The sequence below is a fragment of the Zingiber officinale genome, chromosome 4A (assembly GCF_018446385.1).
Source record: "Zingiber officinale cultivar Zhangliang chromosome 4A, Zo_v1.1, whole genome shotgun sequence".
NCBI lineage: Eukaryota > Viridiplantae > Streptophyta > Magnoliopsida > Zingiberales > Zingiberaceae > Zingiber > Zingiber officinale.
The window spans coordinates 104,922,412-105,066,127 of NC_055992.1; the positions used below are offsets into that span (position 1 = coordinate 104,922,412).

The following is a 143,716-nucleotide window of genomic DNA, read 5'->3' on the forward strand; positions in this document are numbered from 1 at the left end:
GAATGGACGACGCCCCCAAATCGATAGTTTCCTACAATGTTAGCTTGCGTAGTGGAATACAAACAAAACAAACAAGCTAAAGACTAAAACTAAGAAAGGAAATGTAAACCGCTAACACGTTTGTTTAACGTGGTTCAGAGATTATGACTCATACTCTACGGCTGTCCGTAAGGTGGACGATCTCTATCCGTCGATGAATTAGCCCCCGGCAAACTCCGACTATCTCAAGTCACTCCTTGTGGGTCGAGAAACTTTACCACAACACTCACAAGCACCTGAGAACTAGTAGATTACTAATTAGAGTATACCACCACTAATTTCGCCAACCTTAACCAAGCTCCTAAGGCTTGGTTATATAGGTCGCGGGTTGGAAAACCCCGCTTACCAGTCGACTACTAAAACCACCAGTCGACTGCCCTCTATGAAAATTCGACTGCTACATCCCAACGGCTCGATACCAGTTGATTGGTAAAAGTACCAGTCGACTACTCCACACTGGTCGAGCGAACAGAAGCATTCTGTTCGCTCACAGTCGACTACCCATTCGACTACATCAGTCGCCTGCTGTTTTCACCAGTCAACTGCTACAGTACTGCTACAGTGGAACGCTAAACCTAGGATTTTACCCTGAGTACAATCTCTCATGCACTCGTACCCTCACGACTCACTTTACCCTTTATTGCAGCCTTGACCTTTAGCCTTCAAGCCTATTTCCTTCGATTCTCGTCCCTCGGATGCATCTAAGCCCGCGGCTCGCCCCCAATGTCATCCTTCATGTATGCCTCGAAGTCGCTTCCTTCATCCCTTGTCCTTGCTACTTTGTCCACGGTCCCTTGGATGCTCCATCCTTCACCGGACCCGAAGTCATCAACCTGAGTCATATATTTATCCTGCAAACCTGCACAACTCAAATACACATATCAAATACAAGGTCAACCTAACTTAAACCCTTTGCCCAAACACCAAAACACATGGTCGCACGGACCATTGGGATTGCTCCAACACTACATAGCTTAATATTATTCTAATGGACACAAGTTTGGCTACTGTGGCATATGTTTCATCATAGTCAAGTCCCTCAACTTGACTAAAACTTTTAGCTACTACTCTAGCTTTATTTTTGACAATTTTTTCCTTTTCATTTAACTTATTCCTAAATACCCACTTAGTCTCAATGAATTTTTTATTCTTGGGTAGAGGAACTAAGTCCTAGACTTGATTTCTTTCAAATTGAGCTACTTCTTCTTGCATGCCAATAATCTAGTTTGGGTTAAGCAAAGATTCTTTTACTATTTTGGGTTCAACCTTAGATATTAAGGATATTTGACTTAAGTTTTTAAATGATGATCTAACTTGAACCCTTAGTTCAAGTCACCTATTATTTATTCAATTGGGTGATCTGAACTTACTCTTATTATTTTAGATTTAGCTTATATTTGTTCATTTCATTGTGGTTGATTTTATTCAATTTCATGTTCGTCTATTTCACTTGCTCCCCCTAGATCAGTGCTAGCTCTAACAAAGTCAATTAGTTGAGATTGAGTTTGACTTGAGTTAGTTTCCTTAGGGTTAGATTCATCAAATTTTACATTTGTAGTTTCTTTAATTCTTAGGATATTTTTATTATAAACTCTGTACCAATCAACTGGGGAGAAGTCCAAGCGGGTCGACGGGCTAACCGGATATTTTTAATTCTTAGGATATTTGTAGCATAGTTGGGGACGACATAATGTTGGTGCGGTTAGTACTAACGGTCTAACTCAGGTTTTGATGAATGACAAATCAGGTTAAATTAGGTTTGTCATTATCTAACACTCTGATCGAGTGTACAGGCTAAGTCCAGACAAGTTGATGGGCCGACTGGATATCTGGCACGAAATCCAAGCGGGTCGACGGGCTAACCGGACGCTTGGCGAGAAGTCCAAGCGGGTTGACGGGTTGACCGGACGCTTGGCACGAAGTCCAAATGGGTCGAAGGGCTGACCGAACATTTGGGACGAAGTCTAGCTAGGTCAACGGGCTGATCGGATAGCTGGCGAGAAGTCCAGACGAGTTGAAGGGCTAACCGGATGTTTGACAGGTGAGTAAAGGTAAGTCACTGGAAGGGAGTGACTGTGAGGGCACGTTCACGGGAAGGGAACATTAGGCGTCGATCCGGCTCAAATCCATTTCGGATATCTAAGTCGAGATTGTGACTAGATTCCGGTCTCGGAAAGACGGAATCTAAGTCATACTTTTTATATTGAACTTATAAACTGTGCTAACACTTTGTTTTGCAGGATATACATTATCTATTTGCCTCGGACTAACCTTGTCTTGCAAGAAAGATGTTCCCTGGAGAAAGGTGGTCCGGGCGCCCGGAGGCGAATTCTATCCTGATCGCGGCGTCGACACGTGGGGCTCATTGGTTGGACCTGCTACGTCACACCAGAGCGCCCGGAAGGGATTCGGGGCGCCCCGAGCCTCATATAAAAGGAGGGTTAGAGGTGGAGCCTAAAAACAACAACTGACAAGAAGATCTTCTACTGCATGCTCTACTGCTCTACGCTCCTGCGACGCTAACGAAGCTCCGACAACGCACTTTTTCCTTTTCGATTTATTCCTTTGTCGGTATTGCTTTTATTTTCATCAACATTTCAGTACTTAGTTTGTAATAATTTTTGAACTGCTAGTGATTTCCCACCGAAAGCACTCAACGAGTGCAGGCCTTGGAGTAGGAGTCGACACAGGCTCCGAACCAAGTAAAATTGGTTTGTGTTAGCATTGCTTATTTTTTCCGCTATGCTTAACTCTTTTTGAAAGAATTTTTCGTAATCGATATTCACCCCCCCCCCCCCCCCTCCTCTATCGAAACATCACGATCCAACAAGTGGTATCAGAGCAGGTACTGCTCTGATTTGGTGCAACCACTAATCAGACAGGGGGAGAAACATTTCCTTTAATTTTTTTTGGCTTTCAGTTTTTCGCATAACTCAAAACTGGTATTATTACCTTTTTGGAATTTTTTTCGTTGTAATTAAGACTAAATTGGTGCAACACCAATTTAGCTCTTTTTCATTATTCTTAATTCTTCCCGCATTACTAATCCAAGACCAAGTCTTGGGATATCTTGTCTATTTGTTGATTTGTGTGCAGGGAAATTATGTCTCAATTGGAAGGCTTCAGTACAGTACGTCCTCCTCTATTCAACGGGGATAACTTTTCGTACTAGAAGAAAAGAATGGAAGTTTACTTGAAGACAGACTACGATCAATGGTTCAGCGTCACAAAAGCCTACCGAGCGCCAGTCGACAACTCCGGAAATCCACTAGACCCAGAGCAGTGGACTCCGGACAAGAGGAAGAAAGCATCAACGGAGAACAAGGCGATTAACACGCTACACTGCGGACTAACAAGGGAAGAGCTGAACTGGGTCGGACCACATCAGAATGCAAAAGAACTATGGGACAAATTGATCGAGCTGCACGAAGGAACCAGCGACGCTAAGGTAACAAAACGAGACTTACTTCTAAATATAATATTTAACATAAAAATGCAGGAAGGAGAAACGGCTAGCCAACTCCACTCAAGAATCAAAGATATTCTCAACGGACTCCACACAATATGACACCAAATGGAGAACCGGGACTTAATAAGGTATGCCTTAAACGCTTTTCCACGCAACAGCTTGTGGGCATCTATCGTAGATGCCTACAAGATCTCTATAAATTTATCAAAATTAAAACTAGATGAGTTTTTCTGTGAATTAGAATTGCATGAGCAAACTAACGCAGGGGTCGAGAAAGGCGTAGCTTTATTTGCAGGTTCCTCAAAAGAAAAGAAGAACAAGTCTGAACTTGAAGAAGATTCTGACCAGAACTCTGAAGATGAAGAACACCTGGTGAACTGGTAAGGAAGATGTTCATCAGGAGGAAAAGAAGCTTCAGCAAGAAGGACCTTCAAAAGATCAATTCTCCAACCGAATAGAGGAGTGTAACGTGCTTCGGATGCAACAAGAAGGGGCACTACAAGAACGAGTGTCCGAGATTGAAGATCGGCAAACCGAAGCCGACCAAAAAGAAGGCCCTCAAAGCGACGTGGGACGACTCCTTCTCGGAAGAATCGGAAGCAGAAGATCAGAAGCACCAGAGCCACCTCGCGTTGATGGCCCTCGAAGCAGAGTCGGAAGACGAATCGGAAGATGGGTCCGAACCCGAATCGAGCCACGAGTCCGTACTCGTTTCCGAAGATTCCGAAGAGGTATTCCTAACCTTAAACCGAAAGTTTTTAAAAATTATTTCGTGCTTAAATAATAAATTAGTTAAATTAGAATATGAAAACAAATTGCTTCTCGAGGAAAATCAAATCCTCAAGGAACAAGTTGTAAATAATAAACCAACTCAAGATCTAACACTTGAGGAGGAGAATTCATCATTAAAATTAAAAATTAATAATTTAAAAAATATGTTAGAAAAATTTACTACCAGATCAAAAAATTTAGACTTAATCCTAAACAATCAAAAAGCATGTTATAATAAAACTGGACTCGGATATAAGTCGAACTCAAATAAAACTTTTAAATCATTAATAACCCAATACAAACCAACGAATAAAGCCTGGGTTCTGAAAGCGTGTTTGACCACGCAAATAGGACCTAACCAATATTATATCCCTAAAGATAAAATATATTACGTAAAGTCAAATAAACCAAATCAAAAATCATAATACAAACCTAAATCAAAAAACTTAAAATCTAAAAATGTTAAAACTCACCAAAATTTAAACTATCACCAAGTAAAATATAATTATAAAAAGAATAGACATAAACCTAGAACTAAAAATTAAATCAACGACCAATAATTCAGGGGGAGGCTCCAGAATAGCTGGCACCTCAAAAACTAACCTACCCGGCAGGGTAACCCTTACCAACCTACCCGACAGGGTAATTAGGATGTTGGTGCAGCGGAGGCCGACAAGAGGGGAGTGAATTGCTGAAAACAAAAATTAAACTATACCCTCCTCGTACTTTCAACTCAATTAGTGCAATAGTGATAAATTAATAAAGCAATAAAAACTAAATAAAGAAATACAGAGAAGATCAGGATTTTAACCTGGTTACAACCAAGGAGGTTGTTAATCCAGGACAGTAGAAAAGAGCGCAGTAAGAAAAATCTCCTTCTCTGAAGGCGAAGAAGCCTTTTACACTTTTGAAGCTCACTAGTTGATTAGGAATTGCTTACAGATTGATTGCTTGAGTTGTTATTGAATTCCTAGCTCCAGGGGCCTTTATATAGGCCCTGGAAATCTTATCCCAAGAGTCCAAGGCGCCTCCAACAGGGTTTAAGGCGCCTCCAACTCAATCTGCAGATAAAACTTTATCCGCAGCGCAAACGGTCAAACTGGCCTGCTCAAGGCGCCTTAAACAATTCATTCAAGGCGCCTTCAATGTGTTTAAGGCGCCTTCAAGGTTCCTGCTACAGTAATTTATGCTACAGTAACTTCCAGCCTCTTTTGACTCCTTTTCTTCTTCACTTTGTCTTCCGAAGCTCCGTTTGTTTGGGTGATTTCGGCCAACCGAAATAGGGCTCACCCGAACCCAATTTCCGGCCTTCTCCTCGAGCAGCCTTTCGTCCTGGCTTCACGTCCCTCGAACGCCGCGCACGCTCTTCACGCCCACCGGAGTACTCTTCCGCAGCTCTCTCGTCCTTCGGACGCACCGAGCCCGTCGGCTCCCTTCCCGTGCCGTCCTTCTCGCTAGCTGCGTCTTCCGCTCGACTTCCTATGTTCCTAAGCTCCTGCACACTCAGACACAGGGATCAAACACAGCAGGACCTAACCAACTTGGTTGATCACATCAAAACTACCATGGGGTCCAACAATTAGGACTAGTTAAAAAGAGTTCAAGTTTAACTTGAAAAATGGTACTGGTGAAATTTTGGATGATAATTTGTTAGGGAAGCTTAGTCTATGCATGTCTAGGAAGATATGGCTTCGACCTGGTGCATTTGACTAAGTGGAACTGACCGAAGCTACCCTTTATGGATCCTAACCAATTAGACCAAAGTTTTGTACTAAGTCCAGTGGATAGGACTATTTGGAAAACCTCGAAGGCATAGTTACTCTAATGATGTCCAAGTGACTCACCATAGCCCATAAGTTTATCCAGAGAATACCTATTTGTTGAACCCAAAGCTAAACCTTAATCTAACACAAGTTAAAAAATAAACCCTAAAATTGAACCTAATTCATCTTACAAAATTATAGAATTCCCTGATTGAAAACATAGATCGGGTGAGATGACTAAGGACTTTAACAATTAAATTAAAATTAAATTAAATTAAAAGTAAATTTTTTAAAAAAAATTATCTTAAAAATTAAAACTTAATTTTTTTTAACTTAAAAATTTATCTTAAAAATTAAAACTTAATTTTTTTTAACTTAAAAATTTATCTTAAAAATTAAAACTTAAATTTTTCTTAACTTAAAAATTTATTTTAAAAAAAATTAAAACTTAAATTTTTTTTAAACCTAAAAATTCACTTAACAATTTTTTCCCCTTTATAACTTAAATGATGCTTGCTTGAGAATTAACTTAAAATGACCTTAAAAAAAACTAAAATTAGACTAACGTTAATTCCTACTTATTGTAGGAAACAAAATAGATTTTGGACAGTGGTTGCTCCAAACATATGACTGGAGATCACACAAAGTTCACTCAACTTACTTACAAAAACTTAGGGACAGTTGCCTTTGGAAACAATGGCAAATTCAAAGTAATCGGTATATGTAATATTGAATTAAAAATAGATTTTATAATTACAAATGTTTTACTTGTTGAAAATTTTAAATATAATCTTCTAAGTATAAGCCAATTGTGTGACACTAGGTATAAGGTCAAATTCTTATCTACAGAATGCTTAATCAAACATCTAGATAATCCTAAAATAAGTCTAAAAGGATTTAAGAAAGACAATTCATCTATGCGATTAACTTAACCACTTCTTCAATTAAGTGTTATTTAACACAAAAAAGAAGAAACCTGGTTATGACATAGAAGAATGTCACACACAAATTTCAGAAATATAAGCAGACTAAATGGACTAGTTAGAGGACTACCAAAATTACCTAACTTTGATTCAACCATATGTAATGCTTGTCAACAAGGTAAGCAAACAAAATCTACCCACAAACCAACTAATGAATCACAAACCAACTCAATATTAGAACTTCTACACCTAGACCTATTTGACTCATTTGACTCCCATGGAGTCAAATCAATAAATGGAAGCTTATATTGTCTAGTAATAATAGATGACTACTCTAGGTTCACCTGGGTAAAATTCTTAAAAAATAAGGATGAAACTTTCGAAATTTTTACAAACTTTTGTAAACAAGTTGAAAATGAAAAGGACCTTAAAATTAAAAGAATTAGAAGTGATAATGGGGGGGAATTTAAAAATCATAACTTTAACAAATTCTGTCTTGAAAATGGCTACCATCACGAATTTTCGTGCCCTAAAACCCCCCAACAAAATGAGATTGTAGAAAGAAAAAATAGAACCTTACTTGAAGCCTCTAGAACGATGTTAAATGATTACAACTTACCTAAATATTTTTGGACAGAAGCTGTTAGTACAGCTTGCTATGTACAAAATAGAACACTAAATAAAACCCACAATAAAACATTTTTTGAAGTTTATTATAATAAACAACCCAATATAAAATACTTTAAAGTATCTGGGTGCCCAACTTTCATCTTAAACACAAGAGAACACTTAGAAAAATTCACCTCTAAAGTTGAAAATGGAATTTTTTTAGGCTACTCCCTAAATAGTAGAGGCTACAGGGTTTATAATAAGGTTACCTTAAGAATTGAAGAAACTATTAATGTGAAATTTGAAGAATCCAAACAAAACCTAGAACAAACACAACTTCAACCAATTGAATTTGTTCAAGAAAATAATAATTCTGAAGGAACCAACCAAATTCTAAGTCATGAAGAAGAAGAACAACCTCAGGAGAGTCAACCCCCTAGAACTATAAGAGTCAACCCAAATCACCCAATTGATCAAATAATTGGTGACGCAGATCTTAGGGTTCAAACTAAATCATCCTTTAGAAATCTAAGTCAAATATCCTTAATCTTAAAAATTGAACCCAAAACCATAGTTGAATCACTACTTGACCCAGATTGGGTCATAGCTATGCAAGAAGAATTAGCTCAATTTGAGCGTAATGAAGTTTGAGACTTGGTACCACCACCCAAGAATAAGAAAATAATAGAAACAAAATGGGTATTTAGAAACAAATTAAGTGAAACTGGAGAAATTACTAGAAATAAGGTCAAGCTAGTTGCTAAGGGGTTTAGTCAAGTAGAAGGACTTGACTATGATGAAACATATGCCCCAGTAGCTAGACTAGAGTCCATTAGGATGTTACTAAGTTATGCAGCACACAAAGGGTTTAGACTATACCAAATGGATGTTAAGTCAGCATTCCTAAATGGACTAATAAAAGAAGAAGTCTACGTAGGACAACCACCTGGGTTTGAGAGTCTAGAACACCCTGATTATGTCTATAAATTGAAGAAAATCCTATATGGACTTAAGCAAGCACCTAGGGCATGGTATGAAAGACTAACTTCTTACCTAATCTCTAAAGGGTTTAACCAAGGTCAAATTGACCCAACCTTATTTGTCAAATTAATAAAAGAAGATATCTTTATAACACAAATTTACGTAGATGATATAATCTTTGGTTCAACAAATTCAGAATTTTTAGATGAATTTACAAGTTTAATGGAACACGAGTTTGAAATGAGTCTGGTAGGCAAATTAATCTATTTTTTAGGATTACAAATCAAACAGACAAATGAAGGTAACTACATTTATCAACAAAAATATACTAAGGAATTACTTAAAAAATTTGGAATGAAAAACACCAAAGAGATAAAAACACCTATGGCAGTAAACACAATCCTAGATGATGACCCCAATGGAAAACCAGTTGATTTAATATACTATAGGAGTGTCATTGGTAGCCTACTATACTTAACTGCAAGTCGACCAGATATCATATTTGCAGTTAGTATGTGTGCTAGATACCAAACCTGTGCTAAAGAATCTCATTTGACTCAAGTCAAAAGAATCTTTAGATACCTTAAAGGAACAACAAATGTAGGTATTTGGTATCCTAGGACTAATAATTTTGAATTAATAGGGTACTCTGACTCAGATTATGCTGGATACAAATTAGACCGCAAAAGCACAAGTGGCGGATGTCAATTACTGGGTCCATCACTTGTCAGCTGGTTTAGTAGAAAGCAACACTATGTTACCCTATCCACAACTGAGTCAGAATATATAGCTATAGGAGAGTGTGTTGCACAATTATTATGGATGATGCACACCCTAAAAAATTTTAACTTGAACCTTACAAATGTAAAAGTCTTAATTGATAATATTAGCTCAATTAATCTAACAAAAAATCCAGTGCATCATTCCAGAACTAAACACATTGAAATTAGGCATCACTTTATCAGGGATCATGTTACTAAAGGTGACATTGAACTCAAATACATTGAGTCCAAGTCCAATTTAGCTGACATATTCACAAAACCACTCCCTGAAAATGAATTTAGCAATCTGCGTAGAAAATTAGGGATGTGTTTAATAGACTAGGATTTTCAAAATTCAAAACTGTTTTAAAATTGGCTGTTTTAAATTCTAGGTTAAAATTGTTTTATTTTTTCAAAACTTTTCTACTTTTAGAATTTCAAAACAATTTTTGCCTTGCACTAGAAAAATCCCCTTAGAAATCAAGTTCCCCTAAGACTAGCATTTGAGCATCTCACCAACACTCTAGGTTTACCTTGCTTGTGATTGACATGTATAGGCCAGTTGCCTGGACTTAAGATGCTTATGTCAGTGCATCGATATAAGTCTGGGCGTTAAACACAAAACATATATTGATCAAGTTAAGCTATTCAGTTTAGTCAAACACTAACTGATTACAATGCACTTAACTTGACTAACCAAGTGAAAGTTGCTATCTTCTGATAATCAGTAAGTACCTAATTGGTTAGACAACTATTTTGAATGTTAGGTTTAGGGGGAGGATTAATCATTTTCATACTCATTTTTCTTTACTAAAAATATTTTGAAATCAGTTTTTGAGAATTGCCTTATTAAAATTCTTTTTAAACCTATTTTTGAAAACTAGCTTTCATAAAACTACCTTCTTCAATTAGATTTTATAAACTAAGATTTTGAAAATTGAATCTTTTGTAAACTTAGTTTTAATCAGTTTTGAAAAGTAAATATTTTTTAAAACTCAGTTTAAAATTTTTGATTTTTCATGTTTGAAAAGTGTTTCAAAATTAAAACTTATGTTTGGACATTTTCTTGATAAATCTAATTTTGAAAACTTAGCCTTGAAATTTTGATTTTGAAAACTTATGTTTGAAAAATGTTTCAAAGTTAAAACTTACTATGAAAATTTAAAACTTGATCTTAAAATTTGAAACTTATACTTGAAAATTAGCTTTTCAAATTTCTGATTGAAAAAAATCTTTCTAAGTTTACAAATTCATTTTGAAAATTAATTTTGTAAAAATTATCTCAAAATGTCCTAATTCATTACTAAGTTAGTTTGCTACAATTAGCCACTTTTCAAAAAAAAACTTAGTTATGTTACAAAAGTTAAGTTACTATATAGTGAAATTTAAAAACTCCCCCAAGTTAGCTTGACATTTTTCTTACAACTTTTATTCTGCTTGAATCCTGTATTGGTTACTTGCTTATGTCCTTATTTAATGAATGCCAAAGGGGGAGGGATAGGTGGTTAAGTTAGAGCAACTAAATGCAAATTTGAAAAACTAACTTAAAACCTTAAAAACCTCAAAAATCATGTTTGATTTTTGCATATATTTTCACTAACTTAAGCAGGTTGTCATTCCATCAAAAAGGGGGAGATTATTGGTGCGGTTAGCACTAACAGTCTAACTCAGGTTTTGATGAATGACAAATCAGGTTAAGTTAGGTTTGTCATTATCTAACACTATGATCGAGTGTATAGGCTAAGTCCAGACAGGTCGACGGGCTGACCGGATGTCTGGCACGAAGTCCAAGCAGGTCGACGGGCTGATCGGACGCTTGGCGAGAAGTCCAAGCGGGTCGACGGGCTGACCGGACATTTGGCACGAAGTCCAGCTAGGTCAACGGGTTGACCGGATAGCTGGCGAGAAGTCCAGACGGGTCGAAGGGCTGACCGGACGTCTGGCAGGATTAAAAAAGGTAAGTCACTGGAAGGGAGTGACTGTGAGGACGCGTTCCCGGGAAGGGAACATTAGGCGTCGATCCAGCTCAGATCCATTTCGGATATCTAAGTCGAGATCGTGACTAGATTCCGGTCTCGGAAAGACAGAATCTAAGTCATACTTTTTATATTGAACTTATAAACTGTGCTAACACTTTGTTTTGCAGGATATACATTATTTATTTGCCTCGGACTAACCTTGTCTTACAGGAAAGATGTTCCCTAGAGAAAGGTGGTCCGAGCGCTCGGAGGTTCGAGCGCCCGGAGGCGAATTCTATCCTGATCGCGGCGTTGACACGTGAAGCTCACTGGTTGGACCTGCTACGTCACACCAGGCGCTCGGAAGAGATCCGGGGCGTCTCGAGCCTCATATAAAAGGAGGGTTAGAGGTGGAGCCTAAGAACAACAACTGATAAGAAGATCTTTAACTGCTTGCTCTGCTGCTCTGCGCTCCTGCGACGCTAACGAAGCTCCGACAACGCACTTTTTCCTTTTCGATTTATTCCTTTGTCGGTATTGCTTTTATTTTCATCAGCATTTCAGCACTTAGTTTGTAATAATTTTCGAACTGCTAGTGATTGCCCACCGAAAGCACTTAACGAGTGCGGGCCTTGGATTAGGAGTCGACACAGGCTCCGAACCAAGTAAAATTGATCTGTGTCAGCATTGCTTACTTTTTCCGCTGCGCTTAACTCTTTTCGAAAGAATTTTTCGTAATCGATATTCACCTTCCCCCCCTCCCCTCCCTCTCCCTCTATCGAAACATCACCATCCAACACATAAAACATCTTTTTTTAAGTGTCTTCTGCCATATATTAAGAGCTGTGAATGAATTGATTTAGGAGGGGAAAAAACTGTAAAATGACCACTATTTAATGACACTCTTGTTTGGTTGTAGTGCACTAGAATTGTTAACAGAGTTGAATGGCTGAAAAATCAATGTGGCTAATCTCAAATAAGCTCCTTTCTAATCATTGTTTGAATCATTTAAAATTCATCGTTACTAGCATATCGGTCACATATTCCATATGGCTTCTTGTATTTTTATGGGATATGTTATTTTTTGGCACATTTATAGTCTTAAACTGAACCACAAAAGTCAATGTTGATAGAATTGAATCTTGATGTTTATGTTTCCTAGGAAGCAAATCAAAACTGGTGCAAGTATAGTTACAGGCACTCGCTAGCTATGTGCGTCATGGGGGTGTGCATGGATGGAACCTTATGCGTAAATTCACAAGTAGGGGAGCAAATGTATTTGAACAGACACTTCTATGGCCAGGTGTATCCGATCTGATTGGTTCTTTTAGGTTAATTCGTATTTGTACATATAATTATGTTTTTCTTCATTATGGTTGCACTCTGAAGCAAGTAGCTGCTACATTAAGCTCATGCATAAATCCTAGTGTAACATATTTTTCAGACTTTATGAGAGGAGTGCTTTCGAAGATGCCATAAGTTCATGCGTGAGTAAAGGATATGTTTTTCAGATGGAGATTATCGTCAGAGATAGCAGGAAAGGCTATCACATTGAAGAGGCAAGATAATATATTTATCTTTAGCATTGCAGTAAATCCTAGATAATATATTAAGATTTTTGGTGTTTTTATGTTTCTGTTTGCGTATGTTAAAATTTGTTTGAAAGCTATTAAGATAATGTTTTTGTGTTTCATTTGTAGTGAACTATTAAGAGCGATACTTGAAGTATCATGTACAAGAATTTGAGAAAGCTCTGGCTGAGAAATTTCCTAAATGTTCTATTGCCGCCAAGAGACATATCGATTAATTCATCTACAACAATTTTGGATGTACGAGTGGTATTCTTCTCTCAACAACAACCTATAAAGTTTGGCTTTAGTCATTTCTTTAAGGTCAATGTTATGGGTTCATGATCAAAATTATTTTCTTGGATGCAGGGGTTGAAGAATTTTAGCAACACGACCAGAGATCTCTTGCTCAATATACAGAAAATAGATGGTGATTATTATCCTGAGGTACCTTTGTTTAATATACTTTCCATATGTCTTTTTCTATGAAGGGGAGTCTTGGTGCAACGGTAAAATTATTGTCATGTGACCAAAAGATCACGAGTTCGAATTCTGGAAACAGCCTCTTGCAAAAAGTAATATAAGACTGCGTACAATGGATCCTTCCCCGGAATCCCGTATGACGGGAACTTCATGCACCGGATTGTCCTTTATTTGTTTTCAAATTGCACGTTGTCTCTTAGAATTACCCTTGCATTTGATCCTTGGACAAGTTAAGTAGCTTGTTTAATTTCTTATATCCCATCGACTTGAACCTCTTGAAGTTGCTCACCCCTAGGGTGCATTTGGTTCGGGGTTATTCTTGATAATCTTGGTTATTCATCCAAGGTTATCAACAAAAACCTTGTTTGGTTTAGGTTTTCGATGATTCCCGAGTAATGTTCAATACCGACACGTCAGCAAAAGGGTCATGCAGCCCGGAATCGGAAAACCTCAGAAAACTAAGGTTTTTCTTGATTCTGGGATTAACAAAATTTTTTTACCAAAAATACCATCTGATAAGAAAAAACATGGAAAAAAGAAAAAAATATATAAAAATGTTTAAAAAATTTTAAATTTTTTTAAAATAAATAATTTTAAAAAATATAAATTTTAAAAATAAAAAATTAAAAATTTAAAGTAAAAAAAATTAAAAAATTAAAAAAAAATGAATTTTTTTTGAAAATTTTAAAAATAAAATAATAAAAAATTTATACAAATTTAAAAATTTTAAAAATTAAATAAATAAATAAAAATTAAAATTTAAAAAATGTAAAAAAATAAAAAAATATAAATATAAATAATATAAAAAAATATAAAAACATTAAAAATAAAAAAAACACATAAAAAAAGTAAAAAAATATACAAGAAAAAGAAAAGTAAAAAAAACATAAAAAAAATAAATAAATAATAATAATATGTATAGTTAATTTTGTAACTGAGGGTAATACAGTAAAATATTAAACTAAGATATTCATTAAAACCTTCAAACAAATAAATTTTTGTTGCATTACCTAGGTTGAACCAAAAAACATTTGGTTATGTTTTATTTTCCATAACTTTGATTATGTGATTACCTGATAATCACATAACCAAAATTATACATGATAATTTAAATCAAACGTACTCATATTGTCATCTGCCATGCTCTTGGCCACGTCACTAGCAATGTGTCTTTTGCGCGTTTGCAGTCTCATTCACTCACACAATCAAAGGGAATCCTTCAACTTTGGCTTCTTGAAGTTTTCGAGTTTCAAGAATTGTTCCAGTTCAGTGCTTGTAAATTATACTTTGACATTTTAACTATTTCCATGCCAGCTTTGGAGCCCTTCTTTAATGCTGCGGCTTCCCAATTCATCCTTGGACATCAGATACCCCTGACTCTCTAGTTATCTCTAGCTTCAGTTGTGATTGGTAACTTACTACTCTTGTGTAATAGAAATGCTGCTAAAGATCTTTATGCACTTATATAGGTTGAAGCATAGTTGTTTCTATTTTTTAGTCAATTTAATACATGCTAGATTACATGTTGGCACTTGGGTAGAGCTTGGACGGTCGAGCAATATGCATATACATTGTAGAGGAGAGGTCATGATGTGTTTTTTGATATCGAAAAATTGAAATATCATTTATCAGAAGGATTTTGGCGATAAGATATCGTTGTATGAATTTATTTTTGGTGGTTGTTTACTTTGCAGTAATGTACTCTTTGTGTATGTGGTAAAGAGTTAATATGATTTGCTACAAGTTTGTATATATAAGAAGTAATTATTTAAATTGGGATGATATATTTATGTTTGTAGAAAATGAATTATTGTATATATGTTTATAGACATTGGTTTATTGACAGCGGTTTATTGTTCTCTAGTGTATGTTGAGAAATGACAACGTTTAAAATGAACAAATGATAATAATTTTTTAACCGTTATTTCAAACTAAAAAAATTGTTAAAATTTTATGTATGCATTGTTGAAATAAAAACAGTAAAAACCGTTGTTAATGATCCAAATATACCATTGTAAATTGACGCATTGTGAAAAATATAGATGCTCAAAGACTATGGTTAAAAACTGTTATTTTTTTACTTTAAACACAACAGTTATAAATCATTGTCGTTTTTGAAAAAAAATCGTTGTATTTTTAGCACATATAGAACGGTTCAGCTTGAAATACTACTGTGAAAAATTATTGTGTTTCGGGTAAAGAGACAACAGTTTTTAATCATTGTCTTTTAGTGCTCATATCTTTCTCAACGCATTAAACGACAACGATTTTATAGGGTCTTTCACACCGGTTTTTCATCATTATCTTTGTGCAATATTTTCATTTATTGCCATGAGTGTTTTATTTTTTTAGAATCATCCATTCTAAATTTTCTAAGTAATTTCTTTGTATATTTTTCTTGATAGACATAATTACCTTCATTAGTTTGCTTAATTTGTAAGCCTAAGAAGAAAGTTAACTTACCTACTAGACTCATTTTAAATTCTTGTTTTATTAGGTTTATAAATTTTTATAGAAAGTCTAAGTTTGTATATCCAAAAATTATGTTATCGACGTAAACTTGGGCGACAAAAATATCAAATTTAAAGGTTTTTACAAACAAGGTTGGATCAATTCGACCTTATTTGAATCCTTTTGAAATCAGATGAATGGATAATCATTCATACTAAGTCCTGGGTGCTTATTTTAGACCATATAGGCCCTTTTTTAATTTAAAAACATAATTAGGATGTCCTAGGTTTTCAAATCTAAGTGATTGACCTACATATACTTCTTCATTTATTAATCCATTTTAGAAGACTGATTTGACGCACATTTGGTACAGCTTAAACACTTTATGAACTGCATAGCTTAATATTATTTTAATAGACACAAGTCTGGCTACTGGGGCATAGGTTTCATCATAGTCAAGTCCCTTAACTTGACTAAAATATTTAGCTACTAGTCTAGCTTTATTTCTGATAATTTTTTCCTTCTCATTTAACTTATTTCAAAATACCCAATTAGTCTTAATAAATTTTTTATTCTTGAGTAGAGGAACTAAGTCCTAGACTTGGTTTCTTTCAAATTAGGCTAGTTCTTCTTTCATGGCAATAATCTAGTTTGGGTTAAGCGGGGATTCTTCTACTATTTTGGATTCAACCTTAGATATTAAGAATATTTTACTTAGGTTTCTAAATGATAATCTAGCTTGAACCCTTAGTTCAGGTCACCTATTATTTATTCAATTGGGTGATCTGAACTTATTCTTATTATTTTAGATTTAGTTTATATTTGTTCATTTCCTTGTGGTTGATTTTATTCAATTTCATGTTCGTCTATTTCACTTGCTCCCCCTAGATCAGTGCTAGCTCTAACAAAATCAATTGGTTGAGATTGAGTTTGACTTGAGTTAGTTTCCTTAGGGTTAGATTCATCAAATTTTACATTTGTAGTTTCTTTAATTCTTAGGATATTTTTATTATAAACTTTGTACCCTCTTACTATTTAATGAATATCTTATAAAAGTTTCATTTTCAACTTTTGATGTAAAATTTTCCAAACGTTCTCTTGTATTTAATATATAGACTGAACATCCAAACATTTTAAAATATTTGATATTAGGTAATTTATTATAATAGATTTCAAATGGTGTTTTATTATACTTCTTATTTATTATTGTTCTATTTTGTACATAATAGGTTGTACTAACAGCTTCTACCTAAACATATTTTGATAGTTGGTATTCATTAAGCATTGTCCTAGTGCTTCTTGGAGGATTCTATTTTTTCTTTCAACTATTCTATTTTATTGAGGTGTATTAAGACACGAGAATTCTTGATGGTACACATTTCCTAAGCAGAATTTAGTAAACTTATGATTTTTAAAGTCTATTTCTTTCACTTCTAATTCTTTTGATTTCTAAGAATTTTTCATTTTCAATTTATTTAAAAAATCATTAAATATTTTATCTTTATTTTTTAAAAATTTTACCCAAGTGAAGCTTGAGTAATCATCAATTATTACTAGACAGTATAGATTTCCATTAATAGATTTAATTCCATATGGGTCAAATAAATCTAAGTGTGATAATTCAAGTGTTGAAATGGTTTGAGTTTGATTAGTTGGTTTGTGGGTTGACTTTGTCTATTTTTTGTATTGACAAGCATTACAAATTATTGAGTCTAGTCCTCTAATAAGTCATTTAGTTTGGTGAGGTTTTTAAAGTTAGTGTGGAGCATTCTCCTATACCACAACCAATTTTCCTCCTTTTGTGTCAAGTGATACTTTAGTGAGGAGTTAGCTAGGTTAATTATGTAAATGTTATTATTCCTAAATTCTTTTAATTTTATTATAGGGTCTTTCATATGTTTAATTAAACATTCAGTGGATGTAAATCTAATCTTATACTTTGAATCATACAATTAACTAACACTGAGTAAGTTGAATTTGAAATTTTCAATAAGTAGTACTTTATGAATAATGAAATTATATTCTAGTTCAATGTTATATATTCCAATTACCTTAAGTATACCGTTGTTTCCAAAGACAAGTGTTTCTAGTTTTTTAAAGGTCAATTTTGTGAACATTGTTTGATCCCTGGTCCATGTGTCGGGGCAATCATTATCCAATATCCATTTAGATTCCTAAAAAGAGTAGGAATTTTTTTTTAACTCACTTAGTTTAACTTGATTTATTTTTATTTTAATTTTATCTTATACTTTTTTTAAATTTAATTTAATTTAATTTGCTTTATTTTATTTTACCTTGATTTATTTTAATTTAATTCTTATTCATCTCATCTGATCTATATTTTCAATCAAGGAATCCTATAATTTTGTGAGATGAGTTAGGTTAAATTTTAGGGTTTGATTAAACTTGTATTAGATTCAAGTTTAGTTTTGGGTTCAACAAGTAAATATTTTTTGGATAAACGTCTAAGCTGTGGTGAGTCACCTAGACATTATTAGAGTAATCACGCCTTTAAAATTTTCCAAATAGTCCTGCCCACTGAACTTAGTACAAAACTTTGATCTACCCAGTTAGAATTGGTAAGGGATAGTTTCAGTTAGTTCCACTAAGTCAAATACACCATGTCGAAGTCATATCTTCCTAGACATGCATAGACAGAACTTCCCTAATCTACTATCATCCAAAACTTCTCCAATACTGTTTATCAAGTTAAACTTTTATCCCTAATTAACCAAGTCCTAATTACCCAATCGAGTAAGTTATTATTTTGAGGTGGCAACTAATTTGGAGTCTCCCCTGAATTATTAAACTTTAGATTTGGTTTTAGATTTGTGTTGATTTGCTTTATAGTTATAATAAACTTGGTTATAGTTTGAGTTTAGATTAATTTCGTATTTATTTAATTCAGGTTTAGTTTTTAATTTATTTGATTTTATTGAATTTAGTTTAAAGGGTTTAATTTTAGAGATTAAGGTTGAGTTATTTTGATTTGGTTTTAAGTAGTGTATTTTATTTTTTGGTACATAGTATTGATTGAGTTCTACTTACGTGGTTAGGCACGCTTTCAGAACCTAAGCTTTAGTTAGTTTTAAATTTTGAGTTAAGGTTAGGAATGATTTAAAAGTAGAGTTAGACTTATATTCAAGTCCATTTATGCACAGCTCTTTGGGATCCAAGTATCATGTTTAGATACTTGGATCTTGAGGTAAACTTTTTCAACTGTTCTTTTAATTCTTTAACCTGACTTTTCAAGATAAAATTTTCTTTCTCAAAGTTTGTAACTTGTGTTGAATTTCTGTCTTGAACTTGGTCAGTTAAGGAAGTTAAGCTCAGTTGTTCCTTAAGAATGTTGTTTTCCCTAAGAAGGAGTTTAGTGTGCTCCTCAGTTTTTGTTAATTTTTTATTTAAACAAGAAATGATTTTGGAAAATTTTACCCTAGTTGGTTTGTTTGAACCAAATGTGGATTCGTTGTTCGACTCGTATTCAGACTCTTCTTCTTGATCTGATTCACCTCAGGTTGCTATCAGCGTGAGGTATCTTGCTTACTTTGGTTCATCAGCTTCCAATCCGTCTGAGAAAGACTCGTCCCAAGTCACCTTGAGTGCCTTCTTTTGTTTTGTCTTCCTCATCTTATCTTTGTTAGGACATTCATGTTTAAAGTGACCTTTCTTATTACAATCATAGCACATGATGTTTGTCTTTGAGTTGTTGGATGCAGACTTGGACATCTTCTTCATGTCGCATTTGGTAAAGTTTCTCTTGCGTCTAGTGAATATCTTCCTTACCATATTTATTAGTTGCTCTTCTTCATATGATTCGGAGTCGGACTCAGTTTCCACCTCGGGTTTTGTCCCCTTTGAAGTACTTGCAAGAAAACCTATCCCTTTCTCGACCTTTGTGTAAGGGATCGGTGGTCGGCTAGAAGGGGAGTTGAATAGCTAGGTTACCCCCAAATCGATTTCTTCTCTACAAGGTTAGTGTGCAAGTGGAATATACTAAAACTAAAACAATGAAAGCAAAGCAAGAATACAAACGCTAACACAATTCCTTTACGTGGTTCGGAGATTGCTTGCTCCTACTCCATGGCGTGTCCTTGAGATGGACGAACTCTTGATCTTTCGGTGGATCAATCCCCGACAATCTCTGGCTAGAGCTTACTTCTTCTCGGTGGAGTACAACCTCTCACAAATCACTCTTCTTCTTTTACAAATCACTCTTCTTCTTACTTGAGATTATGACTGGTGCAGTCGACTACTAAAACATGCAGTTGACTGGTGCAGTTGACTGTTAAAAGTTGCAACCGACTAGACTGCACCTTGTTACACACTCACACTCATCCTCTCCGGAGTCGCCCTTGAAGTTCTCTTCCTCGGCCTTTGTCCCTCAGATGCACCCGAGCCCGCGGCTCCTCTCCGTGTCATCCTTCACGTTGCCTTAAAGTCTACTTCCCTCGGCTCCACTCCGTTGCTCCTCGTCCGGCGGTCCCTCGGATGCCTTCCACACCATCCTTCACCGACTCAAGGATCCAAGCCCTAGGATGAGCTTCCCAAGATTAGTTGCACCAAGCTCCTCATGTGTGTTTCACCAAGTCCTGCAAGACTCAAACACGCATATCAAACACATATGAAAGTCTAACTTAAACTCTTTGACACACACATCAAAACAATGATCGTACTAATCAAACCTAGGTCGATTGCATCAACAGACTGGAGCCGCCTCACTCTCATCTTGTGGCTCTTCTTGTGAGTCGACCGACTGTAGGTCGCGGCTCTCCAATTCTTCCACAGCAGCAGTGTCCGCAAGTTTAGCCTTGCCGGTTAGACGCGCACGTAGCATGACTTCGACTGCAAAAGAGGAAGAAAAATCAGTTAGAATCAAAGGAAGGAATACAGAAGTCGCATACCTAGGTTAAAAGGAAGCCATGTGCGGATCAGACTTAGGCCGAAGATATAGAAGACACCCTCTAGCAGCAACTTGTAGATGTCGTACTTCTAACTGACCAACATGGAAGCTGCGTTAAGGTAGTCTGATCGGCTCTTATACTATTTCAAGGGAGGTTGGGCAGCCACTTCAAGATGTCAGTGGGTCGGGAAGTCCGACCGCTTGGGAAGACGTACAAAAAAGAAATATTCTCTCCAATTCTTATTTGGAGGTCGACATCTTATCGAAGAAAACTAACCCCACTCGAGCTTGGAAAAGAAAAGTTCCCGGCTCGGATAATTTTAGATAATAAAAGTAATGAAAAATCCGGAGAGTGAGAGGAATGTCGTACAGGCGGAACATGATCACTACCCCGCACAGTAGCCGAAAGGAGTTCGACACTAGTTAATGAAGGGAGATACGGAAGTACTTACATATGGCGGGAAAGAATGGGTGAATAAGAAATTGCAGACCGGCGCTAAATTGTGTTGGTTGCTACTCGGAAAACCTAGAGGTTCCACTGTACAAAAATTTTGTACAAAGGTCTGAACCTTTTCCTAGCTACCATGTGTTCTTTTAAATTAAATTTTGGATCGCCTGCGGAACTTAACACGTTTGATCCAATTTAATCTATTTGTTCTTTTAGGTTTAGATTTGGATTTCCTGCGGAACTTAACACGTTCGATCCAAATCACCTTAAGTTATTAATTCCATTAAATATTAATTTCCATAATTAGTTCCTAGTACTGACGTGGCGAGGCACATGACCTTCTTGGATATGGGAGCAACCACCACCGACTAGACAAAACCTTTTATGGAAAGCTAATATTTAATTTCCTAAAATAACTTTAGGTTAACTGAAAAGAACAATCAAATCACAAGGAAAAATAAATCAAAAAAAAACAAAACATCGAAAAACATATTCGAAATACTAGAATCGTAAGCCTCTTGTATTTGATATTATTTCCAAAAATAACTAGTATGATGCGGAAAGAAAAATTACTAGTTATACCTTTTAGAAAGACCTCTTGATCTTCTACCGTATTCCTCTTCTAACCTCGGACGTTGTGTGGGCAACGATCTTCCGAGATGAGAAACCACCAATGAACCTTCTTCTCCTATTAGCTAGGTTCGGCCAACACAAGAGAGCTACACCAAGGAAGAGGAAAAACACCAACCAAGCTCCAAGGGATGCAAGCTTTCTCTCCTTCTTCTTCTTCTTCTTCTCCATGTAGTATCCGGCCACCACAAGAGCTCCAAGCAAGAGGGATGTTTCGGCCACCACAAAGAGGAAGAGAGGGAGAGGATGTTGGCCGGCCACACCAAGGAATAAGAGAGGAAGGAAAAATAATAGAGGTTGTGTTCAATAAAGGCACCCCCACCCCTTCTTTTATAATCCTTAGCCTTGGTAAATTAGGAAATTTAATTACAATAAAATTTCCTTAATTTCCTTGACATGATTTAATTGAGAAAAATAAAATAAAATTTCTCAATTAAACTCTTAATGGACGGCCACATCATAGAGAGGCAAATTAGACAAGTTTCAATCAACAAATTAAAACTTCCTAATTTGTTTCCGGAAATTTTAAAAATAAAATTTCTCTTCAAAAATCCCTTCATAGTTGATAAAAAGAAATTTCTATAATTTTAATTTTTTAACATGCGAATAATTTTTAAAGAGAAAATAAAATATCTTTCCAATCTACAAATAAGGAAAGAGATCTAATCTCTTTCTTTAATCTTTTGTAGATCCTTTTAAGAGAGATATTTTAATTTTAATTCTCTTTAATAAATTATATTTTCCACATAATAAAAACTAAAATTAAAATTAAAATTCTTTTTTAATTTAATTATGGCCGACCCCCTCTAGCTTGGGTTCAAGCTAGGGTCGGCCACCCTAAACCATGCTTAGGCCGACCCTAGCTTGATTTCAAGCTAGCTTGGCCGACCCCCTTTAGGTGGGTATAGAAGGTGGGTATAGGTGGGTATAGTACTCTATAAATAAGAGGCTACGATAGGGACTGAGAGGAGGAATTGGTTTTGGTCTCCCGATAAAATTAAGCATCCCATGTTCACCCCGAACACACAACTTAATTTTATCAATAATAATTCATTCCACTAGAGAACTATTATTGAACTACCGCACCAATCCCAAATTACATTTTTGGGCTCCTTCTTATTATGAGTGTGTTAGTCTCCCTGTGTTTAAGATATCGAATGCCCACTAATTAAGTGAGTTACTGACAACTCATTTAATTAATATCTTAGTCCAAGAGTAGTACCACTCAACCTTATCGCTGTCGGACTAAGTCCACTGCAGGGTTTAACATGACAATCCTTATGAGCTCCTCTTGGGGACATTATCAACCTAGTATCTCTAGGACACAGTTTCCTTCTATAATCAACAACACACACTATAAGTGATATCATTTCCCAACTTATCGGGTTTATTGATTCATCGAACTAAATCTCACCCATTGATAAATTAAAGAACTAAACATCAAATATATGTGCTTGTTATTATATTAGGATTAAGAGCACACACTTCCATAATAACTGAGGTCTTTGTTTCTTTATAAAGTCAGTATAAAAGAAACGACCTCAAATGGTCCTACTCAATACACTCTGAGTGTACTAGTGTAATTATATAGTCAAGATAAACTAATACCTAATTACACTGCGACCTTCTAATGGTTTGTTCCTTTCCATTTTGGTCGTGAACTACTGTTTATAATTTATAAGGTACTGATAACATTATCTTCTGTATGTGACACCACATACTATGTTATCTACAATATAAATTAATTGAACAACTACAAACAAATGTAGATAATATGACCAAATGTGATTCTTTATTCAAAACAAATGTTTACAAAAACTTAGGCTTTCAGTATACACTCCAACAAATTGATCCCTAAAGAAACAAATGCTATCGGATAGCGGAGAATTTGGCCGATCGGAAGGAGAAGGGAAGACAACTTTGTAGCCAGGAAGAAACTCGAATGCGGCTGTCAAACTCTCAGCGTCGCCGACATCAAACCTGGACTCAAGAGAGGTATACCAGAGCCCAGGGGCGCTGACAGGTGGCTGTGAAGAGCTTGCCATCGAAACTAAAGTTCAATGAAAAATAGGGAAGAAAGGTGACTGGGAAAAAATGACTCTACAAGCAACGAGCAACTTCAATCGAAGGAAGATGAGGGCTTACGAGAGATCGCAGAGATTGCCGGAGAAAGGGCGATGGAGCAAAGCGCGACAAAGACGGCGATGACAAGAGGCTTGCAAACGAGGACGACGACGAAGAGTGGAGAAGACGTAGGTAGGCAATGCTTATAAACCCCGGGGCTGGTCGACCGGAGCCGTCCGATGTAGGTAGTAGAAACCCAGCCAGAGACCAGACCGTTGAATTTAAACCGCTAAACGTCATATCGATATCCTATCACGTCAGGTGTGCGACGGCAGCGGACGTGACACGTGGTGCATTGCCACGGGCCGACATTTAATGAGGGCAATTAAAAGGCATGGGGGTGTGCTCAGCCTTAATGCGAAGAGATTTGCACGATTTCCTAGAAATCTGGGTGACGTAAGCTAGGATCGTGCTCACCTAGAGAAGCCCAAGAAAGGATTGCCAAGTGTGATTGCTCGTTATGCCGATCGACTTAAGGGGGCAAAACTATGGCCGATCGACAATCTTCAATAGGTCGATCAGCAAAGAGCGGTCACATAGTCGACCATTGGGTTACGTTAGTCCGATCATAGGCCAAGAAGCGTCAAAGCCGATCGAGTGAAAAGCTTCACAAACAACTTTGTCAGTCAGTCAGTCTTGCAACCTTCTTCGACTAGACTTGAGGGGGAGACATGTGATACGGTGATAAGGCGGGGCCCACCCTGCGAGGGATAGTTACCGTGGTGGAGGTCAAAGTCAAGGTGGTCAACGCTCAGAAGTCATCGGCCGATCGGGGCGATCATGCCTCGACCGAGAGGAGAAGGGTCCGACCCAACCCCACCTCTAACTCGGGTAATATGTCGAATAGCCGATGCTCAATAAGGGAGGACGCTAGAGGAGATGATATGCAGAATCCAGGCCGAGCGGCTACCTCGCTCGGGCAAGTAGTAGGATTCGACATTGGCACAATGGAGCCACGACTGAGCGGGCATGACACTGGCACACTATTGTTTTGGCCGAGCGAACGTATCAAGAGTAGGGAGGAGTTCCGGCTGAGCGTATGCATGTAACGAAGTCCCAAACAAGCGGATGAGATACAGGAACAGCGAAGTTCCGATCGAGCGGGCAGCCCGCTCGGCTTAGCAGCATACTCTGGTATCCATCGACATCCCTTTGGGAGTTAGTGTCGCCGATACCGGGCATGGATAGCTAGAAGATCGTACGACGAAAGCTTTCACTAACACTTCAGAGATATGCTCGGCTTACTAAGGTACTGTGTCAATGACACTTTACTGACAAGTTTTTTCAAGAAAAACTTAGGGAAGCGTGTACACATGCTACATGAGTTTTATATAAAGGAGTGTCTAAACATCGACGGAGGTATGCAATATTCACTATTTGCGCTACAGTCTTCTTGTTGCTTCGTCTTATACTTCATCGGCGGTGATTGACTTGGAGGGCCAACACTGGGGATCCTTTTTCTGGCAGTCATCTGTGTTGCAGGTCAGAGCGGAATTTACAGGAGGTCAGTGGGAGTGTCACATCCCTAACTTTTATCTCTTTGATTTTCGAACAGGATAAAAGAGAAAAATAATAAAAAAAAAATAAAGATATGATAAATTATTGGAAAGATATATTGAATAGTAGAAAATAGATATTTAAATTTAATAAAATAAGTTTTTTACTTTAAATTTTAAATTTTGAATAGAAAATCTAATGTGTTTTTGCCATAAATAAAAACTAAAAAAGGGGAAAACGAAACATTAAAATACAAGTTCAATGAGCAACGCCAGGAACACGTCAAATCCATAAGGCGAAATAAGAGAAAATCAAACAACCGCCGCCCACCACCTGCTCTCCTCGCCCCGCTTCCGTCGGATCGATGGGGTACCTGCCTTCACTTGGCAGCAAAGCGGTGCACTTGGTCTCCGACATCACCACCGTCCTCCTCAATCCCCTCTCCGCTGATTCTTCCAGATCCCAAACCCAATCTGTAAGCATTAGAACTGCCTTGCCCATCTAATCGCCCGTTCGTTTTCCTCCAAAATCCGATTAGTTTTCCCCTTTTTCTGTCGGGAAGACCCTTTTTTGAGGTCAAATGTTTCATCTTTGGCTTGTTCTTTGTTCAATTTTACCCTGATTTCGGCTCGTGTTTGTTAATTCTGCGTTTTTTTAAATCCTTTGATCGCTGCTGTTTTATTTAGAGATCCTTGAATTTAGGGTTAAGCATAGGGCTTGGAGTTGGGGCTCCTTGCTTTATCAATCAAATCTACTCTACTGAGAAACAGAATTGGTATAATGCTTATTAGGATTTTTCTTTTTTCTCTGTGGACAAGATGCTACTTTTCCGTGAAATCTTCGTCTGATTTTAGGGGTCTTCAAAAATTGAGTTTCTTTGGTTAAGTAGTAGCTGTCTCGAGAGAGTTGTGGGGATGCCAATTAGGTGAATAATATGTTATAGATATGAGAGATTGCTTCATGATTGCTAGAAGTTCATTCATAAGCGCCAAAGATTCCGTTGACATCATAAAAGATTGGTCTTTTTTTTTCTTATTGGATAGTTTCAAGAACATGGACTTATTTTTGATTCGTTGTGATACCACCTCATCTACATATTTCTTTTCTATGTTTGTTAACTGCAATTATCAATATATTGTTCCCCTGGTTGCTTTCCAAGTTGTCAGTGTTTAATGGAAGTAAGGAAATGAATGTTTATACTGTGGGAAATATGAACTAGGAGATTTTATACAATAGTTAACTGTTCATAGTTTATGTATTCTTCTTGTAGGCAATCCTGATCTGAACCTAATGTGTCTGAATGATTGTAATTTTTGGAATGTCCTTGAAATATAGAAACTTTGGGAATGTATTCTCCTTTCTTTCTGGTTTTGAGTATATTTTCAGTGTGCATCCTGCATAATGTTTCTGTTTGGATAAAATTATTTTCACTTTTTAGGAAGAGGATCTGGAAACTATAAATCCTGAGAAGGAAGAGACCGAGCATAAATCTGAAGCTCCAGATGGACCTGATACATCATCGTTTGCTGCTTTCTTAGTCTCTTTGTTGTCGTCTTCAAACCCAAGCAATCATCCTACTGGAGATCGAAATGACCATTATGCAGTAGCAGAAGAGATGGCATCAACATCTGCACCCACTGAAAGTAGTGGAAGGAAGTCTTTATTCACTAGAGTCAGGAGAACACTTGGAAAAGCTATAAACAAGGCAGTCAAAATCAGCGGATTGAGTCAGATTTCAGAACCAAAAGTTGAGAATAGAGCAGCTATTGAGCCAGAGTTGACTAGAAGCAACTTAACACCAGTTGCAGTGACAAGGGATGATACTTCGCACTTTGATCTACCAGACATGTCCGAACCATCGATGCTTCTCTCAGATAATATGCGTGCTGCCCTATACTTCTCATTGCCAACATTAACTAAAGGGTCAAATTGGCTACTTCTTTACAGGTGCGGAAAGTTTTTTGATACTCTGATCTGACAATGCATTTTTGCAATTATTATAAGAATGTTATATTACTTTTTTTCATCTTGTTTTCCATTTATGCAGCACATGGAGACATGGGATTTCTTTATCGACTCTTTACAGGAGAAGCGCACTTTGTCCTGGTTATTCTCTCTTGGTAAATTATCTAGTTTTCTAGGAATAAAAATGTTATTCTCTAAACTTTGTGTAACCAAAGCATTAATCTCCGCTACTCTGGACTTTGCATATATGAAAACCATTTCAATTATTCTTCGCAATGCTGATTGGTTGTCCAACAAAATGCTCTGAGATATTAGAGATGGCTTGTAGCTGATGGAATATCAATCTCCTAACCAGAGTAAAGTCTATAACCCTCTTCTCTTTCAGGTGGTTGGGGATAAAACCGGTGCTGTTTTCGGTGGCTTAGTTGAAGCACCACTACAACCAACCAATCAAAGAAAATATCAGGTATACAAGTTGAAGGATTCTCACCAGTCACTTCCATTTGACAATGTACTCATTTTGTTGGCTTGCATATTTTTTTTTTTTTCCATTTACATTGTTTCAGGGAACAAATAGCAGCTTTGTTTTCACTGATGTATCTGGAAATCCTGTAATATTTCGGACTACCGGTACCATGAATAACTCTTCAATGTCAACTTTCTGCAATATCCTTCTTTATATCAAGTGTACTTATTCTGCCTTCTTAAGTTCTGCAGGCACAAATCACTATTTCACACTTTGTTCCTCTGATTCCTTGGCATTGGGCGGGGGTGGTCACTTCGCACTATACTTGGATGGAGACCTGTAAATTCTTCCCTTCAGCATATTCTATGTTAATATCATATGCTCGTTAAAGTGTCGAACATTAGAACTGATGTTTTTTTTCGATTCACTTATGAAGGTTGAATGGATCCAGTTCTTCTTCAGATACTTTCGGCAACTCCTGTCTTGCCCACAGCGAAGAGTTTGAGGTGAAGGAGATTGAGGTATCTGATGAACTCATCTCTTCTTAGATGAACAGAATGTTTGCTGCCGGAAATTCTAACTGAAACATTCAATTCCTGTATACCATTTTGCAGTTGTGGGGCTTTGCCTATGCTTCCAAGTATGATGAGATGCTGGACTTGTGTCGAACCGAAAAGCCTGGAGTCCTCAGGTGGTGAACTTAAATTGTTGTGAGTCGAAAAGAATGCCAGAAAGGTTGTTGTTTTTGTTGATTACATGAATTGAGTGTTTACAATGTAAATATGCTTTTAATGCAAGTACAAAACTCGAATAATACGTTACACACTCGTTCTTGATTTGTCAGGCATAAAAAGTTTAAATCCATTCACAACCTTCCGATTGGAAATGAATGGTATCTGTTTCGCCCATTAGTTGGATACCCCTATTGGTAGAAGATGATTACGTTTATCCAATACCCGCTGTATAATCCCAACCCCGCTTTGGAAAGAACACTAAATCCGGTCCCACGAAGTCCTAACTCCTAACTCGTTGAAGGAACCAAGGGAGAATCCCAAAAGATTTACCCACATCAACGCCGTCATCAGGTGAGGTTGCAAGATACACGAAATGACTATTTTACCCTCATCATCGCGTGAACCCTAAGGTTATAACAGTAAAGAGAACTCTATAAATTGTTGCGCTAGGGCTCTCGCTCTCTCTTTATCGCGCGAAAGAGGCCGCTCCCGCCGCTCTCCTTGGTTTTCCTATTTTTGGTACGAGATTTTTTATCTTGTCGATCGGTTTTACGGAGAGATTTTTCTTCCCGTTTTATGTATGCCTTCTGTGTTCTTCGATCTGCGAAATTAGCTTAGATAATTAGTTTGTCCTTCGATCTGTAAATGTTAGCTTAGATAATTAGTTTGATTTTGTGTTGCTGGTTCTTAGTTTGCCTCGTGATTTATGGAGTTGCTTCGATTGTTTGTTTTATGTCTGTCGAAGCTAGATCGGTTGTTTTATGTATGTTAGAATTTGGTTGGATCATTTGGATAAATGGACTGGTAATCCTCTTATCTTCAGTTGATTGATTTGATCTATATTTATGCTGTCGAACCTGTTTTTGATGCCCGTACACTCGGATGCTTTTGGGTGCCATGCTGTGTAAAAATTTAACGGAAACTTGTAGTTCTTATAAGTTCTATATGTAATTTTGAAGTATAATTCTCAATACCCGGCCTTGCTGAGAACGTCATACCTTGTGACATTGTCTTTTTTTTTCTGTGCCGCTAACTATTAAAATTGCCTTTTTGTCCATGATCATTTGATTTTTATTATTTTATTTTAGGAGTTGACATTAGCTGTCTGCATCAGGAAGAAATAAAAATCTAATTTCTTTCAATATTTTGAATCAGAAAAATCTTATGTTTGGTATATGATAATAAACAATTTTGATTGGTATGATTTTTTTTTTCAATTGATTTTGTTTACCACTTCTACGCAAAGCTAAAAGGCTCCTTGGATGTTTGACCTGAAATTTATGTTTGGCAGATTTTAGTGTTTTTTTTCAACCTAGGTAATTTTTTTGTTATCTTTGATCTTTTGCAACTGTTTTCACTTTTAAGAATGTTAACACAGTGAGGGTTAGGCTTTAAGGGCATCTTGGTAGTTCATAAAATATTCAATCTTATAAAAAAAATTAATTGTAATGTTTAGTCCGGGTGGTTTTTATCTTAAAGAGTTGTAATAATGGTGTTAGTTATTGGCTGCTTTGTTCTGTGCTTTAAATTCATTATGTAGCAATTACATAAATTTTGAATATGTATAGAAAAATTTAGCCTAATTGTTTTCTAAAGTTTGTAAGCTCGTGAACTATTTAGTATAATACCAAATGGATTCTTTTGTGTAATCTTTTTATTTTTGACATTAGTGTTTTTCGTGTGTCTTGTGAAGTATTATGAATTAAGTGCTTGCTTTGTATTTTTTTTATTAATGGACTTTTGTACTTCTAATTGCTTCTTCAAACAGCTAGATTTAGAATTTGTAATTGAGAATCCTGTGAGTACGCTAGAAGAAGATTGAAACGCTTAAGAAAATCATTTGTTTATAATATCTTTGGCTAACTTTTTTTTTTTTTTGACTCTTTATTAACAGCTTAATTCATTACTGTTGGTTGATGTTGCTTAGGTCTTGGTCTTTGACTGGATGGATGATTTATTTTGTTATTTTATTATATGGTTTTGTAGGTATAGTTTGAATTGGATGACTGTTCAATGCCATAATTTAAAAATGTATATATATATATATATATATATTGTAAAATTTAGATGTGCATATTGATGCAAATGAATTGATCAATCATTGCATTTTTTTTGTTATTCAGCTAGAAAATTAGTCATGGGTAAGGAGAAGGTTCATATCAACATTGTGGTCATTGGCCATGTCGACTCTGGAAAATCTACCACCACAGGCCATCTTATTTACAAGTTGGGAGGTATTGATAAGCGTGTTATTGAGAGATTTGAGAAGGAAGCTGCTGAGATGAACAAGCGTTCTTTCAAGTATGCTTGGGTACTTGACAAGCTGAAGGCTGAGAGAGAGCGTGGTATTACCATTGATATTGCTTTGTGGAAATTTGAAACAACAAAATACTACTGCACAGTCATTGATGCCCCCGGCCATCGTGATTTCATCAAGAACATGATTACTGGAACATCTCAGGCTGACTGTGCTGTTCTCATTATTGATTCAACAACTGGTGGTTTTGAGGCTGGTATCTCAAAGGATGGGCAGACTCGTGAGCACGCACTCCTTGCTTTCACTCTTGGTGTTAGGCAAATGATTTGTTGCTGCAATAAGGTAATGTTGCGATGCTATTTTATATATACATAGAGAAATATTTTGTTTGTTAGTTACTGAGGATGTCTCTTGTTCTTGTTTAATAGATGGATGCTACAACACCAAAGTACTCCAAGGCACGATATGATGAAATTGTAAAGGAAGTCTCTTCCTATTTGAAGAAAGTTGGTTACAACCCTGATAAGATTCCTTTTGTTCCAATCTCTGGTTTTGAAGGGGATAACATGATTGAGAGATCAACAAATCTTGACTGGTACAAGGGTCCAACACTCCTTGAAGCCCTTGATTTGATCAATGAACCCAAGCGCCCATCTGATAAGCCCCTCCGCCTTCCTCTTCAGGATGTTTACAAGATTGGTGGCATTGGAACTGTCCCTGTTGGTCGTGTTGAGACTGGAGTGTTGAAGCCAGGTATGGTTGTCACGTTTGCCCCCACAGGACTGACAACTGAAGTCAAGTCTGTGGAGATGCACCATGAGGCCCTCCAGGAGGCTCTCCCAGGTGATAATGTGGGCTTCAACGTAAAGAATGTTGCTGTTAAGGATCTAAAGCGAGGTTTTGTTGCCTCAAACTCCAAGGATGATCCTGCAAAGGAGGCTGCCAATTTCATCTCGCAAGTCATCATCATGAATCACCCTGGTCAGATTGGCAACGGTTATGCTCCTGTCTTGGATTGCCACACATCTCATATTGCTGTCAAATTTGCGGAATTGCTTACCAAGATTGACAGGCGATCTGGCAAGGAGCTTGAGAAGGAGCCCAAGTTCCTCAAGAATGGTGATGCAGGTTTAGTGAAGATGATTCCCACCAAGCCAATGGTGGTGGAAACATTCTCTGAGTATCCACCTCTTGGTAGGTTTGCCGTCAGGGACATGAGGCAGACTGTAGCAGTCGGTGTTATCAAGAGCGTGGAGAAGAAGGATCCAACTGGTGCCAAGATCACCAAAGCTGCCCAGAAGAAGAAATGAACTGAGGATTGCAAGTCAGGGTTGTCTGGAGTCGTCGTTAGCTGTTGTGTTGTCCGTCTGTTTCATTGCCTTTACAAGTTCGCGTGTATGTTATCTGGAGTCTGGATGCAGAACTGGGTGCTCGACAGGCGATGGCAGGCTTTAAGGTCTATTTATGTTTTCCATAGTAAAAACCATTCGGATTTTTACAAGTCTATGTGCTGTTGAGTGTCCTCTGTTGTTACTTGTATTGTATTAAACTGTACTGGTCGTTGTTCCTGCATGAGTAAATATGTATTTATATATGCTTATTGTTAATCTGTTATATTTGTTCTCAAAGTTGCCCAGGTAGTTTTCATGTGTGAATGAATTATCCTGAAGATTTTCATAGCAGAGAGGTGAGGAAAGGAGATAAGCGATGAATGGGATCAAACCTCTCTGAGGAATTGTGCCGATCACCTTGGTGCATAAACGTCAAGGTGGTGGGGCTGCTTGACCTATCATGGCAGCCATTCCAGTAAGCCACTGCAAGGCAGAATCTATTGAGCCTCTGCTTCACCTACATGTAAGACATTTTATAGCCAACAATTAATTTGCTCAGAAAGGCAAAACACTAATGAGAAAAAGGGTCGAGCAGAATCGATTGATCTTTGTTATAATTGGACATGATACCGACCCACCACCAAATGCCAGATTGCGTGTTTAAAATGGATTCAAGCACTAGCTTTTGAGCAGACCTAAGAAAACTGTCAAAAGATGTCTCTAGTAGTGTAGGTCATTATAATCAATGGTGCCCACTGTTCTGTGTCAGGTGCTATAAACTGTGATTCATGGTCTTTACAGCCATCTCAAGAAGATAAGTTTCGGAACTTCTGTAAAGTCCAGATATCTGCTATCCCTTATCACTGCTATTTTAATGAAAATACTGAAAGTCTGTAGAACAATTGATTGGGGGGAAAAAAAAGCTAAGTCTGAGATAAGTACGAATCTGCTTGTTTCTTAGGTTGGATACCTTGTATGGTATTCTAATGATTACTTAAATAATAGTGTAATTAATCTTATCTTCTGTCGATTAATTAGTATTATATATTCATGTGTGGTATCTTTAATTTCACAAAGGTTCACCTTTTTTCATTAAAGTAAGCACACTTAGTCGGTACGCAATTGGAAAGGGTTGTAAAGGTGGTGCAATTTCCTTGGCACTCACAAAAGCCAAAGATGAAAATGCAAAATTAAAAAAAAAACAACGAATTTGCCCATGAACCGACTCTTTTAATATCTGAACAAAAAAACTTTTCTTAATCCTAAAATAATGAAAGATTTTACGAGTACCGAACAATACAGTACTGATTCACAGAATGAAAGCAGACTTTTTTTTTTTTCCTTTTTGTTTTTGTCTTTTGTCTTCCTTTCCCCATTATTTATTCTCGATTCTATACAGACTACAAAAATTGCCTGGCAATTCTGCAAAAGTAGCCTTCTTCTCATAAGCTTCAGTGTCCATCTCTTCTTCCTGCACAACACTCTTAGATGATGTAGTCGAAAGTAATAGCTCAAGTAAATTTCTTTACTTTTGCATTCTTTTTTTCCTCGGATATTAAGGATACCATCCATTTCTGAAAGTTCCAAATTTTCCTTTCAATGTTTGTCAAACTTACGCATGTAGTTTGGCAGAAGATAATTAGTGTAGCATTAGTTTAACAATTTGATTATTCTACATCAACTTAGAAAACTTGGGGTGGCAATTATTTGCTTTGTAAAACAACAGATGAAGTAGAAAACAAACTGGAGCGTAATGGAGCTTTACCGAGATTGTCTTGAAGACACCTTACATCATCCTACTCTTCGGTAAGAGTTATGCTTTTAATTGATGGTGATGAATGATGATGATATATGTTCTTCAGTTTATGAATATTTTTATAATTCATATTGTATAATTACTTTAAAAGCAACAAATAATTAAGTGGATAAACTTGGTCTAACAATTCAGATCATTTTGTACTCTTCTTATTCAATTTCGAGAAGACATAGCTGATACACGAGGAACCTGAAAGCCCAGCCCATGTTTCATAACTTGTCGTGACCCAAGTTGTGCTCTACTTCGGTTCAGATACCAAACGCCCTGTGAAGCTGACGTAATGAATTTAAAATTTTCAAGGGGTAAATAACATTCTTTAGAAACTAGTTATGTAAAATCGAAAATTTTGGGGCCAAAATGAAACTTTTCTGGAGTGCTTATCGGAGCGGTGAGGTGGGGACTGGCCGGTCGAACCAGACTTACCTAACAATGGTGACGGACGATGACGTCACGATGAGGTGGCAGTCCAGCGTGCACCGACGGAGCGGCTTAAGGGAAGCGATTGCTATTCTATTCCCGCCGCCACGTCAGTCATGACGTCGCCACCGTCGCTAAGCCTCTGTTTGAATGGGGTGAGGTAAGGTTCATTAATGAAAGGGGATGGAAGGGGAAGGGAGGGAAAGTAATATATTTATCTTGCCATTGTTTGGAAGGGAGGGAAAGTTCAAAGGGATGGAAATGAAGGTTAAATATACAAATTTACAAAAATATCCTCTTATTTTTTTAATAAATCTGTATGTGAAAATATAAATAAGGATAAAATTGAGATAAATTTTCCTTACCCTTCCTTACACCCTAATTTGGGGTGTAAGGAATTTCGCTGATTCCCGAGCATGCAAGGGGAACCTTTACCCTTCTCTCCCCTTCCCTTTCATGGCTCACTCTCTCCCAAACAAGTGTAAAAATTTGTTTACCTTTCCTTCCCCTTTACTCACCTCCTCCCAAACAGAGGCTAAGTAACGAGTAACGACGGCTTGCACGCCAAGGTGGAGGATTGATTATTGTGTCATAATTTTGTCAAATAAAATAAATGGGGGAAACGGAGAGTAGCTTGACAAAAGAGGCGCCGGTCGTTTTCGAGGATTTCTTCGAGCTCGTTCCGTTGTCCGCCCTCTCGTCTCCTTCCTTTTATCTCGTTCTCCTGCTCGCGCGAACAAGCAATACCGGTCGGCGGGCGAGGGATGGGGATGTCGATAGGGATGGCGATGAGTGCTGGGAGATAGGGTTCCACGTGTTCATGTGCCGACTTCTGCTTCGATGCCTCTAACCCAGCTGGGAGAAGCTCGCGCAGCATTGAGGTTCCAAAGTCGTTCCTTTTTCCCCCTTTCGGTCTCTGGTTTCATGTTCTTGTCTCTTTGTCTTGGAACTTTGAACATTTATGGTAGAAAGATAGTCGTTGATGTTTTACAATAGTAGGTTTGTTGATGAGTATAGATTATTTGCATCTTTTCTATTTTCTGGATTGGATTTAATGGTGGACGGTGGATTTTAGTTTGTTTGGAAAGATTTTTATGTATTATTTCGCTTCGTACTTGCCTTTTGGGTTACCGATTCTAACAAAGCTAGGATCTTTGGGTTTAGCAGATCATTCTCACTTATTGCAACATTGGATTCCTTTGTCTTCACTCTGAGAGTAATTTTTTGACTGATTTGTCTCGGGATGGTGTTTAATGCCAACTAGATAATCTTGATTCGCCACCCGGGCCAAAAGTAGGAATCTTAGCAGGGTTCCCATGTCGAACGTAGAGAGACTGAGAAATTGACTGAGACAATTTTGAGGTTTCTGGCTCGTTAGCGGGATAACATATGTAGTTGACTGCGAATTGTTGGGAGCCCAACTCATAGTTTGTTTGTTTGCATGGTAATTTCATGCGCAGATAGAAAGAAGGGGATAGATGACATTATTTTCTTTGACAAGTGGTTTTATCCTTTAATTACTTATATAACTAACAATATTCAAATTAATTAAATATTTTTTTTTATCATACAAATATATTTTCTTTGGTTTTGAAGTACCAATTACACGTTCCATTCTAATAAATTTAACTTTTTTTACTTATAGTAATTTACTAGTCATCTTTGGATATTTTCTTTACCAAATTACTCTACAAATTAGTATTTTTTATTCTATCTTATAATAACTCACAAGTTCAACTTAGCATTCTTATATGCTGATTTAATGTTGTTATATGTGATGTTTCCTTATAGTCCAATTCTTTTTAGCATAAGAAGAACATGACAATCATACAAGACTCGGAAAATTTCTTTCCATTTTTACCATCCCTTCTTATCCCTTTTATGATATCTTCATCGGTATCTCCTTGCGAGTCGTTGAATAACATATCTAAAACTCTTACTCACAAGAATTCATTTTCATCCTTCCTAATTATTCCATCAATTATTTTCTTTTTACAAAAATTACATTTCATATAAGGATGAGAGTATTTAAACTAAACTGAAAGCCAGTTTGTACTGAATTAATGGCGTCTACATATTGTAACCTCTCTTCTGGATAATGGACTCCAATGCTTCTTTATAGAAAAATCCTTGATTTAGCAAATTAGATTTTGACAAGATTACCAGGAGGAAAAATCTTATGTTTAGCATTGGCTTTGCTTGTGGTTCATATTGAGTTCATGTTAATTTATATATTTGTTCAATCAAATATATTGTAGCTTATTGTCAATCAAGTTTTTTGGAGTGCACATCTAGGTACAATTTTGTGAAATACCTGGGCCTTGCTGTAATCAGTGGTTGCATTACTTCCTAAATCATCCATTTTAGAGATGTTCGACATTTAGTTTATGGTTTCATGGCGTTTTATTTCTTTTTAATTTTCCATAGCATTTTCATCTTTTTGGGTAAACTGACATTTCTTTCACTCGCAGTTCAAGTAGCATGAGCTCTACATCATCTCAATTTGCTTCCCCTAGAAAGATGGGAATATATGAAACAAATCACCAGATAGGCATGTGGGGAAATTCCTTGAATGCTGACAGCAGCCAAAATACAGCATCATCAGCAATGGTGGACGGCAATGTCCACCACGGTGGTAGGGTAAGAAATATCAAATCAGTTTTTTTTATCTGGTGGCACCTCTATTAGTTGATTTACTTGAACTTTATATTGGAATTACAGTTAGAAGATGGCCCTCATACCACAGCACGGCATTCGAAAAAATATGACCAGGAAGCCAACAAGCCTGCAGAGAAGGTATCAAACTTGCATTAGCACTTACCACTCTGTATGAGACAGATACCTACAATATGATGATTAATCATTTCTATTTTTTAATACACTGTGTTCTTCTAATGAAGAAAATCATTCATTGATTCAGTGATTTGGAATACCATCGGGTTCTTATTTTATCAGCAGAACAACTTATAAATGAGCATAGAAAATTAGGTTGTAAACTAACATGATTCATAGAAAGCAACAAATCAAGATTTTTTGCAGTCTTTCATTATCATTTATGTATGTTTCTTGTAATTAAGTTTTATGATTGACTCTGAAAGAGAATGTTCAATTTCAAACCAATGGATACATACATCTTCATTTAGTAGAGTAAGATTCTATACACCCACAACCTTTTTCGTCATTCAGTTAAGTGGACATTAAGTTTTTCTTAAGTTTGAGGTCTATACCTGAAATGGCATCCAATTTTGAGTTGTTACCTTTTCTGCTAAGGAGGTTGCTTCTACAGCTTGTGTTTTTAGTTCTTGATTCCTAAACTGTAATCTCTCCTAGTTGTTATCACCTATGTCATAAATGTGCAACCCTACCTATGATCAATAGCTTGGACAAGGTTTGACTATAGAGATGTGCACTGAGATTGTGAATAATGAACTGAATATTTGCTGGAAAGTAAAACTTGCAAGCATGTTGCAGAAGTAATAAATTCCAATTTTCAACCTGTTTGAACTATGAAATATTGAGCATATAGAACTGTTATGTTGCAGAAGTAGTAAATTCCATTTCATGAAATATTTGTATAGGTATTAAGACGACTGGCACAGAACAGAGAGGCTGCTCGAAAAAGTCGTCTAAGAAAAAAGGTGTCTTTTAATTTTATAATTGATTGATTACTAAAAGCTCACATGGTGGTACCTATATGCCAACTTATATTATGCTCTTTCATAGGCTTATGTTCAACAGTTGGAATCAAGTCGTGTAAAACTAGCTCAGATGGAGCAGGAACTTGGTCGGGCTAGGCAGCAGGTATAAGGATGTCCTACAAGAAACAAATGTTTACTCCAAAAAAACCAATTTAGTACTGTTGAACTGCAGGGTGTATACATAGGTGGGAATTCAGGAGAGTCGACTCTTGGCCTATCAGGCAGTGTAAACTCAGGTGAAGTGCATATTATTTTTTTCTTTCGCCTATCTAATAGCTTTATTAATGTTGAAATATTTTTTGTAACATAGTGCCAATAGCCAGAGTTTCAATCAGACTTATTTCAAATAGCAAGGACCTGAGAGAATATTCATTTGTGGGAAAAATGGAAATGAACTTAACCATACCAGGGTAGATAATTTACCCTTTTTCTTTTACCTTGTGAAATTTTCAACAAATGAAATAGCAAACTCAAATATATGGCACGAGTTAGATAATAAGTAAATAATGCATTTCACTATTGAACTGTCTAGCACGAACATGGAAAAGGAAAAAACATGTTAATTCTTAAATTGATCAACTGCTTTGCTTTTAGAAACTTGCTGCTTGGGCTCTGTTCTACCATTATATGCTGCTTTCCCTGATAGCCTTTGGTTTTTGTCTCAGAGATGTAGTTTAATGTACACCTAAATGATCCTCTTATGTATCAGGTGTTACTGCATTTGAGATGGAATATGCACACTGGGTAGAAGAACAGAACCGACAAACCAATGAACTTAGAGCTGCTCTACAAGCACATGTATCCGATATAGAGCTTCGTATGCTTGTAGAGAATGGATTGAATCACTATGACAATCTCTTTCGAATTAAAGCAATTGCTGGGAAATCTGATGTCTTCTATATCATGTCTGGCATGTGGAAGACAGCTGCTGAACGATTTTTCCTATGGATTGGAGGTTTTCGGCCTTCAGAACTTCTAAAGGTATGTACGAGTAATTAATTAGTTGTCCTGTATGGCATTTAAAGTTGTATCAACGATATAATCTAGCATATAAAAAGCGTCGGTTTATTTTCTCCAGCGAAAAAGGAGGTTTCAAAACTTATCATTCCATTATTATTGAAACACAAGCATCAGTAGACCAGCCATTTCATTGGTGTTGCAGCATTCACAAATTCAATGATATAGTGGAATTTAACACGCATGTATTCTTGGTTTTAGGTTCTCTTACCACAGCTAGATCCTCTGACAGAGCAACAAGTTCTTGCTGTATGTAACTTGCAACAATCTTCAGCCCAAGCTGAGGATGCACTTTCACAAGGAATGGATAAACTCCAACAAACTCTAGCTGAGTCTCTGGCATCTGATGCCTCTGGTTCCAATGGTGTTGCGAATTACATGGGACAGATGGTGAACGCAATGGGGAAACTAGAGGCTTTTGTGAATTTTGTGAACCAGGTAATAGGTCCCTCATATGAACCTTTTCTAAAGTTTCATTTTGGCTGTGATTGTAATTTGTCTAGACAAGAGATTCGAAGCTAATAGAGCTCATGTTAATCTGTCATACCAAGACATGAGTGGGTACTAGGTATATACATGGAGGGGTACTATATATATATTGCATACCCTTCCTTTCTACGACCAAACTATTTAGAAAATAACATAGAGATGAGAAGGTTGAGGTGCATAAGTGAGATGGTTAGAAATATGAAATAAATATATATAACACACTATTATACCTGTTTAATTCGGCATGCCTTCTCCCATGCTCTTCTACTAATCATTTTAATTGTTTTGCATCTTGAGGCCTTCACTATGATCAGGAAATTATGAATATATAGGTTTCCTAGGAATGGCTATGAGTATCAACTAAGATTAGATTGTTAGGAAGTTAATAGTTTATTTGCAAGGTGTCGTTCCAGTAGAATAATCACCTAATGCTACATGTTCGGTACAGGCGGATAACCTTCGGCAACAAGCCTTGCAGCAGATGTACAAGATTCTCACAGTTCGACAAGCGGCACGAGGTCTACTTGCTCTTGGTGACTACTGCCAACGCCTTCGTGCCCTTAGCTCGCTATGGACTGCTCGTCCACGCGAACCAGCTTAGTGCTCTATCAAAGTGATTCATCGTAACATGGTGTTCATGCCCTTAGCTTGCTGCGGGCTCACAACAACCTGCCACGGGAATGTAATTGTAGCAGGGCTGATTCTAGTATCTACCAGGAGTAATTTTGTAAACATAAAGTAACAACTAAATTTGAAGCATATAGATCAAGTTGAGTTGATCTGTAAATATTTATGACCGCTCCAGGGCATTGCCTGCAAAATTGCTTCTTCAGGCAGCTGTTTTTATGATGTATATCGTACTATTGTAGTCGGAACACCCTTTTAGAATACATTGAATTGTGAACTAGTAGATTTGTTCTTCACGAGCTGTATTACAGATTACAGTCAAACGCATCGCATTAGAGAGACAACAGATCATGTCAAGGGCGGCGCAACTGGACAGGAGGTGGAGGAACGGCACTGCCGGGCGGTGGCGCCCCTCCTTGTCCGACTGGCCGGGAGGCGGTTCGTGGGGTGGTGGGGGGCCGCGACGGTGATCGGGATCGGAGTTGGATAATAACACAATCCATTATTCACTACAGCAACCATCCACTAGCGTTGCCTTTGACTTTAAAAATTTGTGAGCAACACATGCTCGCGTTAGTGACAACTAGACGACTCTTATTATATGGTGGCCATCCCGTCCATCATGCGCTCTCTCGTGCTCTTCCTTTTGGCCATGGATCACAGCTGACTTTGACCTGCATCGTTTTCCTACTTCCTGCCTGTCATGACAATAAATTATATATTAACTCAGTCTTAATCAGGAAATATCTCGATATAAAAAAAACTCTCTTAATATTAAATCAAACAACTAGTGGATCTGTATCGATGCTTTGGCATTTCATTTGATCAATAATAATGCGTTGGTCAACTAGAATTTAATGAACGAATTTGACTTCCCATTCGCCTTCGAGTGATGCGGTTTATATCAATTGCTAGCTCACTGTTTGAGATCGGGCTTCCAACCATGGTGACTTGGAAAGAACGCATTGTCTTCTTTCTTCTCCTCCTCTTCTTCTCTCCTTCGGTTATCGCATATCGTACTCCGGATCCGTCGATCAGGGCCGGCTACTGGCCCACGTGGACCTTCTCCTACTCGCCGCCCTCTTCCATTGACCGTTCCCTCTTCACCCACCTCTTCTACGCTTTCGTCCAAGTCGATTCTTCCACCTTCCGCCTCGATGTCACCGCCGACGACGACCTCATGCTCCGGAACTTTTCCGCCGCTGCGCACTCCTGCGCTGGCCGCCGCCGCCGCCAGCCGCCGGTCAAAGCCCTGCTCTCCATCGGCGGCGGCGGAAGCAACTCCGCCTTCTCTACTCTGTCCGCCAGCGCCTCCGCGCGCGCCGCCTTCATCGACTCCACCATCGCCGTGGCCCGCCGCTACGATCTCGACGGGCTCGACCTCGACTGGGAGTTCCCGCAAGACGCAGGGGCGATGGCCAACCTGGCGACGCTCCTCCTCGAGTGGCGCGCCGCGGCGGAGCGGGAGGCTGATTCCACGGGTCGGCCGCGGCTGCTGCTCACGGCGGCTGTCTACTTCGCCTCGCGGTTCTTCCTCGGCGACGGCAGGTCGTACCCGGTGTCCCAGATGGCGGCGACGCTCGACTGGGTGAACTTGATGTGCTACGACTTCCATGGGTCGTGGGACACGTCGGCGACGGGAGAGCACGCGGCGTGGTACGATCCGAACAGCAACATCAGCGGCAGCTACGGGGTCGATTCCTGGGTGGCGGCGGGAATGCCGAGGAGGCAGGTGGTGCTGGGGATGCCGCTCTACGGTCGGACATGGGAGCTGCGGGACGCGGCGGAGCACGGAGTCGGCGCGCCGGCGGTGGGGGTGGGGCCGGGGGACCTCGGCGTGCTGGTGTACTCGGCGGTGGAGGACTTCAACCGGAACAACAGCGCGACGGTGGTGCATGACCGGGTGATGACGGCGGCCTACTCCTACGCCGGCACTAGCTGGATAGGCTACGACGACAGTTGGTCAGCGGCTAGGAAGGTCAGATTCGCGCGCCGCCGCCGCCTCGGGGGATACTTCTTTTGGGCGATCGGATACGACGACAGCCGCTGGAGCGTCACAAGAGCAGGTAATCGATTGAATTATCAATCCGTATATACTCGTGAAATTTTTTGCAATAATTCTCAATACGATCTTTATTTGCAGCTCGGGCTGCGTGGGCATGAATGACGATGGGCAAGTCTTCAGATCGTGGATATCGCTGGCGTTATCCTGAATTCTGTTTTGATTATTTAATAAGTTATGCTTGAACTCGATAATAATTAAATCTGGAACGGACCAGATCTCTATGTTGAATCGGCTAAATTGGAATCTGGCCAGAATCTTGTTTAATTGCGACAATAAAAACCGTTGGTGGAAGTTAATGGTTTTAAAATCAATATCCGCTCGATAAACAATAAAGCAAAAAAAAATTATGAACATATCCAACAATAATGATAAATTAGAGAAAAATTTCCAATCACAATGTTAATTTTACATGTAATCTCCATGTTCAAAAAATTTTGTTTCCACTCCCTGCATGTAAAGTATTACTTGTTTCAACTCCCTCATGCAAATATTGATACCTAAATTACCTCTAAAATTTTTTAGGTACAAAAATTTTAAAATTAAGTTAAAAAGTCTAAAAATGAGTATAATTCTCCTTAAAGTCAGTACTTTATATTAAAAATTGAATATATTTTCTATCAAAATTATCTCTCTTATTTTTTAGGTATAAAAAGTCTAAAAATAAGTATAATTCATGTTAAATTCAGCACTTTACACTATAATCTAGTACTTTATACTAGGATAGAGTATATTTTCTATCGAAATTAACCCTCATATTTTTTGGTACAAATAGTCTAAAAATGAGTATAATTCCTATTAAATTTAGCACATTAAACTAAAATCGAGTATATTTTGAGGTGAAAAAAAATCGTACTCAATTTGATAGAAAATATACTATATTCTAAGTTAATATACTCAATTTAAGAGGATTTATACTGATTTTTAGATTTTTTGTACCTAAAAATATCATGGACAATTAAGTAAAGATGTTTGAATGAGGAACGAAAATAAAAATTTTCATGGATAAAAATTTTATATAAAAATTTATTTACCAATAGAGACGGATTACCCATCCGATAATCATGAGGAAGTAAAATGCATTTTTATCGTAATTAACCGACAAAATAATAATTCAAGAAAAGGACAGGAGCCTTCGTGCCCAAGAAACTACCCCATGGGCGGTCGTGATTCATCGGCGAACCACATCTCGAACCAACCAGAAGTACCCATAAGACGGTGTTCCTCCGAACCTGCCGTCCTGGTGCCGCCACGTCGCCCCGCTCTGCCGTCGCCGCTATAAATCAAAAACCCAGCTCGGCGACGATTCAAGTAAAATCAGCAATGGCGAAGCAGGAGGAGATGACCGTGGTGAAAGGGTTGGACTTGGAGCGCTACATGGGGAGGTGGTACGAGATCGCCTCCTTCCCCTCCCGCTTCCAGCCGCGGGACGGCCAGGACACGCGGGCTACGTACACGCTGCGGTCCGACGGCACCGTGAACGTCCTCAACGAGACTTGGAGCGGCGGAAGGCGCGGATCCATTGAGGGCACGGCCTACAAGGCCGACCCCTCCAGCGACGAGGCCAAGCTCAAGGTCAAATTCTACGTGCCACCCTTCCTTCCCATCTTCCCCGTCGTCGGAGATTACTGGGTGCTCTACATCGACGACGACTACCAGTACGCGCTCATCGGCCAGCCCTCCCGCAGTTACCTCTGGGTATGCAGCTCGCTCGCCTTTCTATATGCATTTTTCAATTTGGAAGTGAGGATCTGGCAGAAACCCTATTTCTTTATGCTGTTGAATAATTTTATCAAAAAAAATAGAGATTTTTTTCAGTTTGAGAGAGATCATATTTTTTTTTTTTACGGTAGACTGAGAGTGTGGTCCTATGTGCAAACTTGCTATGCAACATTTGTATGGCTTCGGCTGACAAATGCTGTGGATTAGAAAGAATAGTTTGATCCTAAGTAAGCCGAAGGAATCTTGTGCCTGCGTTTCTATGGAAATAGTTACGGCCTTAGCATCACTGTCTTTCTCACATTGTGCTTGTCTAACATTCCACTCGTGATCTTCTGTTTACTTATCTCGTTAGTGGATCAGGCAATTTAACCATGAAGATTGACAAGGGAAAGCATGGTAATGTCAGTTGAGTAGTTGACTATACAACTAGGAAGGGAGGAGAGTTGAGCTAAGTTAGCTAACATATGCCCAATGCAGAAAATAAATAAATTCAAGCAAGATAATAATGAAAAGAGAATAAACATAGGCGAAGAGTACTTAAAATCTATTTTTTTAAAAAAAAGATTAGCATGCAATCAATAAATGTCACTAATTTCTTAAACAAGTTCTAACTTATAGAAAGGATTATATTGCCTTTACCTCACAAGCAGCATTTCACATGTTGCACAAATATGTTCGAGGATTCATAGTTATTTTGAACAAGGTTTAAAAGAGTTAGTACTAAAATACTGAAAAATATTTATATTGATAACTGAAATATTTATCACTTGCAAAATAAGTGTTTAACAAAGTTATAAGATATAAAGTAGGGTATCTTGTGACTTTAAGTTAATTTGATTCAATTCCATGCTGTTGAAAATTTTATGCTCGGGTTTTTCACATGTGTTTCGCAAAGATGGGGTTCAATATGTTTGAGGTTGAGATTGAGAAAGTTGAACTTGCATGACCCCTGCTTGTTTATTAAAGATAATACAAGGGTACCCTTCTTAGCAAGATAGTGGACCATATTGTACATCTGCTTTCTGATATCTTCTCAACACTTGCTACTTTGAAGGTGGGAAAGCAGGTGTACTTTTTTCACTCTTAACTTTTCTTGAAAAAGGTATCAAGTTTGAGGGTGCCAACGTTCTGTGAATTCATGGCTCATGTAAAATCAACCCACACTTCATCCATTGGTTTCTTATAGTCTAATGTCTCAGTTCTTGGATCCCAGACCATTAGCAAAGTCAATTGACTCATGGCTGAATGTAGCCTGCTATGTGGAATGCCTTTCTATTGGAAATGCAATTCCAGGTTGAGAAATTCAAATTTGAGAAAGAAAATGGGATAATCTGTGGGTTTTTTTTGAGTTGGCTATTGATTCTGAGTCCATTGACACCTCAGTGTTGTCAAGTGACTAGAACAAATCAATGCACAAAATATGGAAGATGATGATCCATTACTTTGCTCTCAGAGGAAGCAATCTTCAATTTGATGGAATGCTTGCTATTACATTGTCAGTTTGAATATCAAGCGTGTTGTTTTATCTGCAGATAAAGATATTTTTTTAAATATTGCGTACCAATTTACATGTCTATTACACGTTTCAAATTCTAATTGTTGTGGTTCTTGTTTTACTTTACAACAATCAGCACTTAATGTTAGTTTCACATTTTAAATTTACCGCCACAATTCAGTAAGGCTTAACTGATTGTGAAACTAACACTTAAATTCAGCAACTCTTCATCACTACATTGTTGCTTAAATAAACATTTGTCCAATTTAATACTAGGACAATGTTTGGTTACAGTATTTGAATATTTGATCTTGCAGTTTACCCGATTTAGTTTCGCTCTTTGGGCACGTATTCTATGGTGCTGTATTTAGTTGCTCAACATTTTATAGGAAATGAATCTCAAAGTCGACTCTACTGTGAAATATCATTATGATTTATTTACATTCACATAGTTGATTTATCATGCGTTACTTCAGATTCTGTGCAGACAAACCCACCTGGATGAGGAAGTATACAACATGTTGGTGGAGAAAGCTAAAGAAGTGGGTTATGACGTCCAGAAACTGCACAAGACGCCCCAAACCGATCCTCCTCCGGAAGCCGACACAGCTCCCAGGGATACCAAAGGCATTTGGTGGATCAAATCCCTCTTTGGCAGATGAAATCTTCATTTTTCCCTTTTAATGGAGTGTCTACCGCCCAGTTTGGAGTCGACCGTCACATCCTTGGTCTGTATGATCCTATCAATATATACTGAAGTATTCACTGCGTGTGATGTGTTGGATATTATGTACAATCGAAGTAATATTGGTATCTTTGTTGAAAGTTTGTTGTTTTGTGTATTTGTTGGTGATCATGGAGTGACGTCAAATGATTGTGACTGACAACTTGCGGACGGTGATTTATACGAGATCAAATCTTCTATCCCGAAACTCTCCCTGTCCCTTTGTCCCACGCAGAAAACGACAACCGACTCGTGAGAAACATGTGACGAAGGCGGAAACCAAAAGAGCGATTCGCCTATAGGACAATAGGGATCGGTCTGTGGACCGATCCACCTATAGGCTGATCGGTCCACAGACCGATCAGAAGCCTCCCAGATCGATCAAGATAGAGATCGGTACACGTGCTTTTCTCCTTCAGAAAAATAAGGAGATTGGTCTGTGGACCGATCCACCTATGGCCTGATCGGTCCGCAGACCGATCAGCCCCTAGGCCGATCGGCCCTGAGCCATGATTTCTGCCTTCGTCACGTGTTTCTCACGAGTCGGTTATCGTTTTCTACGTGGGACAGAGAGACAGGGAGAATTTCGGGACAGAAGATTTGATCTCGATTTATACTGCCTTTTCTTTACAGGTAAAAAAATTCTTTACCTCTCAAAAAAGAAGGAAAATAAAATAAAGCAGTAAAAGGCAATACAATTCCTGCATAATCATCATACTCTCGCTTGTATAGTCTCGCTTGATAACCTTGAACCTTAGACACTTGTCCATGTCTAAGAATCTTGTTTGCATAATACTTCACAATCATCGAGTATTATTGGATCTCATGTACTTAGTATCATATATATATATATATATATATATATATATATATATAGAGTATTGATACTCTGCGCGACGTGCACAGTGTGCGACTGTACGCGTCGCGCACAATATCAGTGTTTTTTTTAAAATTTTTTAAATTTTTTTAATTTTTAAATTAAAAAATAATTAACAAATTTTTTTACGATTTTATTTATAGGGTTCAGGCTTTGGGTATAGTGTTAAAGCTTTTTTTTTTTTATTTTACCTATAGGGTTTAGGCTTTCTAATTAGGTTATAGTGTTTGGTTTAAAAAAAATTAAAATAAAATTAATTTAAGTATTTATTGAGTATTGTAATGTGTTTAGGGGATATATCTATATATTAAATTTTAAATAAGGAAATGTTAAATTTTTTAAATTCAAAAAACTAAAAAAAAATAAAAAACACTGGTATCGTGCGCGACGCGCACAGTCGCGCACAATATCAATACTCTATATATATATTTGCATAATACTTCACAATCACCTAGTATTATTGGATCTTATGTACTTAGTATCATCTATCATCATATCTTGCATTGCTATATATATATATATATATATATATATATATATATATATATATATATATAAAGAGGTGGAAGAGGGTAAAAATTTCATTATGAATGAGATTTTATTTTTACATTGAAAGTTTCATGGTATGTTGGTTGGTCTAGATTGATTCACATGCATTGAGGATATGAATAAATGTATGAGGAGAGACTCTCTCATATGTAGATGCGCAGGGGATTATAAATTCAGGGCTCGGATTGTATTGATTCATGTTGACTTGTGTGTGGGCATGATCTGTATGCGGCGAATGTTGGATCGGTCGGGGCAAAATTTGCCCAAGTGGAACAACCAACATTTGAGTGATAATGAATGAAATGGATAAGGAGACTGTGATCACAAGCAGAGGACACACAACAACATAAGCAGAAGCTCTCCACCTTCATTCTCTCCTCCTCTGTCGTGCAACTCCTGCTCAGTAGATAGCAATCGGGTGCCACTCAGTTCGCCGTGACCATCAGTGTTTGGTGGGAATCACGATCAACCATTGTATCCTGGGAAACAGACGACCCTAGTGACCTCAAAGTATAGCCGGAGGTGGGTAAATCTGTTTCAAGGAAACTACGACTCGTGCAGACCTCGGTCCTTTTTCTCGCTCAGGAGGGTGTTCGTATGCTCGAGCTCCTCTGCTCAGTCACTCGGCTTGTCTGCTTATTCCGATCGGCCACTTGCCCAGTCAGCCTCTCTGCTCGCCCGCTCGACAATTTTGCTCGGTCGACTCAACTTGACCGATCGACACTTCTCGCTCGGGTTGCATTTCTACTTCACCCGATCGGCATCAACTCGCTCAACCTATCTGCTTCACCTGACCGACCTCTCTGACTACTCGGCCTGTCTGCTCGGTCAATCTACTACTTGTCCGCCCAGCCATTAAGTCCGCTCAGATTTTGTTGCTCGGACTCGAAGCTCGATCTACACTCAGCAATTAGCAGAAACCAACCTCTGCTGACAGTCTGAGATTATCTGCTCAGGTCATCTCGACTGTAAATTGAATTTAATTCAGTATAATTTAAATTTAACTAATATCCCATAAATTTCCGACAACATATTGTTTCGGGGGCAGATCTTCTGGACCAGGAATTCCTGGTCCCTCCCTGACCATATAGCAAGTATAAAACTCTCCCTCACGTGCAAAGCGTGTGCACGCGCCAACGCCCAAAAGCCCTAGCCGCTCGAACTCTCCTCCCTCCAACGTCGCCTCCATCGTCGCCTGCGGCATCCCTCCGACGTTGTGTCCCTCCTGCATCGCCAACCTTCCGCGGCCTCCCTCCAATATTGTTGTGGTCTAGCGGCCTCCACCACTCACGGCGACCTCCCTCCCGCGGCCTCCCTCCAGCAGCTCCCCTCCCGCGGCCTCCAGCATCACGACGACCTCCCTCCCGCGACCTCCAGTGACCTTCGCGACCTCCCTCCTGCGACCTCCAATGACCTCCGCAACCTCCAGCGGCCCCCTCCCGCGACCTCCCTCCCTCCAGTAGCCTCCAGCGACCTCCCTCTCACTGCCTCAGCAACCTCCCTCCAGCGGCCTCCCTCTCGTGGCCTCCAACGACTTCCCTCACCTCCAGCCGCCTCCCTCCCTGGAGTAGGTAATAGTGGTTGAAACTTCTCATATCAAATAGTTGCAAACCAAAATTTTGTTTGCTTGGAACATTATTTAGTAGCACAACAATAATTCTATTTTACCTAAATTGTCTATATTTAAAATTTGATTTTATATATACAAAATGTCACCCACCAGCATGAGTATTATCGAATTCAAACCCCTGAGAGTTATTTGGGGGAATTGGTACATCAATGGTGGAGTTAAAATGTAATTGGGACGACCATGAGTTCAGAATCTCCTGCTTCATTTTATGGTGAAGAGACTTTTGTACACTATAGTGCTTTGTTTTCTTTCAAGGTCTACTCAAAATACAACTAGTTGTAATTTGTATGCTAATTATTCAGGAAACACTGCCTGGTTTTCTGCTACCGAAAGTTAAATGTAGCTGATCCGGTAGTAAGAACAGGGGACCCCGCCCTGTGGAGTCAACGCCACGTGGAAGTCACAGTGGCAGTGGTCCATCCGGAGAGGGCCTGGTCCGACCGGACGGCCGGCCGGCCACCCGGTGGAATCGAACATCCGGAGAGGGATAGGTCCGATCGACTAGCCGACCGGACGATATTCGGCTGATGGTTAAAGGCGCCCTGTCGAAATCAGGGTTCCGGCGCTCAGTGGAAAAGGTCGCGGGACCGAGCGGACTTCACGCTCGGCCAAAGCCGTAAGGTAACACTGCTAATAGTCTCCACAAAGCACGTGATGGAAGATCTCCCCAAGTAAACCACCGCATATGTCTGGCCGGATGTTGAGGGAGCTGTCCGCCCGGAAGCCAGATCTGGAGCAAAGGGGAAAATGACAAGGAACGTCTTTTTCTGACAGCAGGTATGTTTCACGTGTGGGCCATGCTCCAAATCTTGTGACGGGGGATTCCGCTGTCCCATCGAGGACATGCTGAGACTGTAGCAGTATGGGTTAGGGAAGCTCATTGACAAGTCCTTACTGGAGTATGGGCCATGGACACGTGTACACCTCGGTAGGTGTACACTCACTTCTTCGCTGCCCTATATAAAGGCCCTCATTTTTCGCCGGAGGTACGCATTTTACAAGTTTTGAAGCCACTGTTTCTTTCTTGAGCTTCGCCTGACTTGAGCGTCGGAGAGTCGCAGCCGGAACTCCCTTCCCGGCCCGACTTCTGTGCAGGTTCGCTGGAGCTTCGTGCCACCAGTCAAAGATCCACGTCAGCAGTCGAAGAGTGCCCCGTGCCCAGCGCCCGTTGATTCAGCATTCGGACATGATCAATTTGGCGCCGTCTGTGGGAACGCTCCTGCATCCGAATGGAAACAATGGACGAAGCTGGACGACAACACACGGTGACGCTTTCCACGGAGGAACTTGACGCTCTGATCGAGTGGAGGGCCGCCATGCATGTGGAGCAAAAACAGAAAGCAACAGCAGAGCGGCCAGAGAAGCAAGCAACGTCAGCGTCTGGTGGTCGAGCGGAAACACCACCGGCTACCGTTCTATTCCGTCGAGCCCTATTCCGGACGCCTTCTGATGCTGTAGCAGTGAATCGTAATCAGGGATCTTCGTCAGATGAAATACCAATACGGGACAACAGAAAAGGCAAGGCCCTCCGAGCGGACGCTTCTCCCGAGCGGACGCACCGACTGACACAGTCCCATTTCCCTCAAAAGCAGATACTTCATCTCCCGAATTCAATTTATAGCAAGCCCCTCCTTCTGGAACCTCAAGAGCGGGAGTTTGATGTCAGGCGATGAATCGACTGCATACGAGGGAGTTGGGTGGACGAGCTGCCGAGCGGATGAAGATGGATTGACACTTGGATCCACCATGAAGCGCAAATTATCTCCAGCCTATCTGGGGCAGGGTGAAAGGTGCACCAATAGAATATGTGCTGTATATTTTCCGTTTGGTTGTATATTTGAAATATAGAAGGCAAAATGTTATAATGTGCGCAATTGGCGTTATCGGCCGAGCGGCCTATCTTCATGGTGTATAAGATCCGAGCCAAGCGCTCGAGGCCGAAGGCCCCGAGTCATTCGGCCGGAGGTATAATATCTGAGCCAAGCGCTCGATGAAGAAGGCCTCGAGCCGTTCGGCTGGAGGTATAGTATCCGAGCCAAGCGCTCGATGACGAAGGCTCGTGGAGCAACGGGAGCAAGAGGCTCAAGTAAAAGGATAACGCAGCAGGCCGCCTCCACCTCTGGTGGGCCGAGCGGCCATGGAGGACCGACCGGGAAGTTTCGCCATCCTCCTGGCCTTGATAAATTTCGACGAGTACATTGTATCCACCTCACTCCACGGGTATTCGGGAGTGGAGAAATTGAGTCAGATCTTATGCTGATCGGCAGGTTAGTTTTTCAGATATACTTTCTTTCGGGCATAGAATTCATTGTAATTTTCCGAAAGAAGGCCCGTGCCGTTCGGCTGGGTGTATATCATCGGAGCCAAGCGCTCGATAACGAAGGCCCCGAGCCGTTCGGTCGGAGGTATAGTATCCGAGCCAAGCGCCCGATGCCGAAGGCCCCGAGTCGTTCGACCGGAGGTATAATATTCGAGCCAAACGCTTGACGAGGAAGACCCCGCGCCGTTCGGCCAGGAGTATGTTATCTGAGCCCAGCGCTCGACAAAGAAGACCCCGAGCCGTTCGGCCGGGAGTATGTTATCCGAGCCAAGCGCTCGACGAAGAAGACCCCGAGCCGTTCGGCCGGGAGTACGTTATCCGAGCTGGGTGAAAGGTGTACTGATGTAACTCATTTTTGTGTATATTTTGGTCGTCTATGTCCTTGTAATGCAGGAAGCAAAATTAATTAAAAGGATGACTATCATTCCTGCCGAGCGGCTGTGTTAAAGATTAGCCAGGAAGACCGTCGAGCTCCGACGTTAAATATCGAGAGACGAGCCGGCGTCTATAAACGTCCGAGCGGAAGACCGTCGAGCTCCGACGTTAAATATCGAGGCGCAAGCGTCCGAGAAGCGCCGCGAATACCGTCGACCGACTCTACGTTCCGATCGGCTCAGGGCCCAAAGGCGTCGGCTATAGCGAGCGACGCTAGCAAAGCGGAATGGCGTCTATAAACGTCCGAGCGGAAGACCGTCGAGCTCCGACGTTAAATATCGAGAGACGAGCCGGCGTCTATAAACGTCCGAGCGGAAGACCGTCGAGCTCCGACGTTAAATATCGAGAGACGAGCCGGCGTCTATAAACATCCGAGCGGAAGACCGTCGAGCTCCGACGTTAAATATCGAGAGACGAGCCGGCGTCTATAAACGTCCGAGCGGAAGAAGGCAAAAAAAAAAAAACTGCAAGTGTCCGAGAAGCTCGCCGCCAATATCGTTCCACCGGCTCTACGTTCCGCTCGGCTTAGAGCCCAAAGGTACTCGTCGGCTTCTAGCGAGTGGTCTCTGCTATCAAAACGGAATGTTACGCATCCGAAATATTTAGCCGAGCGGAAGGGCAACGCCAAGTACTTCGCAAAAATTCCTTTCGAATGCCAGAGGTGTAATAATGGGCGAGCGGATAAACACACATCTTGGTTATGAAAGAAGACAGCAAATACAAGGAAAACATTGCATTAAAGGTAAAGCTTTAAGCCGAGCGGCCCAATTACAAAAAAGATGATATCCAAGCGGATGGCCGAATTACATAAAACTACTCAATATAATCATAGAGGTCCCCGGGAATGTTATTCAGAAGCGCCACTTGATCGCCGGCCGGAATAGTAGTAGACTCCGGAAGAAGACCCTTAGACTTCAGATAAGTGGTGGTGGCGGTCATAGCCAAGTCGAAGGCTGTGTACATCCGCTCGCATATTTTCTCCGAGAATTCAGGCGAGCGGATGTAGCTCTGTCTTAAGGCCGCGATTCGACTCGGCTCGGCATCTTGATATTCTTTGAACGTCGTCTGGGAGCAAGTAAGGGCCTCATTCAGATTCTGAATCTTAGCCGCGTCGGCCGAGCGGCCCGCCTTCTCCCTGTCGAGTTGCTCTGTCAATTCCTTTATCTTCAGCTCTAGGCCCCGAGCCTCAACGTTCTTCTTCTCCAGATCAGAGATAGCTGTATTCTTCCGAGTGGTGGCTAGGGTTATTTTTGTGTCAAGCGACTTGACTTGTCGCTCGAACTCGGCCAGGGCATGGGCCTGGTCGGCTGTCTTCTTCTGCTCGGCCGCCAGCAGGGTTTGAGCTTTCTTCAGCTCCTTTTGCAGCTCGGAATAGGAAGGGCCCTGAAGGCCGGACGGCCCAACTGCGGCCTTCAGTTGTCGTAGCTCTTCATCCACCAAGGCCAAGCAGTTGGAAACCGCAATTTCCTCCACCCATCTCTGGCAAAAGAAAATTATAGTTATTAGCGACCGATCGGAAAGAATGCATACAAAGCTTAGTAGAACAAACTTACCCCCGTGGCCTGCTGCATATGGCTGTTAGCCAAATTCCCGATGGGGATCAGGGCGACGCGTGCCCGAGCGTCGGCCCACATCTCAGCGAGAGGCCCCTTCAGGGTGATAGTGTGCTCGGGCGCAGTCGGTTGATCGGCCTCTGGCAGCAGCTCTTCAGTCGGGAGATGAAGAGTGACCCGAATGGTACGACCATGACCGGAGGTCGTCCGACCGGCTGTCGAGAGGGGATCAGAAGCCGGCACCGAAAACTGCGAATGAATGGTCGAGCGTTGGACTGGTCGACGAGCGGGCGGGAGAGTGCTGACCGGAATAGCATCAATTGTCGCGGCCGGCTCGTCCCATTCAGAAGGTGTCCGGTCGGACGAAATGGTTTCAGTCACTGGCGCGTTGCCTCGAGCGGTTGCAGTGTCCCGCTCGGAGGGTTGGACAGCTGAGGTAGCCGAGCGCAGGGGAGTCTCCACTCGACGCCTCTTTTGTAAGGGCTGCTCCTCCTCCCGAGCGGAACCTTCCTCGGGGGCAGTTCGTTCTCTTGAGGGGGTGGCGCCGCTAGCCACATTTTGTTGGGAAGCTTGAGCGGCCGACTCAGCTTGAGTTCCGCTCTCTCCTTCATGGGATCCGACCGGCTGGATACCCAGCGCTTCCATCTCCTTGGCCGCCGCGGCCTCTAGCGCCACCGCCTTTCTCTTCAGAACGCCGGCCATCACCGAGTCCATGACGATGTCAGCTGCAGGAGAAAGAAAAGAAATCAGTTAGCAATTAAAGCAAATGCCCAAGCAAAATTCTTACCGAAGCCGGTCGGAAGAGGAGTCCGTATGGGACTCAGGCCGAAGATGTACATCACTCCTTCGTGCAGAAGTTTGTTGATGTCAAGTCGCAGATCGGCCAGTATATTTGCAGCGTGGAGATAGTCCGGTCGGGTCTTGAACTTCTTCAGCTCGGGAGTGGGGGGTAGGCTGACCTGCCACTGGGTCGGGAAGTTGGCCCGATCGGGCATACGGATGTAGAAAAAATAATCCTTCCAATGTTTATTGGAAGTAGGAAGTTTGTTGAAAAAGACTAAGCCGGGCCGAGCTTGGAACATGAAGGTGCCCGGCTCGGCTTGCTTGGGGTAATAGAAATAAAAGAAGACCTCCGGTCGGAGGGGGATGTTGTGAATCTTAAACAAAACGACAACACCGCAAAGGAGACGGAAGGTATTGGGTACTAAACTGCCGAGCAGCACACCGAAAAAATTATAGACATCTATGATGAAAGGGTGTACAGGAAAACGAAGACCGGTGGTAAACTGGTCTCGGAAGACACAGAAAGCTCCGCGCGGTGGCCTGTGAGGCCGAGCGGAAGGACCAGCTAAGCGAATTTCGAAATCCTCTAGGATTTCGAAATTGTCTGTCAAAATATCGAAGTCCCGCTGTTCGAATCGGGACTGCATGGTGGTGTACCATGGGCCGAGCGACTGATCTTCGGGATTGGAAGAGCTAGCCATGGGCCGATCGGAAGGAATCAAAAGGCAAAAAGGCAGGAGAAAAACAACAGCAAACGAAAGGAGGTTTCAAGGATCGAAACTGAGAAAGAAATGCGGAGGAAACACCGGAAAGGAGGAAGGAAAGATATAAAACCTTGTTGCGGGGAAAGGGATCAAGGAAAAGGCGCCGGAGAGCGTCGGAGAGCAGAAACAGGATCGCCGGAGCTCCAAAGCGCAGGGGGCAATGGTCGAAATCGCGGAGGCAAGTGAGAGAGAGAAGGAAACGAAGAATTTATAGGGTGAAGGCCGGGCGGCCTCCACCATTGGATCCAGGTTACGGGAATTAGGGGTGAGCAAAAGTTCGGTTAAACCGAATAAACCGATTAAACCGACTGAATTTAAAAATTCGGTTCGGTTTATTCGGAAATTCGGTTTTTTATTTCTAAAAAATCAGTTAATTCGGTTAATTCGGTTCGGGTTTGGTTTTGATTTTTTTTATTCGGTTAAACCGAATAAACCGAATAGATCGAATTTTTAAACCACATCGATTTTTTAGATCATAAATTTTAGACCAAACCACATTTTTATTAAGCTAAACCAAATTTTTAGAAAAAATCGGTTTATTCGGTTCGGTTTGTTCGATTTTATTGAAAATTCGGTTCGGTTCGGTTCGGTTTTTATCGAAAATCGGTTTGGTTCGGTTTATTCGAAAACAAATCGGTTCGGTTCGGTTCGGTTCGGTTAATTCGGTTCGGTTCGGTTCGGTTCGGTTTTAACCGAATACTCACCCCTAACAGGAATCAAAGCATGCATCGAGCCGTCCATTTCGAATCGCTTCGATCACATCAAAACACCATGCCACCGCCGCCGTACGCCGATGGCAGTGCTCCACGTGGCATTCAATCATTCGGAGCATTTAATGAAAGCATGCGCAACCTTAATGTCGAAGATTGGCGTAGAACACGAGGGGATCCGGTGAATGCCATTGTTGATTCGCTTAAGGCTACCTCTATGGTTGGCCGAGCGGAGGATACCAGCACGGAGGAGCCGCTCGGCCAGATTCTTAGTCAGTCAGTCGGACTTTTCGCCTCCTTCGACTAGACTTGAAGGGGAGGCAAGTGATCCGGTAGTAAGAACAGGGGACCCCGCCCTGTGGAGTCAACGCCACGTGGAAGTTACATTGACAGTGGTCCATCCGGAGAGGGCCGGGTCTGACCGGACGGCCGGCCGGCCGCTCGGTGGAATCGAACGTCCGAAGAGGGATGGGTCCAATCGGCTGGCCGACCGGACGATATTCGGCTGATGGTTAAAGGCGCCCTGTCGAAATCAGGGTTCCGGCGCTCAGTGGAAAAGGTCGCAGGGCCGAGCGGACTTCACGCTCGGCCAAAGCCGTAAGGTAAGACTGCTAATAGTCTCCACAAAGCACGTGATGGAAGATCTCCCCAAGTAAACCACCGCATATATCCGGCCGGATGTTGAGGGAGCTGTCCGCCCGGAAGCTAGATCTGGAGCAAAGGGGAAAAGGACAAGGAACGTCTTTTTCTGACAGCAGGTATGTTTCACGTGTGGGCCATGCTCCAAATCTTGTGACAGGGGATTCCGCTGTCCCATCGAGGACATGCTGACACTGTAGCAGTATGAGTTAGGGAAGCTCATTGACAAGTCCTTACTGGAGTATGAGCCATGGACACGTGTACACCTCGGTAGGTGTACACTCACTCGCTGCCCTATATAAAGGCCCTCATTCTTCGCCGGGGGTACACATTCTACGAGTTTTGAAGCCACTGTTTCTTTCTTGAGCTTCGCCTGACTTGAGCGTCGGAGAGTCGCCGCCGGGAACCCCTTCCCGGCCCGACTTCTGTGCAGGTTCGCCGGAGCTTCGTGCCACCAGTCGAAGATCCACGTCAGCAGTCGAAGAGTGCCCCATGCCCAGCGTCCGTTGATTCAGCATTCGGACAGGATCAGTAGCAATATATACTCTTTTAATTTTCATGTACTATTGGTGCTTATAATTCCAAGTTGTGCGTGAAACAATTTGTGTATTTCTTAGTGCTGCTACTCCTCCATACATTTTCTTTGATGTTATATATATTTTCATTTTTTGACAGCCCAAGATGGACATACTTGATAAGAAGTACATAAAATTGTTGTTGTTAGATGCTTCTTTTGTTGCTTATTTTTTTAGACCAAAATTCATTGTTTTTTTTAGCCGAATCAAATTAATTATCATAGAGGGTGAATCTACGAGTTGTCATCATTTGAATTTTGAAGAAAATGAAGCTAGTCGGGAAGGTGACTTTGATATTATTGATGAAGGTAATAAGATTTATATTGTGAATGTATGGAGTTTCAATATATCGAATTTTACTTTTTTTACATTTTTCTTTGTTTGTTTGATTTTATAGGATTAAACATTGAAACAGATTTGGATATACCACAAATAGGGTTGGAATTTGATACAGAACAAGATGCATATAAATTTTATTTGGCATATGCTAAAAAAGTTGGATTTGACGTAAGGAGAGGTAAATCCACAATGATAAATCGGGTAAATTACTTGATAGAGTTTTTTATTGTTATGCCCAAGGCAAAAGGGGAAAAGACAAACGAGATCTTTATGTCAAAGCAAGTCATGATGAAACTAGGTTTGGTTGTGAGGCTAAAATGAAGATTAGTAATCGGAAAAAAAGTAAGTTTACTGTGGTGTAATTTGTTAAAGAGCATAATCATTATCTCTCAAGTCCAAACAAAACTCACCTCTATAGAAGTCATAGAAATATATCTTTTTCTGCAGTGAAACAGATTGAGATTGCAAGTGATGTGGGAATCCCCCCAAAAACATCTCATGATCTTATGGTGAGACAAGTAGGTGGGAAGGAGAATTTAGGATTTATTCCTGAGGATTACAAAAACTACTTGCGATCAAAAAGAACAATAAATATGAGAGTTGGGGATACAGGGGGTATATTGGAGTATTTGCAGAAAATGCGTTTGATGATCCTAATTTTTTTTATAATATTCAAGTTGATGAAGATGATTTGATTACTAATATTTTTTGGTATGATGTTAGGATGAGAGCTGATTATGCTAATTTTGGAGATGTTGTTTGCTTTGACACAACCTATAGAAGAAATAATGAAGGTTGACCAATTGCGTTGTTTGTGGGTGTTAACCATCATAAACAATCGATACTTTTTGGTGCTGCTTTATTATATGATGAAACTAGTTTGACTTTTGAGTGGTTGTTTAATACATTAACTAAAGCTATGGGTGAGAAAAACCCAACTATTCTTATAGATCAAGATGCAGCAATGACAAAGGCATTAACTTCTAGATGACCTGAAACACATCATTGTTTTTGTGCATTTGGTGTTAGGACCTTCGGATGCGGCTAGAGAGGGGGGGTGTGAATAGCCGACCCCAAATTCTCGTTTCTTCCTACAATTTGAGTTAGAGCAGCGGAAATAAAAGATAGAAACGAAACAGGAGAATATCAAACCTCAAACGCGACGATATAACGAGGTTCGGAGATGATACTCCTACTCCTCGGCGTGTCCGTAAGGTGGACAAATCCTATCAATCCGTCGGTGGATGAGACCTCAGAAAATCGACTAATAAAAACTCCTTCTGGGTGGAGAAACCTCGCCACAATCTCTCTTGCAACAGCAAGATCAGAGTACAAGAAATACAGCAAGAAGCCATGAACAATATGAATGTAAAAACACTAGTTTGCTTGCCTTCTCGTCGACTGTTGATGAAGCAGTAACTTCACGGATGCCAACCACAACAGCAACTGATCAGTTGGAGACTCAGCCGAGGGAAGCTCACACGAAGCTTCAGTAATGGAGAGCTCAGCAAAGCTCAGATCGCAGGAGCAAGAAGTAGTCAACCACCTTCTCTAGTCTTGGCCCTCGATATATGAAGAAGAAGACACACACATGTCGCTGAGAGGGACAACGGCTCTCGACGAAGGACGCACACAGGTGGCGGTGAGATGGGTGTCACGTCGAGGAGGGCATTGTGGTCGGAAATCCCAACTTCGGAGAATGCCGAGAGGGGAAAGGGATCTTCAGAGAATGCCAAGATGGATCGGGCAATGACGATCTCATATTTTAAAAAAGCTCTATCGGGGCATTGCTAAAGTGGATGTCGCGCAGCGAGAATCAGTGCATCACTGGATCGGTCAGCAGACCGATCCAGATACCCATAGTATCACTGGATCGGTCAGCAGACCGATCTAATTTCCCAGCCTTAAACCCTAAAGTCTTCCTGATCTAGAAAACGAGCTACCGAGCCCTCTCTGACGTAGTCCGGAGAACGAGCTACCGAGCCCTCTCCGACTTCCACGTCCGGTCCAGAGAACGAGCTACCGAGCCCTCTCTGACCTAGTCCGGAGAACGAGCTACCGAGCCCTCTCCGACTTTCACGTCCGTGTTGGTGCAGCATCCCTCAGGTCAAGGTTGACCTGGGTGACCAAGCTGAGTCTTGGTTTGAGTTTAGATGTTTGACAATAAGAAATTGATTGAAGAAGAGTCAAGTAGGTCAAGGTTGACCGGATACTTGACAGGGAAGTCCTGGTGAGTGAAGCCAGGCAGAAGGAAAACCCTAGTGAGTGAAGCTAGGTGAAAGTCCTAGTGAGTGAAGCTAGGTGAAAGTCCTGGTGAGTGAAACCAGGTGAAAACCCTAGTGAGTGAAGCCAGGTGAAAGCCCTAGTGAGTGAAGCTAGGCAGATGGAAAACCCTAGTGAGTGAAGCTAGGTGAAAGTCCTGGTGAGTGAAGCCAGGCAAGGGAAAATCCAGATGGATCAAGGATGATCGGACATCTGGTGTTGGGAAGTCCAAGTAGGTCAAAGGATTGACTGGATACTTGGCACGAGGAAATACAGATAGGTCAAAGGGATTGACCAGACATCTGATGGAAGTCCAAGTGGGTCAAAGGGATTGACCAGACACTTGGTGGGAAGTCCTAGCAGGTCAAAGGAGTGACCAGATGCTAGGCATGATGTACCAACAGGTCAAGGTTGACCGGATGTTGGTTTGAGAGGCTTGGAACTTGGTTTTGGGCAAAAACCAAGTGTTGGATCGATCGGTGGATCGATCCGAGGCTGAATCGATCGGTGGATCGATCCGGAGCTTCTGGAGCGACAGAGCCTCTGGATCGATCCGTGGATCGATCGGATGTTCAATCGATCGGTGGATCGATTGGGACGCTGCCGCTCATGCGCGGATCGATCCGTGGATCGATCCAGCGCTTTCGAGCAGGCGCTCGGATCGATCCGTGGATCGATCAAAGCCCCCCAATCGATTGGGAACATTCGAATCGATCGGGATCCGACCGTTGGCGTCGATAAAGGCCGCAGGCGTTCATTTCCTTCGGCATCTCTTCTCCGATTCACTCCAGATTTCTCGCCAGCTCCTCCACAGCACTCACAAAGCTCAGATCGCCAATTCTTGAAGGATCTTGGAAGTTTTCCAAGTCAAGAGGCGGATCAAAGCCAAGAAGAGAAGCTAGGGTTAGGGTTTATACTCATTGTAAGCTTGTAAGCTTGTATTTCTTGTATCCTTTCCCTCTCTTCTTATATTGAGTCTTGTAGGGCTTCTCCGCCCTTGGTAGTTACCATAAAGGAGAGTTTTATTTAGTGGAGGGTGTGTGTGTTGGTGTGGATCCTTGGATTAGTCACCTCTTGTGAGGTGGATACCAAGTAAACCAACCGTGTTAGCGTTGTGTGATTGTTTCTTTGTATTTCCGCTGCACATCTTTGAAGGAACAAGCAACACCGAGCAACGAGCGAACACGACGAGCTATTCACCCCCCCTAGCTACTTTTGGTTCTAACAAGTGGTATCAGAGCGAGGTTGCTCTTCATCGGATTCACACCCGTGGGAGCAAAGCTAGAGAATGGATCTCTATGGAGAAGACGTCACCATTCCACCCTTCTACGAATGCGGCGACTTCGCGTATTGGAAGGTAAGGATGAAGTACTTTCTTATGACTAACATAATGAATTGGTTTTGTGTACAAGAAGGTTTTACTCCTCCGATGGATAAGGAAGGAAAACCACTTGAGAAGAAGGAGTGGACAAGAGAACAAATTCACAAATCCGAAATCAACGAAGAGGTAACGAGAATAATTGAATTTTCATTGCCTACTAACATCTTGTGTAAGATAAGTTACAACAATGCCAAGGAATTATGGAACAACTTGGCCAAACTCCATGAGGAGAGCCCCACTTCAAGCCATGAAGAGGAGCCTAGTGAGCCAAGTAGCTCACATCGTGGAGGTGAGGAATTAGAAGTTGAGGGCTACTCAACATCTAAAGAAGAAGAGGAGGTGAGTTCTTCTTCAAGATCGGAGCACGAAGAAGAAGCTTCTACCTCCGGGAGGGATGAAGAAGAGATCATCCATCCATCCTCGACCCTAGGTAACTCAAACACTTTAAGTTCAAGTAAATTGCATATAATGTGTTTTGAGTGTAGGGAATTTGGACATTACAAGAGTAAATGTCCAAAGAAGACTAAGAAGACTCCACCGGCGCCAAAGATCAAGGAAGTCGGAGTCCCAAAACGCAAGGGCAAGGAGCACGTGGTGTGCTTCCAATGCAAGCAACGAGGACACTATAGGAGTCAATGTCCAAGGGGAGGCAATCTCACAAGGACAAAAGACCAAGCACGTGTAAAGGGGGAGCGAAGGCAAACCCTAAGGTATCCTCTAAGGTTCATTCTTGCACTTCTAATAAGATACATGCTAGTAGTCTTATTGCAATTGTCAAGAATGATAAGCATGTTAACCTTAGAAATCAATACATGTGTTTAGGTGCTAAACATGTTAACTTAGATAAGGATAATACTAGGAAGGCCAACTCTAGGATTAACTCATCTAAGGCTAAGGAAAACCTAGGTAGAAATCCCAAGAAGACTACACACATGCCTAGGAATATCTCAAGAGAAAATGACAAATTAACACTTGAGGTATTAGAGAGGGAAAATCAAGTCTTGAGGTCAAGACTTGATAATTTAGAAAAGGCTCTTAAAAACATGGAGAAGTCATCTCTAGGGTTTAAGAGTCAAAAACCCAAGTCCAAGGACAAGAAAGGTTTGGGTCACAAACCTAAGTCCCAAGTGGTCAAGCCCACTTATCATAGTGTTCCATTCGATTATGGAACAAAGCCTAGGGCTAGGAAGACCACCACCAAGGTCACAAGGGGAGTCACCCCTAGAGTTGATCTTGATGAGTCTCAAATGACCAAGGCTTCAAAGCCTAAGAGTGTCATTAGGAGGGTTGCTAGGGAAGTCATCCCTAGTGAATATTTAGTGAACCCAATGAGCTCACATAGATATTGGGTTCCTAGGAGCATCCTCTCTACCTCATAGATGGGTTAGAGAGTGTCAACTCCGCTTAGAATGGTAGTTAGCCCAACTTTGAGGAAATTGACACTCAAGGAGCATTTTCAAGGTTTTGTTAACCTTTGAAAATGAAATAGAATTACTAGTTACTCCTTGAAGAGCTAAATGTGCCTAATGGTGGAAATATCATTTTTAATCTTAAGTGGCACAATTTGAGGAAAACCTAGAGAAATACCATAATTTGGATTTTGGTTTCTCTTAGGGATATAAGGGCAATCTAGGATTAGATGTTAAATTAGCTAAGTGATTAAGGATACTTAGATAGGTAATCTAGGTATTTCATTTGTGCTAACTTACCATGATTGTTTGCCATAGCCATGTCATGACATCATATTTAATTTATGATCATTTGAAATGTCATGATAATGATTAGGTTATTTATATGTCATGCTTTATTTAAGTTTTCAAACTTTATGCCATGACATCATGACATTGGCACATGTTTTTACTTATGATATCATTTTATGCCATGTCATCATCTCTTGCATTATAATCAATGAAATTGATTTGAGGACAAACACAATTTGATATTGAGATCAAATTGGTGTTTAGAAAATGCATGAGAACTTAGCCTAAGATGACCTAAACCCATATCTCACATCAAAATTGACTTGGATGTGTTTGATACACTTTAGATGTGTGGATCGGTCACTGTGACCGATCCAGGGAAGGCCTGATCGGTCCGGTGACCGATCAGGGCGTGCCAAATGCTAAATTTGCTGAATTTTCGACTGTGGTCTGAAATTTCAGCTGTGGGAGTTGAGTTTCGGGTTTCTAAAGGTTTGAAACTCTCCAAGACATTGTTGGTGCAATGGTCAAGGGGGAGTTGACCTTTAGGGGGAGTTTTACCTAATTGTCAAGGGGAGTTGACTCTTAGGGGGAGTTTTTACTCCTTAAGACTTTTGAGGATTAGTGATATGGGATTATCACTAAATTGATTGTTGAGTTTAGTATCAAGGGGGAAATTAAGAGTTTCAATGAAAGGTATGGGACTTTCATTAGGAAGAAACTCTTGACCTTGATACTCTCCTTTTTCTTTTTGATGTGTGTCAAAAAGGGGAGAGTGTTCATTGGAGAATTATTGGAGAACCCAAGTTAGGTTATCGGGTTAACCTAAGCTAGGGGAAGAATGTCAAGGAATGTTCGAGGAAGAACATTGGAATTCTTTTTGATGTGTGTCAAAAAGGGGGAGAATTATTGGAGAACCCAAGTTAGGTTATCGGGTTAACCTAAGGGGAGAATGCCCAGAGAATGTTCAAGGAAAGAACATTGGACATTGGAAGATGGTTGGAAAACCTAAGTTAGGTTATCGGGTTAACCTAAGGGGAGAATGTCCAGAGAATGTTCAAGGAAAGAACATTGGACATTGGAAGATGGTTGGAAAACCTAAGTTAGGTTATCGGGTTAACCTAACTTGATTATGGGTTTTGTCAAACATCAAAAAGGGGAAGATTGTTGGTGCAACCTTAGGTCAAGGTTGACCTGGTTGACCCGACTCGAGGTGACTTGACTCGAGTTGTATTTTGATGTTTGACTTGGGAAGATTGTCGGTGCAACCTTAGGTCAAGGTTGACCTAGTTGAGTTGCATGTCGATGTTTGACGAGAAGAGAGTTGTATTCTTGATGTTTGACAAGAATAGGTGTTTGGGAGATTGTAGGTACAACCTTAGGTCAAGGTTGACCTGATTCGTGAAAAGTCCAAGTATGGAGACTTGGTACTGGAAAAGTCCAAGTACGGAGACTTGGCACGGGGAAAAGTCCAAGAAGGTAGCTTGGCACGCGGAAAGTCCAAGTATGGAGACTTGGCACGGGGAAAGTCCTAACTGGGATGTTAGGCAGTGTGGAAAGTCCTGGTGAGTGAGGCCAGGCAGTGAGAAAGTCCTAGCTGGGAGTTAGGCAGGTGGAAAGTCCAAGTATGAAGACTAGGCAGTGGAGAAGTCCAAGCAGGGATTTTGGCACGTGGAAAGTCCTGGTGAGTGAAGCCAGGCAGTGGGAAAGTCCTAACTGGGATGTTAGGCAGTTGGAAAGTCCTGGTGAGTAAAGTCAGGCAGTGAGAAAGTCCTAACTGGGATGTTAGGCAGTGTGATAACCCTAGTGAGTGAAGCTAGGTGAAAGTCCTGGTGAGTGAAGCCGGGCAAGGGAAAATCCAGATGGATCAAGGATGATCGGACATCTGGTGTTGAGAAGGTCAAGTAGGTCAAGGGAGTGACCGGATACTTGACACGAAGAGAAAAGTCCAAGTGGGTCAAAGGGATTGACCGGACACTTGGTGAGGAGTCTTAGCAGGTCAAGGGAGTGACCGGATGCTAAGCATGATGTACCAATAGGTCAAGGTTGACCGGATATTGGTTTGGAAGGTTTGAGACTTGGTTTGGGCAAAAACCAAGCTCTGGATCGGTCTGCAGACCGATCTAGCGATACGTTTGTGTATCTGATCGATCTGGTGACCGATCAGATAACAAACAGAAGGGTTCTGTAAGACATCTGATCGGTCTGGGGACCGATCAGAAGAGTTGAGCAGAGACACAGCCACCTCTCGTACAGAGAGGTGGGATCGGTCCGGAGAAAACGAACAGAAAGTTGGGCAACTTTACGTGGAGCAATCTGATCGGTCTAGGGACCGATCAGCCCAGGGCCTGATCGGTCCCCAGACCGATCAGAAGGGTCCTGGACCGATCAGGGTGGAGCCTGATCGGTCCACGATTCGACCGTTGAGTCACAACGGGTCGCTCCGTCTTCTCTGCTGGCTTCTGTCTTCACTGTGCAGGTTCGCAGGTTATAAAAGGAGATCAAGGCTTTGGTGCTTCTTCTTCCTTCCTTTTTCCTTCTCTTCTGCTGAAGATTTGTGGGCTGCGATAAGAGCTCTGTTGAGTTCCTTCCGAAAGCTTCACGTGAGCTTCCCCGACTGGAACAGCTGCTGCTGTTAGGGTTTTTGAAGCTGCAGCTTCATCCGGACTCCAGTCGACGAGAAAGCAAGTTTGGTAGAGTGCTTGTGTATTCTTATTGTATTTCTTGCTTATTCTTTGTACTTGTACTCCTGTTTGCTGTTGCAAACAAGTGTGGCGAGGTTTCTCCACCCAGAAGGAGTTTTTATTAGCCGGTTTTCCGGGGACTCATCCACCGACGGATTGATTGGGTTCGTCCACCTTACGGACACGCCGAGGAGTAGGAGCATCATCTCCGAACCTCGTACATCGCTGTGTTAAGGTTTGATATTCTTCCTTTCGTTTCTAGTTTATTTTTCCGCTGCGCTAACGAATTGTAGGAAGAAACGAGCGATTTGGGGCGGCTATTCACACCCCCCTCTCTAGCCGAGTACGAAGGATCCTAACAACAACAACAAAACACTTGTTCAAATTATTGCTTTTGCAGATGTATTTTTCTGCTAATATAACCATTTTATTGGGGTTTTCATGTAAAAAAAGCTTGCCAGATGGAGTAAACAATAAGAGACATATGACATTGTGTTACAAAAGTATATTTGAAATTGAGATAAATATGTTTGTTTGGGCTTTCTGTTATGAAATTTCATAGTTCCATTGAAATATTTTGATATTCATAACAAACATAAACATCCATAAATAAAAGGATAGACCTTGGTTCTATTTCATCTCTTCAACAAGTTTTGTAATAAGCATAACACGAAACTAATATCCATCCATACCATAAATAAAAAAAAAACAAATGTCAACATCATCCATAATTACATTTATTTATCACATTACAACACTGGTACTACTTAACAAGGTCAACCAACAAACAAAACAAGTATATAGCCAAAAGAATTAAGTTCACTATCACTAATATCCAGATTATAAGCGGTACATTCCAATTCCCCATATTATGTCCAGGATAAGCAATGTGTTCACTCCCCACCCTTGACTCCGCTCTTGGCAACATGCTAAAATGTATATCATTAGTGTCTTCATTTAGTCCAGTACCAGACCTCACCCACTTTAACCATCCATGATGTTTACATCCGTAATATAGTCTTCTTGGGTTCTTGATCGATCTAGAGACTAGCACCAATGCTCTTAGTCCGTAGTCCCTGCATCGCACAGTTTCATATTTGGTATGGTTGATACTGCTGTTACTTGATGATGCCATTCAAGCACAACCTAAAAAGTAACATTTGACCAAATTAAGCTAAACAATAGTAATTTGCTTAAGTAATGGGAAATCATACAATTTTATTTAAAATTTGAACAATTTGCATTATAAGTAGCCATAATTTGCATTAAAATACCTAAATTTTATAACACACTATATTCTGTAATACCTAAATATCAGTGTTTGCAGTGAGACAAAATTAATCCAATTTACAAGAAATTAATCCTTTGTCAATCTTGACGAGCAAAAAAACTGGTGTTTTTTTGGGATTTATCAGAAAAATATTAGTGTCAATCTTCACAAGTATAAGAGAGCTTTAGGAACCAGTATACAAGTGAGTTTGGGAGAGCTTTGGCAAAGTGCTTTAAGGCTTCGAAGTACTTTGAGGTTTAAATAAGGTGTTTGGTAAGGATATGATCATGTTTTTTCTCCAATGCACAACCTTCTCAAATCCATCTTTACAATATAGGTGAGGAGCCCTAGTACAACCTCTTCCCCAAAGTTAATTCATAATTTACTGCTAAAATCAATACAGTGTACCGTCACAAGCGATTTTGAATAGAAAACCAAGACTGTAGGTCACAAATGATTAGAGAAAAGAAACCCAAGCAATAGAGTGTACTGTCGAGGAGAACAAATGAAGGAGAGTGAGGTGCGGAAAAACCCTAGGTTCAGCTTGTCGCGACGAAGGAGGAAGGCGCATGTGGGTGTTCCTCTTCTGCGGTTGCATCGCGACGAAGGAGGAAGGGGCAGAAACCCTAGCTTCGGGGGGCCTGTGGGTGTTCCTCTTCTGTGGTCACGTCGCGACGAAGGAGGAAGGAGGAAGGAGAAATGAGGAATGAGGAAGGAGGAAGGAGAAATCTGTGGAGTTTCCTCGTGGCTGTGGGTGTTTCTCTTCTGCGGGCGTGCCGCGATGAAGGAGGAAGGAGGAAGGAGGAAGGAGGAAGGAGAAATCTGTGGAGTTTCCTCGCGGTTGTGGGTGTTCCTCTTCTGCAGCCGCGTCGCGAGGAAGGAGGAAGGAGAAATCTGTGGAGTTTCCTCGCGGCTGTGGGTGTTCCTCTTCTGCGGCCGTGTCGCGATGAAGGAGGAAGGACGAAGGAGAAATTAGGGTTGCAGAAAACAGTGGAAAAAAATTAATATACTCTAACAAAAAAAATGACGCCGACCTACCACGAGGACAGGTCCGCAACAGTCCGAAAGAAATATTTCACAGCGGAACATTTTTGTGTATATATATATATATTCAAATTTCAGTACCCGATTAATTTTGGACCGACCATAAATTCCGTCCGGGTAAATCTCGCACCAAGCCCTAGGGCTTCTTCATTATTTTCCTTCTGAGTAAACAGGTGCCAATCCACACGGATAAAATAAAATCGGTCCGTCACACCGTAAAATGAACCGGTTGAAAACGTATCGATCGTTTATTGCGTCTCTCTCTCTCTCTCTCTCTCCACGCATCACGGTCGCTCCTCTCTCTTGCATCTGACACTATATCTTTCGCGCTCGCTCCAGCACTCGAGCCGCTTCGACTCACCCGTCGCTTCTTTGCGAGGCGAACGCACCGACGCGAAACAGGCCCCCGCCCTCCCGTGAGCCGGACGATAGAGGCAAGAATCCGAATCCCACCTCCTGTTTTTGGTCATCCGATCCATCCAACCTGTTACTGGCATCATCCTCTCGACATTTATGTTTTTGGTTGGATCTGTTAGGGTTTCGAGGGCACTGGGATCTGAGGCTTAGAATGATGGATAACAAGGAGCTGGAGGATCGTCTTCGTGATGTTGGGAACAGGCTAACCTCTCCTCCCTCCGCCGTGGATGAGCTCCTACCGCTCCTTGACGTAAGCCCTAGATGCCTCCTCATTTAAAAAATAACAATGAAGTTGCCGGAGTATTTAATACTTTGCTAATTTGGTAGTACAAATACCCAATTTTTTTCCTTAGTTCTTTCGCTCTTGCATTTTAATTAGTCTAGCGACCATGACAACTTCTCTGCGAGCATAGTGTATAGAGTTGCCAAATTGGATGGTGTTTATACTGGTTAATCCCTTATCATAGTTTGTATTTTATTATGAGAATATTCTTCCCCTTTTTTTTCTATAATGTGCAAAAAAAAAAAAAAAACTCCGAGAGATTCAGAACTGCTTCCTGTACTGCCGCTAGGTTTGTTATCACTGATACAGGTATATGGTCTGAATGATCCATCAAAGTTTTGTACACTGTTGCTAGAATGAGTGTAAAAAATAGCAATAACAAACTTCAAGATGGCTTGATTCAGCAGAACTGGTTGATGCTGATTAGAGAATAACATTCGCTATATGTTTGTTCTCTGTGGTGTTGCAATATTTTACTTTGTTTGAGCTGTTGTCTGGTTTCTCTTTTGATAGAAAGAAACAAACAAGTTCACATCATCCATTTCTTGGTATGTTAGAAACTTTAGAAGCTGGTTATTTTTGCTGCTATGGCCGATATGGATTTTTTTTTACCCTTAGTTTTCTTTTACATATTCCATATTTCTCCTCTGTGTTTGTTTCTCAGTCTATAGTTCAATATTCTGTCATCTTCGAAGAGTCCCTAAACTTTGATTATGCTACCTGTTTGAGCTTTTCCTTGGCAATATCTTTGCAGCATGCCGAGATTTTGTTATCGAGAGTGGAACAATCACCAAAGCAATCAATGTCGAATGCACTTAAGCCATCAATGAAAGCACTGGTGGATAAAGAACTCTTGGGACATTCTGAACTGGATGTGAAAGTGGCTGTTACATCATGCTTGAGTGAGATCACTAGAATTACAGCTCCTGAAACTCCATATGGCGATGACCTAATGAAGGTTAGTGTAGTTATGCTTTTTTTTTTTTTACATCTAATTGATTGTACATTCAGAACATGTGGTGCCGTGCATTTCATCATTGCTTTTGTGATCTCTTCAAATTTGCTTCAATATTCAGGAGATATTTCAGAGGATTGTTCAATCCTTTGAGAATTTGGATGATATGTCAAGTCGATCTTTCCCCAAGAGAGTTTCAGTTCTTGAAACTGTTGCAAAAGTTCGGTCATGTGTCTTGATGTTGGATCTCGAATGTGATTCTTTGATTTTGGAAATGTTTTGTCATTTCCTGAAGACTTTAAGGTAACAAATTTTTATTCCTTTTCACTCATTCATCCTGCCGTTAGGTATAAGAGGAATTTTTTATTCCTATCATTGTTTTGCTAATGCAATAGTTTGTTTATTCTTATACTTCTTGGTACTTGTGAATGATCCATCCTTTGCAGTAGAAGCTGATAAATATACTTTAAACAGGCCAAATCATTCTGAGAAGATCTTTTCCTCAATGGAAATGATAATGACACTTGTGTTAGAAGAGAGTGAAGATATTTCCTTGGAGCTACTTTTATGCCTTCTAAATAGTGTCAAAAGTGACAACAAAGTAAATTCCTGTCTGCTGAAAGTTACTGGTCTGAATAACCAAACATTTCTCTAACTTAGCTAAATTTTAATCTCAGGATATCTCACCTGCAGTACGCAAACTGGGTGAAAAAGTGATCAGCAATTGTTCCGGGAAGTTAAAACCTTATTTGATAGAGTTATCCCAATCAGGTGGCATTATTTTAAGCGAGTACAGTATAGTTGTAACCTCTATATGCCTTCAGAATCTGGATAACTTGGAGCAAAACATTAATGCCTCTGGTGAAATTATGGTGCATTACTATCCCATAAAACATACAATTATATATTGTAATCTATGATTCCCTGCCAATGTGATTTGACGAAATCTGCTTCCGTTAATGTTTGTCTCATGAACTTTATTCTTTTTAAACTATATATATGATTCTATTGCTCACCGGTTGGATGAGTTTCTCCTAGGCATTTGTGCTCATTAACTGTCTCATTCTCCTAGTATCTATTCTTTTTTCCTGCATTGTTAGTCATGCTTTGTAGTATTTCTTATCTTACAAGAATCTTCTGTTGAATATTTTGATTTTACTACCATAATTACTTTCCTGTCTTCTTACTTCTTTTTTACTCTTTTCTGTTTGTGAAGTAGATCTATTGATTCTTTTGTGATTTATCTTGAAGAAATCTTTTGCTGAGTTTTAGACATTTTGAATCTATTGTGTAACAAGGAAATATTTACACAGGTATTGTTGATAAGATAGAAGTGGTGATTGAAATGTAGAAGAACCTCTTAAATCTTATGTGATCATCGCATAGAATTTAATGGCTGTATAAGATCTTTGTTCCCTATCCCAAATAGTCGGGACAAAATTGCTTTATGTCGTTGTATAAGTATGTCTTAATAATAGTATATGTTTTGCTTCTGCTGTCTGTTAGGTTGTATTATGAGCTGTTTGGTTCATCCAATGGTGTGCATGTATGTTGAATCATCTATCAAATGGTTAAAATGCAAACCTTGGTTAAATATTGTCACACTTTGATATTGAATCTGCATTCAGTTTCTTTTAGTTATTTTGTTTTGTTTTTAGTTGACTTTTGGGTTATTGTTCTTTCAGGCAGATGACAGCAAACAGTCTGAAAGGACTGTTTCAGATGAATTGCTTAAGGTGAAGTTTTGAACTGATGTTTGCTTCTTTTCCCACTAACCTATAGCATAATGTCATGTAAGCATTATAACCTTCTCTTCTTTTGTAAATTTTGTAATTTAGGGGTCTGAAGAAATGGAACAAGAACTTGGTTGTCCAGAAGAAGTCACTTCTACCAAAAAATCACCAAAACCTGCGAGCAGCAATCGTAATGTTCAGATGGGCAAGAGTGAATCAACAATAGAACCATCTTCTCCAAAGCAGATGTCTGAACCTTCTCGACTTTCTCCGCCTAGTGATCAATCGGACAGGGTTGTTTTAAGCAACAAGGATGCATCAGGTAACATGGATGACACAGTGTAATCATGCTTCTTGACCCACTTGACCTTTTTTTTTGTGGAACAGATAATGGAGATGTCAAGGAGACGTTGCCAATTGAAAAGCAGAGTACTGATGCAACTAGACGTAAGCGTGGCAGACCTAGATCTAAGTTGACAGGAAAAAAACATCAAGGCAGAGAAATAAATGAGCAATCTGCTTCCTCTTTGCAAAAGGAGGAGTCCGAGACTGGGGATAAAAATATCACTCCACAAAAAGAGTCAGATGAGATTAACAATCCTGATGACATTCCAATAGTCTCAGAAGATAAATCCCAGAAGCAAAGAAGTAGAAAAGGTTCAGTAAGCAAGATTGGTCATGGAAGTTCATCTCAAAAATCAAGAGTATCTAAGGCCAAACAACATGAGGATCTCAAAGGCAAAGAAATTGTAGATGTGGAATCAATTAAGAAGGTGACTTCCATTTACCTCTGCTCTAAATTATCAACATTGGGTTCTGTCAACCTCATCTTACAAATAGCAGGACTAGTCTATAATGATTATCTTGTCAGTTCATCAAAATTCATTGCTTAGAGAGTTTCTGCTAGCATATTATTTTACTTAATTGTTTATTTTAAATTTCTTTCACCATTAAATCTTAACACCACATTGGTTCTGCATCTGCATTGCTCTTCTTTGTTCTGCACAGAGCGCAGTGTAGATGTGCTTGCACTGTATTTTAATTCTCAAGTTTTATTTTTATTTTTTTCTGCCGGTCTTGTTCTTGTACAATCATTTTTGCACTTCAAAATCCTGCATGTTGCTTACTGGCATATTCTACATATAGTTGTATCATGGTATTTTCAATAATTCTTATTAAGGTAGTTACAGCGCTTTTTGTTTTTTGAAATAATAAAATTGTCAAATATTTCTAAGATTTTCTAGCAATCACACGTCTTTCTGATTTTGGCAACTATAATTCAGCTTGTAATACACTCTTGAATATTTGATTATAATCAAGAAGACCTTTTCCTCCTTTTATAGATTATAAATATTTATGGAAACTTTTCAGGAGGTGCTTCTTTTTCTTTTGAAATATTCCAGTTTAATATTTTATAGGGTTTATCTTCTTAAAATTTACTTTTTTTAGCTTGCACAATGGTTGATGCCTTTATGATTATTCAAATCTGATATGTTGGGAGGTTTGTGATTTAGGTTTGTCTATAGTGCCTTTACATAATTAAGAAATTTGTGAAACCTAAGTCACTATAAGCATTGGCCACAAATATTTTCATCAGTGCTTTTGATACGTGCTCAGGCATCCTATCACGTCTGAACATTTTGCTGTTTCCAAACTACATGGCATTTCATTTCTTTTAGTTCTTTCAAGTACTTTCTTTCTTTGTGTTTCAATTATGGTAGAAACATTTATCTTTGTACTGTGGAAAATGCTACCATTTTATAGTTAAATGATGTGTTTTCCTGCAAATACAAACAAAGTATTTTTTTTACCAATAAAGTAACATTTTATTTTATTTCCAAGAAAACAGAGGAATCTAAGGCTCTTTTTTTTGGTATTGTATTTAGGAAGTTATCTTAGAATCTAATGCCGAAATGCCCAATACGGAAGGCAACATCCAGGGGAGTGGTAAAACTAAATCCAAGAGGAAGCTTGACCATGTTGGCAAAGAGGTGCATACATATATACATTGTTGCTTTAGGTGAAAATTAAACATATTGTAGCATATAAAATAAAGGCATGTGTTTGTTTTCTGTTTTCCCTTCTATTCAGGAATTTATCTTAGAATCTGATTCCAAAATGCTCAATCATGAAGACAACATCCAGGAGAGTGCGAAAACTAAATCCAAGAGGAAGCTTGACCATGTTGCTAAAGAGGTGCACACATATATATTCGTTGATTCTAGGTGAATATAAATGGCAGCATATAAATGAATGACATATGTGCTTGTTTTCTGTTGTCCCTAACATTGCTCATAGGCTTCTTTGATTCACAAGTCGAAATCTTCGCATTTCCATCTTTTTTTAAAGAGGATTCAACTTCTGTGGTAAACAATGCAGTTGCTTCCTAATCACTTGCAGATCAAAACATCCTGGAGATACGCACAGGAATCACATCTTCCTCTAGAGAGCATTTTCTAGATGATCTTGCTGATTGAACAGCCCAGTCAGCTGTCGTGTTTCCTTTGCTGTACATGATTTTTTTTTTAAAAAAAAAATCATGAAAAACAGTTCTCCAATGTCCCCTACAGTAACAGTTAAAATTCAATTAGAGTTTAAACAAACCACATTTGGTTTAATATGCACATTCCTCAAGTGTAGGAATTGCATCTTCCTATAAAAAACATTGTTGAGATGATCTTTCTTATTGAGCAATGAAACAGCTGTTTGTTTCCTTCTTTCTGTAGATGAGATGTATTTTAAAAATCATGAAATGGTTCCCTTATCTCCCCTACTATAGCAGTTGGAATCCGATTAGACTGTGAATCAAAACCTTCATGTCTGATTTGAATCAGTATTATCCATCATAAAGATAATTAGCTGAGAGTCACTTGGTGGGCTTTGAAGGAGCCATCATTTTTAAGTTTAACTCAATGCTCCTCAGGTTTGTTACACTTCAAATTACTGACAATTTTTCCTTAATTTGAGTTGCTTTTGCTTTTATGAAGTCAGTAGTAATTGCTTTTGTTAATAAATGATAACATTGACTTTCGGTTTGGGATCATTTGTAGGCTTCCTCATTCTTTTTCTTTTTATAGCTGTGACCCACTTGCATCATAGTGTTCACTTAACCACTTAACATTTTTTCTATTACTTGAGAAGTACGAAGTCAGTATAAAGGAGTATCGACTCAATTTTCAGAAGTTGCTATCAAATTAACAATCAAACAAAATTTTACCATATGTATTTAAGTACACTCCAACCAACATGAGTTGCTCCTAAATTTCTCCTACTGAATTTGTGAATGATAAGCATTTATAATTAATTTCCTAACACTTTTCCTCATTATCTCTTGGTTAATATGATTTTGAGATTACTTGCCTCGCAGTCTTTTAACTACTTATGTGCAAGATTGAAGGAGGCATTACCATCCACTGGATTCTGCTAAATCTACACATTAGGCTTAGCATTGATGAGATATAAATGTTGCACATCTGACTGGAACTCTGGAAGTGAAGTTATCAAACAATCCTGGACGATGATATTGCTATATTCCATTATGGATAAGCTTCGCTGCATATGGGTAGTTAAGAGTTAGGCTAATTTTAACTATGGTTGTGTTTTTTTCCTATGGGATGTAAAATAGCCAAGGTTCCTCCCATATGTTCATTATCTCACCATCCTGATGTTTCAGCAACACCCCTCACTCTAGTTTTCAAAGAATTTAAGGTCCACAGAATTTTGATTTGAGTTCTCTTCAATATGATTTGTATATTCTGATGCTTGCATTTTGAATTTTTAGGTAATATGGTGGTTCACTTGAATGAAACTTTTTTGATGAGGCATTCTTTTTATGCATTAGTTTGCATTCCAGTTCTTTTGTTAAAAGTTGCTTTAATTTTAGGTCTCTGGAAATTTAATTTGCTTCTTTGTTCTCTTGTCTTTTCTTGATACTTTGTTCTCTTTGTTCACTTGAATGAAACTTTTTCGAGGAGGCATTCTTTTTATGCATTAGTTTGCATTCCAGTTCTTTTGTTAAAAGTTGCTTTAATTTTAGATCTCTGGAAATTTAATTTGCTTCTTTGTTCTCTTGTCTTTTCTTGATACTTTATGTTTCTTATCTTGATAATTTGTTTATTTTTTTAAAGATTATTCTGTTCTGATTTTGTTGCTTATGTTGATTGTTAGAGTACCAAAACACTAATCAGTAATAAGGTGCTGGATGGGAGCATTGTTGGCTCCAAAATTAGGGTCTGGTGGCCAATGGATAAAAAGTGAGTATTCCTTGACTTGGAAGAAAAGAAAGAAAACCTGTAAATGAGTTGAACTTTGGTTTATCAGTTTCTGTTATTTATATATTTCTAGAGAGATTTGGTTTTGGAAGAAATTATTAGTTGGTGTAAATATGCAAAATTCAATTGGGTTGAGTATGATTTATGAAAAATAGTTGATACTAGCATTTAGCTTTTGGAATTGACTCTTTTAAATGTCTTATACGATGTGGCCAACATTAATCATGTTCCTAACCTTGTTCTCTTTACAGTCTAACTAGGGCATGACATGTGTTAATTTATAGTAGACATTACAGTGTTGGAAGCCTTGATTCATCCCAAAAGCCCATAAATAGGCCCTAAGTGCCACAATTCATCCCAAAATTTACATCACCCAAGCAAAATTTCACCTTACCAATTCATAAGGAAAAACTATTACACCTTGTGAGGACAAACCATTTCATCTCGCAAGGACAAATCTCCACTTTTGCCTTATACGAGAAACCTCTTCCCTTCATAAGGGCAAATCTTGTCACCTCACAATGAAAAGGTTCTTCACTTTTAAGGTGGGCAAACCATTTACATGAGACATGATGAGTGGATGCTAGATCTCCCAATTTCTCATTGTCTTATGGCGGTCTTGTCTTTTGTAATATTTATTTGCAAGCAATTTGTGCAAGAATATCCAAGATAAGCTTGACTAGTCTAAAAATTGATTCAGAGTCGATGATCACACTATGTGTATCAATGAGTTTTCTAAGTAGTTATATCTTGCTTCAGACTTGTTTTTAGATTGGTATGTCATTCATTTTCTTTTACATTTGATGATATTGCTCGTACCTGCAGTTTTTATGATGGAGTAATTGATTCTTATGATAAAGCTTCCAAAAAGCACAAGGTTGTTACTAAGAATACTATATTCTGAAACTTTAGCTTCTCTTCAGTCGAATAACTTCTCTGACTAACATTTTTGATGCTGTTTTATACTATTTAGATCATGTATAGTGATGGAGATGTAGAGGTATTATTACTGAAGAAAGAACGTTGGGAGTTCATTGAAGCTGGCAGCAAATCAACTCTGGTGAGTGGGAATTTCCCCAATCTAACTGTGCACATTTTTCTTTAATTGTTAATGTCATTCTTTTGATTTTGATACTCAGGAGCAAGAAAAAGAAGGCTCTGATAGTCCTGATCCTGCAGAAGAGTAAGTTTGTTTTTTATTTTTTTTATATATTTTTAAACAAAGAAGGCCATGGGCACAGTCCAATACAAAAAGGACAGACTAGTACATTGATAGTCTTACCTATCTAAGATCAGCTAATAACAGTTTCATTTTACATTGTTTGAATTGTTCTAAGTGGTACCTACATAAAAATATCCTTTATCTAGTAACTTTCTTGATAGATATTTGATCACCCATTTGTCCTATTGGTGTTATGTGTTTAATAAAATTTATTCTGGAACTCTTTTTTTTTGTACAATTGGACCTGTGTTCCCTGTGCATTTTACTAGTTCTGTTTATCTTCATGATCTTGGACCTCTGTACCAATGAGGCAATGATTCAGATGCTTCAGTCTGTCCTGGCTTTAGAGTTTTGATCTACTCCACAAGGCTTGCCTTCATTCTTGACCTGTCTTGTTTCCATAAGAAGGATCATTACCTTTAAATCAAGTTTAGGCCCAACCTGAACTTTGGCGGGATAACATTCAAGTTGTGTCACATCCTTCTCACAGGTAAGGAAGATGTGAGTTTGTCAAGGCACATGAAGATGATGATCAGAAGCTTCATCTTGTATGTCATCTTATCATTCAGAGGGCAAATAATCATTCATGTTCCCCTTCCACATAGCTCAATGCTAAACCCTGATCGCTGAAGTTTGATGAACAAGCTGCAATCACATCTACTGTTGGTTGCATTCCCAAGCTTTGAAATGTTGCCTTTCTCCAACCTAACCTCTCTGACCTCCAACATCTTTGTTACTTGAATCATGACTTAGAACTTCTACAATTTCAAACTTGAAGGTGTTCAATTATCATTTTTAGTTATAGTCTTCATATAAACTTTTTCAGCATGTTTCTCATTCTGAAGTTGATTTTTTTTAAATCAGATTGTATTAACGTTGTATTAATAATCCATAGACACCAAACAATGACAAAGTTTTGATACATTTTTTTTTTGTTTAAATGAATAGTGGAAAGTAATTTCCATGGAACTGTGTGTTACTTTCTTGGCATTTGATGTGTTCCATATTGCTTGTTAAACCAGACCAAAGAGCAAAAAAGCTAAAGTAGGCTCAAGTTCTGTTCCACAGACAGCTAGTACAAAGCCATCTACAGAAAGGTATTGATAGGAACTGTAATGCTTAATTTTTCTACATGGTTTCCTTTTTCTAGAACCTTAATGTCCTTTTGTTGGTTGGCAGTGGCGCAACATCCACCGGTCGCCGTAAGGGTAGACCACCAAAAGCTAGACCTCTGAACTTGGACGGTAGCCCTGGTTCCTCTGCTAAAGGAAACGAACAGGAAATTGGCAAACCCATAGATGAAAAATCTGAGTCTGCCACTAAGCTCAAGGATGATAGCATGGCCAAAGATGATATTTCAAAAAGTAAACCTACTCCCAAAACTGGAAGAGGGCGGAAAGTTAACTCCAGAAGAAAATCCATTGTGGACGACACCCCTGTTCCTGCCACTGGCAGCAAATCAGAGGACGATGATTGTGCAAGTGCTAGCACCAAGGTCAAAAATGATGCTCCAAAAAGTAAATCCATTGACAGCCCTAAGGCAGTCCAAACGTCCAAGGGAACTAAAACTGGAAGAGAAACCAAGGCCAGTGCTAATTCTGAGGAGAAACCTAAAGTGCCAGAATCTGAGGAATCACAGAAAGCACTCACCAAAGCAAAATCCCCAGAAAGTGAAGCTCTTTTAGGGAAGAAACGTAGGAGAAAGAGGCAAACCTGAGGTTTGTTAATTGATATTTTTTTTGTTACTGTCGTTGCGTTGGTGGAACCCTGTGTTGTAACTTACCTTATGTGCTTACCAAGATGGCTACGGTGTTGGACTTGTTTTGGCTACAGTTATGCTTGTAATGGGAGTCAAAATGCAAGCCATTGGAAGTTGGGGCTGTTGCAGGTAGGGTAGGCAGTCGCTGTTCTATTTATATAATTATGTTGCCAAAACTATTTCGTGGTTACTTGGGGCCATTTTGTGATTTAGACTCGGAGCCTCACCTTTGTGGCTTTTAGAATGGGAATGAGTACTATTGATGCTTCATAATTTTAGTCAAAATGTTGATTGCGTGATTCTTAAATTCAGTGGCAGCACATTTTCCTAGTGATTTATTGGATCCATTACAAAGCTTTTCTAAGATTTACACAAGTATAGCTGGAGCAATTGCCATTGAGAATGACCGTATGGGAACTCATTTAACATTCACGAGAGACTTCCACCATCTGAGTTCCAGTAGAGGCAAGCAGCCGAAACGGTTAGAAAAATGGATTGAGCATGTCTTCACGATGGCCAAAGGTACAAAGAAAAAAATGAACTCGCCGATCAACATTTACAATAATTAGATATGATGCACTCACGTGTCTTCCACACTGTACGTAAACCAACATAAAATTAGGCAGTTAATTAGAACTAGCATTAGCTTGACTTAAGAGGTTTGTCAAATTAAAAACTGAAAAAATTTCTTTTTTGAATTATTGTGGGCGTTGAGGTTTTAGATTTTCAGTTCAAGGGCACTTGTGAAAATTTAAACCTGATTTTTTCTCTCGAAACTAACAATATAAAAATCTCGAAACTAACAATATGAGTGAAGTAAGTAATTAATTAATAATGAATAACGATATTTGTAGAGAGGTTTTCTGATTAGAGAGAGAGAGAGTAATGGGTAAGGATTCTATGGTCCAAGATCCTTGGATCAATCCTAGATCCTGACATGTTCATTGGATGGGTGGACTGTACCTCACCTGTTAAATAGGTGTGGTCTAGTTCATTCCACCAATGAACATGCAGGACTTCCTCTATTCAGAAAATTCTGGACTAGAGAATCTAGCCTCGAGAGTAATATATTTTTATGTCTATGATGTAATATATTGAAAATTATATATAAAAAAAATCATTTAGAATTCTGGATGTCTTTAATTCTCTAATTTGTCGTGTAATAAATAGTTGAGCTTTCTTAATTTATTTTTCTCCTCGTACATAGATTTAGTGAAGGGGCAAACGAGCATTTAAAGTAAATTCTTGGAAATGGGTCGTCTCTAGTGATCTTTTGACGTTACTTGATGTTATATTAAGCTTAAATTTCTTCCACTTTGGATTAAGTCACCAAGGGCGAATCTTTTGAATTGGTTCTCATGTAGACCTTCAATATCTTAGACTTGAGTTCTACTCTCAGTTGTCTGCTTGGATAATCCATCGTATTGTTGATTCTATCCTCGATCTAACACATGAATTCACAATACAAATGTTGCACTTATTACAAAATATGCTTTTTCTGCTCCTCCAGTATACACATTCTCTTCCTATTGTCTAATATTTAAGAACACAAACAGAACCATTGTTTCAAAAATATATTGATAAATTGGTAAAACTCAAACTCACCCCTGCTTTATCAGGAGAGGAAGCAGCTGGGGAATTGATTAATCGAAGTTCAAGGCTATTGATTGGTCCACCTCAAATCCATCGATTGAAGTCAAAATAAAGCTTCGAACTAATTACCACACACGAAAGAAATATAATTTTGCCTGGCGAAGACGGTGGGCCCCTCTGTCGGGTCAAAATAAAAAAAAAAAAACCACCACTCAGGCATGCGCAGTCAATCGTCTCGACTAAGAGGTTATCCGCTGGACCCTTTTGAGTGTTGAAGTTACGAAGATGAAAAGATAACTCTTTCCCTTCATGATTTCATTTTCTTCCTTTATGAGTCATCCTTCACCTTCCTCCTTTATAAGAAGCGTCCAAGGAATTGAAATGTAGAAGGTGTGAGCAAGTAATCAAGTAATCGGCGAAGAAGAATATGTCTATGTGGGATTTGATTTGTGAATGTTGAAGAGTTTTCTGATTAATTCGTAATCGTTCTTTCGACGACAAATGAAGATTAATATTTACTACGGGAGATCACTATGAGTTTTTCGTTTTATACTAATCTTCTTCTTATGAAGCAACAATGGTATAAGATTATATTGCTCGACAAGAAAAAAGCCCCTTACGACAGCGGCTATGTTGCACGTCGAGGATTGCAATGCCAACCGAGTCTTTTGTTAATCAATAAAAGGGGAAACTCTATTTTCTCCATCGCTACGACTACGTCAGGTCACTGTCGACCGACATCCGATGCTAGAAAGTACTCGATGACCGATGATCGACAACAGAGGTTATCAAATCATGTTTATTGAGATGGATAGGTCGCGACAGACAAAACGAATAGTAACTCTTTATTGTTCTTCTATCCAAATCTTTTAAGAAAAAGTATGATATAAAAAAAGTGTCAGACGAGAAAAAAAATGTAAACAAAATTTGTTTTTTACATGGTAAAATTAATTTAAAAAAATAAAATTTTGTGTTTAATTTTTTAATTAATTATATTTATTTTTGTTTAGATTTGCATGATTAGAATAGATTGGTTCAATCTAAATAGATCTAGTTTATTTAAATTAGATTATATCAAATCAGATTGATCCAAACTAAACCTGATTTAGTTCAAACTATTGGTTGGTTTAACTAGATTAATAAGGATGGTCTCGTTAAATGAGCTTAGATTAAACAAAACCAACTAAATGTCCCGATTGGATTAGTTCTAATGAGAGTAAGGGACTACATTAATATTTAGGATCTGGTTTTTCAATCGACCAGTCCAGTGTATCAATTAATTGGAGCTCCTCAATATAAAGAAAATATATTTTTCTTATTTACTTAAGGATTTAGTATATGTTTCTATGCATACATGTGAATTGAAATGAATCGGTTTTATTACTGGTTTATCAATTTTGTATTGAAATTATTATTTTCAATTTCAGATGCCACGAATGATATGCACGATAACCCATAGAGACATACGACGGAATGAGTTAGGGAGGAGATTTAGGATATCGAATATGATCTAGTTTACGGACTCATAGGACACATTGGACGACTCAATCGACTGTTCTAGAAGGTTAAGCAGGAAGAGTTTCCTATCCTCGACAGGATTTGGGCTTTGATTCGTTCACTATCGGGGAATCCAAAGGTGGTAGCACACCATATATAAGGGCGCTTTGAAGGATGTATCTTATATGCAGAATTGTGTGTGGAACTACTTCACCATGAGTTCCTAGAAAAGGATCTTGAAGAGTCTAAGAAGGATCCAGAATAGTCTAAAGAGGAACCTGAAGAGTTTGAGGAGGATCTCAAAGAGTCTGAGGAGGATCCAGAAGAGGATTCTAATATGGATCAAGTAGAAAATCCTGAAACTGATTTGCCTGAGATTGCCAAAGCTTAACCTAGAAAGATAGGACTTGTGTTGATTACTACTGTGCTAGTGTCTTTCCTAGTGAGAGTAGTAATATCCTATCAAATACAACTACTAGTGTTTGTCCTAATGAAAGTAGGATTAGCTATCTAGCAAAGTAGAGTTTAGTTGTTATTACTACACTATATATGGACAGTATTAAACTCATATTAATAAAATCATATAATAGAAACCGTTGTCATGTATAAAAAGTATTATTTTAAAGAAAAGTTATGTTATATGTTAATGAACTTGGAAAAAGAATATTATGTGTTAACAATCTTAACATAATGATTAGTTCATTAAATGATTAGTTTATTTAACAAAAGGCTACTCTGAAATTCGAGGAACGAGAGATTTCATTTTCCTTTCTGTTTGTCGGTAACTTTGTTATTTTTAGTTATTGTACTCAACTTTTATAATACTTTTACGAACTGATAGTGATTGCTTAACGAAAACACTCGATGAGTGCAGGCCTTGGAATACGAGTTGTCAAAGGCTCCGAACAAAGTAAAAAATTACTTGTGTTAGTGTGTGATTGTCCTTCTTCTTCTAGTCTTTCTCTTTTATTATTCCGCTGTGTAATTCTCTCTCAATTTTTAAAGAACGTTATTCATCTCCCCCACCCTTCTAGCGTATTTACGGTCCTACAGTATAGACGTGACCTTAATGCCTATAATGCATGGAAAATGGAGGACTCCACTACTAAAGGAATATTAATTAGTTCAATGATGGATGACCTAGTATTTGAGTACGAGCCATTACCATCGACTCATGTTGTTTGGGCAACCCTTAGAGAGAAGTGCAGTGGAGTAAGTTCCAGTAAGTTTCATCAACTGATAATTACGTTTGACAGGTACAAAAGCACCCAAATGTTAGCTTGACCCAACATCTGAGGGAAATAATGAATATAATTCGGGAGCTAAAGACTGTTAGTTAAGCAGTAATTCGTTCCCTTCCTGATTCTTGAAAAATAATGAAACAGAATCTGACATACAATGAAAGTATCAAGACTTGTACTGATGTCTCATGCTATGTTGAACTTGAGGTAGAGAGAATAGAATCCGCAAGGATTACTGAACAAGATTTTGTAGCTGAAGGTTCTGATTCAAAGAATAAGAAAAGATGATTTAAGAGATGAAAAAGAAAGGAAGCTGGTGTTGTTGTTGTTGGGCAAGACCAAATTAAGAAGAAATGAGAGAAATATAGATAAAAACCTAAGAGTAAATTGATTTGCTATAACTGTGGCAAGAAGGGTCATTTTGATCGGGATTATATTGAGCTAAAAAAGATAGATCCATCTTTATCTTCTTTTATGAGTATTATGTTGTAAGTTCAGTGTTGTTAGCTGATTCTTATCCTTTGTGGATTATAGATTCATGAGCAACGAACCATGTAGCTTGTGATCAAGCTATATATGTGGAGTATCATTGGATATCAACTGGTAACAAATGGATATATGTGGGAAACAATGTAAAAATTGAAGTCAAAGGAATTGACACTTGCAAACTTAACCTACATGGTGGACATATTTTGTTTTTACATGATGTCCTGTATGATCTTGAGATTCGATGGGATATGATTTCCGTTACTAGTCTTCTTAATTTAGGTTACTGTAAAATGTTTATAGTCATTGTATGAAACTTCACATTAACTCTATGTTAATTGAGAATGGTTATGTAACAAATAGTTTCATGGTTCTTGATGTAGAACCAAATAACAATTATGGAAATAATGGTTATTTTTTAAACATTGCTCTTACCAGTGATACTAATATTAATGATGAAGTTTGATATGCTAGACTAGGACATATATGACAAGAACAAATGAATAGATTGGCTAAAGAGGGGCTGTTAGGTGCTCATGCTAAGATTAACTTGTCTTTTATGAGCATTGTCTTACTTAAAAAGCAACTAGAAAATCATTTGATAAGACTATTAGAGTCGAGTCAACATTTCAATTAATTCATTCAGATATTTGTGATACAATGAATATGAAGGCTAGAAATAGAAATTCATATTTTATTACATTTATTGATGACTTCACATGATTTGGTCATGTGTATTTGATTTATCATAAATTTGAATCATTAGATTGCTTCAAACATTATTTGAACGAAGTTGAGAATCAATTGAAAAATAAGGTCAAAACCTTACGCACTAACTATGGAGGTGAATATTTGTCTGATCAGTTCAAGACAATATGTAATGATAAAAGGATTATTAGACATGTCACTATCCCTAGAACTCCACATTAAAATGAGGTTGCTGAAAGAAAAAAAAAATCAAACTCTTCTAGATATGGTTAGGTCTATGATGATTCAAGCTAATTTGCCTATTTCTTATTGGAGATATGTGTTATTAGCTGCAACCTATATACTTAATTTTGTGCCTTCTAAATATGTTTCATCTACTCTATATAAACGTTGGACATGTAGAAAATCATATTTGAGTAATCTGAGACCTTGGATGTCAGCTACCTTCGTTTATGAAAAGATTCATAAATATGAAAAATTAAGACTCAGAGGTAAGAAGTGTATCTTTATAAGATATTCTGAGACTTCTAAGGATTATGTTTTCATTGGTGAGCGACCAGATGAAACCATCTATGAAATAGAGTCAAGAGATGCTACTTTTCTCGAAACTGAGTTTCCAACAAGAAGTGAAGTTGATAAGACAATTTCTCTATTTGCAATAGAGAAGGATAATGTTCTCTTATCAACAAATTAAGTATCACGAGAGATGTATGAATTTAGTCAATCTAGTGGGAGTGATTTATCGATAAATGAGTCAATTTCTCAACAGTCTAACCTACGTAAAAGTAGTCATCAGATTATTCCTCGGAGAAGGCGTGACATTGAGAATGAGACATTGATGATTCTCCTAATTGATGACAAGGAACCTCAACGGTTGAGGAAGCTTTGAGATGCTTAGTTAGAAAAAAATAAAAAATTACAATGGATGAGGAAATAAAGTTTATGAGAAAGAATCAAGTTTGGAATTTAGTCGATCTTCCTCCAGGTCAAAGGGTTATTGGGAATAAGTGGATTCTCAAAATCAAAAGGAAAGCAGATGAATTGATTAATCTATATAAAACCTGATTAGTTGTAAAAGGATATACTCAAAGGGAGGGTATTAATTTGGAAGAGACATTCTCCTCAGTTATTAAGTTTGTGTCAATATGTGTCATTCTAACTATAGTAGTACAATTTAACATGGAATTATATCAAATGGATATAAAAATAATTTTCCTTAATGATAATCTTAATGAGAAAATAGATATGACACAACCAGAATGTTACATTGTTGAAGGCTAAAAGAATAGAGTATGTAAACTTAATAAGTCTATATATGGGTTAAAACAAGCGTCGAGATAATGGAGCATAAGATTTAATAAAGTCATTTTATTTTATGGTTTTGAAATGATCAATGAGGATCATTGTGTTTACCTAAGAAAGGAAAAAAGAAAAGTTTACCATTTTATCATTATATGTTGATAATATGCTACTAGCTGAAAGTAATATAAAGTGTGTGATAGAAGTCAAATCGTGACTTTCATCATAATTTGACATAATAGATATGGGAGAACCTAAATATATCTTAGGAGTGAAGATCATTAGAGATTAATCAAAAAGACTTTTGGATTTGTCTCAAGAGGCTTATATCACTAAGATGCTATAACACTTCAATATATCAGATTGCAACATTGAATAAATACTTACAGTGAAAGGTATTATTCTGAGTAAAAGTACGTATCCCAAAACTCTTGAAGAAATAGTTGAAATGAAGAAAAAAATCATATGTCAGTACTATAGGTAGTTTAATGTACACTATATTTTGTACTCGTTTTGATATAAGCTATCATGTTGGCTTAATTAGTCATTTCTAGTCAAACCTAGGATCTAGACACTAGAAAGAGGTGAAGAGGATATTCAGATATCTCAAAGGGATAACAAATTATTGTCTATATTTCCAAGGATCAAATATGAGTCTGAGTGGCTACACATGTCATGCCCTGGGGGTATAGTTTCCGGTACTCCGCTCGGTGACGATCTAATATAAGAAACCCTAAGAACCATTGAAACATAATAATCAAGAAATTTATCAATTTATATATAGATATAGATATATATATATATATAATCTTTTTTGTAAACAACAAAACTGTACAAGTAAGACAACACATGAAACAAAACATAAGTACTATGAAACCAAATTAAAAGAAACAAACTAGAAATTAGCACATTGAGATCTTTGAGCAACTCTATGTAAAGCTGAGACCAACTATAATATCAAAAAGATCTGTATGCCTGCAAAACTGGAGGCCAAGGAATGTAAAAAGTTAGCTAAATGACTAAGTGGATAATCAAGAAAGATGTGCATAAATTTATCTTATTTAAGAAGTCAAAGATGTAGAATAATCACAATCTTTTATTACCACTTTAAGTTATTCTTAAAATTCTCCACTTTTATATATATAAGCATGTAATATTTTTATATTATAATTTAGAATCTGCACTTTATCACCATTTGTTATTATCAATTAGTCTTATTATTTAATCAACCGATATACAAGTTATCCATAGTAATATCAATATATATATATATATCAATGGTCTAAATATGATAAATTAACTAAAAAGTGAATCACTGGAACCAATATCATTAGAGTATAATGTCATATGTATAGGCTAAAAGTCTCCTCAAGGAATAATACTATCACATATGTCATCTGACGTATGGGCTATCAGCTCTCACTGGTGGAAGATATAATAAACACTGACCGAGGGCTACATCATGCCACCATATCTCGGGTGCATAGTTAGGCACTCTGGACCGCAACCGCCGCTCTACCACAATAACATGTGGGCAATCTAGTACTCCAATATAAAGCTCTGGTATAAAGTTAGACTCATAGTCTTCACTTTTTAATATTCTATATTTACCATCTTTATTATTTTATTTTAAGGATTTCATTTGATCTATTTATCATAATTATTCTCTTTTCATATTAAATGGTCAATCAAGTTAACATTTTCGTATCAAGTCTGTTAATTTACTATCTTAGGGTTCACAGATAAAAAACTACAAGTATCAATAGGTAGAATATCAAAAAGCATAGAGTATGAAAGATCGTGCAAGTTAAAAAGACAAGTGTCAACATAAAAAATAATTTATAATATTTATTTAATTTTTAAAACAACCATTCTCATATTAATACCAGTATAAACCCACATGTGAACAAGAAATAATATCAATTATTTACTCTCCATGATTTTATTATTTTAACCCATTTCACTAATTATAATATCATTTTAATTCCCTTTGAAAATAATTATACAAGTATATACAATTTAATTATTTATTTATTTATGCACAAGGATAAATATATAAGAGTCAAAGAGAGATGCACCCACTTTATATACAGCAAAATCTTCGAGTGTTGGCAGGTCACCGTGCTTCACTCAATCTCATGTCTACAAACATAATACCAAACATAACTCAAATAATCAAAATATTATCTAATAAGAATAATGACCTAAAATCTAAATATTGTCTATGATTCAAAATTAGTAAATTATTTTGAGCTCTTTATCTCATACCACTTTGCATTCTTAAATGAAACCTCTGTTCTAATCTAGATAACCCTCCTAATTACATATTGATTAACACAAAACATAAAATATACCTTCTACGGGTTACTGTGGTTGCTGGAAAAAGAGGGCAACAACTAGGGTTGTTTTCCCTTTGTCGCTGGCCGTCTTAGCTAGCTTTGGCGAGCATTGGCGAACTCCGACGGTGCTGCCAAGAAAAGGATAGCATCTAGGGCTGCTGTTGGAGAAAACAAAAAGGCAGCGAGATGCTACTATTGGTGGGGGAAAAAGGAGAAAGCAACTAGGGTTGCTGCTCTTGGCTATTGGAGGAGAAGAAAGACAACAATGTTAGTTGGGGAAGGCTAAAAATAGAAAGGATGGATGCTAGAATACTAAAGGGGAAAGGAAACCTTTTTCCTTTTCACCGGTTGTCTCGGCGAGCTCCAATGATGACCATAGATAGCTTCGACAGCTGCTTTACTTGGTTAGAAAACAAGGCAGCAATTGGGGTTTTGCTTTCCCCTCTTAGCTGGTGGTCCGAGGAGCTCCAGCAAACTCAAACGAGCTTCGATGGTGCTGTCGAGAAGCAAGATAGCAAGGAAGGGGAAGCTGTTGGAGCAATCCCGATGGTCCATGGGACCATGTGTTTTGGTGTTTGGGCAAAGGATTTAAGTTAGGTTCACCCTTGTATTTGATATGTGTATTTGAGTTGTGCAGGTTTGCAGGATACACATGTGACTTAGGTTGATGGCTTCGGGCCCGGTGAAGGATGGAGCATCCGAGGGACCATGGACAAGGCAGCGAGGACAAGGGCCGAGGGAAGCGACTTCGAGGCATACACGAAGGATGACATTGGGGACGAGCCACGGGCTTGAATGCATCCGAGGGACGAGAGCCAAAGGAAGTAGGCTTGAAGGCAAGAGGTCAAAAGCTGCAAATGAGGCATCAAATGAGGCATCAAATGAGTCATAAGGGTGAGGGTACGAGTGCATGAGAGATTGTACTCGGAGTAAAATCCTAGTTTTAGGATTTTACTGTAGCAGTATTGTAGCGATATTGTAGCAGTACTGTAGCAGCCGACTGCATGTTTTAGCAGTCGACTGGTGCAGTTGACTGGAAGCGAACAGAATGTCTCTGTTCGCTCGGTTAGTATGGAATCAAGCCGTTGGGATGTAACGGTCGAATTTCCACAGAGGGCAGTCGACTGCATGTTTTAGCAGTCGACTGGTAAGCAGGGTTTTCCAACCTGTGACCTATATAACCAAGCCTTGGGAGCTTGGTTGAGACTGACGAAATTATATTTGGTTAAGGTCTAATTAGTAGTCTACAAGTGCTCAAGAGTTTCCCTTGTGTCCAAGAGGTCTTGGTGAGTTTGTGGTGAGGTTTCTCCACCCATAAGCAGGTTTGAGCTAGCCGGAGATCTTCCGGGGAGTAATCCACCGACGGATAGGGATCGTCCACCTTACGGACACGCCGTGGAGTAGGAGCTTTATCTCCGAACCACGTAAATGATCGTGTAGCTTGGTTTACATTTCTTGTCTTGTATTTTGTTTAGCTTGTTTATTTTTGTATTATTCCGCTGCGCAAGCTAACAACGTCAGAAGCGAACGATTTGGAGGTGTCGTCTATCCAACCCCCCTTCAAGCCGGTCACCGATCCCCCAACAGAAGCTTGTTGCTTGTTGTCGTTGGAGAAGAGAAAAGAAGAAGAATAAGAGAAGGGGGTTGCAAACTTTGGTGGGGAAGAGAAGAAAAGAGGGAGAAAAAGGAGGAGCTATGGGGGGGGGGGGGTGCATGTGGGTGGTATGAGTTAAACTTTTTTATTATTATTATTAATATATATTTTTTTTCCCATACTTTACAATACAAATGCAGATTGGGTGGGGGATCTTGATGGCTAAAAATCCATATTTGACTATACCTTCTTGTTAAATGGTGACGTCGTATCATGAAACAACAAGAAATAGGTTTGTGTAGCGCTATTGACAATGGAAGCTAAGTATGTAGCTTATACAGTGACTGTGCAAGAGGCTGTTTGGTTAAGAAAGTTCCTAAAGTATCTGAAGATTGCTGAATACAGTGGGAGTTCTGTTACAGTGTACTGTGATAGTCAAGCTACTATGAGTTTTTCCAAATATCTCAAATATCACAATAAAGATAAATATACAGAAATTAAGTATAATTTTGTACGGGATATTGTTGACAAGAATAAAATAGTTCTTGAGTACATCTCTATCGTAATATGCTTGCAAATCTTTTTACTAAGTTATTGACTAAAGAGTCATTTCAAGGACATGTGAAGTCTTTGGGACTTCGAAGAATATAACAAATTGTAAAAACAATTAAATATATGAAAATGTTATGATCTATTCAATATATATATCTTTGTTATACTTTTGATTAAAATCTCGATAAGTATATTGATGGATTTAGATTAGTCCACTTACATAGACAATCATCTCTATTTGTTAAGTATAAATAGAGGTAAAATTGCTACTTATGAGACAACTTATATAGTTATGCGTAGAGACATACTTATAAGTTAATACCACCTTAATAATTATGTCAAGATGAGGTCATTTATGTAGTGATTAGAGTAAATAAATCTACCATTTACTGAATCTGTTTAAGGCATGCTTGGAATTCATATATTGAATTCAGGATTAGACATTAGGTGTATCTAGATCGAAATCTGTATGATGTTAAATTTTGAGAAAAACATGCACTTTTTTTGGTAAAGAGAAAAATATCGTAGCATGTGATTCGTACCACATGTGCTATAATGACAATAAGGGTAGTAAGAGAATGAATCTCTGCTTTTCTATTATGTGAGACCCTTGAAATTATAAGTTAATCTCAATCTTACCCTAAATGACTATTTAGATGTCTACTTAAAGTTCTGATTAGTGTCTGCTACTTTAGCATGTTTCCTATTGGCTATGGATGATTTGATCTATGGAGCATAACTAGGAAAGTGATTGATTAAATGAATAGATTCAAGCTAAGAACGAAGATTAAGATAGATTTACATTTTTGATATTTATTCACTGATCGACCAATTATATATTTTGTTGAGTACTTAAAATATGATTGTGAATAATTGTATTAAAAGAAGATATTAAACATGTTCTCGACATAATTATCGTTATGAGAGATTAGAGATGTTGTATTGATATAAATAATTTAATTTGGGATAAAGATAAGTTATTAATGTCTTTGATTCCTTCTATAAAGCAAGTATGTAAGGTGTAACAATTTTCTTAGCAATAATTGCTTAGTGTGCTTGTTGTTGCATGAACCATTTTCCCTAAAGCTAAGTATGGAATGGATGTTCTTATTTGATTTTGTGACTAATTGGTGTCTTACTCTAGTCTTTGTGACTTGATTATAATATAGTCTATGTGACTTATATGGTCTTTGTGACTAGTTAACCTTTGTGGATTGAGTTGGATGAGTGGAAGATGTAGGAGTTATGAGGATGAAAGGGTTTCTCTTCTCCTTCATCTTCCTCCTTTATGAGCGACATTATTGTCGCTTGCCTTTATATAAGAGGTGTAGGACCGTGATCGTTCGATAGAGGGGGGGTGAATATCGATTCGAAAAGTTGAGTTAAAATACGCAGCGGAAAAGTAAATAAACACAGTTATTTTTACTTCGTTCGGAGCCTGTGACGACTCCTACTCGAAGGCCCGTGGTCCTTGACCACTTTCGTTGGGCAATCACTATCAATTCGAATATAGTAACAAGATAAGTACAGGAAATGCTAGTAAAAAAAATACCGACAAGGAAATTAACTAAAACCCGAAGGAGCACTTTGTCGGAGCTTGTTGGCGTCGCAAGAACATAGAGCAGCAGGACCAGCAGTAGCGGAGTTCTCAGATATAAAGATGATTCTGAAGTTCTTGCCTGGGGCTTCTTTTATATGTTGCTCCGGGCGCCTGGATTCCTTCCGGGCGCCTGGAATGTGACGTAGCTGCTCAAACCGAGATGCTCCACGTGGCGACGACTTGGCCTGGATATAATTTGCTTTCCGGGTGCCCGGATCACCTTGTTCCAGAAAACTCCTTTTTCCTGCAAAACAAAGTTAGTCCGAGGCAATATATATCCTGCAAAATAGATTGTTAGCGCATTTTATAATAGTATGAATTAGCACAAATAGTATGACTTAGATTCCGTCTTTCCGAGACCGGAATCTAGTCACGATCTCGACTTAGACATCCGAAATGGATCTAAGCCGGATCGACGCCTAATGTTCCCTTCCCGGGAACGCGTCCTCGCAGTCACTCCCCTCCAGTGACTTACCTCACTTACCTGCCAGACGTCCGGTCAGCCCTTCGACCCGTCTAGACTTCTTGCCAGTTATCCGGTCAGCCCGTCGACCTAGCTGGACTTCTTGCCAAGCGTCTGGGCAGCCCGTCGACCCGCTTGGACTTCTCGCCAGCTATCCGGTCAGCCCGTCGACCCGCTTGGACTTCTCGCCAGCTATCCGGTCAGCCCGTCGACCTAGCTGGACTTCGTGTCATACATCCGATCAGCCCGTCGACCTGTCTGGACTTCTCCTGCACACTTGATCAAAGTGTCAGACAACAACAAAACTAACTTAACCTATTTGTCATTCATCAAAACCTAGGTTAGACCGTTAGTGCTACCCGCACCAACAATCTCCCCCTTTTTGATAGAATGACAACCTGGTTAAGTTAGTGAAAGAGCGCAAAAAAAGCAGGTGCATCGGTTTTAAAGTTAGTTTTAGTGTTTTCAAGTTGGTTTATCTAACTTAACCACCTAACCCTCCCCCTTTGGCATTCATCAAAAAAAATAAGCAAGGGTAAACAATCATAGTGTAGAGTTACTTTAAAAAAAATAAATACAGTTAATCTTGAAAAAAATCTGAGTTTGGTTCAAAATTCAAAGATAAAAGTACAATTTTTAAATCCAAGGAAAAAATCAAGTTGACTTGGAGGAGACAAGTTGAATTTTGAAAAGTATAAAATTAAGTTTAATTAAGTTTAACTTTTCAAGCGTGTAAAAAATTTTAAATCAGGACTTTCAAATTTTCTTTTCAAGTTTAAGTAATATTTACTTCTCAAAAAGGTAAAATTTTTATAACTTCAATTTTTCAAAACAAAGCAAAAATTAAACAAGTAAGATTAAATTTGCCAAAATAAATTTTTAAGGCTAATTTGATAAAAGCTAAATTTGAAAAGTTTAATTTTCAAGCATATGTTACAAAACTGAATAAGTTTAACTATTCAACTTTTTAAATCGGGTTTAAAAATTAAGTGAGATTCAACTTCCAAGTTTTTCAAACACTTAGTTTAGCTTATGTTTTAAAAATAAGTCAGTTTTAAAATAGCTGTACAAAGGCATTTTTCAAACACACAAAATTTTAATTAATTTCTCCCCCTGAACTTGATACTTAAACAGCTGTCTAACCAATTAGGTACTAACTAATTATCAGAAAATAGTAGCTTTCACTTGGTTAGTCAGATTAAGTTGATTATAAGCAGTCAGTCTTTGACTTGACTGATGACCTTAATCTGATTAATATCTGAGTTGTATTTAACGTCCAGACTTATGCTGATGCACCGAAATAAGCATCTTAAGTCCAGACAGTTGGCCTATGCATCTCACCCCTTTCTATGTTTGTCAAACACAAGCAAGGTAAACCTAAGGTGTTGGTGAGATGCTCAAAAACTAGTCCTATGGGTACATGCTTTCTAAGGATTCAAAACTAGTCTAAGGCCAAAACTGTTTTTGAAAATCTAAAAATGGAAATTTTTGAAAACACACAATTTTAACTTATAATTTGAAAGAATTATTTTTGAAAACAATTTTGAAATTTAAAATTCCTAGTCTATTAAGATAGAACATAATCAATGCAGGTCTGAAAATATCACTAGATAAATCCAAAATATTTTACAGGTAGTGTAGCTACAGAAGTGAGTCATAACTAGAGCTACTGGGATGATGAAGGGGGTGGTCCAGATCCCAAGGATCGGAGAAGTGCCATCAGCTCAGTGTGTCGGGTGTCCCCGGCAGCTCGTAACTCGGCAACCTCTCGCCGTATGTCCCGATGAAAATCAGAGTTCTCCTGCTGGAGACTCGAGTCCGGTCATACGGTCGGCTAGAGTACGGGGAGCGTGACGTGGTGCTCGAGCTGGGGGCGGTGGTGGAGCCGGTGCGGCTTCCTCTGGAAATAGTGCGAGCATGAACTCGTCCACCTGTGCGTCTGGATCGGGCTGGTGCTGTGCCCCCCTCCGCCAAGACATAGTCCCGTCATCCCTATCTATCTGGACACCAGCAAGGGAGAAGTTCCGAGCTGCTATAACATCGAACTTGGTCATATGGCCAATGTCTCCTCTAGTGACATCAATGTGCAACGAGGACATATAGGCTGTCAGAATGTGACAAAATGGCATGTGGACTCGTCTATCAGTCACGAATCCAGCCGAGTAGATAATGGTGGAGAAGATATGTAGGCTGATGTCAATATCTAATCTATGACTCAGGGCATAGAGTAAGAACGAATGGAATGGGCGCATCACAGCGATGTCCTGAGTAGTCAGTGGTAAAATGCAAAGGACTAAAACCCTATAAAGAGCGTAGTCCTGGACCCGAAGTTCTACCGACCTAAACTGTGTCACAGTGGGATCTCGCTCTCCCCCAAAAAAATACGAATAGATCGTATCGAGAGTAATATGTGAGTAAGGATCTCCGAATGGTAGATCCCTGGGAGGATAGCACAAAAAAGAACAAGTAGATGGACGCAACTCTAAAAATTCTCGGATAGTCGTAGGGGAAAATGTGATATCAGTGCCCGCTGCCCTAGTGGTATAGGTGAGATCGTCTACTTTCACTAGGTTATTGCAAAATTCGGCACACAGACTTATGTTTATTGGACTGGTACATTCGACAAGGTTCCTTAAGTTATAGTGTTCTATAACCTCTAAAACGGAGGGACATGACTCTAGAAAGAATGATCTATCTATGCAGGTAGTCCTAATGGCCTTATAAATGGTTGACTCAAACTTAATCCTTAGTTCATCTGTGGGAAACCTAGGGTCAGTGCTAGCATTAGAGGGTCCAGCACCAGTATTTGTTCGTTTCCTACTGTATATATAAGAAAATATTCTAAAAAAATGAGAGGACAAATTCTAATAAAGTTTTAGAGAGGGGAAGAATTTTTACCGAGGAGCCATCGACAAATATAGATCTGACGACCTCGGTTGAATCGCAACAGCGTCTTCACCGCAAAAAAATTTGATTTAAAATACTCTCGCACTAAGGTTTGGAGTGAACCTTTGGCAAAAGTAAAGTTTGTGGGGCAAGGGTTGGGGGTGCCTGCTGCCCCTTATTTATAGGGGACTCCGGGCGCCCGGATCCCTTCCGGGCCCCCGGGGTTGATTTAGGGCGGGGCGCCCGGATCCCCTTCCGGGCGCCCCGGAGGGGAATACCAGGGGCGCCCACCCCTGATTTTTGACTTTTTTGTTTTTTTTTTTGAATTTAGAGATTAGGTTTGAAGTTAAGTTTTAAAATTTTTGAAATTAAGTTTAAAATTAAAATTTTGAAAATAATTTAAGTTTAAAATTAAAATTTTGAAATTATTTTTTAAGTTTAAAATTTTGAAATTGATTTTTAAGTTTAAAATTAAAATTTTGAAATTAATTTAATTTTTAAGTTTAAAATTTTGAACTTAATTTTTAATTAAGCAAATTTAAGCCTTATTCATCTCACCCGATCTATATTATCAATCAGGGAATCCTATGATTTTGTGAGATGAAATTGGTTTGATTACAGAGTTTGGTTTAACTAGTATTAGATTCAGGTTTAGTTTTGGTCTCTACAAACAGGCATTCTTCGGATAAACTTCTAAGCTTGGTGAGTCACATGGACGTCATTAGAAGTAACCAACCTTTCGAGGTTTTCCGAATAGCCCTATCCACGGAGCTTAGTACTAAATCTTGGTCTAACTGGTTAGGATTCGTTTAAGGGTAGCTTCGGTCAGTTCCACTTGGCCAAATGCACCAGATCGAAGCCATATCTTTCTAGACATGCGATGCCCAAGTTTCCCTAACGTACTATCATCTAAAAACTTCACCGGTACCATGATTCAAGTTAAACTTGGTCTCTAATCCTAATTACCCTGCCGGGTTAATTTGTTTTGGGTTACCCTGTCGGGTAAGTTAGTTTTGGAGGTACCAGCTATTCTGGAGCCTCCCCCTGAATTATTGGCCATTGATTTTAAATTTTGGTTTTAGGTTTGTGTCGATTCTTTTTATAGTTATGGTTAACTTGGTGATAATTTTGTTGATTTTTAAAGTGTTTATATTTTGAATTTGATTCAGGTTTGTATTTTGTATTTTGGATTTTGGTTTGGTTTATTCGATTTTATATAATGTATTTTTTCTTTAGGTATATAATATTGATTAAGTCCTACTTGCGTGGTCAGACATGCTTTCGGAACCCAAGCTAGATTGGTTGATTTGTATTGGGTTATTAATGATTTGAAGGTTTTATTTGAATTCGACTTATATCATAGTCCGGTTTTATTATAACATGCTTTTTGATTATTCAAGATTAAGTCTAAATTTTTTGATCTTGTTGTGAATTTTTCTAACATTTCTTTTAAATTATTAATCTCATTTTTTAATGATAAATTGTCCTCCTCAAGTGTTAGATCTTGAGTTGGATTTGAATTTTTGATTTGTTCCTTGAGGTTTTGATTTTCCTCAAGAAGTGATTTGTTTTCATTTTCTGTTTTAATTAATTTATTGTTTAAACAGGAAATAATTCTAAAAAATTTTTTGTTTAAATTAAAGTATACCTCATTCGGGCCTTCGGAAACGAGTACGGACTCGTGGCTTGTTTCGGATTCAGACCCGTCTTCATCTTCCGACTCGTCTTCTGTTTCAGCTTCGTGGGCCATCAGTGCGAGGTGGCTCTGATGTTTCTGTTTTTCTTCCTCCGATTCGTATTGGGTCATTAATGCTTTGAGTTTTGTTTGGTTTCGGCTTTATCCTAGTCCGGTTTTATTGTACGTGCTTTTTGATTATTCAGGAGCAAGTAACTTTTTTGATCTTGGGAGAATCTTTCTGAAGGTCCTTTTTACTGAAGCTCCTCTTTCTCCTGGTGAACATTTTTCTTACCAAGTTCACCAGGTGTTCTTCGTCTTCGGAGTCTTGGTCGGAATCTTCTTCAAATTCAGGCTTGCTTTTCTTTTCTTTGGTGGAACCTGCAAATAAAGCTATACCTTTCTTGGCTCCAGCATTAGTTTGTTCATGTAATTCTAATTCACAAAAAAGTTCATCTAATTTTAACTTAGAAAGATTTTTTGAAATTTTGTAGGCATCCACTATTGATGCCCACAAACTATTACGTGGAAAGGCGTTTAATGCGTACCTTATTAAGTCTCTGTTTTCCATCTGGTGGCCTATCGCATGAAGCCCGTTGAGGATGTCCTTGATCCTCGCGTGGAGCTGATTCGCCGTTTCTCCTTCCTGCATTTTTATATTAAAAATTGTCTCGTTTCGTTACCTTGGCGTCGCTCGTTCCCTCGTGCAGCTCGATCAATTTGTCCCACAGTTCTTTAGCGTTTTTGTGTGGACCGACTCTGTTTAGTTCTTCTCTTGTTAATCCGCACTGTAGAGTGTTGATCGCTTTATTTTCTGTTGATGCCTTTTTCTTTAAGTCTGCTGTCCAGTCTTCAGGATCCAGTAAATTCCCGGAGTTGTCTACTGGAATTTTGTAGGGTCTCGTAATGCTCATCCACTTGTCGAAGTCTGTCTTGAGGTAAACCTCCATCCGCTTTTTCCAGTACGGAAAATCGTCCCCGTTGAAGAGTGGAGGGCGTACTGTGCTGAATCCTTCTGTCTGAGACATTTTAGTCCTGCGCACAGACGAAAGAAAAGAGACAAAAAAAATCCCAAGACTTGGTCTTGGATTAGTAGTGCGGGACGAAGAAAATAGTAGACAAATCTAGATTGGTGTTGCACCAATTTAGATTTAATTGCAAAAAAAAAAAATGATATACCAGTTTAGAATTAGAAAATTTTTTTTAAGAGGAATAAAAAAAACAAAGGAAAGGTTTCACCCCCAGTCTGATTGGTGGTTGCACCAAATCAGAGCGGTACCCGCTCTGATACCACTTGTAGGACCGTGATCGTTCGATAGAGGGGGGGGTGAATATCGATTCGAAAAGTTGAGTTAAAATACGCAGCGGAAAAGTAAATAAACACAGTTGTTTTTACTTCGTTCGGAGCCTGTGACGACTCCTACTCGAAGGCTCGTGGTCCTTGACCACTTTCGTTGGGCAATCACTATCAATTCGAATATAGTTACAAGATAAGTACAGGAAATGCTAGTAAAAAAAATACCGACAAGGAAATTAACTAAAACCCGAAGGAGCACTTTGTCGGAGCTTGTTGGCGTCGCAAGAACGTAGAGCAGCAGGACCAGCAGTAGCGGAGTTCTCAGATATAAAGATGATTCTGAAGTTCCTGCCTGTGGCTTCTTTAATATGTTGCTCCGGGCGCCTGGATTCCTTCCGGGCGCCTGGAATGTGACGTAGCTGCTCAAACCGAGATGCTCCATGTGGCGACGACTTGGCCTGGATATAATTTGCTTTCCGGGCGCCCGGATCACCTTGTTCCAGAAAACTCCTTTTTCCTGCAAAACAAAGTTAGTCCGAGGCAATATATATCTTGCAAAATAGATTGTTAGCGCATTTTATAATAGTATGAATTAGCACAAATAGTATGACTTAGATTCCGTCTTTCCGAGACCGGAATCTAGTCACGATCTCGACTTAGACATCCGAAATGGATCTAAGCCGGATCGACGCCTAATGTTCCCTTCCCGGGAACGCGTCCTCGCAGTCACTCCCCTCCAGTGACTTACCTCACTTACCTGCCAGACGTCCGGTCAGCCCTTCGACCCGTCTAGTCAGCCTTTCGACCCGTCTGGACTTCTTGCCAGCTATCCGGTCAGCCCGTCGACCTAGCTGGACTTCTTGCCAAGCGTCTGGGCAGCCCGTCGACCCGCTTGGACTTCTCGCCAGCTATCCGGTCAGCCCGTCGACCTAGCTGGACTTCGTGCCATACATCCGGTCAGCCCGTCGACCTGTCTGGACTTCTCCTGCACACTTGATCAAAGTGTCAGACAACAACAAAACTAACTTAACCTATTTGTCATTCATCAAAACCTAGGTTAGACCGTTAGTGCTACCCGCACCAACAAGAGGCACCCAAGGAATTGAAGGTAGAAGGTATGAGCAAGTAATCGGTGAAGAAGAACACACTTATGTGAGATTTGGTTTGTGAATCTTAAAGAGTTTTTTGATTCGTTCGTGATCATTTTTCCGACGACAAGCGAAGATCAAGATCTACTACGGGAGATTACTGTGAATTTTTTGTTTTGAACGAATCTTCTTCTTATGAAGCAACATCGAGTTCCTCGGTACTGATGAAACTCCAACCCGAGTCAGTAGCATCTAGAGCCAGGTCCTTTGCATCACTCGAGGATAGCACAGTTAACTATTTCAACCGAGTAATCTAGTCGATCGGACTTATGGTCCAACCGGACAAATTGGACACTTGGTCCGATCGAACTCTGGGGCCAAATGGAGAGGCTGAGCAAAGAACGAGCCCCTGACAATATTCCTCAAATCCGACCTAGTTGTGCTTGCAAACGATAGCCGATCAGACTACAAAAGGGATTCAGTTGGGTTACCAGCTAAGCATATTAAGGACCCCTCAATTTAACAGTCTCACATTCCTTTTTTGACATTTTATGCTACATATGATAGAGAATATTCTATATGTAAGCTGTACACTAGAAACTTCCACCCTATCAAACACAAAGATTATGAGTTCATTTTGGGAAAGATGTCACAACATTTTTATGGTTTATCCTTTTTTGGAAACGTCTTGAGATTCATGCATAGATAAATAGTAATACTATTAAAGGAAATCTTCATCTATAAGCACGGGTACGCTACGCATACGCGAGTCTACGTAATTTTACACACCCATAGCGACTGTTCATTCTACTGTTTATTGCCTTCAACGATATCACTAACTTGAGCATTGAAATATCTGTGACGAGGATCCCCTTGGTCCGATTATTAACATTCCTTTTGACACAAAACCACACAGTCATTTTTTTCAACTAAAAATTTCTGCTCAGTTAACATCAGAACTATATACCCAATATATTATTTTCTCCGGACAGGATGATATAGTTCCCAATATATTATCTTCTCCGGACAGATCATCGCTAATATCAGAATGATTCATATATAAAAATATTAGTCGTTATATATAAAAACCTGTGTTGATCTACTATTACAATTTCGTTTCTGAGTGATCCTTTAATTTGCGTGGTAGATAGCTCCGAAGCAATAGACAAAGCTAGATGTCTATATTCGATATTAAGAATTCAAATCACATCATCCTTCAATAGGGCACTACCTTTATCAAGTTAGTGAGTGGCACAAGGAAGGGACAGTGGCTGTGCAATTCCCCGGTGGAAGCGCTTCTTTTTGACGCAGACGCCACTTTCCCTCCTCCCAGGCCATTCAATTCACAAATCCTTATCCACACATTTTTCCTCGCGCCCCCCTCACATACCTTGTGAGGTGCGGGACGGATGGCCCACAAGAAATATCCCAACGCCATTACGCGACGTGCCACGCCCGCGTGCGAATCTTCTTCTCCTTTACTATGACTCCTATACTAGCAATAGCATAGAATATATATGCGATATCTCCCGTTTTCCCCCGATCATAAGAAGCAACCGCGGATTCACTAAACGCACATGAATTTCGCATACGGATGCCAACATTCTCATGGTGACTCACTTCGTGCGGACGATTCCTCGTTCATTGCTTGTTTTAATCGAAATCACAAGAATACCCTTTGATTCTCCTATTAAAGAGGCGTCACTTAGCTCGTCGCCGTTGCTTTCCTGCCTCAGCTTCTGGAACCGGTCATGGAGTTCATCTGCCCTAACGCCTCCATAGTAAGCTCATTGTCTTCATGCTGTTGATCGTCCGATCTATTGGGTTTTATTCGTCCTGCTTTGATCCGTGTATATGTAGATCTTTTTGTTTTCGACTTTCTCTGTTTTCTCCAAGATTTTTTTGGGGTTCCGCGTTCTATGTTGATAAGTGATAACGATAACCGATGTGATAGCTAATTCCTATTTGCTGCTTCGTTCAATGTCTCTGATTATTGATCTCTTCTTTTCGGTTTCCTTTCACGCTGCCTATCGTGTTTTCTACTTTTATTTCACCGTTGACATTGAGAGATAGGAGTGTTTTTCTTTAACTTCTGAACATTTTAGTATTGGTTTGCTTGCAGGTATGGGATGTTAAAGGATTTACACCATGCTTCGAGAATATATATCCTTTTTCGCTTGGTCCATTGTTTTTGTACTTGCTTTCTCTGTGTGTATTTGATCGAGATATGCTTGATTAATGCGTTCCTTAAGTGCAGCACGATATTAGGGTTCGGATCAAATATGGTGATTATACTCGCGGTTCTCATTCTTGCAGGGGCTCAGAGGAATCGTGAACGATATAATGTAACTAGAGTTTCATAGTTTTCCATTATTTTTTGGAGTTCTGTTTTAAGTTGCATGTTTTACACCATGTTTTATGTTTGTGGATTGTATAGTTTTATTATCTACCTTCTACAGGCAACTACTTTAACTTATGTCATTGAAGACCTTGTATATAGTATAATACAATGTAGACTATTGGTTTTGCTGCTTTATAAGAGGTAGGTTCAATGTAGGATCTTATATGATAGGAGTACTTTTTGTCTGTGCATTTGGACAGATCTGTTATGTATGGGACCTTATTTGTCTATAGATTCTCTATTTTCTTCTTCTTGGTCATATAATATGTTCTACTTTAGATCATGCTTTTAAAACTTCTACAGGAATGATTTGGTGATCTGATAATTTCATTACTTGCATGAAATAAGGTAAATAGTTTTAGGATTTAAGCCTCAGTGTCAACTCAAGGGGATGTAGATGTACTGTTCAATAAGAGGATCACTAGTCTTCTATTGTCAGATAATTGTCATACTGTGCTGAGAATTTTTTGACTGTTAGCCATTACGAATGAAATAATATTTCATAGAGGTCAATGGTGGGATAAGATCTAGTTGATATAATCCCCAAATGATTAGGATTAACACAGCTTGATGATGCTAATGGCATACACTTGTAGCTAATAAAGCTCCAAAATTTTGGAAATTAAGAAAAGTCAGCACAATCCCAACTAAATTTGACTTGATAAGTCCCAAATTTCATTTTTAAATTATAAAATATTATACAGATCTATGATCTTTAAGAAAGAAGATGAATGGGAAACTCAAAATTGACTCAAACTAACTAGGGTCAATTTGTGATTGTGGATTACCAGGATCTCAATTCAACCCAATCCGATGTGTGCTACTCCTATTTCTGGTTAATCATTTTTGGTGTTCTTGGACAACATAGTTTTGAAGTCTGGTCCTGCTTAAGCTAATTATAGTAATATCTCTTTTTCATCACATTGATTGATGCAAACTGTACTACAAGTAGTAGATGGTTATTCAAGGTTGAAAGAATTATGATTGTCAATGAATACTATCCTTGTTTTAGTCATTCACCAGCTTTGTTTTATTTTCAGGATATGAGGGTAGACCACAAGAAACTGCTTGTTTTACAGATTGTGTCTTGCTGTGGGGCTTTCCTTGCTTTAATTGAGCTATCCTTGCTAATGAAGAACACTATCGAAGGCAATCTTACTGGGAGTCATTATTGGTTTTATCAAATCTCTCTGCTTTTTTATTGGGTGAATTATTTATACTGTTGTTACACATGTTAATATCAACACAAAATGTGGAAAATTTCCCCATGCTTGACCTCTTTTTAAAATTGTCTTTCTCTACAGATTGTGATTCTTCTAGTTTCAAGATTGGAGCACTGGTTCTATGTGCTTTGCAATAATATCTTGTGCTTTTGTTGGATCATAAAACCTCTCATGCAAATTCCTCATTTTCTGAGGAGTTTATTATCAAGAAAGGTATTACTTGAGGATATTTGAACACATGCTATTCTTTCTTGAAACAATTGCACATTGCTACTTTCAAATATCACTACTTGTTCCTTGCAACAATTATTTCTTTTGGGTCCCTTATCTAGTAACACATACAAAAAAAAAATATAATAGAGATGACAATGCTAAGATGAATGTATGGAGTTGCTAGAAAGGATAAGATAAAGAAATATCACTGTTTGAGAGCAAATAGGTAGCTCCAACAAATTATAGAATGAGAGAATAAATTCAGATGATATGAATGTCTAAAGTTGACCAATGGATCCTATTAGCTGAAATAGTCAATAGATAAAGTGAAAGGTGTAAGAGATAGGGAGATCAAAGAAAAATTAATCAATGTAATAAAAAATATCTAATTAATTTGAATATCAGTAGTGAATTGCAATGGATAGAACTTCATAGTCATAGGTGACAAGAATGTGGTCGATCTCAAATAGTTGGGACACACATGGATTGATGATGATGATTGTTGTCAAGCAAATGCTGTTTTCTTGATCAGCAGCAAAAACTGTATACAAGATCCACAACTAGATCTAGCTAGTTGGCTAGTTTTCCTTTTGATTGCTAGATTTTGAATTACAAAGAAGGAAATGTGAAGAACTGAATCTTTAAGACAAAAAGAACAAAAAAAAAGTGTTCTTAATGATACTGACTTGCGTGAACATGCTGTGCAGGTGATAATATGCATTTCTGAAGGTTCTTTGTTCTCAGCGGAACTTATGTTTGGTCTCATTGTCATTGTGATCCGATTTACATGCCTCACCGAGAAAAAGAGGTACCTTTACAATTAGTTTGTCGGTCTCTTGGATGCCCCATTTTGTTTATTCATGGTCTAGAATTTACTATTATCGAGAAGTCATTTATAAGTACTTGATATTTGATAATAAACATTCAATTTGAAGTTGAAGGCACCTACCAAGCTCATGGCTTGTCATTGAGAATGAAGATCAAGTAGTTATTCAAGTGAATCAATCTATGGTTAAGTATTCAAAATACATTACAGAACCTAAATTGTAAAAAAAAAAAAAAAGAAGTCATTTCATACTCTATTATTTGTTTGAGTTCCTCTGCTAAAAGCTCAGTAGGAGTTCCAAGAACTGTTGTGAATAACCTTAATCTTTTGCTAAGTTGGATGTAGATTCATAGTTAGTGATGATCCCTAGAAAGTACTCGTGGATGGATAGAAGCTTCCATCTGAGCCCTAAGTTCAGTCTTGAGGAACTTCAGAGTGGTACGAAATGTTCAATGTGTGTCTCATGCATATTGGCCATTCTAGGACACATCATTTAGTCTGAGTTAGAAGTTTCTGGTTGACGACTAGAGGATCCGGCCTACTGCTGCAGGAAGCCAGGGGTTTTTGGAATTAGGTGAGGAGATCGACGTACATAGTTTTCTAACGTTCAGGTGATGGCTTCTCACTACCCAATGGACAAAGGGATACCCAAGCACACCAACTAGTCTTGAGAGATAGGACTTCCTATAGAGCTCCAGGTGTTCTTCTGGTGATTGGCAAGCTATGCAGGGTTTGCAGCTTCTCCACAGGTGCAACATAGATCTGGTGATTGATCCTCGTCAAGTTCAAGGTGCTTTGGTTTGACATTGTCTGGGACACATGGCTCCTTGGTGACGCCAATAATTGACTTCTTTTGCTTGGGGCTTCAGGTTCATGGGTCAAGGACAGTTTGCTGCTTCGTGTGAGGATGATGCCATCTGCTTCTGTTGCCTCCAAACGAGGCACCTTACTTTATTAACATGTTTACTTGCTTTCGGCGCATACGAATCCAGTATGGGTCCACCACTTTCTGTAAAGTTATATTTTAAAATTCCTCATCCTGGATACGCAATCTTGAAGTAGACTTGCTGTCTGGGAAAGTTGCTCATCACATTGCTTTACAGCAGGTACCAGTCATTCCACCAGTTGTCTTTTCCCCTGCACTTATTGCATTCTTGTTGCTTTAATGAGTGAATGAGCCTTAGTTGCTGGAGGGCATTGACAGCCTGGATAGCTGCCCTTTGTTCCAGCACGTGTAATTCTTCTGAACTGGTTAAATTTGTCGAGTGGAATTGGGTAGGCATTGTGCTTCTCATTAAGCTTCCACTGGTACTGGTGAGCGAGGTCAAGAGGTTCTGGAGTGCTTTGATTAGTACTTCCTGAGCCTCTATGCTGGGTTGAACCGCCATCTCTTTGAGTGCTGGAGCTACCAGTGCTAATCGTCTTAGCTCCTGTTCCGGCCATTCTATCAAAGTTAACACAGTGATTAGTCAGGATAAAGAATCTGCTACCTGATTGTTTTTCCCATCAATGTGTTCAAATTGTATTAGAGGTCTTGCCCCAGTAATATAATCTATAAAAGAAATCCATCTGACTCTGAAGGGTTTATGATTAGCCGTCTTCCCAAAGAAGCTAATAATCGCTTAACAGTCAGTTCGTATTAAGAGTTCTATCTTATCCAGAAAATAGATTTTTAATGCCTCTATTGTATTCATAACTGCATGAATCTCAACATCAATAGTTGACTTTGGAGGATTATATTTTCCGCTGGAGTAGGCGCAGCTTCTTTCGGAAGATCTTGGGTCATACTTCTTCTTCTTCCATTTGCATACCCCTCCCCACCCATCCATACATCCGTCTACTTCCAGGATAATATAACATTCTAGGGGGGGGGGGGGGGGGTATTTCCAGATCAGGTAATTGTTTTACCTTTTCTTTGACCTGATGTATGAGATCCCAATCTTGTTGATTGAGCCTCTTTTCTCCGTTTGGGGAGGTCTTCGCATATAGAGGGCTTAGAAGCTTTCCCAGATTAGGGATGTAATTTCTAGCATAATTCAGTAATCCTAACCAGGATCTCATACCTTTGGTTGTCCTGAGATCATTGTCCTTGAAGTTTGCAATTTTTGATATAAAATGGGGTTGCAATTTGATCCTGCAATTTCCAATAATTGCACCAAGGAACTCTATCTCTGGTACTGTGATTTTCATTTTTGTAGGGCTCAGAACGAGTCCATTTTCGTGGCATACCTGAAGCATTTTTCGAAGATGTTGTTCATGACTTCTTTCGTCAGGCGAGAATACCAGGATATCATCAATGTATACCGCTATAGATTCTTCCGTTCCTTTGAAGCATAAGTCCATTTTCCTTTGGAATATAGCGGGTGCATTCTTCAGCCCAAATGACATAACAAGCTATTCGTATAATTCGTCCGGGACCCAGAAGGCCGTCCATTCCACGGAATCCGGGTGCATAGCAACCTGATGAAAGCCGCTTTTTAAGTCAAATTTTGAAAAGATTCGACTATTACTAACCTTCTTCAGGATTGTGTTGATGCCGGGAAGGCTATATTGATCCTTATGAGTGATATCATTAAAGCGTTTGTAGTTAAATACCAGCCTTTCCTTCCCCTTTATTTCTTTGTTGGTAATCGGGTCAATTATTGTCCCCGAATTCACTATTATTGTTGTCGTCCGGTGCCGGCTTTTGTTGGGCCTTATAATTCCCAAGTCAAGTAGTGTCTTGACATGCTTGGTAAATGCTTCTTTCTGAGAGGGAGTTAGATGCTTCAATGGTCTGTCTTCAATAATAAACTCTGGATTTTTTATGTCCAGTTGGCAAACTACTTTGTTCTTCTGCCAATGCTGTAATGGATTATCTCCGATGAATCCTTGTGCCTTTAAATCTCATAGGAGAGGTCCAAATTTTTGTTCAAATGTTGGACTTATTTTTCCGACTGAGATATGTACCATTTCCTTAATCTAGATGTATTCATCTTCATCTAACTCTAATTCTTCAATGGCTGCATGGACAGAGGGTAATGTATTAATTGTAGTTAAATTCTTGTAAAATGTTACCGTATTTCCCTCTATCCGAAGTCCTCCTTGCATTTGTCTCCCAGTGTCATTGGGAAGCTGTAGGTGTAAGGGATCCGGAAAATATTATCTCCAATTAGCATTCTTCCATTCTTAAGTTTCATGTTAGCAGTCTGCTGGGAATTTATTCCGCTAAAACTGACTACAAAGGTGTTTTGTTCCCGGGCATCCTTTGGGACTGATCTTTTATCCACATAATAGGTAGTAGCCCCTGTATCCAGGATTACCTTCAGCTTGAACTTGGGTATTACTGGAATTTCAATTTCCACGGTTAGGTTGTACAACATGTTTTTGACTAACCCGGGGCTTGGTGTTGCTGCTATTGTTTCTTCTATGAGCATATTAGCAGCTTCCTCTTCTTCTTCAAGATCCTGGAAATCCTTTTGTAAATCCCGTTCTAGTAGAAGGGCTTCATAGCAGGATTTATAGTAACCAGCCTCCTCCTTCAACCTCTTAATTTCTTCCTCACACCATATAATGTAATGTCTTTGTTCCTGAATTAAGTTCATTGGAGAGAATGGTGTAGAAGGAGCGGGTGTAACTGGTACCTCTTTGTTGAAGTAATATGGTCCACATAGATTGCAGATAGTAATGAGGCAATCGGGGCAGTGGATCCTTGCTCTTTGCATAGTTGCTCTTTTACAGCACGTACAATCTTGAGGTTGTGGGGCGAAAATCTTCTCATTGTGCTTCCAATTATGAAGGCAGAGGGACTGAGCTTCTGATAGATGTACTTGCTGCCTATAACCTCCATCTTCTAGTCCAAGCATATATATTGTGTTAATTTGAAACATCTGTATTGACCTTTGTAGGTCATGAGTGTCGTCTTCTCCTTCTGAGATGCTAAAAATAGCATCACTCTGATCTTCACCCTCTTGAACAGAGAGGATATCACAATCTTCGGGTAACTCCAGTCGCTCAAAGATTGCTACTCTCTTGACATTCCTTTTCTCATTGGGGCAATCTTTAACGAAATGGCCCTCCTAACCACATAGATAGCATTTGCATTTTTTTGTTGCGTACCAGATGCTTTCTTTTCTCTATCCTGGCATGTGTATCACGAGGTTTCCCTTTATAAGTTTTAGACTGTCTTACCCCAATTTTCTTGGTTCCTGGCCTTTTATAATTCCTGGCTACTACAAAAAGCCATACTGGATTCGCATGCGCCGAAAGCAAGTAAACATGTTAATAAAGTAAGTGTGCATGTAAAGTAAATATTCGCGCATGTAAAGTAAGCATATAGGCTTACCTTTGTAAGATTCCTTCCTATCTGATATGTATAATGCGTCGATGGGCCCAATGAGCACCCGACATTAGGCTATAAGAAGGAAGCTATCTCCCCTTGCAAGGCATCAAGCATCACTTGAACCTTACCTAGGGTTTCTTGTAATCAAGTTTGCAAGAATAAGTTTCCCTTCGCTTCTTGTGTTCCACGCTTGTGTTCTTCCACTACTTCATCTTCTTTTCCCAATTTCTTCTCCACGCTCCCTCCCTTGCACTCCATTTGAGCATATGTGTGTTTCATCTCCAGGCAAATCTTCAAGGGGTTTGATGGCCACCCGAGGTTTAAAATTTCGACCCGTGTCAAAGTTTTGATTTTGGACTAGAACAATATAGTTTCGGTACCGTATCGTGTCGTACCGATATAGTTTCGGTGTTTTTTAAATATAAAATATATTAATTAAAAAATAAAATATTTAACATAAATATTTAAAAAATAAACAATATAAAAAATAATCTTTAAAAAAGGAAAAGATATGAAAATAGATAATAAATGAATAAAATTTTTATGAGGGTTTAATAAAAAGCCTATTTAGATTATCTCCATCATAACTAAGAGTTGATTAAAATAATTAACCTAAGTTTAATTAAAAAAATTCGAAATCCGACACCACGCGCGAGTTCGCACTACTTCGATGGTGCCACGAGGTTGCGTGACCCCTCAGCCATGGCTGCGAGGATCGCGTGACTCCTCCGGGGCGACCACGATGGTCGTGCGACCCCTCTGCAGCGGTCACAAGGTCGCACAACGTCTCCGTGGCTGCAGCGAAAGGGTTATGCGACCCCTCTGTTGCTGTTGCGAGGTCGACCGACCCCTTTGCTACGGCCACGGGGTCGCGCAACACATCGCAACTGTCATGGGTCTGGTTCTGGGGTCGTGCTGACTCCTCTGCTGCGGCCATAGGGTCTCACAAGGTCGCAGCTGTCGTGGGTCTGGTGCCGGGGTCATGCCGGTGCCGGTCGTTGAGCGAAACGAGATGTTTCGTCCGTTTCAACCGTCTCGGCACGACACTTTAAACCATGTGGCCACCTGCAGAAGTAGTTATTTTCTTTTACGTCTTTTCTTCCAATGGGGATGTACTATGTATTGCCATATTGTAGAGCTACCTTATTTAAGGTATCACCTTGAAGTGAGGCATCAAGTATTTCTATGAACAATTGGTAGGGGAGACTGAATAAGCATGTTGGCCATTGTTTCTCTGTTGGTGGATATTTTTTCTAATAAATGTACTGTTCCTGTGCTCATACTAGAGGTGATAATGATAGACCCAATCTTTCTGTAATACATAGTGGGGATTATTTCTTTGTAATAGAGAGTGAAAGAGAAATGAAGTTACTTCTTGTTGCTGGAAGGTTTCCTCTTATCTCATTAAAAAATATCATCCAATACTACCTCTTGTAGTTTTATTGATCTACTACATGTTTAGTATTATGTTTGGTAACATCTATTTCCAAGTGTGAATTGAACATGCAGGTTTGTTGAAGCACATTCTTAACTAAAACTCTCTTTGATCTGCTGCTAAGAGTTCACAATCTAGGGTGAAGTTATATACTTTTGGGGATCCATTTGATCACATGCACCATGTAGTTAAGAGTACATTAAGGATGTTTAACATGTCTTATTTTATGGTTTTGGATTAAAACTAAAGCTCTTGGACTGTTACACATAGGCTACGTTTGGTAGGGTGTAATCTGCCTTGTAATATAATCAGGATTACATTACAAGGCTAATTTTTTTGTTTGGTTTAATTTTAAACTTGTAATGTAATGTAATCTGGATTACAAAAAGTAGTGAAGTTTTGTAATCTAGATTACAAAGCAAATACTATGTAATCCGATTACATTACAAGGTCATCGTTTAACCAAAATTTAAATGTCGAATATACCACTAGTCCACCGTCACCGTCGTCCATTGTCGTCGGCTGCCATCGCCCAACGCCGTCGGCCCCGCCCGCCGCCGCCATAGTTACCATAGTGTCAGGTATAACATATACCAGTTGGCTTCCATAAGTAAGATCAACTTCCATAGTAGCAAATATGGCTTGATCACCTTGCCATCGACTGTCGCGGAAGACAATAAGAGCCAATGTTCCTTCTTCCTGTCTGTGAAGAATTTGGATTCGTACCTGAATAACTCCCATATGAAGGAATCGCATTCCGCTTCTTTGTAATTGATTAAAGCTTTCAGGTTGGATGAAGGCTCTGTCAACTTGATTACTTGTAACAAGCATGGCTTCTTCTGATCTATGCATATATACCCTGTGGTGTGCATCATCTCTACTGGAATGATAAAGCACTTCTGCAGGGACTATGGATGCTCTCTCCTGCATTGAAAGCCTTAGCTGTACTTGCGGGTCCATCTGTTGTTCAAGAGAATTGTTGAATGCCCCTCCAGTAATTCTTCGTGTTATTCTTTGAAGGCTTCTTTGTGCATTATACCGACGTCTTTGATTCTGGCGGTATTCTCTAACTTGATCTTCAAATAATGGTGCCTCCTCAGTTCTTGTCCTTGTAAGAGTTGTAACAGGAGGATTTGATGCTCGAGAAGTCATTTCTTTAGCTTAGCCTTTTCTTCTTTGAGAATTGTGAAAGGATCTGTGAAGACCCTTAACTTCCCTTTTCCTTCTTTAGGCTTCTCTTGTTTTTCTAGTATAGTAACTAGAAGTTGTATCTACGTATTAGCCTGTTTAATAGTACAAATATTGCTGCTAATACCTCCTTTAAAATCAGATGGTCTGCAAAAACCAAGGGCTGGAGATTCAATTCCTTCTGTTGCTTGCAAGGCTTCTTTATAGGAGTTTGTAGCTTGAGTGTTTATATGGCTCATGCAGAAACCCAAGCTTCTACCTTATGTAGTAACTTTTCAACCTTGCTTAGTTTTTCTTTTAGCTCCTCAGAAAGACGTACGACTTGTTCTTCTATGTGTTTAGGCCGTTCTGTTATCTTAATGAAAACTTCTTTTAATTGTTTTTCAGTTAAAGGCTTGCTTTCTAGCACTTCTTGAGTCAGGTTTTCTAGGGCTTTATTAATCTTGTGATTTTCAAATTTCAAAGCCTCTATTTGTTCCTGGATTTGCTTAAAGTTTTTCAAATGAACTCTACAAGATAGACAGATTCTATCGTAGATTACTGATATATTGTGAGCTAACTCTCTTTTTGTAGGCTGGGTTTGTTTTTGGGCAAGGTCAAGGTATTCTAGGTTTGAAGTATGTGATTTAGTATACCATTCCTGTATTTGTTCTTCCCACCTTCTGGACATTTACAACTAATTTTTATTTTAACTTTAGATGGCTTACAGCTTAGAGGGTTCTAAGAGTTTTCTTGCTCACACAGGTGTGCCCTTGGACTTACTTTTGGCTCCCAGCTGTTACTGCCAAGTTAGGACCTGTTCTTTTGCAATCCACCCGTCGTTCCCCGGTCGCCTTATTGCCATCAAAAAGTCTTGGATAAAAACGAGTTGATTAGATACTATATCAGTTCATGTGTTTGCTATAACTGATCAACAGTTGCAATTCGCTAAACATGCCCCTAGACTTAACTATAATTGATCAACAGTTGCAATTCATTAAGCCTAGATTTTAAAGAAAGATATCTGTTAATGCCTGTGGGAATTATAGGATGGAACAAAATCTTAACAACTTCTCCCCTGAACACCTTGAACTAAAGATTTACTCAGCCATAAGTTTTAGCTCTGATACCAAAAATAGTTTAGCGTGGTAATAGAATAGTTTCTAAACAACTTCAGATAATGTATCAAAAGAGAGATTAAAAACTTACAGGACTGAAATTGCTTAGAAAGGAAATTACAAGCTTACAAGCTTCTCAGAGTTGGACTTGTACCGAGATGCGGTGTCTGTCCAGCAATGAGCTAAGGAAGGGTTTATATAGAAAAGTAGGGAGAGTTGGATAGGTGAATCGGGTGCTCAAGGGGGACCCATCGTCATTCACGGGTATCCTTATCTCTTTCTTTTCATACCCTTTACAACTAAGGCTAGTCCTTTTATAGCTCAGGCTAGTTCAATTATTAAGCTAAAGTCATTCTTATCTTTTAGGATAGATGGACGGCTCCCCGAGGCTCAGTCCAAAATATCTTTAAAGAGTAAGATTTGGATATCTGGGTTTTTGGATTTTTGGGGTCCACCATGCTTCTTTACGGTGGTGCGTCTCTTACACATTGCAAGATGTTCTGAGCTTTAATAAAGAGATCCAATAATTCATCTCTAGCTTTTGTCACTTCCGGGAGGGAATCTTTAAAGTAGAGGCCACCTCTGAGTTGTCCTCGATATTCAAAATCTGCTTTCTTGGCATCATTGATGAGCTTGAGTTCCCATATACTGTTGAGGACGTGGCGTGATGCCGTCCACTCAATGTCTTCGAGATGGGCTCTGAGATCTTTTTCTTGTGACCCAAAGATCCTTGGGCTTGGGTTTCTGCCTCTGCTGAGTTCCTCATATTGGTCCAACAGTTGATAAGATCCTTCAGGTGTTGGGATGCCTTGGTATCGGGCCTCTTCCGCGACAATCGATGGCAAGGTGATCAAGCCATATTTGCTACTATGGAAGTTGATCTTACTTATGGAAGCCAACTGGTATATGTTATACCCGACACTATGTTAACTATTGCTGATTTCTATCAAAATATTCAAGTGTCTATTTTAACAAGAGGATATGAAAATTGGAGAATTGGGGAAGTCAATTTACTAATCACCAGAGGATTAGTAGGAAGATTATCAAATACTCCTAATGTAGGTTTTGCATATAATATACAAAATGTAGTTGACTATCTTGCAAGTCATGGAGTTAGAGCTCTTCCTGGCAGAAGATACAATACCAGAGATGTCCAAGGACATAACTGGATCATACGACAGTCAACTATAAGTATACCTATGCAGCCTACGGAGGTAAATACCCGGAATCTTCTAGATGGAAGTGTTTCATTGCAATTTGATACTTATCAAGCAGCAACCTCATCATCTCAAATAAAATATAATGCTAAAGATGAAGAAGTTCCATCTGATGAGGAAGAAATTACTAATCATATAATTGCAGTACTCACTGAAACAGGAAAAGGGGATGAAGAATTATTGGTGAGAAGGATATCGGCCTCAGCTGTGTTACCAGTAAGAAGAAGTCATGGGGGGGTATGACCTGGCAATAGACTATGCAAAGAATATAGCCCCTAACGAAAGAAGATTATTAACAACAGGGATATGCATTCAAGTCCCGGAAGGTTTATATGCACGCATAGCTCCCCGATCCAGTGCAGCACTAAGAGGCATTATTATTATGGGAGGTGTTATTGATACTGATTACAGAGGGGAAATCAAAATACTGGCATACAATACCACTAATGAAGACATCTATCTTGAAGAACGGGAATGTATAGCACAACTTATTTTGGAGCATATTGCCACACCTCAAGTAAAAGAAGTCGAAACATTGCAACAAACAGCTAGAGGAGGTCAAGGCTTTGGGTCTACAACCATACAGGTTTGCTCTAAATATAAAGCAAATCCTCAATGCACTGGTTGTTATTATTGTTGCAGTGATGAAGAATATGCACAAGAATATGACTTCTATGTTGCCAAAGAAAACACCCTGAAGCTAAAAGGCAAAGCCATTCAGACCACAAATGAAGGAAGGCTAGATACCTTAAGGAGACAGGCAAGGGATTATCGTGTTACCCAGCATAAATTCTATGAGGAAGAAGCTTATCTAAACCTTATTGAAGGACCACCAACAATGGCTTCATCCTTAGCTCAAACATCACGAATGCTACAGGATTCGCGAGAATACCGAAGGCAGTTACAACAAAAACTGGATGAAGAGTCACCACCAACAAATTTCTTGTGTATGTTAACTGACTCTGATGATGATTATCTCAACTATCTGCAATATTTGGCTCTATAGGATACAGCCACATCCAGCTCAATTATGCCTACAGAGGAATTTACCAATCCCTTCGCGGAAGGTGGTGGGGGAATTACTGATGATAATGATGATAACCATATTATTGCTACAACAACTACAAATGATGAATGGATCTCGGACTATCCACAGTTGCAGCAGCTTCAAGAGACTATTTATTCACAAGAAGCGGCTTCAACTGTGGATAGTCCGAGATCCATTCATCATTTGTAGTTGTTGTAGCAATAATATGGTTATCATCATTATCATCAGTAATTCCCCCACCACCTTGGTATTAGTTCTTATTAAAACCTCCTCTTTGTCAAGATAATATATTTTGAAATTGTTGAGGCTGTTCATTACTGCATGTATCTCAGCATCAATGGTTGATTTTGGAGGAGAGAATATGCCACTAGCATAAGCACTAATCAGCTCAGATGTTTTGGGGTCAAATTTGTGAGGTTTCCATTTAAGAATTCCTCCCCATCCTTCCATGCATCCATCTGCCTCAATAATAACATAGCATGATACTGGGGGGATGTTGAGTTCTGGAAGGTTTTGGACTACTTTCTTTATTTGCCTGACCAAGGACCAGTCCTGGGAATTCATTCGTCTTTCCCCTGTTGGTGATGTTTTTGAATACAAAGGGCCAAGCATTTTCCCTAGGTTAGGGATATAGGCACGAGCATAATTGAGAAGACCCAACCATGACCTTAGTCCCTTTGTTGTCTTTAATTCTTCTTCTTTAAAATCCGCAACCTTTGAAATAATTTGAGGTTGGAGCTTTATTTTTGATTGCCCAATTGTTGCTCCCAAGAATTCAACTGTAGGACTTCCAATCTTCATTTTTGTAGGACTGAGTATAAGTCCATTTTTCTTGCAAATATTCAAAAGTACCTTGAGATGATCTTGATGTTCTTCTGCATTTTCTGAGAAAACTAAAATATCATCAATATATACTGCTATAAACTTTTCAGTACCTTTAAAACAGAAGTCCATTTTTCGTTGGAAGACTGCAGGGGCATTTTTTAAACCAAATGGCATAACCAACCATTCATATAGTCCATCTGGTACCCAGAAAGCTGTCCATGGGATGGATTCCGGACTCATTGCAACTTGATGGAAGCCACTTTTCAAATCAAATTTGGAATAAATTTTACTTCTTCCAACCCTTTGAATAATTGTATTTATGCCAGGCAGACTATACTGATCTTTATGGGTATTGTCATTGAGTCTTTTGTAATTGAATACCATACGTTCTTTACCCTTCTTTTCTTGTCCTGTCTGCGGATCAACAGTAGTGCCAGAGTATACTATAATTGCAGTTGTTCTGTACTTGCTACTACTGGACTTTATAACCTTCAGTTTTAATAGTGCACTTACATGCTTTTGAAAAGAGTCTTGCATTTTAGGTGTCACATGCTTGAGGGGCCTGTCTTCAACAACAAGATCAGGATTCTTTAAGTCTAATCTGCAAAGTATCTTGTTAGAAGCCCAATATTTCATAGGATCATCCCCAATATATCCCATATTAGTTAGTTCTTTGATAAAATTCTTCAAACCTTGACTGGGATTCCATGTGCATACCTGCTCTTGAATTTGGTTATACTCTTCTTCTTCTAGCTCTAATTCTTCAATTGAAGGGGCTATAGGAACGGTCTGCTGAGTTTTGATTGTAGTCACATTCTTGTAGAATGTTACTTCATCTCCTTCAATTCTTACCCCTCCGTACATTGCCCTGATAAAGTTACATCCCAAAATCATTGTTATGTTACCTCCAAGAGTAAGAGGGAATGTATATGTGTACGGTATCCGGAAGCAATGTTCCCCTATTCGCATGGCTCCATACTTCAGCTTCTTATTAGCTGTAGTCTTTGAATTAATTCCACTGAAATTCACAATAAAAGTGTTATCTTCAATAACTGAGGGAGGTATGGATACCTGATCAATGCAACAAGTTGTTGCCCCCGTATCTAAAATTCCAGTGACTTTGAATTTGTCAACTCCTGGGATGTCTAGCTCAACTGTGAGATTAAATAATCCATTACTCTTTATTCTGGGTTGTTGTGCTTCTTCCACTGAAAATACCTTCTCTCTTCCAAAGTCAATAAAAACATTTATTTCCTCGTCTTCTTCATGATCTCCAAGTGCCTCTTTATTAATCTTTTGAAGCCTTCTTTTAAGGTCCGAATTTTCCAGTTCTAAGACATTATTTTTTAAACGGAGTTCTTCATTTTCAGTATCAACTTCCAGCTTATCAGCACTTGCTATTCTGATGATCTTCTCCTTCTCTTCATTAAATTCTTGCTGGAGGATATTTTGCTAATGTTCCGCAAGAGACTCTATTCTTGATATTTCTTGCTTCAATCTTTCTATCTCTGTTTTAGCCCATGCTATGTAGTTTTGCTGTTCCTGTATCAGATTATTTGGAATAAAGGGTATAGGAACAGACCTTTCCACAGGGATTGTCATATCAAAGTAGTTCCTGGTGCACATCCCACAAGACGTGATATGGCATAAGCTGCAGTGCATCCTGTGTTTCTTTATAGTCTCCCTTTTACAACAGGTACACCTTAGGTATGGAGCATTTATTTCTCCATTGATTTCCCAGACATGATTGTAATCGTGTTGAGCTTTCGGTATTTTTACCATTGGTTGTCATCCCCCAGATTTTCCTATCATATATGAATTGGTGTTTTCGATAAAAACACAAAGGAATTCTGAATTAAGGATAGAATTAACTTGATGGTCCTCGCCTTCTGAGATGCTGTATATAGCATCTGATTGATCTTCACCTTCATTAACAGAAAGAATTTCATAGTCATCTGGTAATTCTAGTCCTTCAAATAAGGCTACTCTTTTTACATTTTTGTATTCCCTTGGGCAGTCTCGCGCAAAATGTCCTTCTCCACAAAGGAAGCATTTGCATTTCTTGTTCCTTATCAGATGTTTCTTCTTTTCAATTTGTGCATGGGATTGATGAGGTTTACCTTTATATGTAGTAGATTTTCTGATTCCATACTTCTTTTTTGAATCTTTATAATAGCCAGGAATAGGAATTTGACTGCAAAAGGTTAAATCTTTAAGAGATCTACTGAAAGCTGTCTTTTTGCATTCTTCCTCCAAATATTTGTATGTAAATACTACTCGAGGATGAACTCCCATAGTGTTCCCTTGATATTTATCTTCAAATGCAGCTTTTATCCTTCTACCAAGATCTCCAGGTAGCTTTAACCAGAATTTCTTTGACAGTTCTGGTCCAGTAAATAATCTTCCTGTTTTTGCAGCAAGGTTCATGTATTCATTCATAAATGGAATTAAATCTTTTACCTGCAAACAGGAGAGTCGCTCCAAATCTCTATATGCTCTGTCTTGCATATCAGTTGACCCTTGAAATGGATCTTCAAGAAGGAATATCCTTCTTATTTGGGAAATTATATTTTTAGTCCCATTTCTCCCTTCACTTGCATTGATTAGCTCTTGATATTCATTTGGGTAGGTCATACGCCATTGTATCCAGGTGAGTCTTTCTGATTCCCCAAGTAAATTTTCAATAAAGTCAGCTTTATCTTGTGTATCAGTGAGATTTTGAAGAGCAACAACATTCTTGGTTATAGCCTCCCATCTTGGAAAACATCTTCAACTCGATTTAATTTAGTTGGTAATGTTAGGATAGCACCTGTCTGTTGATGAGCAGTTGGTAGGTTCCACCATTCTGAGGTTTCTTTTCTTTTAAAGGTTCCTCTAGGTTCTCTTGGTGGTTGTATGCAAGTATTTTGATTTCCCCTCTGTAATCAGTATCAATAACACCTCCCATGATAATAATGCCTCTTAGTGCTGCACTGGATCGGGGAGCTATGCGTGCATATAAACCTTCCGGGACTTGAATGCATATCCCTGTTGTTAATAATCTTCTTTCGTTAGGGGCTATATTCTTTGCATAGTCTATTGCCAGGTCATACCCTGCTGCCCCATGACTTCTTCTTACTGGTAACATAGCTGAGGTCGATATCGTTCTCACCAATAATTCTTCATTCCCTTTTCCTGTTTCAGTGAGTACTGCAATTATATGATTAGTAATTTCTTCCTCATCAGATGGATCTTTAAATAATGGTGCCTCCTCAGTTCTTGTCCTTGTAAGAGTTGTAACAGGAGGATTTGATGCTCGAGAAGTCATTTCTTTAGCTTAGCCTTTTCTTCTTTGAGAATTGTGAAAGGATCTGTGAAGACCCTTAACTTCCCTTTTTGTTCTTTAGGCTTCTCTTGTTTTTCTAGTATAGTAACTAGAAGTTATATCTGCGCATTAGCCTGTTTAATAGTACAAATATTGCTGCTAATACCTCCTTTAAAATCAGATGGTTTGCAAAAACCAAGGGCTGGAGATTCAATTCCTTCTGTTGCTTGCAAGGCTTCTTTATAGGAGTTTGTAGCTTGAGTGTTTATATGGTTCATGCAGAAACCCAAGCTTCTACCTTATGTAGTAACTTTTCAACCTTGCTTAGTTTTTCTTTTAGCTCCTCAGAAAGACGTACGACTTGTTCTTCTATGTGTTTAGGCCGTTCTGTTATCTTAATGATAACTTCTTTTAATTGTTTTTCAGTTAAAGGCTTGCTTTCTAGCACTTCTTGAGTCAGGTTTTCTAGGGCTTTATTAATCTTATGATTTTCAAATGTCAAGGCCTCTATTTGTTCCTGGATTTGCTTAAAGTTTTTCAAATGAACTCTACAAGATAGACAAATTCTATCGTAGATTACTGATATATTGTGAGCTAACTCTCTTTTTGTAGGCTGGGTTTGTTTTTGGGCAAGGTTAAGGTATTCTAGGTTTGAAGTATGTGATTTAGTATACCATTCCTGTATTTGTTCTTCCCACCTTCTGGACATTTACAACTAATTTTTATTTTAACTTTAGATGGCTTACAGCTTAGAGGGTTCTAAGAGTTTTCTTGCTCACACAGGTGTGCCCTTGGACTTACTTTTGGCTCCCAGCCGTTACTGCCAAGTTAGGACCTGTTCTTTTGCAATCCACCCGTCGTTCCCCGGTCGCCTTATTACCATCAAAAAGTCTTGGATAAAAACGAGTTGATTAGATACTGTATCAGTTCATGTGTTTGCTATAACTGATCAACAGTTGCAATTCGCTAAACATGCCCCTAGACTTAACTATAACTGATCAACAGTTGCAATTCATTAAGCCTAGATTTTAAAGAAAGATATCTGTTAATGCCTGTGGGAATTATAGGATGGAACAAAATCTTAACAACTTCTCCCCTGAACACCTTGAACTAAAGATTTACTCAGCCATAAGTTTTAGCTCTGATACCAAAAATAGTTTAGCGTGGTAATAGAATAGTTTCTAAACAACTTCAGATAATATATCAAAAGAGAGATTAAAAACTTACAGGACTGAAATTGCTTAGAAAGGAAATTACAAGCTTACAAACTTACAAGCTTCTCAGAGTTGGACTTGTACCGAGATGCGGTGTCTGTCCAGCAATGAGCTAAGGAAGGGTTTATATAGAAAAGTAGGGAGAGTTGGATAGGTGAATCGGGTGCTCAAGGGGGCCCCATCGTCATTCACGGGTATCCTTATCTCTTTCTTTTCATACCCTTTACAACTAAGGCTAGTCCTTTTACAGCTCAGTCTAGTTCAATTATTAAGCTAAAGTCATTCTTATCTTTTAGGATAGATGGACGGCTCCCCGAGGCTCAGTCCAAAATATCTTTAAAGAGTAAGATTTGGATATCTAGGTTTTTGGATTTTTGGGGTCCACCATGCTTCTTTACGGTGGTGCGTCTCTTACACGTTGCAAGATGTTCTGAGCTTTAATAAAGAGATCCAATAATTCATCTCTAGCTTTTGTCACTTCCGGGAGGGAATCTTTAAAGTAGAGGCCACCTCTGAGTTGTCCTCGATATTCAAAATCTGCTTTCTTGGCATCATTGATGAGCTTGAGTTCCCATATACTGTTGAGGACATGGCGTGATGTCGTCCACTCAATGTCTTCGAGATGGGCTCTGAGAGTAGAGGCAGAAGCCCAAGCCTAAGGATCTTTGAGCCCATCTCGAAGACATTGAGTGGACGGCATCACGCCACGTCCTCAACAGTATATGGGAACTCAAGCTCATCAATGATGCCAAGAAAGCAGATTTTGAATATCGAGGACAACTCAGAGGTGGCCTCTACTTTAAAGATTCCCTCCCGGAAGTGACAAAAGCTAGAGATGAATTATTGGATCTCTTTATTAAAGCTCAGAACATCTTGCAACATGTAAGAGACGCACCACCGTAAAGAAGCATGGTGGACCCCAAAAATCCAAAAACCCAGATATCCAAATCTTACTCTTTAAAGATATTTTGGATTGAGCCTCGGGGAGCCGTCCATCTATCCTAAAAGATAAGAATGACTTTAGCTTAATAATTGAACTAGCCTGAGCTGTAAAATGACTAGCCATAGTTGTAAAGGGTATGAAAAGAAAGAGATAAGGATACCCGTGAATGACGATGGGGCCCCCTTGAGCACCCGATTCACCTATCCAACTCTTCCTACTTTTCTATATAAACCCTTCCTTAGCTCATTGCTGGACAGACACCGCATCTCGGTACAAGTCCAACTCTGAGAAGCTTGTAAGCTTGTAATTTCCTTTCTAAGCAATTTCAGTCCTGTAAGTTTTTAATCTCTCTTTTGATACATTATCTGAAGTTGTTTAGAAACTATTCTATTACCACGCTAAACTATTTTTGGTATCAGAGCTAAAACTTATGGCTGAGTAAATCTTTAGTTCAAGGTGTTCAGGGGAGAAGTTGTTAAGATTTTGTTCCATCCTATAATTCCCACAGGCATTAACAGATATCTTTCTTTAAAATCTAGGCTTAATGAATTGCAACTGTTGATCAGTTATAGTTAAGTCTAGGGGCATGTTTAGCGAATTGCAACTGTTGATCAGTTATAGCGAACACATGAACTGATATAGTATCTAATCAACTCGTTTTTATCCAAGACTTTTTGATGGTAATAAGGCGACCGGGGAACGACGGGTGGATTGCAAAAGAACAGGTCCTAACTTGGTAAAAAGGCGAGGGAGCCGAAATAAATCCGAATGGTATACTAAATCACATACTTCAAACCTAGAATACCTTGACCTTGCCCAAAAACAAACCCAGCCTACAAAAAGAGAGTTAGCTCACAATATATCAGTAATTTACGATAGAATCTGTCTATCTTGCAGAGTTCATTTGAAAAACTTTAAGCAAATCCAGGAACAAATAGAGGCTTTGAAATTTGAAAATCACAAGATTAATAAAGCCCTAGAAAACCTGACTCAAGAAGTGCTAGAAAGAAAGCCTTTAACTGAAAAACAATTAAAAGAAGTTTTCATTAAGATAACAGAACGACCTAAACACATAGAAGAACATGCCGTCGCCCAACGCCGTTTGCCCCGCCCGCCGGCGGCCGTCGCCTGCGACCACCGGCGGCCGCCGGTGACGGCCGCCTGCGACCACCGTCGGCCGCCGCCGGCGGTCGTTGCCGTCGCCGTTGCCGTCGCCGATTGCCGGTGGTGGTCATCGGCGGAGGAGGCTGACAGCGACGACCATTGGTTGTCGCAAGCTCCAGCAGAGGTGCGGCGACCGTCGGTAGAGGTCGCAGAATATTTTTGTTATTTTATAATAATACGAATTACATTTCTTATAAAAAATATTGGACACTAAACAAAAGAATGTAATTATCCTTGTAATCAAAGATTACATACATTACATTACCAAACGTAATAATATAATTAAGATTACATTACATTACATTACAAATTTGATTACATTACAAGTAAGATTACATTACACCCAACCAAATGTAGCCATACAGATGAAATAGTAGCAATGAGCTCAGAGGCTAATCTAAGTTCAATATTGTACCACAGTCTACTTCTTGAATGCATCAGATGCTTGTGTTTAGACAAATTCTGAAGTTATTCTACTTTACTTTTTCTCATCAATGATGACCAATATTCAATTGTAGAAGTTCTGTTGCATCAGTTCCATGGTCTTCAATATTTACATTTATTTAGAATAACCTTATTTTAGTATTATTATCTCTGCAACATTAACTACCAACTTCAAAGTTAATTTCTATTTCAGGGAAGTTAATTCTGTCAAAGATTCTCTTCTTTCATTCCAGACAGAGATTAAAGAAGGGCAAACAGAATATCTGGTGTGTGCATTTGTGATTATGTAAAATTATTGTATTCGCTCCATCTTTTGAAATTAAATATAGTTGTGAAGTTAATTGATTGCACAGTAGAAATCCTTCAGCATGGTTATGAGACACTCAAATGTATACACTGGTTTTATTAATCAAATGGTGGATGCCTATTTTTAGAAGCTAGTTATGCTTAAGTTTGCAGACATCTTGTTAAGTGGAGTGGTTTATTTATTTATTATTTTATTTTGTTTTTAATTTTGGTTTATGTCGCTAACCTTATCTCTTCTTATTTCCATAGGATGTATTTTTAAAAATATTTTTTATTATGCCTTTTTTTTTTTTTGCTTATGTTGCTAAATTTATTTCTTCTTATTTCCATAGGATGGGAAATCTGGCAGCTTTTGCCAGCTTTTTATGTTCAAATTTGTCAACACGATGATGGATGTTGGTGTGAGAAAGCAACTTGACTTTGAAGATCTAGTTCCGTTGCCTAGTGAGCTTATGCCTTCTTTATGCCATACCCTGATGCTGGATTGCTGGGTAGCTGAAAAAAATAAGCATGGCTCACATCTTCTGTTTAAAGCCATGTACAATGCATATGGTTGGCATTACTTGCGCTTGGGTTTGCTAAAGGTGCCCTTATTGATTTATTTAAATAACAATAATAATACATTATCTTTGGAACATGATAGTTTTCTAGTTTCTGACACATATAGTAGCATTTCATATCCTAGATTGCTTGCATTTTGGGGTGGAACTGAGATTTTCATGCTCCACATATAACCTATTAAAAACACTAGAACAATAATGACATGAATTTGTCTTAGTCCAAACTATTTAGTGTGTGCTATGTTGATAATATTATTAAACAAACTGTTGATAAAGTAGTTCTTGCTTTCTGGTCTGCTTCCCTCATGATTTGTGATTACTATTATATATATTTGTTCTAATTCTCTTAGTGGAATTAAACAAAGTACACATTTTATCAATAATTTGTCTGACAACAAATGGACAATCTGTGAGATAATTGTACATCTGCATTGAGCATATAGTGTGTGCGCTATCTGTTCATTTGAATTATTTCTGCTTCTGTCTCTTTTGATACTCATCTATCGTTATTTGTCTATTCATATTTTTTGTGTGTGTGTGTGTGGGTATTTGCATATTTTATTATTTATATCTTGAAGTTTAAACATTGAAGAATTGTAAAGGTCAAGGTGTTTGATCTAGTAAATATTTTAGATGCTTCTGTGATATTAACTGGGACTTTGTCCAAAAAAAATACCCCTTAAATTACAAACAGCTTTGTCCTGTACAGAAAGAAAGAAGTGATTTGTTATTAAAACCTCATATAGAAACTCTCACTTATCTCATTTGCTTTGAATTGTACTCTGGTTTGTTGGATCTCTCCTTCACTTTCAATAAATAGAACTAAAGATGTCTTATCCTGTCCTAGATTTTCACTAGCTGTTGTGCTAGTTCTCTGCAAGTTTTTCATTTTAACTTTGTACCTAAAGTTATATAATCTTTTGTATGCTGAAACTTAATTCTTTTTTTTTTAATTGATATTTTTAATTTCCTAATCTGTTGTTGTTTTAACGATTTATTTCAGGCATTAAACGATGGTGTTGGCTTTATTACTCCATTGCTCCTTAACAAGCTTATCAGATATCTGCAACAAGGTTTGATGAAGAAAAAAGCTATGGTGTTTTTTTTGACTTATTTCTTGCTTCTATATCATGGAACTTGCCTGTTATGGTATTAGCAAGCTTGTGGTATGTCCATAAACGAGGAATTTAGAATCCACATGTGGACTTTTCAAAATATGTGCACAAGTGTATGAGAATCTCAGTGCCAATCATGTTTTTATAATTTTGCAAAATGAGGAAACTTTAAGTTAGCAATCATTCTAATATAGAAATATATGGTTATCTAGCTATGAATATTTGCATTCATGATTAGTTCAGTAAAATAAGTACATTGGCTAGGCTAGTTCAGTATTTTTTTTTTAACATGGGAGGTAGGCCTAATTTTTTGATCAACAAAAAGATGCTGAAGGCAAACATGTGGGTTCATTTTTTGTTTTTCACTCACATAGAGGTATTTGTTCTATTTCAGATGTTAAAGCCATCAACAATTTGTTCTAGACTGTGAACTCGAGCAAAATAAGAAATTTGTTATCCATGTTGCTACTTGTACTATTCATCTATGAGTGAGCATGATACATAGTTAATAATCAACTACTAGATTGCTTGATTATTTATTTTCTTCAAACTACAAACAATTGACAGGATTAGTAGTTTATGCAGCAAATTGGTGAAGCATCTCTATTAAAAAAAAAAGAGCAGTCCGGTGCATGAAGCTCCCGCCATACGGGGTCCCGGAGAAGGATCCATTATACGCAGCCTTACCCTGCTTTTTGCAAGAGGTTGTTTCCAGGATTCGAACCCGTGACCTGTTGGTCATATGGCAACAACTTTATCGTTGCGCCAAGACTCCCCTTCAAAAGGTTGATAATCCCAGTTAGCCTCATTGACTATCTCTGGGGGTAACCGGCCCGTCCCCACGAAAATTTCCCATCGGTCACCAGGATAAATCGGAAGCGCACGCGGCAGCCAGCCCAGAAACCAAACATGTAACGCCCCAGCCCGGGCGGGCCCCACCCAGACCGAACTAGCTCCACAGATCACGGGAGGTCCTTTCAGCGTGCTTTGTCCTCACTCGCACACATCCTGGAAAACTTCCCAGGAGGTCACCCATCCTCAGATTTCTCCAAGCCAAGCACACTTAACTTTGGAGTTCTTAAGTTTGGGCTTCCGAAAAGGAAGGTGCACCTTGGTGATATAGATAGTACCATCTAACCTTTTAAGCCATACTTCACCAGAATCTCAGAACCGGGGTATTACAATCACCTCCACTTAAAGACACAACGTCCTTGTTGTGTAACCATGAATCACACCACAGACAAATCCCAGAATCTCCCTCGCTAGGTGGTGCCCTGGGTGCTCTTGCCACAGGCGCACTCACGGTCGCAAGGTCGCTCTGATACCATCTGTAACGCCCCCGCCCAGGCGAGCCCCATCGGACCGAATCGGGAACGCCACCAGAATTGCCCATCGGGTTGACGACTAGCTCCACAGACCATCGGAGGTCCTTTTAGCGTGCTTTGTCCTCACTCGCACGCACCTTGGAAAACTTCCCAGGAGGTCACCCATCCTCAGATTTCTCCAAGCCAAGCACGCTTAACTTTGGAGTTCTTAAGTTTGGGCTTCCGAAAAGGAAGGTGCACCTTAGTGATATGGATAGTACCATCTAAAACATAGCATCCTTTGGTTATGCCCCCCATTTGGAGGAAAAATTCCTGCAAATACGCCATAGCTGGGGTTCGAACCGCGGGCGCCTGGGTGACAACATGAAGCATCTCTATTATGTTTTTTTTTTTTTTAAAATAAAGTAGTTTCATTTTGAGTTCAACTCTTTCTAAGCAACTTTTATAGTACCTCTCATTATCAAGAAAGGGTAAATGTTTCTAAATTGGATATAAAATTGGCAAATTGTTGCCTCACCATCTAAGGTCCATCTAATCATCATTAGGCATTGCCTAGTCACGTGACGTGATCTACTTAGTGTTCCTTCTAGGTTAAAGTTAAGGGCCCAATAGTAAATTGTTTGGAATATAATTGTGAATATCCAAATCACAAGGATACATATGAAAAATGTAAAAAAAAAAAAAACTATGTATGGGTAAAGGGAACTACTTAGTGGAATAACTCATAATTTCCCACCTAACCTTAACATGGTACAAGAGCATGGTACTAGAGAGAAAGGAAGGCAACAACCCCATGCAATGACCATGTAGCAAACCAAGGTTTAAAATCTTAGACAATACTATTTTGATATTATGTTGGCGTTCCGATGTATAGTGTCAATTGCAAATTGGAGGGGTAGGAGATGAAGATGAAAAAAAAACATAATTATATATTTAAATACGTCTGTCCTATCTAAAATGATATGTTTTTGATACTGTTTTAAGCTAAAAAATAATAAATATTTTTTCACTTTATCTTGATGTGTATTATATCATATTGTCGAATATCAAAAATGATATGATACTCACCAATATGATTCACAAAATAACAAAAGATTTGCTTTTGTTGAGTATCGAGTTTCAATAATTTATTGAAATAATATGTTTTGATCATGCCACTTGGCACGGTACGAGAGTTAAGACCATGCAACAAACCATATACTAACTCATTTAACAATTGCTATTGTTGTATGCTTTTATGATTTAGGTTATGATGCATTGCTTTCTATGGTTTGCTAATTATGGTTGTTCCTTAGGATGCTCTTATGCAGGAGGTTGAGAATCAATTGTATAAAGACTTTAGGAAGCTTTCCTTATTGATCGAGGTAGAATATTATCCTTGTTTCTTTGTCGTGGACAATCTCTATAATCGTTGGGTATTCAGGTGTGAAGAGGAGGTTTGATAATGTAGAAGATCGAAAATTTGATCGTGCGACATAAAATTTTGGTTTATGTTATCGTAAGGATTTATTATCTTGTATTCCATTTAAGGTTGTAGAGTAACTCAAAATAGTATTAGGATGATTTTGGTAGAAATTAGAGATATTTTTGGTAACATTTATAAGATTAATGTTATTGATGGGTGTTATCTCAACTAGAAAAATGTATGATATGTGGATATTGATTTCTAAGGGTAATTGTTTTAACCTTTTTAAATGAAACCTTTAATGAAAATAATTTTGAGGACAATAAGGGGTTGTTGTTTGGAGAATTAATTGCAATGTGTGATCATATAACTTGAGGTTATGCTTGAGGATAAATTGAATAAATAAGAAATTAGATTTAAAAAGTGGATCAAGGATTGTGGTTTAAATGACTTTAATTGGAAAGTACAAGTTACACAGTAATTTCTTGTTTAAATTGACCTACAAAAGTATATGTGTGAATGTGATATGGTGTAATGATTGATTGTGTAACATTAAATTTTAGTTTATAATATTATCTATTTGTATTGCATTAAAAAGGTGGTTAAGGTTATACAACAAGACAAATATAATATCAAAATAATTTTGGTAAAATTTAAAGGTATTACAAATAAAATCGATCGTAATAAAGTGAGTTATTGCGGTGTCTTATCTCTACAAAAAATATGATTGTACATGGATGTTGATTCTTGAGGTTAATTGTCATAGTAACTATAATGAAATTAATTTTAAGGACAAATGATGTAGCAGGAACTATTGAATCCTTGATTTGAACACGAACACCGAAAATAATTTTCTAAAGACTTGTTGATTTACTAGGAAAATAGGCATCCAAAAACTCGTCGTTTTGGAGAAAAGCTACTCTATAAAAGTTTATTGATAAAAAACAACTACTCTAAAATATAATCAACTAAACATATAGTTTAAATAATCTCAAAAACCTAATCATGCAAAGGATGAAAATAATCTTAAAAAAGACTAAAATTCTTTGGATCCCCATAAAGGCTTTAAATAATTTTTTTTGGGCCTAAGATTGGGCATTATGGGTTACTTCCGTAACCATTTGTAGATCTCTAAACGAGCTTCAATTTGATATATTGTGCATCTCTGAAAAGACTTTAAACAATTTTTTTTTGGGCCTAAAACTGGTCGTAACCAATTGTAGATCTTTGAACGAGCTTCAATTTGATATATTGTGCATTCCATGATTGAACTTGAGTCAAAAGTTATGGCTTTCAAAGCTTACTCGCCTGTGGTTGTCGATCAAAGTGGTCTCAAAACTCTATTGCTCCACATCAACAAATAGAGGGCTTTAGCTTAGAGAATTTATTGTAATGTGTGATCAATTAACTTGAGGATAGATTGACTCAACAAGAAGTTGAAATTTAGAAAGTGGATCAAGGATTGAGGTTCATATAATTACCAATTGCATGGCAATTTCAAGTTTTAAAATGGCATATGGAAGAATATGTATAATATTGGTAAAATGACTGATCATCGATAGTTGTACAATAATATTGTTTTGGATTTTGTATTGACTTATTGGATCTCTTCAATGGTATCTTAAGTAATCTCTATAATTGTTGTGTCTTCAAGTGTGAGAGGAGGTTTGATAATATAAAAAAGGGGAAATTTGATGTTGTGACATTAAATTGTGGTATATGATATCAAGAGGATTTATTAGCCTGTATTCCATTCAAGAGGTAATTAAGGTTGTAGACTAAGTCAAAAATAGTTTCAAGATGATTTTGGTAAAATTGGAGTAATAATGGTGTTATCTTAATATGTTGTTGTGGGTTGTTATGTCAAGCAGAAAAATATAATTCTGCATCCACGATTGTGGATTAATTGTCTATGGATATTGATTCTTGTGGTTGTCATAATCTTTTTGAATAACTATAATGAAATTAGTTTTGAGGAAAAATAAATGACTTTTGTTTTGAGAATTAATTGTAATGTGTGATCAGTTGACTTGAGGTTTTGCTTGAGGATAGATTGACTTACGGTTTTTCTTGAGGATAGAAGTTGGATTAAGAGTGGACCAAGGATTGGGTTTAAATTATTTTAATTGGCTAATTTCAAATTTTAAAATGGCTTCTAAAAGTATATGTGTGATATCGGTGGAATGATTGATCGTTGATAGTCAATGACAATGTTATTTTTATGTTGGTCTTGACTTAATGGATTTCTTCAATGTTATCTTAGGCAATCTTTATAATCATTGGGCGTTTAGGTATGAAGAGGAGGATTCATAATGTAGAAGTGGGAAAATTTGATTGTGTGACATTGTATTCCATTGAAAGGTGACTAAGGTTGTAGAGTAACTCAAAAATTGTATCAAGATGATTTTGGTAGAAATTAGAGATGTTACTGATAGGTTAATGCAAGTTATTGTGGATATTTATTTCTAAGGTTAATTGTTTTACTCTTTTTGAATGATTAACGATGATGGAAATAATTTTGAGGACAAATAAATGGCATTATCTTGGAGAATTAATTGCATTTTGTGATTAGTTGACTTGAGGTTATGCTTAGGAATTTAGGATAGATTGATTAAACAAGAAATTGAATAAAGAAAAGTGGATCAGGGATTGAGGTTTAATTGTTTGTGGATATTGATTCTTAAGGTTAATTGTCATAGTGTTTTGAATGAGTAACTATAGTGAAATTAATTTTAAGGATAAATAGATGACTTTGGCTTTGAGAATTAATTATGACATGTGATTTTAGTGAATTACTTGACTTGAGGTTTTGCTTTGTTTGAGGATAGATTGACTAAATAAGAAGTGGATTAGGAAAATGGATCAAGAATTGAGGTTTAAATTATTTTGATTGGGAAGTATGATCGCATGTAATTTCAAGTTTTAACATTGCTTTTGAAAGTATGTGTAATATTGGTGGAATGGTTGATCATTGATAGTCGTGACAATGCTGTTTTAATGTTGGACTTGACTTATTGGATTTCTTCAATTTTATTGAAGGCAGTCTTTGTCATGATTTGGTGTTCAAGTGTGAGGAGAAGGTTTGATAATCTAGAAGCAAGAAAATTTGATCGTTTCACATGAAATTGTGGTTTATGGTATCAAGAATAGCTTGTATTTCATTTAAGAGGTGTTTAAGATTGAAGATTAAGTCAAAAATAGTATGAAGTAATTTTGATAGAAATTAGAGGTGCTACTAGTAAACTTTATCATATTAATTAAGTTATTGTGTAATGTTATCTCAAGTCTCAACTAGAAAAAATACGAGATTGTCTATAGATATTGATTTAAGGTTAATTGTTTTAATCTTTTTGAATATGTTAACTATGATGGAAATAATTTTGAGGACAAATAGAGGGGATTGCCTTGGAGAATTAGTTGCATTATGTGGTTAGTTATATTGAGGTTGTTTGAGGATAGAATGATTAAACAAGAAATTGAAATAAGAAAATTGGATCGGCGATGAAGGTTTAATTTTTTGTGGATATTAATTCTTAAGATTAATTGTCAGTCTTTTTGAATGATTGAATGAGTACCTAGAATCAAATTAATCTTGAGAAACAATAGATGATTTTGACTCTGAGAACTAATTATGACATGCCACTGACTTGAGGTTTTGCTTGAGGATAGATTGGCTAAATGAGAAGTTGGATGAAGAAATGGGATCAAGAATTGAGGTTTAAATTATTTTAATTGGATAGTGCGAATTGCATAGTAAATTTGAGTTTTAAAAATATCTTCTGCAAGTATATATGTGATATTGGTGGACTGATTGATCATTGATAGTCGTTTAACAATGTTATTTTGGTATTTGTTGACATATTGGATCTTTTCAATGTTATCGTAGAAAATCTTTATAATCATTGGGTTTTCAAGTGTGAAGAGGAGGTTTGATAATGTAGAAGAGGGAAAATTTGATTGTGTGATATGAAATTGTGGTTTATGATAATCATGAGGATTTATTAGCTTGTATTCCATTCAAGAGGTGATTAAGGTTGTAGAGTTAGTCAAAGACAATATCACAATGATTTTGGTAAAATTGGAGTATTAATGGTGTTATCTTAATATGTTGTTGTGGGATATTATCTCAAGCAAAAAAAAATATATAATGTGGATCCAGGACTGAGGATTAATTGTCTATGGATATTGATTCTTGAGGTTGTCGTTACTCTTTTTGAATAACTATAATGAATTAGTTTTGAGGACAAATAAATGATTTCTATTTTTAGAATTAATTGTAATGTGTGATCAGTTGAGATTTTGTTTGAGGATAAATGACTTAAGGTTTTGCTTGAGCATAGAAGTTGGATTAAGAAAGTGAATCAAGGATTGGGTTTAAATTGTTTTAATTGGGTAATTTAGAGTTTTAAAATGGCTTCTAAAGTATGTGTGATATCGGTGGTATAATTGATTATTGATAGTCATATGATAATGTTATTTTTATGTTGGTCTTGACTTAATGGATCTCAAATTCTCAACATTGTTATCTTAGGCAATCTTTATAATCATTGGGTGTTTAGGTGTGAAGAGAGGATTCATAATGTAGAAGTGGGAAAATTTGATCGTGTGACATTGTATTCCATTGAAAGGCGATGGAAATAATTTTGAAAGAGACTGCAATGCGCATTTTTCGCCCATTTTCGCTCCATATCATGTCTTGTCAATAAAACTAAGCAAAGAGCAGACATTCGAACAAATAGAGTGGAAGAATGACATAATAATGAAATAGGATGCAATAAACATAAATTATACTTATGAAATACAAGTAGATATATGTTAAACAATACCCAAAAATATTTATAATCTACGCACATCAGTTTTTAGATTTGGCTAAAAAGAACCCAAGTTGTGATGGCCCTGAAGTCCATTTAATTTGCTAAGCAATGAAACCTCAACTGAATCCATCAAAATTTTATTTTTTTTAGTTCAATGTGTGGAAGTGTGTAGAGAATCAATGCAAGCAATCCAATAATTATTGTCTTAAGGTAAAGGCCTTTAGGACTCTATGGTACTGGAAGGGTGAATAAATCACTCTTAATGAACCTAAGACAAAATGCCAAGTTACAAATTTGTAGATATACTTCCATGAATGCAAAGGCTTTATTCTGAACCTTTATGAAAGGATATGAATAAAATGTTGATAATAGTGTCAGGTAGCATATTACAAAAGTCGTAGGACATCCTTTGTGTCAGTTGCCCTTTGGTTAGATATATGGAATAGCTTGGTCATGGCTTTGTTCACTTCAAGTCGCATAGCATCTGCCACAAGCATCCTCCATCACTTCAACCTTGGCTTATCTCCATCCAATCAGCCTCGAGAAAAGTGATTACATGCTTTGTGATTGATGATTGCTACGAATCACCAATCTTTCTGATCTGATGGAAACTAATTTTCAACCATATTCATTTGTTATTAGCTTGAAGGTAAAGGTAAATTTGTCTTCCACACGGTATGTTTGGCCTTAAATATTTTTTTTTTTTGTTTATATTAGTTCATTCTTTAAGGAAGATTTTATTCATCTTTAAGAACTGAATTACATCTTGTTGCCTTTTTCTCCTTTGTACAGGTTCTAATAGTACAGAGGGATATATTCTCGCACTATCCATGGGGCTTACTTCCATTTTCAAGTACATAATAGAACTTGCTTTTGCTAACTGTTCTTTTGACGACTAGTTTATCTTGTTTTTTATTATGTCCTTTGTCCTGTTGAGGAAGTAATAACTACTTGTTAATGTAGGTCTTTTCTTGATACACAGTACTCTTTCCGTCTAATGAAATTGAAGTTGATGCTAAGATCAAGCATAATGACCATAATCTACCACAAGGTAATACAATGCTTTTCTGTACATTTAGAAAGATTGTTATATGACCTTTCAAGTTTCATTTACTATTACTGCAACAAATTATTGAGAAATAGCTTCTGATGTATGGAACTACGAACAGTATTGGTTAGGTTTAATTGTCCTCTCTTACAGAAAATTTAGTCTTCCACAGGGAAAGTCTGTTATTAATATGTTTAAACTTTGGGATTGTCCTCATCTGGTAGGTTATCTAACCTGTTGAAAATGGTTGGCCTGACTGGTCAGCGTTGGTGTTAATCTGCATTTTCTGTTTGTACCAATCAGCCAATCTGCCCAAGTGTTAAATTAGAATTCAAAACTCCTATACAAATTATTTTCTCCAATAAAAAAAGGACAGCCCGGTGCACGAAGCTCCCGCACCGGGCTACGAAGCTCCCGCCATGCGGAGCCCTGTGGAAGGATCCATTGTACGTAGCCTTATCCTACTTTTTGTAAGAGGTTGTTTCCAAGATTCGAACTCGTGACCTTTTGATCACATGGCAACAACTTTACCGTTGCGCCAAGGCTCCCCTTCCAATGCTGTAGCAAAATTATGGATTTTGATAAGTGTAATAAAGGAGGGTCCACTTAAATATTTTTGTTAGCTCAATCATTTATATACTTGTAATTTGTATGATGAGCTACTGGGCAATAAATTATCTTGGATCTTACTAAACATATGTCTTTTGTTTGTAGTGCCTAAATATTAGTCTGGCTGAGCGCTCAACATTTTCTGATGGTGAAATTCAAACATTCATGTCTGTTGATGCCGACAGGACTGTCAACTTATGTAATAGCATTCATGATGCATGGAGGTACATTATTTTAATGAAACTTTATAACTCTTTTCTGGCTTTTTCAATGGGAACTTTGTGTGCTTGTATTACTGTTGTATTTTTTTTTATTGTATCAACCTTTTATTTTATTTATTTTTTCATTTTATGCTATCATAAGTTTCCAGATATGCATTGCAAATTACTTGACACAACCTGTTTAATTGTGAGATTTTGGTCAACTTTTTTATAGTTCTCTAGACTAGTTGATTTGTGATTCTCATTTGGATGCACACCAATTAACCTCAAGAAATTGCCTAACACAACCTTGATTGCTGCAACATTTGAATTCCTAGAAGTACCTTTTTTCATGCTATCATAAGTTTCCAGATATGCATTGCAAATTACTTGACACAACTGTTTAATTGTAAGATTTTGGTCAAATTTTTCATAGTTCGCAAGACTAGTTGATTTGTGATTCTCATTTGGATGCACACCAATTAACCTCAAGAAATTGCCTAACATAACCTTAATTGCCGCAGCATTTGAATTCCTAGAAGTACCTTTTTCCATGCATTCTTGTGGATATATGTAGGGCTAGTTGAAATCTTATTCCAAGCTAAGTTTTGGTCCCTGCGAACATGTTTCAGTGTTGAAAAATTTCAAATCTATGAAATCTTAAAATCTCCCAAATCCTAACTCAAATTGAACTGAAAAATTGTTTTTATTCTTTCAGTTGTTTAGGGTCTGGCCATCTGGGTTGGGAAATGGGATATTTTTATAACTCAGATCAAACTAGGTCGGATTGGGTTTTTCTAGATAACTGTGACCTGATGTGACCCAACCTGACCATCAGGAGATAGGACTGTTGTTCCTTCAAAATGTATGATTATGTATGTCCTGCTACTTGAACAATTAATTAAAACTACCATTTGCAATCTTGTATTGCCCAGTTCGTTTTATGTTTTCTTTTGCAATTGCAGCTTGCCTTTGCAGATTGGTGTGGCTCTGTATCTTTTGTACACGCAGGTCAGTTTTGCATTCATATCTGGAGTCACGATAACTGTGTTGCTTATACCAGGTAGGCAGTCACATGTGTTGCATTAGTATGCTACTATTTATATTACGGAAGCTGAGAATCAAAGTATTTTATTGTCTTTGTGAACTGTAGACTTCACTTTTCCTTTGTTGTTAAGTCGATTACTGAAAGCTATACTAACACAAGGTTACCAACAACATATATGAATTCCTTTTTCTCTAAAAAAAAAGGAAAAAGAATTTATTTTATGGCTATGTATGATATTTCTATTATTATTGATGTTATAATTTCCTCTGCAGTGAATAAATGGATTTCTAAGCTGATAGCAAGTGCGACAGAGGATATGATGAAACAAAAGGATGAGAGGTAGGTTGGCAGCGTTATCATTAAAAGTTGTAGAAATTATTTGAGTCAAGCTTAGAAGCTCCAAATTACTGGAATTTTCAAGCCTCCTCATCACACAGCTCTGATTTTTTTTTTTCTTCCTAATAAGAGTGCCCAATTGCTTCAAGCTAAACCCAAGTAAACTTGTCTCTTTATGATAGAAGTTGAATAGAATGGTATAACACTACAAGCCTAACTAAAATCTAACCAAAATTATCAATTTAGTTTAGTTAAACTGAATTTGCATCCAAGCACCATTAAATTATTAGTTGTAACATCATATGGCAACTTTCATGTGATAAAAAAATTATAAAAACAGATGATGTTCAAAACTTCAATCAACGTTTTCATCCCGTGGATTCTGACAAATTTAATAAATGCTCAATCACTCAAAATAAATCTCCATCACATTTATTAAGTTAATTTAAATACAAGAACATTGGTGCTTCGAGTTCAATTTTTGTTTGCAACTAATTGGATCATTGTTGAACCAAGATATATTCTGCTTCTATAAATTTGAAGCATGTACCAAACTGAAAGCTGAATGGGTTTAGTTTTTGTTATTATTATTGTTATTATTATTATTATTATTTGAATTGAACAATGGTATACTAGATTAATGGACCTACCTGGGTGATTATGTTTTTTCGTCTTGTATTGCTCAATTATGTAAGGTGCACTGTGGTGCCTCTGATAAATAACAGTATTTTCATCGGCAACTTGGTACTGGAGCAAAATTGATTTTCCACTTAACTTAGTACCTCTAACAGCATGCATCTGACATTGCCCCTACCTTAACTTAGTGATAATTTATAGCTCTTAAGGTGCATTTTTATGAGGCAAGTATTAACTTATAGAAGAGGGAAGAAATTGACAAAAGTTTTTTAATAGAGTGTCTTCTACTTAAAGTTAAAATCATCACCATACAATTCAGAGCCTTCTTAGGTAGTAGGGTATGAAAAAGTTGGTCTACTTTCACATAGTTCTGATCTTTAAAATGTTTATATGAATGAAAGTTTGCTCCATAGAGTCATGAACTCCATAATCAGGATCCTGCCTAGGAATGGTGAGCTTTTATAGAATTATATTGTATGTTCATATAATCTCCAATTCTGGACTTGAATTGTCTTAATGCGTTAAAATTACTCAAATGAGTCTTATAATTGTCCACATATAAGCTTTGTTGGTTAAATTTCTTTGTTACTAAAATTTACAATTATTCATCACAAATATGGATATATGCATATGACCGAAGTACATTGTCAAGTGGGAACATTAGTTCAAGGGGGCTAAACTGTCTGACATCCAAGTCTTGACACAGTGAGTGGTTTATATGGGCAGGTTTTCATCCCTCCCCAAAATGTCACGAAAGAGCATATCCACCTAATACCTCCCACCACATGGAAGTATCCTGTTTTAAGTACCACACCAATTGGAGAGAGTTGACTAACCATAAATCGATCTCAGTGTTCCTCAAGAATAGGTGGCTTCTCACTTCGCTTCCACCTAAATTTTGGTTGATAATTATGTGCCCGCTATTGATGGGATTAACCCCTACTATGACACTATTATTGTTTATGGAGCCAAGAAGGAATCATGCAACTAGATAAAAGTTACCTCCATTAATGAGGAGCAATGGTAGGGTAATCTCTGTGCACATTTAATGGAGGGGACCTCCTTCCTATGGAGTATGGACGAACAATCGTGTGCACTTCCCGATTTACTTGGTGGACGGAATGTGGGACCGGATCGTCCATCCCGGGATTAGTCAGCTCGCAAGCTCTAGATACCTGGCTACAAAAATAAAAATGGAGGGCCCCTCTTTAGCCATCTAATCGGGGTAGATTGGATCATAGCCATTTATAATGAAGTGCCCATCAAAGGTTGAGATAGCTCTGCCCTCATTCTGCTAATTTCTGAATGCTTATACTGAGGCGCATGATTTCATATGGAGTGTCCCTTTCATATGATCATTGGATGAAGAAATTGACGTCAGTCCATGCACTTGCCCTCCTTATGATATTTGTTGCATTTTCTCTATGCTTCTTAAAAAGTATACAGTGCATCACTGCATTTTTTTTCCAACAGAATTAGGAGTTCTGGAGAACTGTTGACATACATTAGAACAATAAAAATGTACAGCTGGGAGAGCTTGTTTAGCCAACGTTTGATGAAGAAGAGGGATGCAGAAGTTAAACACCTCTCGGTATGAAACAAATATCTAATAAGTTTGCATGTAGAATAAGCTATGTTGAATTGAGTCAATTGACATTATGGATGTCTTCTAGACTCGGAAGTACATGGATGCTTGGTGTGTCTTTTTTTGGGCTACAACTCCAACACTGTTCTCCTTGTTTACTTTTGGTGTCTTTGCATTAATGGGGTATTCATTAGATGCTGCTACAGTGAGATTCTGAAACATCTTTGTTTAATTTTTATTTTTTCACATACCGAAGCATTCAGTAAATGATGGTTATATGTTCAGGTCTTTACCTGTGTTGCACTTTTCAACACCTTGATCTCTCCTTTAAATTCATTCCCATGGGTGATTAATGGGTTGATAGATGTAAGTTTCATGGCTTAGCTTTTAATTCCACTGTTTAGTTTTTACAAATATTTGTTTTAATACTTAATCAATGTGGTGCATATCACAGGCTTTCATTTCTACTGGCCGTCTGAGCAAATTTTTGTCTTGTACTGAGAAAAGTTGTAATATTATCATGGAATCAATGTGGCAGATACAAGGACAGGTTCCTCCATCAAGTGCTTTAAGAAGATTGACGAATAGTAATATGCCAACAGCTGTTGCTTTTTTAGATGCATGTTCTATATGGTCCAACAATTCCTATGTGGAGCAAATGGCTGCCCTTAATAATGTGTCTGTTGAAGTTCCAAAGGGCCTTCTTGTTGCTGTAGTTGGTGAGGTGATTAATTATCTTTTGACCATTTGACTGGTTCTTTTCTTGATGTGTAGAATAATTGTACTAGAACTATACTTATGCAGTATTTAGTTGTAGACCCTAGAACATGGCTTACCTATTTGGATGAAATGGAAGGCCAAATGCCACCAACATATTTTGAGGAAGTGAATGTTAATCTACAAGCCATGTACACAGGTAGATAAGGAAAAGAAGATGGATATGTTCAATGATACAGAACAGTAGATTGCTGTTGAAGTTTGGTGTCACCTTATTGAGGGTGTCCTGAATAGCCATTTGAACAACATAATGTTGGTGCAGCGGAGGCCGGCAAGAGGGGGGTGAATTGCTGAAAACACAAAATAAAAATACCCTCCTCGGATTTCAACTCAATTAATGCAATAGTAAATAAGTAAAGGCAGAAATAAAATTAAACTAAGCAAGGAAATAGAAATTAAGTAGAAAACAGGATTTAACCTGGTTACAACCAAGGAGGTTGTTAATCCAGGGCAGTAAGAAAAAGCTCAGTAGAAAAATCTCCTTTGCTGAAGGCGGAGAAGCCTTTTACACTTTGGAAGCTTAGAACTATTGCTAGGAATGGCTACACAATGATTGCTTGAGTTGTTGTTGAATTCCTAGCTCCAGGGGCCTTTTTATAGCTCCTGGAAAGTCTATCTCGAGGGTCCAAGGCGCCTCCAACAAGGTTTAAGGCGCCTCCAACTCGATCTGCGGATAAAACTTTATCCGCAGTGCAAACGGTCAAACTGGACTGCTCAAGGCGCCTTAAACAATCATTCAAGGCGCCTTCAATGTGTTCAAGGCGCCTTCAATGTGTTTAAGGCGCCTTCAAGGTTACTGCTACAGTAATTTCTGCTACAGTAATTTCAGCCTCTTTTGTCTTCTTTTCTTCTCCTCTTTAGCTTCCGAAGCTCCGTTCTTTTGGGTGATTGCGACCAACCGGAATAGGGCTCACCCGAACCCAATTCCCGGCCTTCTCCTCGAGCAGCCTTCCGTCCCGGCTTAACGTCCCTCGAACGCCGCGCACGCTCTTCACGCCCACCGGAGTACTCTTCCGCAGCTCTCTCGTCCTTCGGACGCACCGAGCCCGTCGGCTCCCTTCCCGTGCCGTCCTTCTCGCTAGCTGCGTCTTCCGCTCGACTTCCTGTGTTCCTAAGCTCCTGCACACTCAGACACAGGGATCAAACACAGCAGGACCTAACTAACTTGGTTGATCACATCAAAACTACCACGGGGTCCAACAATCTCCCCCTTTTTGATGTGCATCAACCCAAGTTCAAGTTAGGGTTAAAATATACATAAAAGGTAATTTTAAAGAAAAAATTACTAAACTAACAAGTTAAGCATAATTTTTTGCAATTAGTAAAATTGCAACACTTTTTATAATAACAGAAATTTCAAAATTTTCTAACTCCCCCTAAACTTGTATTTTTCTCTCCCCCTTTGATCACAGCAAAAATGGGGTTAAAAAAATAACCTAAGTTAAGTGAAATGTATAGAATTTAAAAAAATTCTAATTCAAAAACGAATTTTTCCAAACAAAAAAATTCTAAGTCAATTTTTTGAATTTTCAAAAAAAATTTCTAAGTCAATATGAATTTTTCCAAAAAAAATTTCTAAGTCAAATTTTTGAATTTTAAAAAAATTCTAAGTCAATAAAAAAATTTCTAAGTCAAATTTAAATTTTTGAATTTTCACAATCTGACTTTTTAGAATTTTAAAAAGATTTAAGAACTTTTAAAGCATTATTTAATTCTAGTTTAATGCTTTTTCAGAAAGTTAATTAAACATTTTTTTTCAATATTTTAGCTTCCAGGTCGTGGCGAGGCACTAGGCCTTCTTGGTTATTGGAGCAACAACCACTTCCTTAGACAAAGCTTCCATAAAGAATTTCAATATTTAATTTTCTCACTGTAAGCTTTTAATTTTTGAAAAATTAATTAAGCACAGATTTTGGAACCCAATAGAGGTTCCTACCTACAGGGTTATTCAGATACTTAGGGGGTACATAATTTTTGGGTATCCTTCTAAGCTGGCCCTGATGGTTTCTAATATACCAGTTCAATTTTCCATAAACTTTAATTTTTGAATTTGGAAATCTATTTAAACATGTACTATTTCTTAATTTCTCAATTTCTAATTTTAGATTTTTATTTTCAGATTTCAAATTTTTATTTTCTTTTTCTAATTGATCTAATTCTTTAGACAAAGCTTTAATAAACTCAAAAGATTGTTTAGAGTTTAGGGCACGTACCTTACTTACCTCATCTTGCGATGCTCCCCCTTCATCATTGCTTTCTCCTTCTGATGTTCCTCCCCCTTCATCTATGCTCATTTCTGAGCTAGACGTTTCTTCTAGCTGATGGTTGGCCATCAGTGCTAGTCCCGAGAATTCTTCGATGTCTGACTCGGAGGATGATGAATCTGACCAAGTAGCCTTCAGGTTCTTGTGCTTGGAGGATTCTGGTTTCTTGCTTTTTGATTTTTCCCTTTCTTTCTCCTTTCTCTTTAATTTCGGGCAGTCATCCTTGATGTGCCCTTCTTCGTTGCAGTTGTAGCAGCGAACCGTCCTTTTTCTTTGTTGATGCCTCTTTTTTTGCGGTCTAAATTTATTAGAATTAAAAAACTTATTGAACCGTTTTACCAGTAGTGCTGCTTCGGATTCATCGACTGAGGCTTCGGTGTCAGAACTGTTTATCTTTGCCTTTAGGGCAATGTTCTGACTTGTCTTCTCTGCTCCGTTGGGTTCTGAAACTCGAGATTCGTGAAGTTCAAAAGTTGAAAATAATTGTTCTAACGTACTTACCTCGAGGTCCTTAGAGATGTAGTACGCATCTACTAAGGAGGCCCACTCTGGAGTTCTCGGGAAGGCATTGAGCGCGTATCGAATGGAGTCCCGGTTGGTTACCTCTTCTCCAAGGTTCGTTAGTTGCGTTATTAGCTCCTTGATTCTCGCTTGGAGTTGCGCTACCTTCTCGCCTTGGTTCATCCGGAGGTTCGTTAACTGGTTCCGGAGGATGTCGCGCTTCGCTAGCTTCGCTTCGGAAGTACCTTCGTGTAGCTCCAGGAATTTTTCCCAGAGATCTTTCGCTGAGTCGTAGCTTCCGATCCGATTTACTTCTTGTGGTGGCAGCACGCTAAGCAGGTGGAACTCCGCCTTTCCGTTGGCGACGAAATCGGCTTGCTCCTTCTTACTCCATGTGTTTTCTTCTTTGTCTTTCGGCGCTGCAAAACCATATTTCATTGTAATAAGAATATCAAAATCCGTTTTAAAAAATACCTCCATTTTGCGCTTCCATGTGGCGAAGTCTCCGTCGAACTTCGGGGGATGGATGTTCGCTCCGGCCATCGTCTTGATCGTAGTGCTTCAGTTGGCGGTTAGTCCTTCTGAGGCGATCAGGCTCTGATACCACTTGTTGGTGCAGCGGAGGCCGGCAAGAGGGGGGTGAATTGCTGAAAACACAAAATAAAAATACCCTCCTCGGATTTCAACTCAATTAATGCAATAGTAAATAAAGTAAAGGCAGAAATAAAATTAAACCAAGCAAGGAAATAGAAATTAAGTAGAAAACAGGATTTAACCTGGTTACAACCAAGGAGGTTGTTAATTCAGGGAAAGCTCAGTAGAAAAATCTTCTTCTTGAAGGCGGAGAAGCCTTTTACACTTTGGAAGCTTAGAACTATTGCTAGGAATGGCTACACAATGATTGCTTGAGTTGTTGTTGAATTCCTAGCTCCAGGGGCCTTTTTATAGCTCCTGGAAAGTCTATCTCGAGGGTCCAAGGCGCCTCCAACAAGGTTTAAGGCGCCTCCAACTCGATCTGCGGATAAAACTTTATCCGCAGCGCAAACGGTCAAACTGGACTGCTCAAGGCGCCTTAAACAATCATTCAAGGCGCCTTCAATGTGTTCAAGGCGCCTTCAAGGTTACTGCTACAGTAATTTCTGCTACAGTAATTTCAGCCTCTTTTGTCTTCTTTTCTTCTCCTCTTTAGCTTCCGAAGCTCCGTTCTTTTGGGTGATTGCGACCAACCGGAATAGGGCTCACCCGAACCCAATTCCCGGCCTTCTCCTCGAGCAGCCTTCCGTCCCGGCTTAACGTCCCTCGAACGCCGCGCACGCTCTTCACGCCCACCGGAGTACTCTTCCGCAGCTCTCTCGTCCTTCGGACGCACCGAGCCCGTCGGCTCCCTTCCCGTGCCGTCCTTCTCGCTAGCTGCGTCTTCCGCTCGACTTCCTGTGTTCCTAAGCTCCTGCACACTCAGACACAGGGATCAAACACAGCAGGACCTAACCAACTTGGTTGATCACATCAAAACTACCACGGGGTCCAACACAAAATGCTTGTGTACTAAAATTGTTGCCTATAAGAAGTTTCCAATGGCCAATTAATAGGGCATCAATCTAGTGAAACTGCCTCACTATTGTAGCTTGCCTGCTAAGGTTATTGGTTTGCTTCTCTTTTTTCCCATTGTTTACTTTTCTCCATGTAAGTAGAATATCCCCCATTTTTTGTATATATTTCCCTATTAATATATTTTGTAGGGTTTTGTCAATACTCAAATATTATTATGCATATAGAGCCCACACCGTTGCACATACTTTCCTTAATATATTTGGATAGGGCATTTGTCCTTGTTATCAAATATAATGTGTGGATTGGGTTCCTCAAGTTTTGTCTGTATGTTTCAGGTTGGTTCAGGCAAGTCATCCTTGTTGCATTCAATTCTTGGAGAGATGCGTCTCATTCAGGGATTAATTATTTCTCAAGGATCAATAGCATATGTGCCACAGGTTTCTCTATCATTGCTAAATAAAAAAAATAAAAACTTTTCAACTTTAGATGCTCATGCTTGCTTTGTAATCCTACAGGTACCTTGGATCCAGTCAGGTTCAGTGCGTGATAACATTTTGTTTGGAGATAACTTCGACACTAAAAGGTGAATTTTTCTTCTTTTGATTCTTTTAAATGATATCTTGTCTTTAATATATTATCTATTGTGGATGATTATGGGTCTTACATATATAGTTTCTGATGAGTTTCTTTCATTTTTGGAAAAAAAAAAACAGATACAGAGAAATATTACATGCATGTGCACTTGATGTTGATATTTCACTTATGATTGGGAATGATCTATCATACATTGGCGAGAAAGGAATCAACTTATCTGGTGGACAACGAAGCCGTCTTGCATTTGCAAGGTTAGTTTGTTATTCTTGGGAGAGTGCTATTTGAGTTGTTGAGTTTGCTTATATGCCTAGGCCTAATATCAAAGAAAATTTTCAGGGCTGTCTACAGTGACTCTGATATTTACTTGCTTGATGACATACTCAGTGCAGTTGATTCTCAAGTTGCATCATGGATTCTTCATAGGGTAATCCTAGGCCCTCTGATGAATCAGAAGACACGGATTCTCTGTACTCATAATTTTGCAGTAGGTGAATTATAATTCATCTTTCTTTTGTTAGAAATGACACTAGGTTCCTAAGTCAATTGAGTGAACAGCCGCAGTTGGTTTGGTTACCATTTCAATTCTTGGAAATGCCATATTGCTTGGAAATGTATATCGATCAAGCTTGTGTAATATACGAGTATGACAGCAACATAGCAATATTTTCTTGAATTATTGATCTTTTTTTTTTTTTTTTGCTTATGACAAAAATATGCTCATCAAGTACTCTTCTTCATGCAGGCAATTTCTGCAGCTGATATAATTGTAATCATGGATGGAGGGCAGCTGAGGTGGGTTGGGACTTCCACTGATTTCTTGGAATCTCCACTGTCCAAAAGTTCTCTTCCTAAACATTCAAGCTTGTCATCATTGGAATTTGTACAAAATGAAAGCATGGGAAGCACTTCCAATGAAATTGTGTTTGTTCATCCGGTGGACAACGAACTTATAGCTGATTTAGAGAAAGCAAACTCAAATGATGATATAGAGCTAAGGAAAGAAGGGAATGTTGATCTTAGTGTTTACAAGTAATGGTTTCTTTACATTGTGTAACTATGTTATTTAAAATCTAGAAATGCAGTCTTGGTTAATATTCTAGCTTATGTCATTGGTGATTATTTCCCACATCGCAGAAGTTATGCTAGGTTTGCAAGCTGGCCGATTGTTATACTAATATGTATTTCCGCTATATTTATGCAAGCATCCCGTAACGGCAATGACTTATGGTTATCCCATTGGGTCGATGCCAACAATGGAACTGAGCAAACAAGATTTTATCTGGTATTTTTTTCTTGTTTACTGTAAACTAGAAGCCAGTTGTTTATTCAATTTAGTGGGTTTCTTTGTGAAGTGAACAATCATTAGCAATTCATACAGTCAGCTGCATTCATATATATACATATATATGTTTTTGTAGATTATACTCTCCATTTTTGGCGTTATGAATTCCATCTTCACCTTAGCAAGAGCATTTTCATTTTCATATGGTGGCCTACGTGCTGCAGTT

At 38.5% G+C, this 143,716-nt stretch overlaps 7 protein-coding genes across 12 annotated transcripts in view; all 7 read left to right on the forward strand.

The window, feature by feature from the left end:
* The first annotated feature begins 25,634 nt into the window (after window positions 1–25,634).
* On the forward strand, window positions 25,635–28,647 carry LOC121970437 (TLD domain-containing protein 2-like). Its single transcript, XM_042521169.1, has 8 exons — window positions 25,635–25,853; window positions 26,817–27,325; window positions 27,426–27,498; window positions 27,729–27,809; window positions 27,910–27,973; window positions 28,061–28,148; window positions 28,246–28,330; window positions 28,424–28,647. Exons 1-8 carry the CDS (start codon window positions 25,743–25,745, stop codon window positions 28,505–28,507), a joined length of 1,095 nt encoding a protein of 364 aa, XP_042377103.1. The 5' UTR covers window positions 25,635–25,742; the 3' UTR covers window positions 28,508–28,647.
* Window positions 28,648–28,965: 318 nt separating this feature from the next.
* On the forward strand, window positions 28,966–32,414 carry LOC121970433 (elongation factor 1-alpha-like). The gene is made up of 3 exons (XM_042521164.1): window positions 28,966–29,062; window positions 30,667–31,142; window positions 31,229–32,414. Exons 2-3 carry the CDS (start codon window positions 30,681–30,683, stop codon window positions 32,108–32,110), a joined length of 1,344 nt encoding a protein of 447 aa, XP_042377098.1. The 5' UTR covers window positions 28,966–29,062; window positions 30,667–30,680; the 3' UTR covers window positions 32,111–32,414.
* A 1,080-nt stretch (window positions 32,415–33,494) lies between these two features.
* On the forward strand, window positions 33,495–40,489 carry LOC121970434 (transcription factor TGA4-like). 3 transcript variants are annotated; one of them, XM_042521165.1, is made up of 10 exons: window positions 33,495–33,646; window positions 33,858–33,937; window positions 36,836–37,004; window positions 37,086–37,160; window positions 37,943–38,002; window positions 38,088–38,165; window positions 38,235–38,298; window positions 38,772–39,043; window positions 39,281–39,517; window positions 40,017–40,489. In XM_042521165.1, exons 2-10 carry the CDS (start codon window positions 33,885–33,887, stop codon window positions 40,167–40,169), a joined length of 1,161 nt encoding a protein of 386 aa, XP_042377099.1. In that variant the 5' UTR covers window positions 33,495–33,646; window positions 33,858–33,884; the 3' UTR covers window positions 40,170–40,489. The 3 variants fall into 3 exon arrangements, with proteins under 3 accessions (XP_042377099.1, XP_042377100.1, XP_042377101.1); XM_042521166.1 differs by having other exon boundaries at window positions 33,557–33,634; XM_042521167.1 differs by lacking the exons at window positions 33,495–33,646; window positions 33,858–33,937 and adding an exon at window positions 34,975–35,245.
* Window positions 40,490–41,119: 630 nt separating this feature from the next.
* On the forward strand, window positions 41,120–42,571 carry LOC121970436 (class V chitinase CHIT5-like). Its single transcript, XM_042521168.1, has 2 exons — window positions 41,120–42,261; window positions 42,339–42,571. The coding sequence occupies exons 1-2, from the start codon at window positions 41,139–41,141 to the stop codon at window positions 42,356–42,358; spliced, it is 1,143 nt and encodes a 380-aa protein (XP_042377102.1). The 5' UTR covers window positions 41,120–41,138; the 3' UTR covers window positions 42,359–42,571.
* Window positions 42,572–43,475: 904 nt separating this feature from the next.
* LOC121970438 (temperature-induced lipocalin-1-like) lies at window positions 43,476–46,299 on the forward strand. Its single transcript, XM_042521171.1, has 2 exons — window positions 43,476–43,955; window positions 45,951–46,299. Exons 1-2 carry the CDS (start codon window positions 43,581–43,583, stop codon window positions 46,134–46,136), a joined length of 561 nt encoding a protein of 186 aa, XP_042377105.1. The 5' UTR covers window positions 43,476–43,580; the 3' UTR covers window positions 46,137–46,299.
* Window positions 46,300–67,973: 21,674 nt separating this feature from the next.
* On the forward strand, window positions 67,974–78,623 carry LOC121970439 (treacle protein-like). Its single transcript, XM_042521172.1, has 17 exons — window positions 67,974–68,147; window positions 68,250–68,380; window positions 69,168–69,371; window positions 69,490–69,671; window positions 69,843–69,969; window positions 70,046–70,240; window positions 71,054–71,104; window positions 71,207–71,423; window positions 71,489–71,874; window positions 72,988–73,092; window positions 73,193–73,297; window positions 75,269–75,354; window positions 76,198–76,249; window positions 76,346–76,432; window positions 76,512–76,555; window positions 77,617–77,691; window positions 77,774–78,623. Exons 2-17 carry the CDS (start codon window positions 68,282–68,284, stop codon window positions 78,309–78,311), a joined length of 2,553 nt encoding a protein of 850 aa, XP_042377106.1. The 5' UTR covers window positions 67,974–68,147; window positions 68,250–68,281; the 3' UTR covers window positions 78,312–78,623.
* Window positions 78,624–100,343: 21,720 nt separating this feature from the next.
* LOC121970440 (ABC transporter C family member 13-like) overlaps window positions 100,344–143,716 on the forward strand; it is a 49,923-nt gene continuing 6,550 nt past the window's right edge. For 2 of the 4 annotated variants that reach the window (XM_042521174.1, XM_042521175.1), the window contains exons 1-25: window positions 100,344–100,452; window positions 100,794–100,834; window positions 100,932–101,016; window positions 102,113–102,277; window positions 102,377–102,508; window positions 103,216–103,316; window positions 121,728–121,800; window positions 122,173–122,424; window positions 123,404–123,473; window positions 131,852–131,912; window positions 132,023–132,110; window positions 132,822–132,940; window positions 133,882–133,979; window positions 134,237–134,303; window positions 136,410–136,527; window positions 136,610–136,726; window positions 136,807–136,887; window positions 136,976–137,245; window positions 141,950–142,051; window positions 142,130–142,197; window positions 142,328–142,459; window positions 142,545–142,692; window positions 142,951–143,237; window positions 143,343–143,490; window positions 143,627–143,716. The exon at window positions 143,627–143,716 is cut by the window's right edge and continues 86 nt beyond it. In XM_042521174.1, coding sequence (XP_042377108.1) covers window positions 100,423–100,452; window positions 100,794–100,834; window positions 100,932–101,016; window positions 102,113–102,277; window positions 102,377–102,508; window positions 103,216–103,316; window positions 121,728–121,800; window positions 122,173–122,424; window positions 123,404–123,473; window positions 131,852–131,912; window positions 132,023–132,110; window positions 132,822–132,940; window positions 133,882–133,979; window positions 134,237–134,303; window positions 136,410–136,527; window positions 136,610–136,726; window positions 136,807–136,887; window positions 136,976–137,245; window positions 141,950–142,051; window positions 142,130–142,197; window positions 142,328–142,459; window positions 142,545–142,692; window positions 142,951–143,237; window positions 143,343–143,490; window positions 143,627–143,716 — 2,943 coding nt within the window. In that variant the 5' untranslated portion in view covers window positions 100,344–100,422. Of the gene's footprint in view, window positions 100,453–100,793; window positions 100,835–100,931; window positions 101,017–102,112; window positions 102,278–102,376; window positions 102,509–103,215; window positions 103,317–121,727; window positions 121,801–122,172; window positions 122,425–123,403; window positions 123,474–131,851; window positions 131,913–132,022; window positions 132,111–132,821; window positions 132,941–133,881; window positions 133,980–134,236; window positions 134,304–136,409; window positions 136,528–136,609; window positions 136,727–136,806; window positions 136,888–136,975; window positions 137,246–141,949; window positions 142,052–142,129; window positions 142,198–142,327; window positions 142,460–142,544; window positions 142,693–142,950; window positions 143,238–143,342; window positions 143,491–143,626 lie in introns of those variants that run through there. The other 2 variants (XM_042521173.1, XM_042521176.1) reach the window with 2 other exon arrangements.

What these genes read in the sequence shown, in the direction of transcription:
- LOC121970433 (XM_042521164.1), top strand. Translation starts at nt 30,681, where the DNA reads ATGGGTAAGGAGAAGGTTCATATCAACATTGTGGTCATTGGCCATGTC. An exon ending in TGATTTGTTGCTGCAATAAG is followed by an intron (nt 31,143 to 31,228) that starts GTAATGTTGCGA and finishes CTTGTTTAATAG; the next exon opens with ATGGATGCTACAACACCAAA.
- LOC121970434 (XM_042521165.1), top strand. Translation starts at nt 33,885, where the DNA reads ATGGAGCTTTACCGAGATTGTCTTGAAGACACCTTACATCATCCTACT. An exon ending in CCAACAAGCCTGCAGAGAAG is followed by an intron (nt 37,161 to 37,942) that starts GTATCAAACTTG and finishes ATATTTGTATAG; the next exon opens with GTATTAAGACGACTGGCACA. An exon ending in TTGTGAATTTTGTGAACCAG is followed by an intron (nt 39,518 to 40,016) that starts GTAATAGGTCCC and finishes TGTTCGGTACAG; the next exon opens with GCGGATAACCTTCGGCAACA.
- LOC121970437 (XM_042521169.1), top strand. Translation starts at nt 25,743, where the DNA reads ATGGGGTACCTGCCTTCACTTGGCAGCAAAGCGGTGCACTTGGTCTCC. An exon ending in CCAGATCCCAAACCCAATCT is followed by an intron (nt 25,854 to 26,816) that starts GTAAGCATTAGA and finishes TTCACTTTTTAG; the next exon opens with GAAGAGGATCTGGAAACTAT. An exon ending in AATTGGCTACTTCTTTACAG is followed by an intron (nt 27,326 to 27,425) that starts GTGCGGAAAGTT and finishes CCATTTATGCAG; the next exon opens with CACATGGAGACATGGGATTT.
- LOC121970436 (XM_042521168.1), top strand. Translation starts at nt 41,139, where the DNA reads ATGGTGACTTGGAAAGAACGCATTGTCTTCTTTCTTCTCCTCCTCTTC. An exon ending in CTGGAGCGTCACAAGAGCAG is followed by an intron (nt 42,262 to 42,338) that starts GTAATCGATTGA and finishes CTTTATTTGCAG; the next exon opens with CTCGGGCTGCGTGGGCATGA.
- LOC121970439 (XM_042521172.1), top strand. Translation starts at nt 68,282, where the DNA reads ATGATGGATAACAAGGAGCTGGAGGATCGTCTTCGTGATGTTGGGAAC. An exon ending in TTGACCATGTTGCTAAAGAG is followed by an intron (nt 73,298 to 75,268) that starts GTGCACACATAT and finishes GTTGATTGTTAG; the next exon opens with AGTACCAAAACACTAATCAG. An exon ending in ACAAAGCCATCTACAGAAAG is followed by an intron (nt 77,692 to 77,773) that starts GTATTGATAGGA and finishes GTTGGTTGGCAG; the next exon opens with TGGCGCAACATCCACCGGTC.
- LOC121970438 (XM_042521171.1), top strand. Translation starts at nt 43,581, where the DNA reads ATGGCGAAGCAGGAGGAGATGACCGTGGTGAAAGGGTTGGACTTGGAG. An exon ending in CCTCCCGCAGTTACCTCTGG is followed by an intron (nt 43,956 to 45,950) that starts GTATGCAGCTCG and finishes GCGTTACTTCAG; the next exon opens with ATTCTGTGCAGACAAACCCA.